The 129,544-nt window shown below is 37.2% G+C and overlaps 13 protein-coding genes across 13 annotated transcripts; 6 read left to right on the forward strand and 7 right to left on the reverse strand.

Annotated features, from left to right (window-relative positions):
* Window positions 1–1,293: 1,293 nt before the first annotated feature.
* Window positions 1,294–4,204, reverse strand: LOC146133671 (U3 small nucleolar ribonucleoprotein IMP3-like). The gene is made up of 4 exons (XM_083397128.1): window positions 4,011–4,204; window positions 2,954–3,216; window positions 2,367–2,418; window positions 1,294–1,654 (listed from the first exon to the last, which is right to left on the reverse strand). The coding sequence occupies exons 1-4, from the start codon at window positions 4,142–4,144 to the stop codon at window positions 1,558–1,560; spliced, it is 546 nt and encodes a 181-aa protein (XP_083253254.1). The 5' UTR covers window positions 4,145–4,204; the 3' UTR covers window positions 1,294–1,557.
* Window positions 4,205–5,773: 1,569 nt separating this feature from the next.
* Window positions 5,774–19,172, reverse strand: LOC146133672 (monocarboxylate transporter 13-like). Its single transcript, XM_083397822.1, has 15 exons — window positions 19,092–19,172; window positions 17,845–18,000; window positions 16,899–17,088; window positions 16,110–16,249; window positions 15,175–15,376; window positions 14,045–14,225; window positions 13,620–13,723; window positions 12,983–13,092; window positions 12,191–12,375; window positions 11,404–11,561; window positions 10,337–10,462; window positions 9,405–9,547; window positions 8,016–8,067; window positions 6,946–7,048; window positions 5,774–5,858 (listed from the first exon to the last, which is right to left on the reverse strand). Exons 1-15 carry the CDS (start codon window positions 19,170–19,172, stop codon window positions 5,774–5,776), a joined length of 2,016 nt encoding a protein of 671 aa, XP_083253948.1.
* A 1,624-nt stretch (window positions 19,173–20,796) lies between these two features.
* LOC146133673 (uncharacterized) lies at window positions 20,797–22,916 on the forward strand. The gene has a single exon (XM_083397297.1). It carries the CDS (start codon window positions 21,017–21,019, stop codon window positions 22,487–22,489), a length of 1,473 nt encoding a protein of 490 aa, XP_083253423.1. The 5' UTR covers window positions 20,797–21,016; the 3' UTR covers window positions 22,490–22,916.
* Window positions 22,917–23,047: 131 nt separating this feature from the next.
* LOC146133674 (uncharacterized) lies at window positions 23,048–28,948 on the forward strand. The gene is made up of 5 exons (XM_083397334.1): window positions 23,048–23,193; window positions 23,643–23,933; window positions 24,934–25,116; window positions 25,594–25,860; window positions 27,172–28,948. Exons 1-5 carry the CDS (start codon window positions 23,076–23,078, stop codon window positions 27,507–27,509), a joined length of 1,197 nt encoding a protein of 398 aa, XP_083253460.1. The 5' UTR covers window positions 23,048–23,075; the 3' UTR covers window positions 27,510–28,948.
* A 5,792-nt stretch (window positions 28,949–34,740) lies between these two features.
* On the forward strand, window positions 34,741–40,808 carry LOC146133675 (uncharacterized). Its single transcript, XM_083397823.1, has 5 exons — window positions 34,741–36,084; window positions 36,362–36,567; window positions 37,714–37,888; window positions 39,402–39,636; window positions 40,225–40,808. The coding sequence occupies exons 1-5, from the start codon at window positions 35,064–35,066 to the stop codon at window positions 40,406–40,408; spliced, it is 1,821 nt and encodes a 606-aa protein (XP_083253949.1). The 5' UTR covers window positions 34,741–35,063; the 3' UTR covers window positions 40,409–40,808.
* A 3,016-nt stretch (window positions 40,809–43,824) lies between these two features.
* On the forward strand, window positions 43,825–53,771 carry LOC146133676 (growth hormone secretagogue receptor type 1-like). Its single transcript, XM_083397824.1, has 9 exons — window positions 43,825–43,868; window positions 44,758–44,886; window positions 45,431–45,560; window positions 46,177–46,305; window positions 48,551–48,690; window positions 49,485–49,631; window positions 51,002–51,129; window positions 52,102–52,240; window positions 53,633–53,771. Exons 1-9 carry the CDS (start codon window positions 43,825–43,827, stop codon window positions 53,769–53,771), a joined length of 1,125 nt encoding a protein of 374 aa, XP_083253950.1.
* A 733-nt stretch (window positions 53,772–54,504) lies between these two features.
* Window positions 54,505–57,433, reverse strand: LOC146133677 (intraflagellar transport protein 43 homolog B-like). The gene is made up of 3 exons (XM_083397090.1): window positions 57,293–57,433; window positions 56,406–56,694; window positions 54,505–55,598 (listed from the first exon to the last, which is right to left on the reverse strand). Exons 1-3 carry the CDS (start codon window positions 57,369–57,371, stop codon window positions 55,373–55,375), a joined length of 594 nt encoding a protein of 197 aa, XP_083253216.1. The 5' UTR covers window positions 57,372–57,433; the 3' UTR covers window positions 54,505–55,372.
* Window positions 57,434–61,524: 4,091 nt separating this feature from the next.
* On the reverse strand, window positions 61,525–102,796 carry LOC146133678 (uncharacterized). The gene is made up of 39 exons (XM_083397825.1): window positions 102,670–102,796; window positions 100,593–100,736; window positions 99,315–99,512; window positions 98,847–98,959; window positions 97,993–98,084; window positions 97,496–97,566; window positions 96,169–96,406; window positions 95,283–95,401; window positions 94,076–94,199; window positions 93,364–93,533; window positions 92,241–92,384; window positions 90,581–90,712; window positions 89,680–89,774; window positions 89,025–89,161; window positions 88,473–88,532; window positions 86,783–86,952; window positions 85,234–85,443; window positions 84,211–84,342; window positions 83,362–83,462; window positions 82,592–82,693; window positions 81,655–81,851; window positions 80,964–81,128; window positions 80,090–80,164; window positions 79,709–79,819; window positions 79,290–79,517; window positions 78,253–78,407; window positions 76,773–76,846; window positions 76,186–76,361; window positions 75,513–75,647; window positions 74,478–74,564; window positions 73,723–73,775; window positions 73,062–73,194; window positions 71,804–72,256; window positions 70,990–71,094; window positions 70,382–70,409; window positions 69,980–70,146; window positions 63,239–63,388; window positions 62,582–62,789; window positions 61,525–61,885 (listed from the first exon to the last, which is right to left on the reverse strand). Exons 1-39 carry the CDS (start codon window positions 102,709–102,711, stop codon window positions 61,525–61,527), a joined length of 5,655 nt encoding a protein of 1,884 aa, XP_083253951.1. The 5' UTR covers window positions 102,712–102,796.
* Window positions 63,804–67,199, forward strand: LOC146133679 (uncharacterized). The gene is made up of 4 exons (XM_083397022.1): window positions 63,804–64,416; window positions 64,726–64,991; window positions 66,282–66,519; window positions 67,100–67,199. Exons 1-4 carry the CDS (start codon window positions 64,127–64,129, stop codon window positions 67,197–67,199), a joined length of 894 nt encoding a protein of 297 aa, XP_083253148.1. The 5' UTR covers window positions 63,804–64,126.
* Window positions 102,797–103,172: 376 nt separating the features above from the next.
* Window positions 103,173–111,541, forward strand: LOC146133680 (FAD-dependent oxidoreductase domain-containing protein 1-like). Its single transcript, XM_083396817.1, has 11 exons — window positions 103,173–103,299; window positions 104,456–104,604; window positions 105,005–105,118; window positions 105,300–105,415; window positions 106,157–106,304; window positions 106,724–106,879; window positions 107,286–107,429; window positions 108,121–108,273; window positions 108,795–108,899; window positions 110,193–110,299; window positions 110,871–111,541. Exons 2-11 carry the CDS (start codon window positions 104,539–104,541, stop codon window positions 111,013–111,015), a joined length of 1,254 nt encoding a protein of 417 aa, XP_083252943.1. The 5' UTR covers window positions 103,173–103,299; window positions 104,456–104,538; the 3' UTR covers window positions 111,016–111,541.
* A 1,735-nt stretch (window positions 111,542–113,276) lies between these two features.
* Window positions 113,277–119,664, reverse strand: LOC146133681 (trehalose transporter 1-like protein). Its single transcript, XM_083397826.1, has 8 exons — window positions 119,650–119,664; window positions 119,182–119,281; window positions 118,088–118,248; window positions 117,219–117,407; window positions 116,091–116,196; window positions 115,389–115,484; window positions 114,289–114,482; window positions 113,277–113,462 (listed from the first exon to the last, which is right to left on the reverse strand). Exons 1-8 carry the CDS (start codon window positions 119,662–119,664, stop codon window positions 113,277–113,279), a joined length of 1,047 nt encoding a protein of 348 aa, XP_083253952.1.
* Window positions 119,665–123,115: 3,451 nt separating this feature from the next.
* Window positions 123,116–126,511, reverse strand: LOC146133682 (calcium load-activated calcium channel-like). The gene is made up of 5 exons (XM_083397966.1): window positions 125,970–126,511; window positions 125,292–125,369; window positions 124,459–124,636; window positions 123,739–123,883; window positions 123,116–123,362 (listed from the first exon to the last, which is right to left on the reverse strand). The coding sequence occupies exons 1-5, from the start codon at window positions 126,028–126,030 to the stop codon at window positions 123,270–123,272; spliced, it is 555 nt and encodes a 184-aa protein (XP_083254092.1). The 5' UTR covers window positions 126,031–126,511; the 3' UTR covers window positions 123,116–123,269.
* LOC146133683 (Golgi to ER traffic protein 4 homolog A-like) lies at window positions 126,093–127,534 on the reverse strand. The gene has a single exon (XM_083397965.1). It carries the CDS (start codon window positions 127,483–127,485, stop codon window positions 126,541–126,543), a length of 945 nt encoding a protein of 314 aa, XP_083254091.1. The 5' UTR covers window positions 127,486–127,534; the 3' UTR covers window positions 126,093–126,540.
* Between the last annotated feature and the right edge of the window lie 2,010 nt (window positions 127,535–129,544).

Consider the following 129,544-nt stretch of genomic DNA (forward strand, 5'->3'; position numbering starts at 1 on the left):
AATATTTGCGCTTGAATCGGCCAGCAACACCAAATTTCCTATCGAAAATTAATTCGTGAATCCTCAAACAACCAAACATCCCGAAAATCGGTATAAAATCATTAAACTCAAACGTAACAATTCTACTTTCGTTTTTCTAGCCGGCAAAAAAATGTCTTTTTTCTGGGTGCTGAAAATATGACAGCCCCAGCCTATATATATATATATATATCAATCTAACTTCCATCAGTCCTGCCAGAGGTGCAAATAAGAAAATGCCGGACTTTTGACTTACGCCACACAACAGGCTTTATATCGTGTCAGAAACCAACAATTTTATATCAGTAAGGCATTCCGAATTGGCAATCCGTTTTGGAGTTTTACGTACGTTGGCGCTGGGAGTATTGCTATTGGTTGTAGCGATTGTTATTATTTGTTTGGGTAGTTTGAGATAATTTTTTGTACTTTTAAATTTGTGGTTTCTTAGAGTTTTTCAATTGTTTTAAGTGTTTTATTAACAGAAATAAATCAAACGTTGCAGTATCTACATTGCTAAAATATTTTTATTACACCAAAGTTAAAAGAAATATCGGGGACATTTCGAGCTTTGATCGAACTAATTCAAGGCTTCACATTTGGGGTAAGTTTTGAACTGTTTGCCGCGGCACATCGGGCCAGCTTGAGAAACTAACAATTTGTCATCTACTCGTACTACAAATAGATATGCAGGCAAGTATCAGGACTTGTTCACCAATCAGGGATGCGGAGTCTGTTAAAAATAACCAGAGTCGCGAGTTCAGCGATTTGGTAGAGTCCCGAGTCCGGCTCTGACTCTACAGCCTGTATTCGCAAATTTACGTAACAAAATAAGGGGATATTCAGCAATCCACTTATATGGGTCATATAATTCATCCACCCACAACACGTGGTTGGAAAATAGTCCACCCTATGCTATTCCTACATTTTGCAGTTGGCGGCATTTTAGTTTCAAATGTGGCACTGCGCATGCGCACGTCGGACTGAGGTAGTTTTACGTGGTCTTACTAAGAGTCCCGAGTCCGACTCCAACTACGGAACCCTGACACTAAACATGAAATAACTGGCAATACTATGGTATTTACCTTCCTATTTACCTTATACTTCAGCATTTTTAAAGGAGATACAAGCGAGAAGGGGTTGAGAATTTTAAAGTTTTCCTTTCTAAAACTATGGTCTGTCTGTAAATTACACCTATAGGTGTTTTCTAAGTGAACCTAATACACACAATTGTAGACTGCACAGTATTTTTTTTAGAGAAACACTTCCGGGTTTATGTGTCGTTCAGACAATTCCATGTTTAATGCAAGTTTTCCTTTTTCAAGGATAAACAGCAAGTTTGCAAGCACTGTGTTAATAGTGGTCCATTGCCGTTTTACAAAATAATTATAAAAAGGTAGTAAGACTGGTAGACACCTCTATACCAATAGAGATACAACCACAAACAGCGGTTCCGATGAGACTTTTTGGTCACCCCACTCATCCCTAATTTGCCATAAAAAGCACAAACAGTTCTGAAAATCTAGGTTTTCCAGATGCGCACTAGGCAAAATCGAAGTCATCTCTTTCGTCGTTGTATTCAAGAATGTGTTGTCTGATCTTTGAAGTTTCTTTCCATGTGACAAAATCTTCCAAAGACCTAAGGCAAGTATGTGGTTTTTAACTATTAGTTTATTCATCTAGTATTTATTATGCATATTGTCATTGGCTCAATGCAAGGGCCACTAAACTTTTTCATGAAGGGTTGTATAGCTGTAAAGATTGACAATTGCAGACCGGATATAAATTTTGTGTAAACTTAATTAATTTAGTAGAAAAAGAGTGGCCGGAATAAAAGATATATTCTGAAGATAGCAGCAAAAGCACTTGCCGAAATGTATGCAAATTAAAAGAATGAATCTTTTATTATTTTTTAGGTCACTCTTTTTCTACTGAAGATCATGAACAGATCCGTGTTTAGTGTTCTCAATTAATTATATTATATGGTAATAAAGAAAATAACAAATATGAAAAAACTGTAAGGGTACCTGTCATTCAGTTTAAAAATTAAATCAAAATTTAGTTTAGAACTAGACCCAACAACATTTAAATGAAATTTATTTTCATTTAGAAAATAATGATGGTAAAATAAACAAAATACTAAATATGCAAAAACTGTTGTGGTTAATGTCATTAAGTATAGAAATTTTGTCAAAATTTGGTTTAGAGTTACATCCAACAACATTTGAACTGAAATTGATTTTCATTAAGAAAATATGTTGATGGATGTAGAATTAATTCTGTATGGGGCGGATCTGACATGGATGCTATAGTTTCAAGACCTGTGGCCTAATAGACAGCAAAAAGTTTACCTGCTGACCAGATAGGCAGGATCCGTTACGACCTTGGTACCAACACGGATATCTGTGGTAAACACGTTCAGCAAAATAACTTTTTAAAGGATATATATTGCTTCCTAAGCAAAAACATAAAAACGTATTTAAAACAGGCCATTTTTTGAAATAAAATAACCATATTTACTTTTTTCACTGAAAAAATCAAGCAAAGTTAGTGGCAACCCACTGTGCAAAGAAAGGCAGGTGCAGCTGAAATTTTTTTTCCAACAGATCAACCCTGTACCCCGATAAATCAATTTTGCGCCAAATATTTCCAATGTGTTATACTAGTAACTAGCAGAAAGCAACTCTGAATTTGGCCAACACAGTAGTTTGTAATATTTTAGGCCTGGCAAGTTTTGTCATTCTTTATCAGATTGGGGATAACTGATAATCTCTCGTTGTTTAATAGGTTAGAGACCTATTCTTGACAACTTTTATCTTTAAAAAGCCATATTAGGATCTACAGTGACAGCATACAAGTAATTTTCCTTTAAAACTACACAACTTTTCAACTAATGTTGTTTAAGAAATGGTTCATAGAATTGAGCAAAAAAGGATACGGCCCTGTTCAACAAAGGCTGTTGCATTTTTCAGCGACTGAGCCATCTTCAACTTAACCATGACAACTGGCAATCTTCGTCGGCAAAACGAAGAGGCGCAAACTTTGTCGGCAAGTTCAAGATTCTCTTTGGTCGGAATAAGGCCCATATTGTAGAGCTTATCGATAAGGTCACTAGTACAGCGAACTCGAAAGGGGTCATTTGGCTCCAAGTCCCTTATTTTTCTGCAAAGTGTGCGCACTTCACGACTCAACTTGTTATACCTGGAATAAAATTTAAATTATTTTATGAACCTAAATAGCTAAAAAATGACAAATATATAGAGTGGCTTTATCTTATCAGAAACAGCGTGATTTGCTATTTGTCTTTAGTTCTTCAGTTATATACCTAATAATTCAGTGTTGTTAAATGGAAGCAGATTTCGCATTTATAAATGATACTAAAAAGGAAATTATGAGCATTTTCATATACTTTTAATTTTTTTAATTTTAGATTCTGAAAGAAAATATTTTTACACAGAGGGTATGACCATAGGCACCGAACATTGTGGTGCAGAGTGTTTTTATAGGGCCTTGATTTCTCGTAGGGCATTAAAACATCTGGGAATTTAACCACGTTATCAATTAATATGTAATTTCTGTAGCTTTTTTAGCCTAAAAGTGCAAAAATAAAGTTTTAAAAGTGGTTGGCTCAGTGATAACAGGCAACAGCTGTTATCTAAGCTAGCTTACACATTTTTGTCTAAATAATATGCAATTTTTCAGTGTCTAGAAAATAATGCACTGGAATTCTGAAAGTTCAGTGCCTATGGGTATGATGATGAACTCACATTAGAACAAATATACATGGTGATTTTGGTTTTTATACGTATAGTCTTATTCAATCAACAGTTTTTTAGTTGTACAATCACTTTATAATAGTGCGATTTAAAAGAGAAACCAACTTTTCCGGTCAAATAAAACATTTGACAGACTGCTAAAAAACAACTATAGTGCTTATATATGTTTAGGACGATATCCTAAGATTGGCTAATTATCTAGTAGTACCTATTACTTACGCTGTGTAGTGTTCGCGCTTTAAGATTTTGTACTTTCTCATAATTTTTACTTCATGAAGATTGTTGTCTGCCTCCCAGGAGAAAAAATCAACCTTTTTTAGCAGCTTTTTTTCATGATATTTTAGCTTTCTCATCTTGTGTGTATTATACAGTTAATGTAAAGCAAGCAACTAAACAATCGACAAAATACTGTGAAATCTAAATGTGGTAAAAACAGGTAAACCATGAAAATTAATTGTGGTATATTTTAAAAAATGTTTGGCACTGGTCTAGAATCATACCACAGCGTTCAAAATGATTAAATCAATGTGCAATATTATAAGGGTGCAGATAGTGTTTGGGTGGGTCAACCCGCACCCTAACCCAAATAATAATGTGGGTTGTGATAAGATATAGACCGCAGCGCCATTGTACTTTTACCGCTTTCCGGATCTAAACAACACAAAATACCAATTAAGTGGTAAATTAACCAAATAATAATGTAAAGCGTTTTAAATATTTTGTCAATACAGATTAGCAGCATAAGTAGCAGTTCAGGTTATGGAAAATAACTCGAATAGGAAAACATGGTTTTGGCACACTGGTAAATAAAATACACAGAATTCAAGTAAAAATTAAGAAATAACCGCTCTAGAGCCATTAGATAAGTTACATAAGGTATATACTTGTTTTGTAAGAACCTGCCTTGAAACAAAACGGTTATTGCCGAGGAAGATATGAGACACCTGGTCACCTCAGCGAATTGGCACGTCGAGATTTTTTTCAGCCGCTAAATAGCTGAAATTTTTATATAGTCCTTGCATTGGCTTTAGCAATCCAGCAAACATACACCTCAAGGAAAAAATAAGCGCTGGTTAATCTAGAGTCCTACCACAGCATTCAAACATTTATTGAATCATCGTCAACATCAAAAAATAGGATAAATACGTTAAATTCATCGTTAAATTTTTGTGCTGACCTTGATTGCTGGCTAGCTTTTGGTATACTTGGGTTAATTCAATTCAATTTTATTATTTGGCACATAACGTTGACAACAACGAAAGCAATTGTGTGTTAGGGTGCGTAGTTTGAATAAAACTTGACCCACCCAAACGCTAACCCGCACCGTAACACAAATAGTAATGTGTGTTGTGGTAGAATTCTAGAGCAGCGCAAAAAAATATTACAGGAATATGAACATTAACACATGTGCCAGTATTTTTCTAAACAAGCAAGAGTGTTATGACTTCTATGATTTCTATGGAACTAATTTTTATTAAATCAAGAAATACGTTTGCACGTTGAAAAACACAATAACGAAAACGCAAAAAAATTTTTTTACAGCGTTTAGGAAGTACAATAATCATTTAACGTTTTTTGATAACGGTTAACCCATATTTTAGATTTTTGGAAGTTACTGTAAAGTTATTTTCTATGGAATCTATTTTTCTTCATGTAAAACTTAAACAGAAATAAAATCCCCTATCTTGAAGTGATTAATAAAATAATTAGACAACATGCAGTAGTGGCTTGAACACGGAACATCATAAAATTATACAAATAAACTGTATACAGACGTATATCAAAATGTACCACCAACAATTATGCAAGATCGCAACAAAAAATAATATTCAAGCAGAATTTAAATACAGCATTAACACAATATGCCTAACATAACAAGTTGTTTACTTTTATTAAATCAAGTTTTTAAATTTTTGCTAAAAAAAATAAAGCCCGCATAAGAACAATCCTTGTTCGCGGAAAATATGCCTGCAATGCATGAATCAGAAAACCGATTTGCGTCGAATCCTGGGCGTAAAATCCTGCACAGTTCTCATCTCCATGGACTCTTGCACATGAGCGTGTGATCTACAAACAAGGAAAAACTACTGTTAGAGGTTTTGGACTTTAGAATTATGACCTGGTCATTTCTATGAAGTCTTGACGCCTGCCTGTGCGTATTTATCAAATTGTCAGTCTATTGCTGAAAGCGCCTAATTGTCAATTGTTTAAAATTTCCTGTTTTTCATTATTCGCGTGGAAGCGTGTTGACACGAAGTTTAATTACCGCCAGCTGGAAAATATTATTTAAGCGATCTGCATTTATGCCAAAAGCAGTAGTCTTTTAAACTGTTCACTTGTGGATACGTTACGGAGGTGAATTATCGTACGTATTATAAGTACCTGTAAGTACCGATTCTCGCTTTCATTTGCGATAAATATTCTTCCATTGTGGCTTGCACCCACACTACAAAGAAGCGTTGCTGATTTCAGCCCCTGCGAGTGGGTTTCTACACACTTTTACCAGGTTTGTTGGACCTGACATTGCCACATTGCCATGCCCTTATAATGACTCTGTAGGTCTGTTTATAACGGTAGCGATCATATATTCCTGCTGTATTGTATTAATTGCCTTCTTCTCGTTTCTGCTTAGGCTTATCATTTGCACTTTCTCTCTTCGTGAGAGATCGCCCGATGTCTCTCGCCCAGGCCAGAACAGCCAACCTCTAGTTCCATCGCTTTCCCTCTATAGCAGGGGCTCCTAAACTTTTTTTACCGCAAACCCCTAATTTTTTTTTTTGCTTCGGGTGGACCACGGCAGGCATGATATTTCCAGAAATGACGTCATGACGTCAAAATACAAACAAACTTTAGAAATCTACTGATTTCTCTCCAAATAATGTGAAAGTGAAATGGAGTTTAAGTATATTCAGTGCAAAACCGTTTAGTTTCTTATTAAACTATTTTCTCGAAACAGTTTACTACTTACTACTTCTTACATACACTAACGTTTCGATTAGGCCTTCATGGAACACCTAAAACTAGGTCACGGACCCAAGTTTAAGAACCCCCTGCTCTATAGCCTACGGGACCTTCTCTTATGGAATAAAACTGAACAAGCTAACTGTACAACTGGTATAGCAAGCAATAGGATAATATGCCCTACACACTTTACCTGGATAAAATGCTTTGCCGCCGCACATGTAAGGGTCCCTGTGATTTTGGCCCCCCTTGCCTTGGGCCGATTATTCTTCTCCGTTCTTCGTTGCTTCTTTCATCTTTACAAAAAAATGTTATACTGCAAGCGTTATTGCGAAGAAAAACTAATTACGGCTTTTGATAACATTTATAAAAAAATTGATGATTTTCAAAGAGTATCACACCCTGTCCACTGTCCAGGCTTGCAACTCCGACATCCAACCTTCGGAGCACAATGGCTTCAAGTTGTCGTTAGACTTGTAAAAAGAATATCAGGTTGCAGTTAGACGTATAGAAAGAATATTAAACCCATAAATAAATTGGAAGCATTTTGTGAACGATTAGAGTGCATCTTAATTTGTTTTTAACGTCATCAACATATGGATGTTAAAAATGAATAAAGAGTTATTTGTTTACAAATTGCCATCTACTTCTGTATGGGCTTTGGTATTCTTATTACGTCTTACTACAACCTCCAGCCATTATGCTCTAAATCTAAAGTAAAATTTCCAGATTTAGAATTTATAAATGCGGCTATCAATGAAGTTAGGTAATTAAATCACTAAAAAAAAAAAAAAAAAAAAAACACCTACAAAGCTTAAATCACTAAATGTTTAATCAATTATAAGTCCCATATACTTTACGCATCCCTAAACACAGTTTTCATTAACCAATCTCATATAGATTAAAATGAGGCTTCCCCAGCCTGGGGCTGCGCATCGAGTTTTGTGGTGGTCAATAGGGTTATTAAATCCATTTCACAAAAAGTGTTTTTACAAATGTTTTGCCTTAATTATATTGCGATTTTCGATGTGCATATGTAAAAACAAAAAAAAAAACGAAAGCAAAAAAATGTTTTTGTACATCGCTGTACAATCTGAAGCATTGCCGAAAGTGGTAATAATTTAAAAGGGGTCGCAGACTTCAAAATTTGGGAAGTCCTTGACTAAAAGTTTGACAACATATAAGTCACAATAAGTGAGTCATGATACTTGTAAATCTGGAGACAGTGCACTATACTCAAAACAGGAAAACTCCGATACTTACCATTAGTTAGGGCTGTACCGACCGTGGAAGCACTTTTTAGAGCGTTGGAAAGCTGCAAAAAACAAGTGTGCTTCATTATTGCGCCTTTTGCACTTTGTAGAGGACTTAAGCCAATCAAACTGATTTCACCTTCTTCTTGTTTTGATGAATGTTAAGATTGTTTTACGCTGTTTACGCTGTTGCAAATTTCTAACGAAGTGTTTATGACATCGAACTCGTTTGCCATATGAACACCTTCGCTTTGGCCCTGTAGGCCCTGTACGTTTAATTTATTTTGGCGAATATTTCGCCACTTTAATTGCGGTGTCCTGGCATCTTCACCCGATAAACAACATGTTTTTCAAATTTTAATATTTTTTTTTATTGTGTGTACGAGATTCTTAGGATGCTAATCATGTCATTCACACAGGGACGTATTTACATAGTGCAGGCTTTGTAATGCAGTATTCCTATTGATAAAAATATCAATAGTTGCCATCTGAACAGACTAAAAATCATGCGACTTCAACCGACAGTTTCATTTCAAAGATATTTTGTTAAGTTTGTCCATTATTATTATTATTAACAAGTCTAGCGCGTGTTACTTTGAAACTTTGCCGTTTATGTGTCCCTGTGCTTGATGATTAAATTTGCATAGGCTACTGCGCGTGCGATGCTTGGATGCAAACCATCAACTTGTAACGCAAATAATTTTGATTTACTTGGTACACCGCAAGCTACACAAGTTGGACAACCAGCGCCTTAAAGCGAGAAAACTATTTTCTACTTTGACCTGATGAAGCACGGTTGAGCAAAAGCTTGCCGAGAATTCAATACAATTTGTCCTTATACCTGATTCCTCTATTTAGAATCAGACAAATAGGGTCATATACAAAGTTTGCTATTATGTATGTTGCAGTGTTGTATAATGACCTAAATCAATGACTTGACTTAAGGGAACTTTAGTCACTATTTTCAAAAGACTGGACTTGATTAAGTCTTTTGGTCAAAATGACTTGACTTGAGTCTTTGGGACAAATGACTTGAGTTGACTTAAGTCTTTCAAACATATGACTCGACTTGAAACGAAGTTTTTCATTTAGCATTTTTTTGGTTAAATTGGGTTATTTATCTTAGTAGGCCTATTTCCACATAAAACAATTTAATTGCTATATATTGCGTTTATGATATATTCTACTTGATTTACTGCTCATAATCGGAAGAGTTTATCAGTTAACGTTTTATTCTTGACTTGGTATTTATTCGAAAAGACTTGACTTGGACTTATGTTATTTTACAAATGACTTAACTGAGACTTAGGTTATTTCAAAATGACTTGTTTACAACGCTGCGACGACTTAAGTAATTCAAATGGCATTTACTTAAATTGAACTTAAATAAAAACTATACCTTCAAAGTGTGCTCCGTCGGTTGTGCGTCCACGATCTCAGTTCCAACTGCGATTACCAGAACACCGAGGGATCCCATGATCAAAGCTCCCCCAGAAAGGTAAAATATTGCGTCATACTGTCCCGTGACGTCAACGAGCCAACCTGGATCGCATAATAACTGTTATTTTTACATTGCATTAGAACAGTTTTCGAACATGTTTCGAACACCCCAGGGTGTACCAAAATTGTTAAAGGGTGTACCACATTGATGGGGCATACTGGGGTGTACAAGATACCGCATTTCAATAAGCTAATTATCAGGTACCATAATATATAAACAAGTTGATTACCAGGCTGACTGGAGTGTACAATACATGACATAACATGTGTTGAAGCATAAGTAGCTTGAAGATACTATATTCTATTTGTGACATTATAACCAAATATTTCTCTTGCTAATCGTTATTGTGAAGTACTATAACTAGAAGAAAGATAGTTAACTGCTTATGGGTACACTATTCACGGATCTGTAATGTAGCTTGATAATGAATTACAGCGCGACTTTTTGTTTGTAAGCAAGTCTTTGTGTCACATTAACTGAAGATGATACAAGCTCGTATCGAAACGTCTTAATCAAGATGATGTCGAACTACTGTGGATTATCGCGTAACATCAAATTAAAGATACGCATGTCACATACATTTTGCCTTGAATGTGTTTGAAACCGCCTTCGTATTTATCAAAACCATGTGTCGTAATGCCAAAATTGGCGCCATATTTCCCAAACTACCATGCAAAAGTTTTTTATGAAAAAAATGCAACAAGAAGGTCATTTTGCATGACCATTTATTGACCTACGGCGAGCCCATTGTTTTCCAGAATATTCGACAAGTTTTCTAGGAGCAAAAACCGAGTTACATAAAGTCTACGTTTATGGTATAAGCCAGCCACCTGCCACAGGAGGGGTCACCAGCACAGCAACACTTGTGATCATCATGAAGAATGCAAAGCCGCTGTAGAGGCAATCTTTGCCGACTATCTCGGCCAAGACAGAGAAGGGCAAAGCCATTACAGCACCTGGTAATTCATAAAGCATAAGAAGGTTTTCCGTTTCATACAGGAAAGGATACAGATAAAATCAATTATGCAGCCCGGACAAGTGATTGCATAGCTAGTCAATCTAATGACATGAGAAACTGTAAGTGGTAAACCAGAGGCAGGGTGAAACTAGTTTATTGCGATCAGTGTTTTGAAAAGCAAACATCCGAAACTGAAAATATACTATGCAACCAGTGCCGGATTAACCATTAGGCTACTAAGGCTATAGAAAAATTGGGCCATTTAAAGTTACATTTTGTACGTCTGGTAGTCATACAGATGAGTACCATACAGTGTTTTTGCTTAAAAACGAATGACTGAGTCGAGTCAACATGTGCCTTGTGAGTGAGTTTTTTAGCTTGGTTTGCAAAATTAGGCCCTTCAGTCTAGGCCTACAATACCTTTAATCCGGCCCTATATGCAACATGTTGCACGTATGTTGCACTGAATATGTGAATAATAGAAATCACCTTGACCCTTGCAAGATAATGTCGACCTTAATTCCTGATCAGTAACAGCAAAATAATCTAGCAAAGCTAGCAATTCAGGTCAGACACATTAACCAGATCTTAAAAAGATATATCGAATGAATTCATTCGAATTAAGATATACTGACGATGCCTTAGTTGGCGAAATATATATATATCTTTTTAAGATCTGGTTAATGTGTCTGACCTGAATTGCTAGCTTTGCTAGATTATTTTGCATGTTGCACGTATACAGAAATTAAACTGGGACTTATTGGTTCTTAACTTGAGCAACTGATGACTTGGGCTTCGACTAGTGATTTTACCAATTGACTGTAAATTAATTAGTTTCAAAATGACTTGTTTACAACACTGCGACGACCGAAGTGAAGGTGATTTAAATGGCATTTACTTCAATCAAAGTTTGGTAACGAAAAAAACTTGCAAACCTACCCAAGAATATACCGAAGAAAACGCAGAAGGTTTCCAGTTCGGCGTAGGTGGTGGCCAGCGGGCAAAGAAGGCAGGACAGGCCGAGAAAAAACAGGGAGGCAACGTCACAGTAAAGGTGGGTGGCAGCCGACAAAGTCGTTATGTATCCGCAAGCAAGGCTGCAATCAGTTTCGCGTTTTGGTTAATGAATCTATCCCAAATATTGTATTACTTTCAATGCATTTAGACGCGATATCAGTTGCACTCTCGCACGACATTGTTTGTGCTTAGAGCATTTCATTTAGGTCCCTGGCGCAATCCACACTCACACACACACATAAACACATATACACACACGTTCACTCTCTCTCTCTCTCTCTTCTCTCTCAGACACACACACGCAACACCCTCCCCCCCCCACACACACAGACACGCACAAACAAACAAACACAAACACACGCACAAACACACACACACAAACACACACACACACACACACACACACACAAACAAACAAACGAACAAACACACGAACAAACACACACACACAAACACACAAAAAATACGCTCACACACACACACTAACACACACACAAACACACACACAAATACACACTCACAATCACGCACGCACGCACGCACGCACGCACGCACGCACGCACGCACGCACGCACGCACGCACGCACGCACACACACACCCACACCCCAGTCACCCACCCACACACGCACGCACCCCCTTACCCACAAACGCGCGCGCGCACACATACACACACAACACACACATACACACACACACACCGAAACGTACCTGCTGAAAACGGACACGCCGCTCATGACGGAAACTAGTAGAGCCGAGTCGTAGCTGACGAAACCGCGCGATATTGCGTGGGGCACGAGAAACACGTTGGGGGTGAACGCCCCCGCTCCAATGCAAAGCCCCACGAAACAGTAAGTGGCGAAGGGGCACTGTTTTAGGAGACCCCACTGCAATCCCTATATCAACAGACAGGAAAGAAGGGTTTTCCATCTGGATTCTTGCAATTTTTTAACGATTTATTAGTACAATGAAAGAGGGTTGTAGAAAGATGTAGAATTAATATTTAAGCCTATATGTAGAACTAATAAACATATACGAAGCCATATACGAATGACTTGACTTAAGTCCTTCGGGCAAAAGGACTTGACTTGACATAAGTTTTTTGCACAAATGTCTTGGGTTAAAATGAAGTGTTTTCATTTAATTTTTTTCATAAAATTCGGTTACTTTTCAATTTTTGCACATAAAACAATTTTTTCGCTATATGTTGCGTTTATGTTGTTTTTAAGTTGAGTTATTGCTCATAATCGAAGAGTTTACCAACTTTAGCGTTTAATGTGTAATTTATGACAAGGACTTGACTGGATTTGACTTGCTGTAATGATGGCTTAACTGGGACTTGACTCGGTATTTATTCAAAAAGACTTGGCTTGGACTTAGGTCATTTTACAAATGACTTTACTGGGACTTAAGTCGTTTCAAAATGACTTGTTTATAACAGTGATAGTTTGCATTACCAAAAAAATTCGTTGGCCTGGACACCTAAACAAACCCGTTAATTACTTCTTTCTGTGAATCTTCATTTTCGATTGAAGCAGCGTAGTTGGAAGAAGCGCCTGAATCCAATTGCACAGATGATCCATGGAGAGCAAAAGTAGTGATTTTCCTGTTTTCTGCAAACCAAGCGATCAACTTTAAAATTTTCATTACACATAAGCAAGCCAAAATATTAAGTGAATCCAACTTATACAGATATTTGTAAGGTTGCATTGAACAGGGCTGCGGGTAGGTTTAAATAACCCGAGTCCGACTCCGGCAAAAAAAGCTGAACAGAGTTCGAGTCCGACTCCGGCCAAAAAAGTTGAACAGAGTTCGAGTCCGACTCCGGCCAAGAAAATTGAACAGAGTTCGAGTCCGGCTCTGACTCTTCATCACTTATTTCACCCATTTACGTAACAAAAAATAACGTGGATATACAGAAATGTGCTAATTGGGGTGTCATATAATTCATCCGTATAAAACGAGTTACAGGGTGACGTCATACGATAGTTTGCTTGACAAAAAAACACTTAAACTTAAGCACATCTAAATAATAGACGGGCAGAGGTTTCTATAAAAAGCATCTACCCGCACTATAAAAAAAATACTGTCCAGGTATAGAGTAAGTTTTTATGTGGAAATCGTGCTTAGCTTTGCTGACCTTCATTGGATTCTGAAGAGCCGATTTTCTTTTTTGTGTCAATCCGGGTGTCTAGCGTCCACTCAACATTCTTTGTCGCATTGTTTTGTGGTTTAAATCTCCGACTGCGAATGCAATTTTTAGTTAGGCGAGCAAACAGGCGGTATCAAATCGCAACTGATTTCGTGCAATTTTTATCCTAAGTAAAAAAACGCCGTTTTACTGCCCATATTTGCAGTAAAACTAGTTCCTATTTTTGATCGAATTTATACATAAGTATACAAATAACCAGTGGCGAAGGTAAGCTGGAACATTGTTTCGTAGAGGGATTAAATAACTTTTGCATGTACGCAATACCGCTGAAAAATGTTTCTCGTTATGACGTAACTTTGTGACGTCATGTCTATAAATTTTTAAGCGTTCCGGTATGAAAATGACTTAAATACCTTTGAACGATCAGTTTCTCACTATCGAAACCACCGAAAGTGTTTGAGCGTGTCTTTTTTGCGAAGGGCACCGTTTTACGCCTTGATTTCGCTAAAACGTCAGTGCGATCTTCGTTTTGCTGCTCTGCTTCGTTTAACTCTATCGAAAAATCGCTAACGGAGCCGGTAATTGTTGACAAACCTGACGAAATAGAAAGAAAGTGGCGATATTTAGAAAAATTACAAAAGTGTATGAAAAAACGTAATAAGAATATCAAAGATAATGCAGAAGTAGGTTTTAATTTGAACATTTCGAATAACTCTTTAATCATTTTCAACACAGTAAGACAGCACCGAATATAAGTGTATATATATACTGCTAAGGCAGACGTCAGAAAGAAGGAAACAAGGAGAAATACAATATTTAAACCGGGGTGTGTATGAAAAAAAAATGAAAATGTCAAGACTTAAATTAAAAATTTAGGAAGTAAATTAATCAAACAAACGATACTGCAACAAAAAACCTTCGCTTGTATACGACAACAGTCAAATTCTAGACCATGTGTTTTTTAAGAAAAACTTTTACAAAAAATCAGCAATTATTTTGACTAGATCTGTCTTTCGGTTTTAAGCGTTCCGCGCTGAGTAATGTCAAACGAACGGTGACGTCCAATGTTGGAATGACTTAAGTCATTGACTTGACTCATTGACTTGACTTAAGTCACTGTTTTGAAATGACTTGACTTGACTTAAGTCTTTTGACCCGAATGGCTTGACTTAAGACTTTTGTACAAATGACTTGACTTGGACTTATCATGTTGTTTTTATTAAAATGTATCGCAAGTTTTGTACATTAAACAATTTTATTGCTGTATATTGCGTTTGTGTTGATTTTTAGTTAAATTGTTGCTCATATTCGGACAAGTTTACCAATTTTAATAGTTTAACAATTTACTTTTATGTCAATGACATGACTTGAAATTGACTTGATCTCATATTAACCTGACTGGGACTTGACTTGGACTGGGACTTGATTTGTTATTTATTCAGAAAGACTTGACTTGGACTAAAGTCATTTTTCAAATGACGTCACTGGGACTTATGTGATTTCAAAATGACTTGTTTACCACACTGGTGACGTCACCACTTACGACACGCCTCGTTGATTCTCCCCAACGACCAGCAACGATCGTGGCCGCCCGGAGAGCTTTCTGCTTCTGACGTCACGGCCTGGTTTGCGGCTTGTGACGTCGCTTTTGGTGACGTCATAACCAGGCCGCACAGCGGAACCACGGTGAGGATGATGGAGACGACAAACAGCGACGATTTGAGAGAATAGTTATCGACAAGAAACTGTTAATAAAAATACTTTTTAAGGTTTATTATAAATTAGGATTTGTCTAGAGAATAAATAAGAGGTTGGTTTGTCAACTACTATAGCAGTGGTTCCCAACCGGGTTGCCTCGGCACCCTGGTGCGCTATTTCTAATGCTCAAGGGCTGGGCTGCAGAGTCGGAGTCGGAATCGGGATCGGGACTCGGGACTCGACGAAGTCGATTTGTTTTGTTGCAGTCGGTCTCGGGACTCGAGTAAGCCCACGTAAAACTACCCGAGTCCGACGTGCGCATGGTAGAATATTTTCCAACCATGTATTAAGTAAATAAAACCTTCTGCGTGGATCATTTAAAATCTACCTTAATTCATTTACTTTTATAGCAGTGGTTCTCAACCAGGGTGCCGCGGCACTCTAGGGTGCCATTTATAGCGCTCAAAGGTGCCGAGGTGTGTTCCAAATTCTTTAAGGTTGAAATTTTTGCTCTATTGGTAAGATTTTTGACACAATATTTTGTGCAAGATAAAAGTAACAAAAATTAAAAAGGTTCAACCTTGTTACACAGATAAAATGTGTGTCGCTCCAATCTTGTTTATTGTATCGTTACAGTTAACCACCCAGCAAAGCAAAAATACGAGCAAGAATGCCGCAGACTATTTAAAATTTCTGTAGAGTGCCACAAGCCAAAAAAGGTCGGGAATCACTGGTTTATAGTAATATGTACAAGTACATCGAAGGCATGTACATTTGTACCTGGAAAAGTGGGGCAAGCATGAAAGAAGCTACTGGGCCTCCCGTGGATGTAATGCAGTAAGCCACCGTTCTTTTCTTGCTGTTGAAGTACTGGCCCACTATCACGTTGGAAGGAATATATGCGAGTCCGAAGCCAAGACCTGAATTAAAAACATGTTTTTTTTAGTGTATTGTTTTTTAACCGGGTTGCCATTTCTAACACTGAACGATGCCCAGATATATTTCAAATTAATATATTATATAAGTTTTGATCTATAGTAGTAGCTTGTTGATAAATTTTTTTGTGGCGATTAGACTGCCACAAATTAAAAAAAAAATTTTTTCAACTTTGTGCACAGTGAATGTGTGCTGTTTCAATCTCAATAAACCGCTTTCTGGTAGGGCACCGCAAGTCAAAAGGTTTGGGAACTACCAAGTATAGTGTATAGCAACCAAAACTGCGACTCTCTTTAAAAAGTGTTTAACAACAACAAAAGTCTAAATCCTATTAGAACTATGCTAATTTAAAAGTACCTATATTTTTGTAAAAAAATGTACATCAACTAAATACGTAACAACCATTTCCGGAAAGAAAAGAGCTATTCCGTGAGAAAAGCTAAACTTTAAGAGTATAGGTCTAAAATCCTGGGTAAAAGCTAAACTAGAACTATTTTAAGAGTAGGCCTATAGGTCTTAATTCTAAGTAAAATCTAAAACTCAGAAAAGAAAAATCCTATAAGAAGTTTAAAAAGGTGATTCCCAAAAAAAGCCTAATATTAGAATTCCTCCAAAACACACTTTCCACTTAACCTGTAATGAGTCCGACACCAAGGTACACGTAAGTGATGCTCTCGGCAAAAGAGGCGATAAGAAATCCTGAAGAAGTGAGGAGACCACCCACCACGACCACCAGCCGGGCTCCGAACTTTTTACACAGGTGTCCGGCAACTACTCCTGACGCGTGGAGGACAGCGAGGCAGATTGAAGGAATCCAGGATACCTGGAGAGGGAAGGATTTGCTATGGGAGAATTTTAGGTTCACAGTTTCAAAGTGTTGCAAACAATGACATATGCACGCACATATGTGTGTTAACAACTGTGTTCTAGCCCTTCTGAAGCTGCTTTAACCAACGATTACGGCTTGCGTATCATTATACGAGCTTAAACCATTGCAGGATCACCGAATCTGTCGATCAATGATGCAAGCAGGGCATGCTAGAAAAACAACTAGCCTGCAGTGTTGCAAACAAGTCATTTTTAAACAACTCTTAATCAAGTCATTCGTGAAATAACTTAATTCCAAGTCAAGTCTTTTCAAAAATAACAAGCCGTGTCCGAGTTCAATTTATCAGTTGCCAAAGTCAAGTAATTATTTGCAAGTCAACTCAAAGTCAAATCACCGTTTAAAATATGAAACGTTAAACTATTAAAATTTTGTAAATGAGCAATACACCAACTAAAAATAAAAAAAATGTAGCAATTTAAACGTTTCGTGCAAAATTTGAGAAAAATAGCTTAAATGTTAAATGAAAGACTTAATTTTAATCTAAGTCATTTGCTCGAACGAATGAAGTCAAGTCAAGTCATTTAAAAACTGCGACTTAATTGCACTCAAGTAAAGCCATTGCTTACGGATGTTTTTAACACAAAATTTCCCAACAATTTTGCAACATGGTAGGCTAGTCTAATTAAAATTAAAATGTTTCAGTTCCTTTCACATACTTTCTTAATTTACTTGAAGTCATAATAAACTTACCGAATTGCTAGTTGCCTGAAATTCCTCTTGAAAATGCACGAGAAAAACCGAAAAGCAACGGATAGACCCGAACACAAATCCCTCGATAAGAAAACAACCCAACACCACAACCCAACCGAATACACCGTCGGATACCAATGAGTCAGCAGCTTCTTCCTAAAAATGACACTTTCGGTCTGATTTGTTCGTCAAAAACAGTGTTCGGCAAAATGTGGACCTTTTGGCAATTTTTAGTGGGGCGCGAGCTGTTTTATTATTATTTAAGTTTTTATTGTGAAGTTGTGGTCTGCGATATAGCCGTACATTCATTGTACTGCTTCCAAATTAGGTGTGGCTAAGATATTTTATTTTAGCTCATCGGTTTACACAGGGCCACCAGGCAATACTTTAAACCGAGTTAAACCATTTAAATACATTTTTTCAAAGTGTTTTTCCGTTTTAATAAAATTTAATTGCCCAAATACGCATACCATGGCATTTCACATCGTGCGTTTCACAAATCAATTATTTTTAATTCGCCATAAGTGGTATTATTTTGAGCAATACACGAATTTTTTTACGTGCCTCATGCGTCACGTATCATTTTAATTGAAAGTTTTACCAAATTCAATCATACGAAGCGCAATAAAACTATGTTTCAGACGCATATCTGCGAACGCTTGGGAGCAACTCGTGGTTTCAAAATTAATTGTTTTATGACGTAGCGTTCACTCGTAAAGTGGGCCTTTTAATAGCACTGTTAAGAGTACTTTGGGCCGCAACAAGAAATTTTGGCGACCACTTGCCTAAAACTATAGGTACCGAGGTAGAAAGTTACATTAAATGGAGCCCATCATAGAACAAGATTTTAGCACTTCTTTATAGACCTTTTGTAGATATTGAAGTCGAATTTATTAGGTTTGCACAAAAGTATAGCTCGCTTTATATGTTTAATTTGATGTCCAAACATTCGTCTGTTTTCAACTTAGTTTGGGTTAGATTCATGACTTGGGGACCAAATATCATTTTTGCGTTTATATATATAAGCTATCATTCCAGATTTACCATTTTTTTACGTTATTGATGAAGCCCTAGGCTTTAAATACCGTGTTATATCTAGTAATGTCTGTTAATCACCCATCACAAAACAATATAAACAGAAAAGGTTCAACAACCTTACCTCTTTTTAAGATTTTTATGCAAAAATAACTTTGCAAACAAATAGGTCTACAAAACCGTGATAGGCTATATATATTATTTGCTTGAACCTCGGAAATATCTTGTGTGTTATTTGCATTTCCACGCTTATTCTCTTCCGATGTTCCACCTCTTTTCCCTCGGTTTTCCATTTATTAACACTAAAAATCTGCTTGTTCGACAAAGATCTTATTTGGTACAGTTTTCTTGACTAAAATTCTTGCGGATAATTTCGTGTTACCGGTCGGCGCCAGCACTTCATTGTATTACCGCTTCCACGGTTGGAATTTTATTTACGGAGACGCAGTAATCAGTTTGTGATTAGAAGCAGAAGGTTTTCGGTCATCTGGAAGCGACAGCTATTGATTGCCTCTGCGCTTGGCGCAGTTGGCAGGTGCGAACGACATTTATCCGCATTTTTTTGTCATAACTTGCGTACATTTCAAGATTTCGATGGCAGCGAAGGGCATATTAAATCAATCATTTTGACCATGGTTTTTTTATTGAAGATGTCCAATAATTTCGGATTGTACGGTAGCCTATCCCCAATGCCAATTAGTTGTATCGGTACTCGTCTGATACTAGGGTGGTATCGGTGGTAATCTGATACAAACTGATTATTTCCTTAAAAAGGAAACTTATCAACAAAATATTAAATTAACAACCGGAGGTTAATTAAAACGACTTCTAAACACTAAAGCAAATAGGTGTTAAATGTTTCAGTTTAATCTATTTTTCTTTTATGAGCATAGTAATGACGTCATTTGGTATCGGTTCGCGATACTTTTTGTCCAAAATATCGGAATACAATTCCAAGTGTCGGACATCCCTAGTTTTGAGGGTGATTTTTCCCAATTTTTGTACATCGGTAATAATGATGATGTTTTTTAATCGGCCAGCTTGAACAACAAAAGCCACCTTAAATGAATTTGGTTTATAGCGAACTGCATTTTATTACACCGACAGTAAACGCACTGCAATATATTACACTGAAGTTCATGCAAAATTAAATTTAGTTGTAAAACACATAAATATCGGAAAAGATATTTGACAATCAGTGACACAAGAAAGGTTCAATACGGGTATTACCCAAAATGCTAACCAAACTATCTTAAACTAAAAAAATCCTTAACTTATTCTTTTTGTTTTATGGCCTTGATGGTTATAAATCAGTCTGCTGACGTGTTTTGAGTATGTGTAGAAAATCGTGTCATGATCCCGACTGGTTATCGGTAACTTCCAGCCAACGGCAAAGCTGCGGAAGCTTGACTATTAATTAAGTTGTGCGAGTGGCCTACCTAGCTTTTTTCCTAAAATGGAAGTTGGGCAAAACATGAAAGCTATGTTTGATGTAACCACGTAAGGTTAATTTTCTTAATAATAGTTTGCCTTTCAGTATACGGTGATTCCATTTTTTTTTTTTTGTAAATACTGTAAATGTGATGAGCTATTTCTTGGTAATTGTATGATGTCTGAAATCCAATTACACTTACATTAGAATATGTATAAGCATCTTACAATTTATTTCTGTAATAGCTTACTTTTACCAACCAATAAAACAAATTTATTTAAAGTTAAATTTAAGGCTACATTGTTCACTGAGCTAATTACACATATACAATAGGCAGTTATAACAAACAAATCAAAAAACATGTTCAGATTTAACCTATTTCTATTGAACTTGTTTGTTCTATGCTTGTTTTATAAAAATGACTTTATGTATGTATTTTTTAATTTTAGATTAGTAGGATTTATTATAATGGAAGTATCTAAAGAACTTCTGAACAAGTCAAACTACCTAAAAGCACTGTCTGATATATTACAGGAGAAATTAAAAGCCCACCAATCTGGAGAAAATATTTGTCAAATTAAATTGCTCGAAGCCAAGTGTAAACATGCAGATGCAACAGAAGCCAAATTTGTATTACCAAAAAGCTTATATACAAAGGCAATTGAAAGTCTTGTCAGTGCCGAAGCTTCATCTGAAATTCAAGAGATGAAACTGAATTTGTTATTGAAGGACTTAAAAGAACTAACAGAAACATGGCAAGTTCCACTGGAAACTGTTACTATAGCAAACAGATGTGCTTCATTTGTGGTTAATTTGCCACTATTAGCAAGGTGCTTGGTTTCCAACCTTATTTTTTTGAATGTTTCATCCTTGAAAACCCACTGTCAAAGTAATTGTTCACAAACTGTAGTCTGCTGTGTACCAAACAACATTTCAAGTACAAGGACATTTGCCATTCTAGCTACCATAAAAAATATGCAAAGCCAGCAGGGAAAAAATGTTTCCTGGAATTACTTAAGCAAACACTCTCATAATGACATTTTTAAGGTGTTAGAAAATATGAAAGTTCACTTTTCGTTTCCCTCTCCTAGTATTTCAGAAGATGGAGGTCACAGAGTTTTAACCATTTTAAAAACACACGATTTGGTTTCTTCAGATGAAAATACTATTTCGTTTAACAGTCGTATTACAAATATATGCAACTCAAAGTACTTCGCTTTGTTGCAAAGTCAAGTAGGTACATCAAAATTAACACTTCATCCCACTGTCATCTCATTTTTACATCGCTTTGAATGTAGTGTTAATGACGACATGTCGTTGGACAACATTTTGAATCAAATCAAGGAAAAATCATTTTTATTTGTTGCATGTCAGAGTGATTCGTTGTATGTTAAGCAGCTGAAGCTTTTGATGATGACGGTTCTCCATTTGAAACACTGTGTGCAACTGAAAGAACACCTGTCGTTACATAAAGCTTGCATGTTGTGCGACACCATGAAGACTGCATTTGAAGATTGTGGGGTATATCACGGACCTGTCACTGTTAGTACCAATGGTGAAAGTTGCCTAAAAGTCGAAGAAATTTTTGAACAGTATGCTAGTACCACAAAGAAAAGCTTTCAAGCGAAATACGGTCAAAACCAATCGTGGTTGCCGTTAGCCGATACTATTGCTTCTTCAGTTCTTAAAATGGATCTGCTGTCCATTTCCATTCCATCACCAATCTTCCTAAAGCCATCTTCAACCAGTGTAAGCTCAACTTTTGTCTTGTACAACTATTCCAGGCTGGCAACGCTTTTGGAGAAGTTTGCTGCTGGTGTAAATAATGGTGTCTACCCACCGCTTCCAGAAATTACTGAAGTGAACTTTTCCCTTCTTAAGGAACCTGATGAAAGACAATTGATAGACTTGCTCTGGAAATTCCGTGGCGTTTTTCAGGACTTTTTATCTGCCGACAAAATCGGGTCAAAACAAGTTAAACCGCACCTTTTGGTTGCTTATTTAAAAACATTGTGCAAGTCGTTGAGCTGCTACTATAGCAGGCATCATATTCTGGGCAATGGCATGTCACATTTGTTTCCCACAATGTTTGCGCGACTTTATCTCATCAAAGCCGTCAAAAATGTGATGTTGAATATTTTTTGGCTGCTTGATATTAAGCCTGTTGAACAAATGTAAAACCTGCTACAAACAGAACGGTTTCGCATTTTATTGGTGCTTATTTAACTAGTTTTATTGCTGCTAATCTTTATAAGTTAGTAATCTTTATAAGTGCCTAACTATGGTACAAAAAATATTAAACTATTTGGTTATTCTTATTTTAATAGCTAAAGATGTATTTTGTGGGCTGTTTAATTTATAAAATGAAAACTGAAAGCACAGGTTTTTGGATTCACACTTGTTTTTAAGTATGCATTTGAACCAAAAATTCTGTGCTGCCTGATTTTATGAATTTTTTTTTAAATTACACGGAATGAACTAGTACAAAAAAACTAAGAGAACAATATCCCAAAACGTAGAAACTTCCTATGTGTTTAATCTGTTTATGGAATATCCGTTTGTGGATTAAGAAATAGTCAAATATACATTTAGCCTGGGGACCTGATCACATGCTTTATACAAATTGATCCATATGCTTTAAAGTTAAAGGGTGGTGTAAATTTGACCGCATTATAAATATCTACCTTTTTAAACATTAAGATAAACTGAGCTTTGTTCTGCAGTTTGATTGATAAATGTAAAGAAATGTGAACAGTTCAGAGATATGGCAGATTTAAAAGGTGGCATTGAAGAGGCTTCCATCGAAATACAACCCAATTCAGCAGTGGTCGGTGAAAATGGAGATGCCAACTGTGAAATGGAAGCACTTAAACCAAGCAGTGGTATGTTTATCTAGTGTTTACACATATTTTAACAAACTTCATTATAACAGGATTTCTTAACAAGGGGTGTGAGAACCAAATTAAAAATTGTTGAATAAAAACACTTTATTTTAACCCAAGTCGTTTGACTCAAGGACTTAAGTCCAAGTCAAGATAAATGTCGAAAATACTTCAATCAAGGCAAGTCGTTTTGCCCCTAAGACTCAAGTCATTTCAACACTATATAATGTATAAAAGTATACAACTATACATATATTTTTGATGAAAACAGGTGAAAGGAGAGAATTATGTTCTAGTGATAACTCTTTTATTTTTTTTAATCTCTAGTTATATAATTGACTTTCTATTTCAGAAAGTTTACATAAGGATAATTTATGCAAAGTATAGATTTACCATGTCGGTTTATTATTATTAGCAATACTGCTTAAATAACTTTACAATTTTTCCAGGACCAAATAAAAACACCAACAAGGACCAAAATAAAAATGCACATCGCGCCGGCTCCAAGTTCGAGAACTGCTACCTCACAATTCTTTCCATTTCCATTTTTTCTTCGTTTGGCTGTATGATCAGGGTCGGACTGGATCATGCAGTGGGCGGAGAGTTAGCCAACATTGAAAACCCGAGTTCTGTCTTATTCAGGTCGTTTTACTCAAACATGTTTGGGTCTTTTATGATCGGTGTACTTCATGCCTTGCCACTGCATCACACAACTGTTCTGTACATCGGAATCGGAACAGGTAGTTTTTTTATTTGTCTACTTCAGCGGTTCTTAATCCCATTTTTTGGCCCCTGGTTTGAAAGATTTCCATAGTCTGGTGTCTAGCATAATTTTAGGGCTGCACAAAAGATGAGTAATGTAGTGAAATACTATGATATTCTGCATTTAAGTGTTGTGTAAATACAAAAATAAAATTTAAATTCTGAATTTACTAACCCCCGAGTTTTTCCGCCCCTCTAAAAGTATACAGCGCCACCAAACAGGCAGTAGCACCCAGGTTAATAACCAGTCTTCTTTGTTATAAACCCCTAAATTAGGAACCAAACAACTTCGAACATATTGCTAATATGGTATTTCATTTTTCAAACTAAATGAATGGATGTTAATCATTTTTTAATGTCAGTTTTAAATGTGTTTTATGCGTGGCATTCAACTGGTCTGTACCAATGGTTAAAAAGAATATTCAACTAGAAATGTGTTTCTTTAAAAATATTAATGTAAAACAGGGAAAAACAAAGATCAAAATCACAAATTTATAACAAAGCTTAAAAAGGTAGGTACACTTGCTCAGTTGCCTCCCTTCATTAAATAAACTTTTTGGGTTTGGTTTTCGGAAACTTCGCTTTCATGAACCCCATTAAGCTGAACCTTGGATTGAATTAAAAAAATGCTGGTTTAATTGTCGCCTATCAATAGATCCTTGGGTAAGCTTTTAATGAGAGTTGCAACAAAAAGTTGTTTATTTTATTTATAGTATCGTGGGGTGCAGCGTTTAAAAGATGGCTAACCTAAAACTTTTGTAGCTGAGAGTATAAATTGAAAACATATAAATTCAAAAAAACATAGGTGAGAGTATAAATTGAAAACATGGCACGTTTCAGTAAAGAATTAAAAAAAACATTAATGTTGATTTTGTGACCTGCAAATGGCGGGATTTTTTTAACCATTTATAAACCCAACCATTCACGGTGCTTTTTTAACCCAACCATTCTGAACTTAGAGAACTTTTTTCTGATTAGGCCTCTGTGGATCAGTGACCACCTACTCCAAGTGGAACCAGCAAGTGAGCATGATGCTCGTTGGAGCAGAGTACGTTCAGAGCCAAGCACAACTCGTCGCTCTTTCAGCCATCATTGTGGGTCTCACCGCTTTCGTGTGCTCCTACCAGTTTGGAAAAGACTTGTTTCGCATGCACACTAAAAGTAGGAACTAGGGATACTGTGAACCACTAAAACTTTTACTAACCACCAGGGTTGTAAACAATTGATTTTACAAATGACTTGCGCCCCAGTCAAGTCGTTTGTAAAATAATTTAAGTCAAGTCCCGGTCCAAGTCATCAGTTGCCCAAGTCAAGTCGTAAATAGAGCAAGTCAAGTCCTTGTCATAAAAATAAGTCTTTTGAAATTGGTAATTTTATTGTGAACCATCTCAACCAAAAAATAACAAAAACGCGACATATGGAAAGCAAATTGTTTCATGTGCAAAAAGAGAGACATATAACAAAAAATTGCTTACTAAAACACTTATTTCAAGTCATATGACTGGTAGAGCAATGCAATTTGTCTTTATATAGTGCCACCTGATTACCCTACTTCTGTATGGGCTTTAATATGCTTTTGTCCACGTCTTTCAACCTTACAAGCTGCAACCTTGCTCACAAAAAACTTATATTCCCCAGAGCCTCAATACAAAATCAACGTCAGAGCGTTAAAGATCAGTCTGTGGGTCGCTTTCGTCGTTCTCTATTCGACACTGGCCAGCATCACTTGGTACTACTGGACCACTATTCCCTTCGTGGCCAGTCTCTGCCTGAGCGCCATAATGGGGCCTCCGGGCGCCCTAGGCCGGTATTTTCTTTCGGTCCACACCCCCCCGTTCCGATGCAAGGGCAAGCTGACCGTACTCAACACTTTCCCGACCGGCACCCTGCTTGCAAACTGCATCGGTGAGATCACGTTTTTTGTTTCTTTTTTTTAGTCTAAAAAGGCGCATTTTGTTTTGCGATACGTTTACAAACGGAAAACGGGCGTAAATGCGGTAAAGACGTTTGGTTGTCGAAAAATTCCTGAAAAGGTTATAAATCCAAATATCGTTAATATATGGTTAGCAATGGGTAAAATGGGGGGAGACCCTACTTAAAACCAAATGGACACATTGCTTTTACATAATTTGTTGTTTCTAGGTTGTAGTAAGACGTAATAAGAATATTAAAGCCCATACAGAAGTAGGTATCATTTTGAACGTTTCGAATAAGTCTTTATTCATTTTCAACATTGGGTTGAGATAGGTTCACAATAAAACGAGCTTACCGATTTCAAAAGACTTATTTTTATTACAAGGGACTTGACTTGCTCTATTTACGACTTGACTGGGACTTGACTTGGGCAACTGATGACTTGGACCGGGACTAGAAATTATTTTACAAACAACTTGACTGGGACTTAGTTAATTTACAAACGACTTGACTAATGTGCGAGTCATCAACATCTGATGATGTTGAAAATGAATAAAGACTTATTCGAAACGTTCAAAATGATACCTACTTCTGTATAGGCTTTGATATTCTTATTACGTGTTGTTTCTAGATTTCATATGTTCACTAATTTGCATCTACACTGTCACCAAGTTATCACTTTGAACTTTCGGTTGAAAAAATCTTTTGGGTGTTTTCATTATACTAAATAGACATTATGTGACATACTGCATTAACAAGTACACTTAGCTTGTACTTTCACACCCGATTATATTTCACTGCCTTTCCGCTAAATATATGTAGCGTAGAATTCTGCCCAAACCAATGCTAGTAACATCATTTGGCGTGAAATGACGCCAGACTAATGAATTTACAAAAATATAAGATCGTTTTTGATGTATGAATCGTCTTAATTTGGTTTAGGATTTCGGATAAATGTTGTTAGGCGCAAATCTTTAACGGCCTTAAGTTATGGACTGCAGTCAGGCTTTCAGATTTACCTTTATAGGTGAAAAGATATTTTTAGTCACCATGCACGGATCTTTAAGGTAGCTTGAAAATGAATGTCGAAGCCATATAGGTCGAGTAAACCCACATCGTCTTGAAAACAATTTTCATTTCGTTCCACTTTTTATAAGTGAGGTTTGAATAGATGTTAGCCACGTTAACTGATAATAATGATATCTTATTTATAATGATGTCGATTTACCCGGCCTGTTCGGCTTTGACATTCATACTTTATTCCTAAACCATATTTTCGCCTGTTAATCGTTCTTCATTCAGGTTCATGCATCGTGGCCCTATCGGTGGTTCTCGAATCATGGGTACGGCTTTCCTGCAGCGGCAGAATCGCTCTCATGGCTTTCACCGGCGGCCTGCTCGCCTCCTTTACAACCGTTTCGAGCCTGGTCGGCGAAATCGTCCGAATCCGCGCGAACGTGCGCCGCTTGGCTGGTTACATGTACAGCTTCGTCACGGTAGCGCTCTGTGTATCGCTAGCCTCGCTCATAAATGGAATCAACCACCGTCTGCTTGTGGAGCACTTTAACGCCTTGCCCGTTTCGCAGAACGAAACTTTTTACCAGTGGAAGGCTAGTTTTCAGCCGGGATGTTCGCTTTGAGGTCAGTATAGATACCAGGGTTGACTTTAATAAAAGGTTAAAACTGCCAAAAGTGCCACTTTTTTTGGATAAGACAACTACGGCTATCAACCGTTTTTAGATGATCAAGTGCACTTAAGTCATGCTATTGTGGATGAAAGGGGAGTTTAATATAAGGAAAAAATCATTTATGCAATACTACTAGGGATGTCCGATAATATCGGATTGGAGCCGATACCCGATGACAAGTGGTAGTATCGGTACGTTTCCGATACTAGGATGGTATCGGTGCCGATCCGATACCAAATTAATGCATGTATTTTAGCCAAATTTCGGCCTAATAACCATATTTAGTATCGGACATACCTAGATTTCAGTATAGATAAATGAAAATTTTTGACACAAGTTAGATTTTATGCTTGTTCTTCTCCGGTAACACGCCAAACCTGGAGTTATAATATTGATTCTGGCTTATTAGATTTATAAACACTGGCATTCTTTGAGACTCATAGAGCAGGGGTCCTTTAACTTTTGGCCTTCATGGACCCCTAAAACTATCAGGCGTAACCCGAAAGGGTCCACGAACCCCAGTTTAAGCCACGAACCCCAGTTTTACTCTACAACATAAGTTGTCCAGGGATTTTTACGTATATAACTTTACCGCTAGAAACATTTTTTTAAGTTTTAACATTGTTGGGTCTGCGTTAACAATTGTTTACGCAATATTTTGCACATTTGTTAACTTAGGAGGTAGTATAACCGTGTAATACTGTGTACGTTTAAAATTGTTTTTATCCTCATTGGTCGCTTATGTTGTGCGATAAAAATGCAACTGCAATACGAACAACTTATCTATTGTTATATCTGTAAAAGTATAAAGCCTATATTATGCATATATGACGTACATATCGCTGCTCATAATTGAAAGTGCCTTGAGCGTTTTATCTTCCTAATATATCGTGTTGCTCGTACTGTGCTGCCTTATTGCTGTGGTCCCATTGCAGTCTTATTTCCGTGGTATACTTAATGCGTGTCGGTTGCAGTTTTTTGTTGTGCATTACATTGAACATTTGGTTTCATTATCGTACTTTATCAAGTCGTCTGTTTTATGTGCCGGTAATATCGTATCCGCCGATCCGATACCGAATTAATTTCGGCAATGGTTAAAATCTAACTGAGCGTTTTTACCTTAAACATACGAAACTTTTTGTCCAAAATACCGTTTTTGGACGAAATGGCTAAGTGTTGGATATCCTAGTGTGTTTTTTGTACCTAAGTATTATAATTGTTTTGGGAGCTTTTTTGACAATAATCAAACTTTCCATCTATTGAATAACCGAGACGTAAAATTAAACTTCGGCTATTTCTGTAACGTTTTTTTATTAAGTTTATTTTTTGATTTGTTTATATTGTCAAGGTTGTAAACTTTATCGTAAATGCATCAAGTTTTGTTTTCAGTGTTTCTGTCGTCGTACAATGTAAATAATTTTTTAAATTGTGCCTTTTTGTAAACAGTTTTGTGTTTCGTTCGTATTTAAATGTGTTTTTGAAATAGTATTCAAATAAATAAAGAATATGACTGCCAGCACTGTTGAATTTAATTTAGGATTTTTTAATAGTAATTTAAAACTGCCATTTATAAGGAAATTTCAATTTTGTCAAGTTAAACACGCAGACACAACGCTATCGGGTTAGGTAATTTACTTTACTGTCGGACTTTGAAATTCGGTTTCACACGGAATCACGAAAGTCACAATGAAAAGTTTAGTAGATACACTCTAGGAAAACGACAAATATTGCCGTTAAACTGTCGTTGTTATGTTTGCGTCCAGAGTATTGGCTTGCTTTAGGCTAAAAGATTTTCCCATACCGCAAACATAATAGACGCGCAAAGCACTGAAAGTATCGCTTTTATGTAGTAAAACCAGCCTAAGAAATAACTCGTGAGGAATAGCTTTGCCTAGTTTATAAGAGGTGACGGGCCAAATGATTTACATTGGCGGGCCTTAGGTCGCCCATCCCTGGTCTTACATCATATGTTATATTACAAACCTGTATCTTTGTAAATCGTCGAAAAATTTGCATGTAAAGGGCATATGAAGGTCATGCGAATATGGATCAGTTAAAATAGATATAGGTTTTAAAAAAACACAATTGTGCTTTGTGGCTCAGTCGCTTTGCGTTTTCAGTTCTAATTTTAATACAACAAGTGAGCTAAATGGCAAGCGAGAGATAAGTTTTAAAAGCTGTCCAGCGCTCGTCCATGTACCAGTCGTTCCTTTCTCTTTTAGCAACAAGCCTCGGAGGCATTTAGACGTCAAAGTCGAATTTCTTGACCCGCAGCGGCAAAAGCAGTGCTTCTAAAAGTTTGCCAGCCATGTGTTTGTGACAAACTGAAATGAGTTTAAAGATCGAAGAGAATTGTAATTACAAAAGTATTGGCTTCCATTCGAAAGACTATTATTTTACTTGCAGATTGTCATTTTCGCAGCTATTTGTTATTTTTCTTTGACGCGTCGAAAACATACATTTCTCCCGGAGGTATTTTTAGTACGATTTGTCAGTGATTAGTCATCAGCTGTTCGTCGTTTTACAGTTCAATGTTAAATACAGGTGGAATATTGTTTTCTTAGTCACAGCGGCAAAGAGCCACTTGGGACAATGCAGGATTAAAGCAAACAAAGCAGTAGAAACGCCAATATTTTACTATTTCCGCAACAGTCGTTTTTCTAGGTAGCTCAGCTATGGTCTTGAAGGTTCGTATAGATTTAACTGTCAAATTTCACCTCAGACAGTCAGATTTGAAACAACTGTTTCATTAGAAAAGGACGCAGTTTTAGATTTCAGTTTAAATAGATGCACAGCAAAACATAGCTGTGAGAAAAACAGCCCTTTTTAAGTCGCAAGAGCAGCCAAGCGATTCGCTAGTTGGGCCATTTCTTGCTCCTAAATTCGGTTTCAACTTTATTGACTTAGCAGGTTTAGTTCGAACGCCACGGACCCAAGGTGCACAATAAACTTAATGTGTTTCTTTCCCGATAAAGTGCCGAACCTTTGGTACAGCTTAATTGAATCTTGATGTTTTGCTACCTTTACTAATCTTGATGGCAGGCTTTTTGTTTGAAATCATACATCAATCTTTCCAAAGATAAAACAACTTATTTATTCGGTGTATTTATTTAAAAGCATAGATAGATTGACCGATACTACTGTAAAAGGTTTAAAAAGTGTGTTCAGTGTAGAGTTAAGCTGTTGTGTTCAGTGTAGATTTAAGCTGTACTGGTACATTTTTGCATAGGGTAGGTGTTGCCAGCCTTGCAGTGATTTTCTGCTGTCAGCGTCAATCATTTTTCCTTAAATTGGCCTTCATCTTTCTATATTCTATCCATTGTACGGGCGACCGTCCTGTTTACACAGTCTAGGCACTTTTTATAACGACAATAAACTCAAAGTAATGGTCGAGCGTTGATGAAAGTAGGGACTTTCGCCCTTCGCACAAAAGGCTTGAAAGTATAGGTGATCAATGCGCGCAAAATTTCACTTGAGAAAGCAAAGCTGCCTCGAATCGAAACTAACTCCCAAACCAAGTAGCGGTACGTAAGTCACGCTGTGGGAAAGTTGTGTGACATAATTTTTTTTATATTATATCCGCTATAGCCTATATGCTTATATTATAAATAGCCCACAAAATGCTGAATCTTTCGCGTGTGTTGTTGATAGTGCTAGAAGTAGCATTAAGTCTGGACAAATATATAGATAGGCTATATATATATATATATATGACCAAGCGCCTAAATAACGTTCACGAATCAGTGATAACAGGTGAAATGTTGGTAGTAGAGCGAATAATTAGATGATGCTTAACAGCGCCTGATTTCGTATGTTGTCTGCAGTCTATGTTATTGCTAGAAAAGAGTATATCAGCTTATGTTGAGAAAATAGCAGTGTTGTGAACCAATCTTTTTGGAATGACTTAACTACCAGTCAAGCCATTTGTAAAATAACCGAAGTCCAAGTCAAGTCTTTTTGAATGAATTACAAGTCAAGTCCAAATCAAGTCATAATACAAGCAAGTCAATTCCAAGTCAAGTCCTTGTCATTAAAATTAAACGTTAAACTCTTGCGATTATGAGCAATAATTCAACTAAATAATAACACAAAACGCAACGTACAGCAAGCTTATCGTTTAACATGCACAAATTAAGATGAAGGGCCCAATTTTACAAAATATAACATCAATTAAAACACTTCATTTAAATCCAAGTCACTTGTCCAAAAGACGTAAGTCAATGTCAAGTGGTTTTGTCCCAAATACTTGAGTCAATGCATTTGAAACAGTTACTTAAATGCACTTAAGTCAAGTCATTACAACACTAAAAAAATGCTAAATTTGGTTTAAACGTCAGCAGCACAATTTGCCTATTTTAAACTTTTGTTGTGCTGCAATCGCAGAAGGCCTAATTTAATGCGTTAACGAATTATCGATGTGCTTAGTAATCGTAATTTAAAACTTGTTAAAAAAAAAATTACCCTTTACCATTATGCAGTCACATACATAGTTATACAAAACCAATTTGTCAATATGCACAGTCAACGTTTTAGCGACTTAATATAACAACGAAGATAAGTTTCTACCGACAAGGTCAACAACGTTTAACTTCCAGTTAATGTTTAATAAGTTTCTGAGCCCTCGCCTATTGTCACTGATAATTTCATGGAAATATCACTTTTGAGCAAAGCGTCAGGTGTCCGGGAAAAAAATAAAGCAATTTGGAGTTTACTGAACGTTAATCTATACTTTGACACACAATTGTTAAGGCAAAAAGCAACGCGTCATTTTATGCCAAGCACGCATTATTTTATTTTTTGTACATAAAACAGTTTGATTGCTATACGTTCCGTTTATAATATCTTGTAGCGGCGCTCTATGTTTACCGACGCACACAGTAATACTGCACCGAACCGGACATATTGCCTTTTTCCTTTCGTTCTTTTCCTCTGCATTGCAATGTGTAATCGTCTGCCCTTTTTTGCTGAACACGAACTCGAAGCAACACAGAAAGCGTCTCGCTTCAATGGTGACCCCGACGTGATTTGAACACGCAACCTTCTGATATGGTTCCAAAGTCTTCAGGTGGATGGAGACCGTGCGGAGACTTTCGTCGACTAAACGAAGCTACAAGACCTGATCGCTATGCCATTCCTCACATTCAGGATTTTTCGGCGAGATTAGCAGGTTGTCGAATATTCTCAAAAATTGACCTTGTTAGAGGGTAGAGTATTTACAGCTTACACAGACCACAAGCCGCTTACATTTGCTTTCTCTAAGGTTTCAGCTCCGTGGTCTGCACGACAGCAGCGCCATTTAACCGCAATCTCCGAGTTTACAACAGATGTTCGTCACATCGAAGGCAAGCGAAACCATGTCGCCGACGCGCTCTCCCGCGGTTCCATCAGTACGTTACTACTCGACATGGACTACACCGCACTCGCGCGTGCACAGCTCGAACAGGAGGTACAAGCTTATCGCACCGCAATTTCTGGTCTCAAACTGGAAGACATCCAACTTGACCAGTCCGGAACAACGATCCTGTGCGACGTATCCACCGAATCTCCGCGCCCTATTGTACCGAAGTCATGGCAACGAAAAGTTTTCGACATAGTTCACGGACTTTCGCATCCTTCGGTTCGGGCTACGCGCAAACTAATCGCATCAAAGTTTGTATGGCACGGCCTGCATCGTCAAGTTGGTTTATGGGCTAAACAATGCATGGACTGTCAAAAGGCCAAGGTTCACCAACACGTCCGCGCGCCTTTGGTTAATTACCCGCTTTGCAAAGCTCGGTTTGCTCATGTCAATATCGACATCGTCGGTCCCTTACCACCTTCACAAGGGAACAAGTATCTGTTAACGATGGTCGATCGTTTTACTCGATGGCCAGAAGCCGTTCCCATGCCGGATGCGACAACCATCACGTGTGCACGAGCTTTCGCCTTCCACTGGGTTGCTCGATTCGGAGTTCCCTCCGACATCTCGTCAGATCGAGGTTCGCAGTTCACGTCGGAGTTGTGGACTATTTTCAACGAACTACTAGGCATCCGGCTACACCGTACGTGTTCATTTCATCCGCAAGCCAATGGATTGGTGGAACGCTTTCATCGCCACATGAAAAGCGCTCTCATGTCACGACTAACAGGTCCTAATTGGATAGACGAGCTTCCATGGGTTTTGCTTGGTATCCGGACTACCCCAAAGGAAGATCTCCAAGCATCTTCAGCAGAGCTGGTGTATGGCTCGCCTATCGCCGTTCCGGGTGATTTGGTAAGAACCAGGCAAACAACGCCATCGCCTGCTGATGTTTTACCATTGGTAAGATCCACAGTTCGTCAACTGACTCCAACACCGATGTCTCGCCACGGTTTTGTTCGAGTGAACATCCCGGAATCGTTGAACTCCAGCCCCTACGTTTTTATTCGCAGAGACGGTCATCGTCCCCCGTTAACCCCTCCATACGATGGTCCATACAAGGTTATCAAAAAAGGTGCGAAAGGGTTTACCCTCGACATGGGTGGCCGGCACAAACTGGTGAGCATCGACCGGTTAAAGCCAGCACATCTGGATCTTTCAGAGCCAGTGCTGGTGGCTCAACCTCCACGCAGAGGGCGGCCAACAAAACCATCACCTCTACCTGATCCGCCACCGCCTTCAGATGCCCAGCAGCCGATGTCCGTTCGTCAGCCACCGGAGTCGTTTCCGCCACCCTCGGACGAACAGTTCTTACGCACGCGCGCTCGCAGTTATTTTCGCTTTCCGTCGTCGTGATTTTGTATTCGCCTATTTTACGCAGTGTTATTGAGTTATTTGTCCGTTTCTGGAGGGGGGTTATGTAGCGGCGCTCTATGTTTACCGACGCACACAGTAATACTGCACCGAACCGGACATATTGCCTTTTTCCTTTCGTTCTTTTCCTCTGCATTGCAATGTGTAATCGTCTGCCCTTTTTTGCTGAACACGAACTCGAAGCAACACAGAAAGCGTCTCGCTTCAATCTTTTACTTGAGGTATTGCTCATAATAATCGGACAAGTTTATCAAATAACGTTTTATTACAACAAGGAGTTGACTTGCTCTATGGCTTGACTGGGACTTCACTTGTTGTTAATTTGAATAGACTTGACTTGGACTTAAGTTAGTTTTACAAAGGACTTGACTGGGACTAAAGTTCAAAATGACTTGTTTACTACACTTCAATCAAGTGTCAAAAACAAAAAATATAGTTTTTCCAGTGTCTTTATTGGAAATTTAAAAAAATCTTTAAGCGTCAACAGCGTAATTGGCAAAAAAAGTTTCCTACCTCAATGGAAAACAGTTTTCGTCCATTTTTCTACAGTTAACGAAGAGACTAACCTTAAATATACAGGGTCGTCGATAGCACTATAGGCTATAAAGACAAATTTATTGTATTCTCGACAAGCTTTCGCACAAGCGTGCTTTATCAGGTCAAAGTAGAAATGAAAAAAATTAGATAAACAAGTTCCGTATTTTTAGGAAAATAGATCCACAAAAAACGGCCTTATGAAGTTTAAAAACAAAAAGGCGAAAAACAACAATAAGGAGCCGGGCCAAAACGCGGAATACCCCGAAGAACGGAATCCCTTTGCTTCCGCATTTCAGGAATCGAACGGAAAAGCGAATCGCGATCGAACCACGTCGGACGCCGCGGGACTCAAGGGCAAGAAAAAGAATATCAAAAAGGAGCCGAGAGAGGCCAAGAAGACCAAGAAGCCCAAAGGCAAACGTGAAAGGGCGCTGTCGCGCGCCGTGACGTCACAAATCGCAAACGAGGGCGACGCAATGCGGTCACGTGTTCCCACCATTGTGGTGCAAGACGAGAGAGGCGTTGATGTAGCGCCGACCTCAGCCAAAAAAAGTGACAAGAAAGAGAAAAAAGAGAGGAAGAAAAAAAAGAAGGAAGAAAAGAAAAAAGAGAAACAAGAGAAAAAGGGTAAAAAACGAGGAGAGAAAATTGAAATTCCAGTTGAAACTCATTCCACACTTACTGAAGTTGATCGAAAACCTGCAGGGGTGGTTGTGACCGCTGGGCCAGGGAAATCCCCCGCAGGTCTTTCAGCGCCCCCTGCGCCAACAAACAGACTTAGGGAGCTTCGGAAAGAGTCTCCAAAATTACCAGGCTCGCCCGGGACCTCTTCCTACTCTTCCCTGCCGAGCGCCGGGAAGAAAAAGGCCGAGATGGCCAAAGCGACACGCGACAACGTTAAGCGACACAGCACCGGCGACTTGCGACAAGAAAACGAAAAAGCGCAAAACGCCGACAAACCTGCTTCCGGAGGGGTTCCTGGTCGTCCTGGCCTATCGCTTCCAGTCGGCCCCTCAGGCCATGGTTCCGGGGGAAGCAGGGACCCCCTGTCCCCGATTGTCGAGAGCCCCGTGGCGCCCCAAGCTGGGCCTTCGAGGCCCGCGCGGAACCGGACTGCTTCCGTGGTGGTGTCCTCCCGCGAGAGACGCAAGAAGAAGAGACTCCGGTTGAAGAAGAAGCTGAAAAGAATGAAGGGAAAGAAAGACAAAGAAAACGAAGGTTGAAAGAACGCATTTTTTAAATTTAAGATAGAAAATTATGGAATTTAAGATAGAAAATGAGTAAATACATCCTAGACGTTTAACAGCTTCCTTTATTTATCCTTAAACTGCGGGAGTTAAACTGTCAACTAATAGCATCTTAGGCTTCATAACGGGTTAATTTTAACCTAAGTCATTACAACACTGCCTATATCTCAGCAAATCATCAATTAAATTCTCATAAACACTAAACACACGAAATAATAATTATTTCCGTTTAAACTTGCTCCTCACAGAAGATCTTCCGGAAGACTTCAACCCGATTCACCGAGGAAGAGCGGAGGACCCGAACCAGGTGGAGGTTCTACGGGATCAGGTGGAGGAGGTGAAGACCATAATGGTGGGAAACGTGGCGGAGGAGATGGAGAAACGAAGCTCGGCGCTCTTCCAACTGGCGCAGAAGACTGATCAGTTAGAAGAATTTTCTCACCAGTTCGCTACGGTGAGTGAGTGTTGGATAAAGATGTCCGAATTAAGCGAGTGTGGTAAACTAGTAATTTTTAAATGAATTAAGTGCCAGTCAAGTCATTTGTGAAACAACTTAAGTCCAAGTCAAGTCTTTTTGAAAAAATAGCAAGTAAAGTCGCAGTCCAAGTCATCAGTTGCCCAAGTCAAGTCCCCGTCAAGTCATTATTACAGAAAGTCATCTCCAAGTCAAACCACTAATAGAATGATAAAACGAAAAACCATTAAAATAGGTAAACTCGTGCGATTATAAGCAACAATTCAACTAAAACATACCAAAAACACCCTGTAGCATTTCTAAATTAGCTTAATTTTATAATAAAATGGTAAATAAAAACACGTAATTTTAACCCAAGTCATTTGACATTATGACTTAAGTCAAGTAATTTTACCAAAAAAACTTATGTCAAGTTAAATGGTTTGAAAACAGTGATTTAAGTGCACTTAAATCAAGTCGTTGAAATTTATTACAACACTGAATTAAACCATTGGTCTACCATTGGGTGGATACAGTATTGCAACGGCTCAAGTTAGTGGTCGGCAAACTGTGGGCCGCGAGTTTCTTTTGAATAGTTTAGTGTTGTCATGTAGATGTGCGCCGCGTGACAGCCGTACATTCATTGCAGTTTATTTTAAAAGCTGGTGCCTGCCTCGACTTAAGTCGTTTCGGTACAAAGACTTGACTTGACTTAAGACTTTTGGACAAATGACTTGACTTGGACTTAAATCATTGCGCAAAATGGCTTCGGTTGAAGTCAAGTACTTTTATTTAATTTTTTTTTCAAAAAATTAGACTATATTTATTTCAATTTTTGCACGTGTTGTTTTTTTAATATTTTGAGTGTTTTTTTGTTGAGAAAATGACTTAACTTGTCTTGGATGATTAAGGGAAAATGAATTTAGTTTTAATTGTTTTAATCAAAAACATTTTTTTGTGAAAATACGTTATATACCTCAGTTTTTAAACATGAAAAGTTGCTTGCAATTTGTTTTGACTTGTGTTTTATTACGATGTTTATGTTTGGTGTTTGCTTGCAATGCGAAAGATTGCTTGTAACGGAGTAAAACTACTAAACTTTATAAGAAGATTGTCCGAATAGTCCGAATATTTATCATACTTTAGGTCGCACAAGAAACCCGACTGAAGAAGCAAGCCCAGGCCAGATGCTGCGGCGCCTTCTCCAAGTACAGGTTCTGCTGGTATCTGTGCGCATGTCAGCGACGCGTCAAGAGGAGAAAGAGAAAGGCGAGGATGGAGCAGGAGGGAGTGGGAGAAAACGGGAAGCTCTTGTCGAGAGGTGAGATGCGGGTTCTAGTCGACCTCGTTTTGTAGTTTCTGATTTTGCAGTTACGCAAATAAACTTAAAAAAAGCTTTTTACCTTGGAGCAAGTTTGGGTGGAGCGTTAGGATATTTTATGTAAATTAAAACATAGTTTAATCAAGACACAAGATGGCGGTCATAAGTTACAACAGCTACAACCTCCAGGTTAAACAACTGGTTTTTCGTTTTTTATTAGCTCTAACCTTGAAGTAAGTTTATAAGAAGTGAGAAGACTTTTTATGTAAAGGTGTTTTTTGGTAAGTTCATAATTAATTTAGGTAAAATTTGAAATTAAAAGTTGTTTTGGCGAGCTGGTAAGTAGAGATACATGAGGATGCTTTTCAAGAGTAAAGAAGTTCAATAAATTGTTCTGAAATCAAGGAAACAAATGTTAAGGCTTATTGTTGTCTAAAAAAGATTCATTAAAAATGCCAGCGGGTCGTAATTTGCCTACCTCTGGTTTATACGGACAACTTTGTTGTCCGATTTAGCTTTAATCGGAGTGTAATTTTGTCCGATTTAAGTTAAATAGGGTAACACTAATTTACGGAAGGATGAATGGTCGGAATGGTCGGAACGCTAACAGCATTATTAATAAATATAACAACACTTAACCCACCTTCACCCAAACGCTAACCCCCACCCTAACCCAAATATTGTGCGTTGGTTTAATAATTGTTTTAACGGGGTAACACTTAAATTAGTGAGCGTTCCGACCATTCCGACCATTCATCATTCCGTAAATTAGTATTACCCGTTAAATAGGACAACTGTTAAGTCCGACAAATTAACTGCCCGAATCAACCTAAATCGGGCAACATTTCGTTCCGATTGAGTTTAAATCAGACAGTATTTATATAGCAAAGTAATGCTGTCTCATTTAGGTTAATTTAAAGTATAATTTTACCTTTAAATTAAGTCGGAAAGGTTATTTGTCCCTCTGGTGCTAAATAATATCGGAATGCAAGTTTTTCCGATTTAATTTGCAAGGGACAAATAAACTTGTCCATTTAATATCTTAAAGGGACAAACTATATTCTGATTTAACCTAAATCAGACAGCATTACTTTGCTATTTAAATACTGTTGGAGTTAAGTTCGGAACAAAATGTTGATTGAGTGATTTAGGATAAATCGGACATTTGATTTGTCCAATTTAAATTTTTGTTCTATTTAACTTAAATCTGTCAGAGTTACACTCTCGCAGCTATGTCGCCACAAACAGGTGGCCACACGTTATTTAAGTAATTTATTGTAAGTTAAACAATTGAGTAATAATTCAATTGCGGTTGTAAACAACTTTCTGTGATAGCGTGTTTTCTTGACAAAGAACAAACAGTTAATTCTGTTTATCATTGTTTTTTAGGGGGGAATTGTAGTTTCTCTGAAGAAAATCGTTTCAGAAAAATTGTCGGTGTAATACATTTTCCTAAAGGGGAGACCACGTCCTTGCAGGACAATGTAAGTGAACTTCTGCTTATGCTTTTCAGCGTTTGCTGATGACGCACGTTATGACGTAACAGATGACGCGTACTCAGTGGCGAATTCAGAGGGGGTCGTGAACCGGAGAGATAAGCGCCGGAGTCAACAGCTGATGACCTCGAGTAACCCCAGTCTGGCGGCCAACAGCACCAAACGTTCCTCCAACACTTCGCTGCTCGTCGGCCTGAAAAACTCGAAGATATACGCCAGCCTGTCAGCTCTTCCTATAATGGGAACCATGAAGTTTGTATACTTAGCCATATAGTGTTGTAAGCAAGCCATTTTAGAATGAATTAAATCTTACTCAAGGCTTTTGTCCAGAAGACCTCATTTAAGCCAATTAGGTTGCTCACAAGACCTAAGTCAAGTTAGCTCGTTGAAACATAGTGACTTAGGCGCACCTAGGTGGAGTCATGTGAGTTTGATATTTAGGGTTAAAATTTTGTTAAAATGTTTTTATAGACTTGATAGCAGTTATGTTTCAAATATTATTAATTTTATTAGGTCCTGTGCGGATAACCTTGTATGATGTTGTAATCCTTATGTGAAATGAGTCAAATAAGATGTACGAATTAGCAGTTAAAGAAACGATTGATCAAATAGATATTAGTTTTTTATTTTTATTTAAATTTATTTTTTTAGCCGGGTAAATAGCCTCAGGAGGTGTCCTTCTAGGCTATTTGACCGGATCGCTCTTTTACACTTGCACCGGTTGGTATACCTATGTCGATTTAAACTACTTTAATGTCCGGCTGAATAGAATCTACTTAAAAAACTACCCAAGTGCTTTAAAAAAATATAACCAACCAAGTGTATTTTCTACGTCTTTAGGACCGTGGGTCGTTCCCGCAAGGCCTCGTCCAGTGGAACCCTGAACCAGGTGGGCCGGGTTAGAGCCGAGACGCGGACTCAGGAACAAAAGGAACGAGACATTCACGATTTCGCCTCCAAATATGAAGGTGAAGACCGCAACAGGGTCACTGAACTGCTCATGCTTGACCACACTGGCACGTGACCATCGCGAAACCACTCAAGCCTGACGGAAGAACCGCTCATGCGTGACAATTGGGACGCACGTGACCTCAGAGCTACAGTCGGTAGATCGCCTTTCGACATTTGCCTTGTATGATTTTGATGGAGACGATATGATTTTGGTTATTTTTTTGAAGTTGTTGCGTTTTATTTTATTGAAAGAAACATTAAATTGTGTTGTTAACAAGTCAGTTTTAAATGACTTAAGTCCAAGTCAATTTTAACTAATGTCAAGCCAAGTTCTAGCTGAAGCCATTAGTTGCCCGATTGAACATAAAATGTTTTACTTTCAAACACCGGACCACATCCCATTCTGAACATTTTTTTACATACAAAACGAAACAAATATATCACGCAAGAAATTTTTACATTTATTACTGAAGTAAATTTAGTTCAAGTAATTTTTAGTTCAAGTAATTTAAAAACAGTAAGCTATGTGTATACTTTAAGTCATCGAGTTAAGAATTTAAGTTATAACCACACTACCATTGAATTAAGTTATAACCACACTAATTTTCAGTTTACTTATTTATAGCTGACTGAATAACTTTTAAACCCAAAACAATTTTGTCGCAACTTAATATTTTGTTTTGCGTTCACCGATTCTCAAACTTTCAAACCATTTTTATAAGTGGATTATTTATCTGTTCGCACATATACTGTTAAGTTAATGCTATTAGAACCACGTGACGCCTATGTTTAAGCTTGTGTTCTCGCAACTTTATGTTTTGCATTTCGCAGGATTTAAGATTTACGAGAGGCCAATGGATTAGCTCAGTAGTTCTAAACCGGGGTGCAGCGGCGCCCTGGTGTGCCATTAAAATGCTTAAGGGTGTCGATAGGCATTTGAAAATTTGAAGAATCTGAGTTTTGTTCAACTGTTAATCTTCTTGATACAACTTTTTGTGTACGATTAGAAACAGTTATATCAAAAGAAATTTTCGTACATGTTTTAAGATTCTGTTGTTCCGCGAAAATCTATTTATTAGTTTTGAGGGGTGCCGTAAACTATAAAAGGTTGAGAATCAATGGATTAGCTTATCAACGCGCCTTTTTCAGAGCATGATTTTTTGCTAATCTTGTTCAACATCTGATTTAAAATTGATGCTACTATTGATTTTTGCCAATTGTTTTCTTCCTAATAAAATGATTAAACTAACGTTTGTAGTACTTACAAAGAGTTCAGCGAAAATTCGTCGCCAACTAATTAAAAGACAAAAGCGTAGTCCCATGACGGCGATATGCATGCCTTGCTGTTTTTTCTGTCAGTCAGGTCAAAAAGTTGTTAGTGTCATTTTATGTGTCAGTAATAAATTAAAGAAGTACACATTCAAACAAGCTTACAGCGAGATGTTTCTTCCCCACAAAAAAATAACATACTAAAAAAAAGTTATTTTTGTTTAATCATACGTTTTGGCTACCTATCCAGGATTCCTTCATTAGGGAATGTAACAACACCACGGATAATAGAACGACACAAAAACGCATAAAAATGCGTTAAACAATGTAGAAAATAAAAAGCGATAAGGGCGACGACGAACAGCTCAGTTGTTATCTTTAAAACGTCGGATAAAACAAATAGGTACGAGAAAAACTTATTTTTAGTATATACTATATTCCTGGTAGCAACAGCATATTAGAAGATTTAAAACTATCTCAAATAAAAGATATAACATTGCAAAGAATCATATAAATGGCTTACTGCAAAAATTAATAATTGGTAATAATACCAGTTCCAAATATACCAGCCTCATGGCGCCTAAAACGTATTTATTGGTTGAATATATATATATATGCGATGGAGAACATCCTTGTCATTATTTTTGTGGTAATAAATCTTTGACAGCTTGTATACAGCATAGTACAGTATGGTTAGTTACTGATTTGTGTTTTAGAGCATCATTTATATTGTATTTTTGTATTTTTTGAACATTTAACAGGGTTTTTCCTAAAAAATTGGTTTAGGTTAATACCAGGTAGTAGGTACAGAAAGTTGGGCTCATTTTTTTCTCGTTCAAACACCACATGTGGCGGTAGAGAAACAGAGAGCTAATGGACAAAAATCGAACTCATTAGCAGACAGTTTAAAATTATTCTAGCCGGGATAGATTCTGTAAATCGAGATTAGATGTTGTGTTGAAAATTGACAAACAAAGAGACAACATTGCCAACTGGTTATGAAAGCTACTAAATTATTACAGGTGACAATAAAAACCGCAGTTTGTTAACTACGTTTCGGCACTTTTGTTGAACAATTTGCAACGAATTTGTTTTTGTTCGTCACAGCACTATTTGATGAATGTTGTGTTTCTATATGACACCCAAAAACATGACCAAAATATATAATACGGTTTTTTTCATATGCCATGACTATTGGAAAATATAGTTTAAACTCCCCATTGTGTTTAATGCCCCTGTGGTATTACAGACAGTGTATCTATAGTTATACGTAGTAAGAAAAAAAGTCATACAGAAGTAGGTATCATTATCATTAGGTATCATTTTAAACTTTTCGAATATCTCTTTATTAAAAGAGTTTTTTAAATGCTGCCTACTTCTGTATATAGGCTTTAATATTCTTACTACGTCTTACTACAACCTCCAACCATTATGCTCCAAAACATGTATAGTTAATTTGGTAAACAAAAAAATCCTACTGAATCATAAGTATTAAATACGAGTTTTCAGGTAAAAACAAAAGGAATAGGTTCAAAAGTAGAAGGAAATACTACAGGTACATTAAGTCAGCCATTGCATGATAGCGCTTATCGTTCCAACCAGTGGTGGATAAACGTTTGGCGGGACGGGCGGCGACAATTAATAGAGCAATTCACGGACTTGAGAAAAAAATTACAACGGCCATAAATGCCGAGTAATTATAACACTTCCTGTATTTTTCGGCTTACGCGGCCGAAATGGCTTCGACTTGGCTTAAGATGGCCCGAGGACCAGAAGGCAATTGTAAAGCGCCGTGTTAAGAGGTCGACTTACCACTGTTGCTTTGTCAGTTCTAACCAGGCGGGATTACTTTTTGGGCTTGTTTTCAATCTAACTTTTTATCAGCATCAATCTGGCGCACTTACAAGCGTATTAAGCGTTCTAAATCCAGTATTTCTCGCGGCTGCACCTTTAAGCCAAAAACCTTTTGCGTTTGAACTAAAGTTGACAGGAGAGTCGTCTTTATACAGCTGCGTGGATTGTAGAGTAACAAAATACGAACCTTTGCTTGAACAAATACGTGGTGTAAAGCAATGTAACCAGCTCGTCGCCCGTTTTCTTGTGAATACGCGTAATCCAGATTTGTCGTTGCATTATTCATGGTTTAATTCTGTTTGAAGCGATTCTTTAAACCTCAGTAGTCTGATAAAGCAAACCTGTTTTGTATAGTGGCTTGACACCATGGAGAATGAAAGCCTTAAATTGCTAAATGGCTCCAATGACAGGTAAGGCTTTTGTTATACTTTTTCCCAGTTTTCTGTCAATTGAATATTCAGGTACACTTTGCACGGATCTGTAATGTAGCTTGACAACTAATTTTAAAGCCAAAAAGGTCGAGTAGATCGGCATCGTCTTGTTTAAGATGTTTAACTTGCATCATTTTCAGTGAATATAGATCAACTGAAGATGATAGAAGTTCGTACGAAACCTCTTATCAACAGATGTCGATCTACTCGACCTTTTGGGCTTTGAAATTTATTATCAAGACGAATAAACTCAGATTACTCAGTGTTACACTTTACGTTATAATACTGCCCAAAGACTTCTTCAAGTTGTCAAAAATTTGTCGTAGGTGGCATCCATGTTGGCGACGAAATGTATAAATAAAAAAAACATCAGTATATTTCAGTTATAAGCCAATTTTGGTTTGAAAAAAAAACGGTACTTTTCCACCAAAATCTCGGGTATCGGTCTCAGAACAAAATTATCGGACATATCCTACACCGCATTGTAGCGGTTAGACCATTCCAGTGTTGTAATGACTTAAGTCATTGACTTAACTTAAGTGTACTTAACTTACTGTTTTTAAATGAGTTGACTTGAAGTGTTTTTCATTAAAATTGATCTATTGATCAAGTTTTGCACATTAAACACTTTTTTATTGCTGTATATTGCAATTGTGTCATTTTTTTAGTTAAATTGTTGCTTATAATCGGACGAGTTTACCAATTTGACTTGGACTGGGATTTGACTTATTATTTTTGCAAAATACTTGACTTTAACTTAAGTTATTTTTCTAATGACTTGACTGGGACTCAAGTCATTTCAAAATGACTTGTTTACCACACTGGACCATTCCTAGGTTACTTAATGCCCTACATTAACCCTCCACAGTTTGTACGAGCGGCCTTTCACCGATGTTGCAACGATCGTGTCCTCTTCTATAATTCTTCCTCTCTGTCTGTTCGGAATAGTGGCTAACCTCATCACGCTAGCCGTGCTGGCAGTTTCTCCCAATCTCAAGTAGGTTATCAATATGAGTGGTTGTGAACAAGGAAGTTAAACGTATACCTCATATAGGGGCGTTGGATTAAAGACGGTTGACTATACGTTATATTGGATGACATGTGCTTTTTAGAAAAAACGTGCCTTTACTTTTTTTGAGTAAAATTGCTTTGTTTTCTGCAAGTTATCGCATTGCCCTCGTGCTAGAAATATTGTTACAATTCGTATGAATTAAGGATGATTTCAAAATGTTAACATTTGCTTTTTATGCAACTGACCCGCTATAAACTTTTGTTCGATGTCAGTTTAGAAAATTGGTAAATTAAAATTTACGAACAAATAATTGTGTAGCAAGAAGGAATATTTCTTTTTTATAATTGATTTTACAGTATTTTTCCTCCCATTGATTCAATAGGCACAAGAACGCTTAGTCGCATGCTGTATTGTTTGGTAATTTTAAAGATATTGTAAAACTCATGCCGAGAATATACATTCATAGAAATCTCAACAACATTAAAATCTTCGCGCCCTCTTGGCTATAAAATTTCACTTTGTTTCCTAGAACGACATTCAACTATCTGCTGATGAGTCTCTGTGTCTCTGACATTCTCTCGGCCGTTATAAGCCCGTTGTTTCTCTACCGCCGCACGTGGGGATTTGACGATTGGAAAGCATCCGACTTTTTGTGCAGAGTAAGGGCAAAAAACATATATTACTGTGACAAGTTTTACGACTCCCTTTTATTCTCTAAGAAATTCCGTTTTGTGATTTTTTAAGAGATGTGGAGGTTTTAATTGTTTAGATGGATAAACTTCATTATGAAGGTCGCATTAACGTCAATGTGAACATTAAGTAGTAAACGGTTTAGGCTTTGATCCAAAACGCTTGTATATATGTGCTTATAGCTGCTACTTAAATACTTGAAATCAAACTGAAGAAAATGTTTTTGAAGGAGTTAATTAACTAAAATTTATTTTGACACTAAAAAACAAAAGATCAAAATAATAATTAAAATCGACGGACATCTGCTTAGTGTGCTTATTTTTTATAAATATTTACAAATTGGTTCAAACAGGGCTGTATTAAATAATATATATACCTATGTCGATTACAATATGCGGTTGTGTATACCATTTAATTACCAGCTATATAACAATTATATTAAAACACTGTACAATTAAAGTATGACACTGCTGGAATTTTAAAATTCAAACACTCAATATGCCTGGAATATAAACCCAATATTCGAATTAAAGCAAATTTCAAATATGTCTAATTTGCTGAAATTTTACGTCGTTTTTTGTTCAGTTGATTTGGGGAGTCGATCTGTGGACTTCTTACGTTACGTCGACGCACATCCTACTTTTTGCTCTCATCCGATTTGTGTCGCTCAAATCGCCCTCCGCTTATTACAAGCTGAAGATTTCCCACATCAAGGTGCGTCATAAGAAATAGATGTTTTTTTTTTCAGTGGTGTGACGAAGAGTAAGGAATGTTACACACCTGGGTATAGGCTACTCGTTTAACGCTTATCGTGCTCCAGTGTTGTAAACAATTTATTTAAAAAATCACTAAACAAACCGGCTGGTCGATTTAATCATTATGCCCCAAAACAGGGATGGCGAACCACTGCCCCCTTTTATAAACGGATAAATGTAAAAAAAGTTCTTCGTTAGATGGCATTATACTGTTTAAATCAGGGCTGCCTATTTGTAGGTCGTGCAAAAGTGTTTTAGGGGAGACCATTAGGCCTACATTAACTGCACTTCAACAAATGCGTGCAGAAAAGCAGACAACTAAAAGCATTTTGTAAAATATTAAAAAAAAAATACTAAATCCCTTGTTAAAGCAATAAACCATGCTGAAAAGTTTTCTGCTGAACTCCTGTGATAAAAACTGTTGTTAACCACTTAGCTTCTTAATATTCGTGGAAATCCAAATTTGAAAATCATACAAAATTACAAATCAAGACCACTTAAAACGACGTAACAGCAGAGTTTCGCATAAAGTTGACAAATAATTTAATAAATGACCCACTTGAGCATTTTGAACGATTGGTCGTGTTTGTGACCCGCGCGATGAAAAAGTTCGCCATCCCTGCCCTAAAACATAAAATTGGCAAAGCAATTTAACACAAGCAACTTAAGGCAATTTAAATATACTTAATTAGCTCATTGACTAAGGTAAGTGTGGCAACACAGATAAGTTCCAATACATCATAAATCGTGACCTCCTTGAAAATAACTGCACGGAAGTGTGGACCATAATGCAACTAAGGGGAAATCTATACAGAGCTATTAGGCTTTCAAACTTTATCTCAAGCTCGTTAAACTACCAAGTCGCACGCAAACTGACAAGCTTCCATACTAATTACATGTCATTGACACACGATAATTTGTCCGCTGAACCCGCAATTACCAAGGACCAGTACAACGTACGTTTGAGTGGGTGTCTTAGCAATATTATCAATCGTAAAGTCTGTGTGTTTTATATTGTTCTGCGATATTTTTCGGGAGATTAAATAGCAAACTACTAAAACATATCAGCTGAATTTATTGAACGCATTATAGAATTAGATGTCAGATAACGATTTTATTAAATTCTTTTAAAGCCCAAGTGTCATTCTTAAACAGGGCTGCTCAGAACAAAAAATAAGCACGCTACTACGAAAAAATAAGCAGGCTACGGATAACTCTGGGGGGATCCATAGTTTTTTTTTTTGGGGGGGGGGCATCCAAATACCAAAAATCCTAAAAACACGTGCTGTTATCTGTTCCAAATGAAGCTTAATCGCGCAATGCGCAAGAAAAAACTTTTAATTTTAAGTGTGACGTGACGCCTTTGGCAAGGGTCCACCAAACTTATTTTCATAATAGCCAAGTTAATGTAAGCCTGACCATCGAGGGCCGGATAACTGTTAGGATTAACGTTTGCGGATCAGCTGTAGTTGTTGTCGAACTGTATTAACGGTTATCGTTGAACAAAGGAAATATAAGGAACTATGCCAGGGGTGGGCAAATGTATTCAATGGAAGAGCCATTTGCAGAAAATACAAGCACCAAAGAGCCTCAAAATTATTTCAATACAAAAACGGTAAATAAAGCAAGCCAAGCCGCAGTAATAACAGAATTGTAATATAACAAAACGGTAATAATCAACACAGTAATAACGGTAATAGCAAAATAATACGCACAATATTCATTAATATCAGTGTTTTGTTAACAAACTCTTCGGACTCTATGTCTCGTGTTACGTCATAAACGAACAAAAAAACAAAAAAAAAAAACATGCCGGAGAGCCGCAGTTTGCCCACCCCTGAACCATATGCAATAAAAACTATAGTAAGGCTTATTAAATGCTAAAATAAGACAAACTAAGCACACAACTAAAAAATATAAGCACGTTTCTTAGAAATAAGCACATTAGTATTTCTAAGACACTGCAACGAAAAATAAGCACCAATCTTGGAAATAAGCACGGTATGGTATCCCTGTTTATAAATGTTAAACGCTTTAGTTAAAGAAGCATTCACTTTAAACTCCAGCTATTCGTTAATTGACTTTGACTCGGGCACAATTTTTTATGGTGGCTTGCTGTATTACAAATTATATAAAGGTTCTTTATGACAAATAATTTAATAGTATAACCTTTTGTTTAGGTTATAGTATAACCTTTTGTTTAGGTTATAATAGCCGTCGTTTGGTTTGTGACATTCTGCATCGGCTTCATACCAATGGTGATCATGATTCACGCGAAAGTTCACGACCGAAGTGGAGACACAGTGGACGCAAAATGGCCTTCTTGTACCTTAAACGTTTATTGGTAAGTTGCTGATAGTCACAGTATGCAAAACAAGTCATTTCGAAATGACTGAAGTCCAAGTCAAGTCATTTGTTAAATAACTTAAGTTTAAGTCAAGTCTTTTGCAAATAACAACAAGTCAAGCCTTGGGGCAAGTCATATGGTGTTTAAGTCAAGCCCCAGTTAAGTCATTATAAGAGCAAGTCACTTTCAAGTAGAGTCATTTATACAAAAATATAACGATAAACCTTTAAAAATAGTAAACTCGGCCGAACATGAGAAATAAACCAAACAAAAAATAACAAAAATACTTTTAGCCATCTATTTCGTGTGACGTGCAAACATTGAGGTACTTTGTTGTAAGATCGAATCTCACTAAACCAGGGTTGTTAAACTTTGTTTTACCGCGGAACCCTAATTTTTTTGCTTCGCGTGGACCACGGTAGGCAAAAAAGTTTCAAAAAACGTCACAATACAAACAAACTTCAAAAAATCTGCAGTTTTCAGACAACAAAATGGAAATTAAAATGGAGTTTATATAAATTCAGTGAAAAACCTTTTTATTTTGAATAAACCTTTAAACGTTTAATTACTTCTTAAATATACACTAATATTTCAATTTGGCTTTCATGAACCCCTTAAAACTAGCTCACGGACCCCAAGGGGTCCATGGACCCCAGTTAAAGAACCCCTGCACTAAACGCTGTTGGAATATGAATCATGTAGGTTGCAATCCCCACGACTCCTCGTTTCAGTCTAGTAAAATAAAATACAACTCTGTGCTGAGTGCTAACCGAAGTGATTCTGCGTACCAGGGTGTCAGTCTACCGGAACTACACGATGATAGCCTACAGCATCATGTACTACGTTCCGATGATCCTCATTTTCATTTTCTCGGCGGCTATCGCGGTTGTGCTTCGACAAAAACGCAGAAAGAGAAAGTCGTCGGTTACAGGTGAGACGTTTTATTTTAATTACTCTTTTCTTTGAAAAATTAATTACTTTCTAAATATACACTAATATTTCAATTTGGCCTTCATAGACCCCCTAAAATTAGTTCACGTACCCCCAAGGGGTCCATGGACCCCAGTTTAGGAACCCCTGGGTTAGACAAACATAAAAACTGTTGCTTGATATTGATATTAATTGCAAAGCCAAAAAGGTCGAGTAAATCGACACCACGATGAAGACGTTTCGAAACTTCAGGTAATCTGACTGAGAAGTAAATCGAAGCATCCCTTATAAAATGTGGGGCGCAATTTGTTGGTGCTTGAATTTACTTCTAAGTCACATTAACTGACTATGACACGAGTTCGTATCAAAACGTCTTAATCAAGATGATGTCGATCTACTAGACATTTTGGGCTTTGAAACTCATTATCAAGCTACCATACAGATCCTCCCCCCACGCCCCCAGGGTCCGCCACTGTATTACACCCATGATATACTTTGTGGCCCAAGCACTATAGTTAATGTCAGCAACTAAGGTTAGGTTTTCGGAATTTGAAACACAGTGTCTAATTGGCACAAAATTACTCTACCACCAGCTGCTACACTTGCGGTTAAGTAGGCTGGGAAATCGTGGTTCAAGAAATTTCGGCCGCTCCTCTCACACACGATTAAAGGTAAATGTTATTCCACATAAGCCACTGCGAAATCCGCCCTTTTATGACATAACAAACTCGGGCGCTGACCTGGCCTTGGGCCAACACGCTCGATATGTTACTTCCGCTCTATTATTTCAACATGGCGTGATTGATTGTGAAGCGTTTTCGGTAAACTGCCACCTTGGATAAAATTCCTCAGGTTCATTCCGGTTTGCTGCGCTCATGATCACTGTGAGTTCGGATGTATATATGTGGGATTGTGGGGTGTGCGAATCACGCATCGCTAATCATGGCCCATGTTTTGTCATCATTCCACGAATTGAACGAAGTCAACCAAGCCTTAAATAATAATTTACCTTGAGTTTTTTTTACCTGTTTTACAGATACTAAAGTAATATAGTTCCTTAAATATAAATAATGTTTGGTAAATTTCTGGCATTTCTTTTGGCATTGTTACAAACAAATTATTTTTTAAATTACCCTATGTTTCAGTCCAGTAAAAAATCCATTTTATTTTTGGCACTTTTTCTCGTACACAAAAAATTGTGTTAGGAAGCTTACCAAAAACTGGGAACCTAAAGAATTCGAAATATCTCTCAGCACCCTTGAGCGTTAAAAATGACACCCTAGAGTTCCGCGGCACCCCGGTTGAGAACCACTCCTCTAGACTATTTAAGTAGAAAACATGTTTAACAATCAAAACTATAAGGACCAAGAGCAGCCAGTTCGGGATTAAACAACAAAAATGCACCGGTAACCCTGGAGTCAAAACGAAGACGCAAGGAGAAACAGATCGTCATACAACTCGGTCTTATTCTCGGCTCATTTTTCTGTGGCTACCTTCCTCAAACAGGTAAACAAAAGCAGTGCGGTACTTTGATGTTTTGAGGTCTTGAACACTGTTTTATCGTTCCAAAACACCAGTGTTGTAATGAATTAAGTCAATGACTTGTGCACTTAAAATTAACCGTTTTCAAATTACTTGACTTGACTTAGGTATTTTGGACAAATGAGTTGAAATGAAGTGTTTACAAGCAATTTGTTTTAAAAATTGTGTTAATTATCTTAACTTCTGCACATAAACAGTTTGCTTGCGTTTATGTTATTTTTTTACTTTGAGTTACTGCTCATAATTGGACGAGTAAACAAGTTTTGTTAGTTTAATGTTTTGCAATTTACGACAAGGACTTCACATGACTTGGATAACCGACGACTTGAAGTGGGACTTAACTTATTTATCGAAAAAGACTTGACTTGGGCTTTGGTTATTTTTCGAATGACTTTACTGAGACTTGAGTATAATTACAAAATTACTTGTTTACTACAACACTGCAAAACACTATAATTATAACTATATCGACTTCAGAGAAAAAAATGTAATGCAAGGTAGTAAACCCTTTTTTTGCAATAATCACTTCTGTGATTTTTGTCATTTTATCCAGACCCTACTCATGTTTGCATTGGACATTTACGTGACTAAAAACCATCAACCAAACCGTAGATACAAATGTAAATGGAAGCCAGCAACGGTGATTATGACTCTAACGTGCCGTACTTAAACGATTGACATACATATAACATAAGCCTGCCTGCCTACGCGCAGTGATTTTCTTACGTTTTTGACCAGTTTAGCCACCTTGATTTGCTTGAAGTGCTGGTATTGCCAGATTTCGCAACGTAATCTCGCTGCAGGCCAGTACGCTCCTGCTCATGCTAGCGGGGAAACCTTTTAAGACCACTTTTTTTCCTCCAGGTAAATTTATACCGTAGGCCTAGCCGCCTACCACAGAAGTGTTTCGCCTAAAACACACTTATTTCATTTTAGCGTATCACTTCTACACAACATCGACTGTATCGAAGAGCCAGGCTGCGAAGGTGTTCGACTGGCGCTTCGGGATGGCCATCTACATCTGCTTGCGCGTCAGCGAATGTTTGAATCCGATCTTCTATAACTTGGCGTCAAGGTACATAACATTATTGAAACTAGGGAGAATTTGCCACTAGGCCTACTAAGCTTGTTGGAGAAATGATATCGTCACGGTATAGTGGCCATTCTGAAGTCAAATCTTATACTTTAATGGCATGCGTTGCTCTTGTCAGACGGGGATTTTGTTTCTTAGAACCACTTGAATATGACCTACTTATCTGGAAGTTTGTCTCCAGCTAAGTCCTGGTATTGACAACTAAAATTACAGGCTACCAGCATTGACAGGCCTTTCATTTTTAACAGGCCTTTATGTTAGTGGTTCTCCAACTCTTTTGGCCCGGGGCACACTTTTTTAAAAAGACTTACAATTCTAACTTAGCAATCAACTACACGACAAGGTAGTACGCAAATACCACATTGTTATCAGTTATTTTTTGATAGTGTGTATTAAAGTGGGCTATCGCATACTTGCCGGTATGCCTGTTGATAACACGAATAGGTTATTTACCAAAATTACAAAAACTCTTGCGCCTAAGAATCTTTCAAGACACTGAGAATCCTTTTTAGATTGAAAAAGACTGCTTAATTGATAACTTAATATTACGGCATTTCAGGGAGCCATGACGTCTAAATATAAAGTGCGTTTTGCACAGTTAGTTAAGAACAGCGCATTATCGCAACGAGGTTCCAGTACTAAAGTTACTCATTAAACCAGGACTGCGGAGTTGATTAAAAACAACTCGAATCTAACTTCAGACAATTTGCAATCTTTCCACTTATATACTTAATTAAAACCGGATGGATATGTAGCCTACTCACAATACGCAAAATGGAAAACATTCAACTATATGCTATTCCACCTTTACAACTTACAGTTTAGTCTTGCTGATCGGTTTCTAATTTCGTAACGCGCATGCGCACGTAGGATTAAGGAGTTATACGCAGTCTTAATCGAGTCACGAGTCCGACTCTAGCAAAACAAACCAAATCAGTTGAGTCCCGCGTCCGACGAGTAAGACCACCTAAAATAACCAGTTACGAGTTTCTAATTTTTAAACTGAAACCGCTTACTAATAATTGTAAAACGTGGAACAGCAAATGGCGGATATTTTCCAACCATGTAGGTCTATTGTGAGTGGATAAATTATAGAACAATCTTAGGGTGGATGACTTGATATCCACCGAATTTAGTTACGTAAATTGGTAAAATACAGGCTGTAGAGTCGGAGTCGGACTCCAGGCTCGACGAAATCTGGCCATATCTAGCCGTAGATAGACTCGGGTGATTTTTAACGGACTCTGCAGTCCTGGTTCAAACCTTCGGCGCACAAAGGCTGTACCTCGACGTTTACAACTCCGGTTGTTTAAAATCCAAAAAAAATCAACCAATATTTGCCAAAATTTAACTGAAGGTCATTTTTCTTCGCAGGAAAATGCGGCACGAAACCTTGTCAGCGATGAAGTGCTGCGGGGGAAGTCCCGTGGGTGCGCAGCTGGCAATGCACAGCACGCCGAGGAGCAGTGATCCGACGTCAAGACCCAGGGAAGAAAACGCCCTGGAAATCTAGCTGTTCGTTCCGTGCGTGCGTGCGTGCGTGCGTGCGTGCGTGCGTGCGTGCGTGCGTGCGTAAACGTGATACGTTGATGAAGCCTGATGTACACATTGACTTCCATTTGGGTGCAAAAGCTAGGAACCACATATGTGTTTAGCAGTCACGAAGATTAGTCCCTTTTAAGCAGATCTCGGCTGCGGATTAGTAGAATATCGTAGTCTTTTTTAAGGGCGAACAGATATTAGTACGCCAAGAGGAATTTAGGTGCATTATATGCATCTACCTTAAGGATTAAGGTTCACGTTTCATACTTGCGACCTTTGGCCATTTTATGGTCATCAACCAATTGGTAAATCAATTGAAAGGTTGAAAAAAGAAAAAAAATGGCGCTTATTATTGTACAAATTTGTTTTATTTGTTTGTTTGCAATCTGTATTTAAATTAGATTTTCATTATGCACGCATCAGTAAACAATCACATCCTTTGACAAAAAGAACCAGTCGTCCAGTAAATGCCCGAATAGAATTTAAAGCCACTTTAGGTTTTCAAACGTTAAAATTAAAAGCAGGGTAGACGGGTGTGTTGTTTTCTAATGTGGCTTATTTTGTGTTATGACAATCAAACTTACTGTTTAATAAGATAATATGACGTTATCAGTGTTATTTTTTCGCATCGTATAACCTATAGTTTGTACAAACACGAGCTGAATTTTGCATGTTGATCTACATGACAAGCAAAACCGAAAATGTACATCAAAATAAAATTTATTGGTTAACTAAAGCGTCTCTTTTAGTAGAACAGCAGGTATTACTCCAGTAAATATCTTGTTTTTTAACCCAGTGCTATTTCCCTTTACCAATTTTAGAATTAACACATGGTAAAATTTTTGTCAATTACACCCCTAAAAAATGTGACAAACTTGTAGGTCACCGCTATTTACCGTAACCAACAAGTTGTACATCTCTCCCGATTTCGAAAGTACTGATAGAATTTTTCACTCAAAACATAAAGTGAACAGGTGCAAAAAGACCGAAGAGAAATAGACAGACAATACACATCAGTGCCAATACAAAAATAATACAAAGAGAAACAAAATGGTGATTTTTTTATATGAAGAACAAATCACTCTTTACCTGTGAAACTATCCCTTCACAGTGGAACCAGTCAGTACATCTGCAGCATTGGGCAAATGGAAACATTGTACTATTTAAAAATAGGATTTTTGATACTTCTTATTTGAAGCCAATGCCCAATATTTTGGTAAAAAGTATGGCTATCCAACCATACAAATTGATCCATGGAAAAGGTAAAACAATAAAATATTTTAACTCTCTACAAATTAAAAAATAAATAAATATGTCAACCTTGTTATTGGGCCAAAATAGTGCCTTTTTTTTCAGTTGTTACCAATTCATTTACTGCAAATCTACATAACAATGGAAGAACCTTTCTTCCAAAACGATGCTAAAATGTAAATATAAACTTGGAATAAAATATGTGCCAATAACCACTGTGGTATTAAGATATTACCACGCAGTACAAAGGATTTGCTTTGATTTGATAATTTTAAACATTCCTAAATAAAGTGAGCATTCAAAGATATGAAACAATTAGAATCAGACAACCCTCTCTTGGGAGGGATTCGGGGTGACTTTTTCGTCGGGCTGATTGGATTTTATGACAGATGAGACCTGGGCAAAGAGCTTTTCCCATTCCCACTCAACATCTTGTTCTTCTCGGACCTCTTTTTCCGACGGAAGGTTTTTAATTAGCACCTTCATGTCAATGATGCCATCAAGTGTGCGAAAGGCAGACTGGTTCATCAGGTCGACATCCAGTTCCCTAAAATTTTATTGTTCAGTCAAATGAACTCTTATAACACAAACCTACAATTTTTTTTTGTTTTGATTCCTTAGTTAATAGATCACATACCTCTAAAGACAAAAATCCTGTTCAGAAAAGATTTAAGTATTTCCAATCAAACCAAACAAATTGTGTATGTAGTGTGTACCTGTGTATATTTTTTTACATTAATGGGATAATGTGAATATGCTTGATTTAAAATGTTGGATATATTCAAAAGAGAATCATAACGTGGTCAACAAAACAAATAGTTTTCCCATTAAATATAAAAAAATTTTTTTTTTCTTGGATTGAAATACCTAGTTTATGGTTTTACACACTTGTCAACACGGTGTCGGTATCGGAATAACATGTCAAGTATATGACATCTCTATTTTTTAACAATGTTTTCCAACTAAAGGTGTTGTTAATCATTGGTTTTATTTTAAATAACTGGCTCCTACGTCATGTTTAGCGCCACCTTTTTTCAAAGTCTAGAGAATTTCGGACCAGCCTTCATCCCACAAAACACCCAGTATGGGAACTGAATTGAAATCTCAAGCATCAGACACGCAAAACTTTATAAAAGATAAACATGAAAGTATTGTTGGCAAGTAAAATAATTTTTTTTTTTTTAAATGGTCAAATTGTTAAAGCTTCTCTTCTTAATCAAACTCACAAAAAATAAACATATTTTAATGAAACGCAATGCCATTATCGACATTTTTGCAAATAAATAAAAAGATGTTGGAAACGTTCAAAATGTTACCTACTCAAATATCAGAAACTTGACAAAAACACACAAACCTGAAGGTCGCCATGTTATTTATCGTCAGGGTGGGAGGTGCTGCTATCTCCTGGTGGAGGTCATCCTCCTGCAAATCGTCCAGGTCCGGGATTACCTGGATCTCGCTTTCCGACTCGCTCAAGCTGTCCTGTTGAACCAGGCGCGAGTCGAAAATGTCGTCCGGGGCAGCACTGGACATGTCCCAGCCGGTCTGGCGCCGGGACGGCCGGTTGGTTTGGGCCGGCTGCTTCAGCTCTTCCGGCAAATCATTTTCAGCGTCGGGCGAGCGAGACTTCAGTTTTTGCTTTTCTGGATTTTAAAGCAACAAACTGTTTATAATGGTTTACACTTTAAAAACAGAGAAATCAGGTGGCACTGTATAAAGACAAATTGTATTTGATTCTCGACAAGCTTTCGCACAACCGTGGGCGCTGGTCTAGAATCCTACCACAATTATTCAATCAACGCACAATATTTAGGTTAGGGTGCGAGTTAGCGTTTGGGTGTGGGTGGGTCAAGTATTATTATATTCATTATTCAATAATAATACTTGACCAACCCTAACCCAAAACGCTAACCCGCACCCTAACCCAAATAATGTGCGTTGTGGTAGGATTCTAGACCAGCGCCCAACCGTGCTTCATCAGGTCAAAGTACTTTAAAAACAGTTTAGAACAGAGTGATATTTTAGACTAAAGTTATATTTTCAAGCTAGTGTGTATTTTGTGGCAGGTGTACACCTGATATTTTCTCTTAAATTATTTGTAAAAAAAAAAAATTATGATAAATGTATCTAGTTTTGCATATACACTTAACACCTTGCAAGCCTAGAACTAGAAGTAGGTTAAAAAAGGTTGTTAAGGACGCTACAATTTGTTACTTGTTTTTTAAGGCATCGTTTTCTCACCTTTTTCAGAGCGTGCTCGCCTGCCTTTTTTCACCTTGCTTTTTGGTGCTAAATCAAAATCGAAATCTTCCTCGTCCATGGTTTTTATTAAATAGTTATGAAATAAGCGAGCATCATAAATTCATAACAACGTAAAAAAGCTTAAATTGAATTTCAGGTATTTTACAAAATTAAATGAGAGTAAGTTAGATCTAAAAAGTCGGATGAGAGAAAAATGGAAGTTACGTATGTCAAAGCTTGAAAGAGATTGTAACTTTCATAACGTAAACTGTTTTTTTACTGTACTGAAGATATATTCAAATTTATCTGTGAAAGTGCTAACTATAAATACGGAATTAAGACACAATCAAATATTACATGGACCCTCTTATTTTTTATTGGTGTTTGAAAACGTTGTCCTCAGAACTGGCTACAATAGTAGGGTAGGGCCATGGGCGCCCGCAGGGGGCGAAAGGGGGGCACTTGCCCCCCCCCCCCTGGAATTTCAAAATGTGATTATTAGTATTATTTGTATGTGTAATATATTACTTACGAAGGTTAAAAATAATATACACTATCCATTGCCCCCAGTGGCGTATTCAGTGGGGGCGGAAGTTCTTACCCCCCCCCCCTTTTTCTAAGTGATATTATCGTTTTTGGTTTATTTTTGTCATGGTTTAGCAAAGTGTTCGAAGTGGCGTGCTTTTTAAGTAATTGGGTCACGCGTCTTAATCTAATGCGAAACCAAAATCGAGCGCAAAACGCCGTTTTTCGTCTTTAGTTTGGTCGACCGTAAACACTGGATAGTTTTTCTCTTTCGTTATTTGTTTAGGTCAGTTGTTCTCAACCTTTTTTCTTTCGTGGCCCATTACAGTTGCGAAAAAATTCTGTGGCCCAATAGAATTTTTATGAAAGAAAAAACTTTAAAATAGGTTTAGAACAAAACACATGTGGTGGCAGTGACCATTTTTAGATGTTTAATTAATCGTTTTAAGTAATTAACGAATAACAAAAACATGCGCCCCTTTATTATTTCTTGTCTAATTATCAAAATTGTCATAACGCATCCTTACCAAAAACATCCTGTTGTATATTTATCAAATATTTTATGATTTGTCACTTTTTTACGCCTTTTACCAAACACTCGCTGTCATTCTGAGAACAAAGCATTCGGCTGTTTCACACATGATAAATGTTATATCGTGACGAATATCCTTCCTTATATTGTACTAAAATGTGTGACCTTAAAAATCGCCGCTTTGAGAATTGGCACATTAGCCGCATCTCAAAACAATGATTGAAATTGTGTTTACAGTTAGAAGCCGCTTTTCGTGTACTAATATGGACAGATTCTAACTTCCTTGTAGGAGATAAGTTGAGAAAGAAAGGCGATAAGCCAACACCCGTGTGACGAAATTAATATTAGATAATGTAACAATTTGCCGTGTCATTGCTGCGTCATAATCTTTTTCTCGCACAGAAAATTTCTCTTCTAAGTTTTGTGTATAAAAAGGATTGCTTACAAAAATAAAATGTCCAGTAATCAGGATCAATTTACAAGTTGTTCTGCTGTTGAACCAGTCCAGTTCTCAGGATCAGCTTGCCGGCATCAGTCGGTTTGCCCATAATAGCCAACACAAACTGTGTGGAATTGTAATCAGACAACAGCAATACTTATTGAAGCAATAGCGAGGTTGATTGCCGAGGCAAATTAGTTTAATGAGACTTGCAATTAAACACGCATGCTTCACACAGCAGAACATATTTCAAAACAGATTATTTAATCAACCGAGCATTAGTGAGATACTTGCGGCTGAACAATAAGTTTACATTCCTTTTTAATTCCTCCCAAACCATTATTCCTTTAAAATTAAATACAATGACACAAATGAAACTAAATCTAGCTTTTTAAATTGGTTTGTGGCCCACCTCAAATGTTTTTATGGCCCCCACTGGTTGAGAAGCGCTGGTTTAGGTTGACTGATTAGCAAGTGTGTATTCGACATTTGACAACGCCTTATTTCTTTTTTTCTCGCTAAAAAACGTCAAGTTATACGCAGTATTTTTCTCGCTGTTCGGTGTCTGCGCTAATATCCGATGTTGGTGTAACATCGACATTTGTTTAACTTTAAAGGAAGCAGATTCTTAAAAGGAGGTATAATGGTGACTGTCATGCGCGTTTTTAAGTATAAATTTTTAAGTAATGATAGTTAACGCAAAATTATGCTCTTAAGCATACTCTAAGACAGGATCCGGCCCGCCGCCTCTTTGACAAATTAGACACAAGTCCATTTCACATACTTTTTGATTATTTTAACTACGTAAGTGCAAAAAATTTTCGCGAATCATCATTCTACCTACGGTTTGTTTACGATTTTATGCCGTGTTTTCACCTAGATCAGCACTTTTTTACCGTTGCGCCGTGAAAGGCAGCCAAGTGCGTCACGGAAAACGTATTCAAAATATTGGACATATATTTTTTAACATTTTTTTTATTTTCGGCATTGTAATAAAAACTGGCAAGAAATTTAAAAGAAATACCGGTTTACCCAAATAAATCGCGCTCGCTTCGCTCACCAGGTCTGCCCTAACTTAAAAGGTTGAAAAACACTCAGCTATTAACTTTAGATGTTATCGCGTTCCCTCAAAGTAGTTTTATTACACTTTTCATTAGTAGTATGGATGACGACGTGTGAACTCGAATTTTAAATCAAATAAACGATTTTTTTCGCGCTTTGCGCCAACACTTTACTGTCTCCTTAAACGTAATTAAACGCGTTTTTAAGTGCAAAAACGATCCGAGGTCCGGCTGATTCACAGTTGTTCCAACATGAAAACAACACAATTCTTAGTTATCATTTTGTGCGGCCCACAGCCACAGAGACCTTTTTGAGTTTGGTTTTGGCCCGCGACTAGAAAAAGGTTGCCGACCCCTGCTCTAAGACCACGTGCTAAGTGTGCAATGGACACGACTTATTTCCCCTCAACCACAGCTTGTAATTTAGCTGACTTGGTACACTGCTCGGCGCAGATGTTTCGCCAATCGTGGCAAAATAACACCCGGTAAAAACGATCATCGTTTAGTATTGCGCGTGGTGAAAGGCTTGCTTGTAATTTAGAGCTAGTTCCGTTCATGGAACTTGAAAACTGCGCTGCTGATAGTCGAATTATGAATGATTCTACTACAATTAAACACACATATTTTAAGGGCCGGTTGTTTTTTTGCCTAAAGTTAACGATTGCACACTGTGGTTTCGCCGCTGGCGCCTGACAGGATTGTCGACGACACACGTGCTCGTTTTTGCTGGACGTATTTGTCTGTTTCTGGGTTTTTTCTATCTCTTCTTGCAATCACCATTCTATGACGTCATACTGTCACTGTTTTAATGACGTTATTATTCATTAACATCAGGCGAAAAATAGGGGAGTTCCTAAGTTGAAAATTCAGGATCAAAAGCTAGTGTAAACAAAAAATGTCGAAGTGACAACTTGATATCAGCAAAGCAGCACCACGACAGAATAAAAAAAAATTGAAGACAAGTCTGACTCTAATTTAAACACCGTCGTAAATAGCATGTCTAGAATGAAGAAATGTTTTGATATCTCGGAACAATTTTATTGGCAGCATATGTCGAATCAATTTTCCCACAGATATGAATGATTTCTAACGCCATCCGGAGAATGAAGGTTTCCCACTGCAAAGTATATAATGTTATTTGGCAAGGCAAACGATAAAAACATCACAATTTTATTGCAGCAATAACCTTTTTTAAGTTCGTTAATTTGTGGGTACAAAAGTTAACTATAGCCTACAACAGTGGTCTCCAACCTTTTTATTAACCGAACTCCAATGTACATCAAATAAAAACAGCATTAACATGCGACTCCAATAAGTAATGCTTGAACTAAAGAACGCGAGCGATTGATTATATTTTCATACAATTCCAGAGAAGGGTCATGTGTACCAAAATAAGAAGTTTAAATTAACACGTTGATTTAAACTTTAAAGTTAACACATGAAACACGAGTTTTTTTATTTGTTTTAACATTTTTAGTATACTCGTGGTTTGAACGAGCGCAATGTAACCACTGCAGGAATCGATGATGTTCACACATGTAACTAAACAACATTTCGAGTTCCTGTAAACGTATGTACTTAACCAGGCCGCGTCGGTAAGGCCAATTAAGCAGCCATAATACATCTAAAACGAAAAACATTTTTTGGCAATCATTACATCATTACAAACAAAAACTTACCCTTGTGGGGGTGAGGCCATGTCGCCGCCGGATCCAAAAGCCCCGAACCCCCCGCCCCCAGTGGCCGCAGCGCTCCCGAACCCCCCAGCGGTAGCGGGGGCGGCCCCAAAACCACCCCCTGGAGCCGCACCCCCAAATCCGGACGAAGCCGAGCCTCCAAATCCAGCAGCTGCTGGACTTCCGAAGGCTGGAGCTGGCTGCTGCTGCTGCGACAGGCTGCCGAAGCCTCCTGGATTTTGATTGGCTAAAGAACCGAAGCCGCCTCCTGTGTTCTGATTGGCTAATGAACCGAAACCGCCGCCGCCAGCGCCTCCCTGATTGGCTAAGGCGCCGAAACCGGAGGATCCGCCCGAAAATCTACAGACGAGAAAGCTAGAAGCTGTATTAAGGGAAAAAAGTAAAAGGTTCTTAAAGATGACAACAAAACACTTTAAAAGTGAACAAGGGCGCAACGGTTTAGCCCGAACTATAAAGTCGGGATGCAAATGAAAGAGCTTCAGCGGAAAAAGTTTGAGGCTCAGAAGCAGAGCTGGGGCGTTGCACTACTCAATTTGCAAGTCCGACTCCGCTTGCGCAGCAGCATTCTCGAAACCGCATAAGGTCACAGACTGTAAATCGTAAAGAGTGGATGGTGCAATATTTTCCACCAACGAATCGGGAGGGTGAGTTATATGTCACCCCTATGAGTGGATTGATGTTTATCAAATCCATCCTTTCTTAGTTCATGAAATAATGGACTGTGGAGTTGTACTGGGTTCAGGATTCGACGGACTCGGTTAATTGGACTGGAGTCAGATTCCGGAATGGAAACTTAAATTAGTTTTCTTGGCTGTAGTCGGACTTTGACTTTATCGCTGTATCATTTGTTTATTGTAGGGTTAGCGTAGCGAAAACACGCTTCATTACCCAACATCAATTATCGAAAAGCAAACAATTGCCCTTAATCTTTAAAAAGCAGATTTAAAAAAAGTAACGGCGATTTATAAAATCTTTTTGGCTGTTGGTTACCTTTTTTAAAGAGTAAGGGTAATTATTTGTTTTCGAGTCACTTACGCTCCGAAGCCGCCCGATGACCCGAATGCTCCTGATGACGTAGTAGTCGCCCCCAGGCCAGGGGGGCTGCTGAAGGCCGCCGAGGTTCCGAAGCCGCCCGGGGACTGGCCAAAGGCGCTGGCGGAACCGAAGGCCGGCGCGGCGCCGAAGGCGGGCTTGGCCCCGAAGGCCGGGGAAGCCCCGAAACTGGGAGGGGAACCGAAGGCACCTGTGTGAAAAAAAATACAAAGTTACAAGGCGTGGGAAGAAATCCATTGTAAATTAAAAAAATCATTTTTTAATACTTTTAAGATGTTCGATAATATCGGATCGGAGCCGATGCCGATGCCAAGTGAAAGTATTGCTAGTCATCCTATACTAGGTTGGTATCGCTACAGCAATTTTTTTCCCAATAACCCGGATAAACTTACTCTGAACGTTTCAATATTATCTTAAGCTTACATTGTGTAAACTAGTGATTGACGATTTAGTCCGATACCGATACCCGATAATTTGGGGAAAAGTATCGCTATCCGATCATATCCGATATTGAATGACGTCATTTATATGCTCATTAAAGCAAAACATGTGATCACAGTTGTTAAACACTCGTGTGTGTATCTTTCATAACACTGGCCAAATTTGTTGAAAGCTAAATTTTCAGCCTGTAATCGATACCTGTTGCCGGTTTAGCGAAGGCGTTAAAGCCCTGTGCCGGTGTGGACTGATTGGATCCGAATCCACCAGTTGTCGGTTGCTGCTGTGGTCTCTGGCCGAACGAGGATGTAAACGAACCAGCTGAAGAGTTGCCGAATAGAGAGCTTGATTCTAAACGGGGAAGGAATTTACTAGTTACACAGCTCGTTACACTAAACCAGGGATGTCCAACCCGCGGCCCGCTGGCTGCATTGCGGCTCGCCTGATGTTTACGTGCCAATTCTATACAGTCTTTTTTACTATATTGTCTATATCACTGGTTCTCAACCGCCGGTCCGCGTCAACTTTCCTGCCGGTCCGCCAAATATAATACAATTTTATATCTCAATTGCAAAATTCAAGATGTTGAGGGCTTATCCATCAAATTTAGAACTTTGCCAGCTCCGTAATTTGCAGCATTGTCACGTAATATAGAGCTAATGGTTTCATTGTACGTCACTGTTAACTGTAATTTCCCTTAATTGTATTTTATGTGTCATTTACTTTTATTTCATGCTTGACTGATTCTTATGCATGACCAATTTTATATGCATGACTAATTTTATATGCATGAGTGATTTTGTACATGTGGCATTGTGCCAGCATGCTTGCCATTTATGTTAGTGCTGTCCTAATGTTATTTAGTTGGTGCTGTAGTTGTGTTATCAGGTGTTAGCCTTTGTTTGTGTTCCTACTTATATTTCTTTTAGCTCATCATTAACTATATGTATTCATTCGAATTAAGGATGCTTCATGTTAATAATAATAAGTTACTTGTTGTTAAATTATATAACTCTGTGCACTTGTGTGCAACAAGATTCTTCTCCCCATTGGTGGTTGCTTGAAGATAAGTTTACATGGTAGCAGAGGATGGTTAAAAAGTTGCCACCAAAATTTAACAATGACATTCCTTACTCCAATTGGAGAAACAAAATTGGCATGTGGCAGTTGGTCACACCTGTTCCTAAAAAGGAACAGGCAATTGTTGTTGTCTTGGAATCGTTGGAGGGAAATGCTAAGGCAGAAAGGGCTGCCTCAGAACTACAAACAGAGTTCTTGCACAATGATGATGGAATGGAGCGGTTGCTTGCTCATATGGATATTGCCTTCAAAACAGAAAAGGTAGATGAAGCATATGCTGCCTATACAAATTTTACAAAGTTTTCCAAGAAACAAGGTATGTCAATGACTGATTATATTTTGGAATTCGAACATTTTCACCACAAACTTACATTGCACGACATGAAACTGCCCGATACTATATTAGCATTTAAATTACTTGATGGTGCTAATTTAGAACCAAGTGAAAGACAGTTGGCTCTCACAGTGGGTAGTGACTTGCAATTTGTAACAATGAAGTCTGCTTTAAAAAGAGTTTTTCACAATGCAGAATCTTTTCCATCTATTAAAGAAGAGTCCTATATTGGTGGCTCAAAGTTTTTTGTAAAGAAAAATACTTCAAGAAATAGCTGTAACAAAAATAAGCAAAATCCTCTTGATAAATCTGGACGTCCAACCAGATGTAGAATTTGTGATTCTATTATGCATTGGGCACCGACATGTCCACATAAAGATAATGTTCAATGTACTGAGGAAATTGTTAAAAATTATACAGATGACGATAAATGTGAAGAGGTTGAGATAACATTGGCCACCAACTTGTCATCTAATGCTATATTTGTTGTTGAATCATCGCGGTCTGCCATATTGGACACCGCTTGTACTAAAACTGTGTGTGGAGAAATGTGGTTTAATTGTTACCGTAACTATTTGTCTGACGAACTCCGAAATAAAATTAAAATATATAAACAGAGATCGATCTTCAAATTTGGAGATGGAAAAAAAGTCATTTCGTTAAAACAAGCTGTGATTCCTGCAGTTATTGCTGGAAAGAATATATTTATTAGGGTTTGCATTGTACCCTCAGAAATACCTCTTTTATTAAGTAAGGCATCATTAAAAAGGGCTTCGACTCAGCTTGATTTATCTAAAGATAAGGTTACTATGTTTGGTAAATCTGTTCAAGTTCACTTAACAAGTAGTGGTCACTATTGCATTGATATTTTACCTGATTTTAATACTACTTGTCAAAGCGATGATGTTTTATTGTTGGATAACTTACCTCCCGATAAAGTTCTAAAGTGTATGCGGAAATTACATGTGCAATTCGGACATGCTTCGGAAGAAAACCTATCAAAGCTTCTTAGGAATGCAAAGGTTTGGAAAAGTGGTTTCACTAATGTAATTTCTGGCATGATTGATGATTGCGAAGTATGTGCTATTCACAAACGGCCGCTTGCGAGACCTGTTGTTGCACTTCCTTGGGCTAATGATGTAAATGAAACCGTGGCAATGGATTTACATGAAATTGAACCTAGTTTGTGGTATTATCACATGATAGATTTGTTCTCTCGGTTTAGTTGCGCTGTGATAATTAGAAGTAAGTCCGCTTCAGTAATTGTCAAGAATTTCCTAAAATACTGGGTAAGCATTTTTGGTGCACCAAAGAATGTTCTTAGTGATAATGGAAAAGAATTTGACAACCAGGAATTTAGAGATATGTGTTCCAAATTTGTAATAGAGGTGAAAACTACTCCGGCTTACTCCCCATGGAGTAATGGTGTCTGTGAGAGACACAATATGATACTTACAGACATCCTTAAAAAGTTAAAAAGTGACACATCGTGTGATTGGGACACATGTCTTGCTTGGGCGTTATCAGCTAAAAACTCACTTGTAAACAATAGTGGATTTAGTCCATGTCAAATAGTTTTTGGGAAAAACCCCAATTTACCGTCTATTTTAACCGATGGACTGTCGGCCTTAGAAGAAGGATATGGTACTGTTGGATCTCATTTGTCTGCATTGCATTCAGCAAGAAAATTATTTATAGTAGCACAGACTTCTGAAAAGATAAGACGGGCTTTGCGCAAACAGACACGTCAAACTGGACAGACTTATGATATTGGAGATCATGTATATTATAAACGAGATGAGCAGGCGGAATGGAGAGGTCCTGCTAAAGTTTTAGGACAAGATGGGGCAGTGGTTTTTCTTCGACATGGTGGGCAGTTTATTAAAGCTCATGTTTGCCGTGTACAGCCTTACCATAACACCCAAGACAAATCAATTGATCAAGGGTCCGTTGAAGCACATTCACCTTCACCTACAGTTCCCAGTCCAACCACTACACATGATGACACTGAAGACTCAAGTGAGGATGAAGCTCCCTCAGATGACACTCCCACAACTCAAACACATCAGTCTGAATTATCTTTGAGCAAATCAGTATCAAAAAATAGAAACATTTTGCATAAGACTGTTCGTTTTTTTAACTCTGATGGTGTGAGTTGTACTGCAAAGGTATTGAGTAGAGCTGGTAAGGCTACCGGAAGATATAAAAATTCATTTAATGTTGAATTTATGACTCCAAATGATCTAATTGGAAAATTGACATGGGTTAATTTTGATAAGGTTAATGATTTAACTGTACTTCCAGAGCATGTGGACGTTGTTGATGAAATTTATAACTGTGATGTTTCGTTCCAAGAGGCAAAAGAAGAAGAGCTTAGAAGCTGGCAAAGAAATAAAGTTTATAGCATTGTGCCCAACAGAAATCAAAAATGCATCTCTGTTAGGTGGGTTTGTACTATGAAAGAAAGTGAAAATGGTCCTAAACCTAAAGCTAGATTAGTTGCAAGAGGGTTTGAGGAAAAAGACCGCAACTTACTTGATAGGGAATCACCAACCTGTTCAAAAGATGGACTCCGAGTTCTTCTTAGTATAGCAAGACAGCAGGATTGGGCAATTTGTTCTATTGATATAAAAACAGCTTTTTTACAGGGAGAAGCTTTGGATAGGGATATTTTTGTTCAGCCTCCAAAAGAAGCAAAGAGTTCTAAAGATGTTCTTTGGAAACTGGAAAAATGTGTATATGGCTTAGTGGATGCATCCAAATCGTGGTACAGAAAGGTAAAGCAATTTATGCTTGATCATGGAGCTAAAATGAGTTTGCTCGATCAGTCAATATTTTTCTGGCACAATGGCAAGGTTCTTCTTGGATTTGTGTGTGTTTATGTCGATGATTTTTTGTGGAGTGGAACATTGGATTTTGAGCACACTATAATTAAACAAATCAGGACAACATTTCGCATCGGAAAAGAAGAACAACAGCAGTTTAAGTATATCGGTCTTGAACTAAATCAAAGCCCACACAGCATTTCATTATGTCAATTTGACTATGTCAACAATTTGCAGGAAATTATTATTTCTCCTTATCGCAAGAAACAACTTGACAATGAACTAACGTTTGAAGAAAAAGAAGTTTTGAGATCGAAGATTGGACAGCTTCTTTGGATTGCAACACAAACTCGGCCGGATCTTAGTTTTGATGTCTGTGTTGCGGCTACTAATTTCAAAAATGCTTTAGTTAGGGATCTGGTTGCATGCAACAAAATTGTTAGAAAGGCTAAATCAAATAGAGTTACATTAAACTATTCAAATCTTGGTCTTAACTCAGATCTAAAGCTGGTTGTGTTTACTGATGCTGCATTTGCAAATCTATCGGATGGTGGAAGTCAGGGAGCTCATTTAGTGTTTCTGGGTGGAAAAAATGGTAAATGCAATCTATTAAGTTGGAAGTCCAAACGTATACGGAGAGTTGTAAGAAGCACTTTGGCTGCCGAGACATTAGCTATGTCAGATGGGCTGGACACTGCATTTTTCATCACAACTTTATGGAATGAGGTTCTGTTTGGTAATCCTGAATTGCCCTGTTTACCCATTGAAGTATATACTGACAATTGCTCTTTATGTGCGGCTGTTCATTCTTGTAAAAACGTAACTGATAAACGGCTTCGAATTGATATTGGTTCTTTAAGGGAAATGAAGCAACAACATCGGGTATCAGTATCATGGGTTCCAACTGACGAACAGCTTGCGGATTGTTTGACCAAAAACAGTGCTTCTTCTGTATCTTTGTCATTGGTTTTAGACAATGGACAAATAAAAAAGAAAGATAATGAGTATGTTAACTGTAATTTCCCTTAATTGTATTTTATGTGTCATTTACTTTTATTTCATGCTTGACTGATTCTTATGCATGACCAATTTTATATGCATGACTAATTTTATATGCATGAGTGATTTTGTACATGTGGCATTGTGCCAGCATGCTTGCCATTTATGTTAGTGCTGTCCTAATGTTATTTAGTTGGTGCTGTAGTTGTGTTATCAGGTGTTAGCCTTTGTTTGTGTTCCTACTTATATTTCTTTTAGCTCATCATTAACTATATGTATTCATTCGAATTAAGGATGCTTCATGTTAATAATAATAAGTTACTTGTTGTTAAATTATATAACTCTGTGCACTTGTGTGCAACAAGATTCTTCTCCCCATTGGTGGTTGCTTGAAGATAAGTTTACAGTCACAATACTACTAGTGTTATGGCCAACTGTTTAAAAGTATAGATACAACTCGTTTAAGTCCTAAACTTTAAAACCAGTATGTCAAAAGCTAAGAATGGATTTAGTTGCATACTGTTGCGTTATTAAAATTTGGGTTGATTTTGATTTTTGAAGGTCCACCGGTCCGCAAAACTTGTTTTGAAATTTTACCGGTCCGTATGCTAAAAAGGTTGAGAACCACTGATCTATATACTATTTTTGTAACAATTGTTTCACTATCACCAAAACGTGTACTGTAGAACGTACAGTATTTGATGTCCTCTCATAGTTTTTCTCAGACTCTAATCGAGTCTACTGCCGCACCATCGTTAAGCGAGAGTTCTAAATGAGTTATTTTACGGACCGATTGAAGAAAATACATCAGCCCAAAGGTGTCGTACCATGGCATTATTTTTCATCAGGTCAAAGCATAAATCTCTAGATTTTTTTATTTCCACTTTGACCTGATGAAGCATGGTTGTGCGAAAGCTTGTCGAAAATGCAATACACTTTGTCTTTATATAGTGACACCTGATAACCCTATTAAGAATTAGAGAAATACGGCCATTTACAAAGATTTTTAAATATTGTAACACGCTATTAAACCTTTTTAACAAAATGGCAATTTGGGTTAATTGAAACCAATCCACACCTGATTACAATATTTGAAAATATACTCCTGTCGAGCCGGAGTACTCGAGTACGACTCATTGTCACCATCTACCAGTGTTGTAATGTCTTAAGTCATTGACTTGAATTAAGTGCACTTAAGTCACTGTTTTCAAATGACTTGACTTGACTTCAGACGTTTGGATAAATGACTTGACTTGGACTTTGTCAAATAAGTCATTTTGACAAATAACTTGCGATTAATTTAAGTGTTTTTCATTAAAAGTTATCTCAAGTTTTGCGCAACAATTTTATTGCTATGCTGTATATTGCGTTTGTGTTATTTTTTTAGTTAAATTGTTGCTTATAATCCGTCGAGTTTACCAATTTTAATAGTTTAACAGTTTACTTTTGTGTAAATGACAGGACTTGAAATTGACTTGTTCTAATAATGACTTGACTGGGACTTGACTTGTTATTTTTGCAAATGACTTGGCTTGACTTAAGTCCTTTGAGCAAAATGACTTGACTCTACTTTTGACATGTTCTCATAATGACTTGACTGGTACTTAAGTAATTTCAAAATGACTTGATTACAACACTAACCTTTACGTCACAAAATGCAAAGAGTGAGATTCTGACATGTTTCCAACACTTCTATCGACTCACCGGTACTTTGGGCTGGGGCCGAAACGGCGCCAAAGGGGTTCGAAGGGGGTTTGTCGGCAGCCGGCGCCGCTGACCCGAGACCACTCAGGAACCCCCCGGTGCTCCCGAAGCCAAATCCGCCGCTTGAGGGAGCATTGCTGGCCAGAGAGCCGAAACTCGGGGCGGAACTATAAAAATTAAATTTATGCAAGTTATTTCTCATAATCGAACGAGTTTACAAGTTTTATTAGCTACATTTTTATTTTTACGAAAAGGACTTGACTTGAAGTTGACTTGCTCTAATTATGACTTGACTTGGTATTTATTCAAAAAGACTTGACTGGGACTTAAGTCATTTCAAAATGACTTGATTACAACACTAACCTTTACGTCACAAAATGCAAAGAGTGAGATTCTACTTACCCGAAAGCGCTGGGAGTCGTTTTGGCAGCTGCAAAAAACACGAAATATTAGAAAACCGTTAAAACAACTCAAGGCAACGTTAAGAGCATCAACGAATAATATCTCCTGCCAACAGCGAATGAAATTCACTCTGACCAGGTTAAAATCAGGGATGCGGAATCGGGACTCGACAGAGTCGGCTTGTTTTGCTGGAGTCGGACACAGGCCTTGAGTAAGATCACGTAAAACTACCCGAGTCCCGAGTCCCGAGTCCGATGTGGGCATTCGCAGTGCCAAATTTCGAAACTAATAAAGCAGCTAACTGAAAATTGTAAAGACGGAATAGCATGTGCAGGAATAATTGCCAACTATTTATTAATTATGGGTGGATAATTTTATGACACCCCTGAGAGTGGAATTCAGCATATCCACCTTTTAGTTACGTTAATGGGTTGAATACAGGATGTAGTAGAGTCTAAGCCGGGCTAGGGACTAAAACAAAATCGCATTTTGGCCGGAGTCGGACTCGGGACTCGGATTTATTTTTTTGACCGGAGTCGGACTCTTTTTTTCTTTTTTTAACCTACTTCACAGCCCTTGGATCAAAACATTTCAATGCCTTTACTGACCTGGAGGGGCACCAAACACAGAAGCAGTCGTGGTTTGCGAAGGTCCCTTGTTAAGGTTGGAAAGCATTCCAAAGCTGGAAGCTTGGCCGAACACAGAACCGCCACCTTGAAAAAACAATCGCTTGCTTTGAATCTAACGCAGGGGTTCCTAAACTGGGGTCCATGGACCCCCTTATGGTAACGGTTTTGCACTGAATCCTATTTAGTCTCCATTACACTTACACATTTTTGGACTGAAATCAGCAGATTTGTAAGTCTATTTGAACAGTGACGTCAATTTATGACGTCATTTTGGAAGGTTTTGCCGACCGTGGTCCCCGCAAGGCCAAAACAATTTAAGGGGTCAGGGGGAAAAAAGTTTAAGAACCCCTGATCTAACGTATAAACTATAAACGAAAGTACTTGGCCGGTTCGCTACAGCGAGAAACTAATGTTGTCCAACTTACATAAAACAACGTTTTAGCATTGGATACACTATGCAGGAATCTGTAATGTGGCTTGATAATGAATTACAAAGCTAAAAAGGTCGAGTAGATTGACATCACCTTGAATTAAGACGTTTCGATACGAACCTGAGACAAGTTATTTTTTAATTTGTGTAAAATCTCAAAAGTAATGTAAACAAAATGATAGACGCTAAACGGTATCAATTTTCTCGGTCCCGCTTCAATAACAAAAAAAACTGAGATGAAACAAACTAGGAATTTTTACGTAAAAGTTTCGTCAAATACAAGTATTTCAACTATCTGACTTTTAAACCCAGCTTGGCTTAAACCCAGCATGCAAATCGGCAACTAAATATTTATTTTCCTACCAGCAGGGGGCGCGCCTGCAGCTTGCCCGAAAACACCGCCTCCAGTGGCCGCCGTTCCAAAACCAAAGCCGACAGAAGTGGGCGCTGCGGAGCTGACCAACAGACCACCGGGGTTGCTCGCTTCGTCCGACGTAGTGGCCGACTTTACGGCTTCAACCGATGATGACGTCACAGTCGCGGACGATGACGTCACAGAATCTGACGTCACGGCAGCAGGCGATGACGTCACAACGGGTGGAGGAGCTGCAGTAGCGGTGGTCGAAACCGGAGTTTGCGGCTGTTTATTCACGGCAGCCGACTCTTCGTAGGGCGGTGGGGCGGCAGGGGACTTTCCCCTGGGGTCGACAGGATCGCGGGGCTTTTCGGGGGCCGGGGGCCCGTCGGTCTTGGACAGGCGAGGCTTGGGGGTGATTGTGAAAACGGGTGGGGCTGTTGTTACGGCTGGGGGCGAATCTAGATGAAAAGTTAGGGTTGTTGGGTAGAATTGAAAACTCATAAATAAAGCGTTTATCTTTGATACTTGTGTTGTGTGAATTATTATAGGTTTCCTTGCATAATATGCTTTGCTTTGCTTCGCTGCACTTCACGTTTTGTCATATTTCGTTTCTTGCCGTTACACCTTTACGTTTTCACTTGTAATCCCTCATTGTCTTACACTTTTTGCTTTGGCCCTGAAGGACATTCCTTCGTTTGAGATACAAACCTTGTGGAGCACAAGGGCAGTCTTGTTTAGTTGTGGTGTGGGTTGGTCTCTTTTTAGGAGCAAGTAAGCTAGCGTTCGCGCTAGCTGCATTAGCTCCAGAAAAGAGCCCAGCATTGGTATTCGCGCCACATGGCCTTTCTCCAATAACACGTTTTCTAAGTAAGTGCTACACGAGGTTAGCGACAGGCCGTTAAGCAACAAAATAAGGCGTAACACTTGCAAGTCTGTTTCACACATGATTAGTTAATCCGATCAGGCCCGAATTTGGAACCGGCCCTGCGCGCGTCGAACTTGAATCCCGACCCAGACTCCGCAAACTTGCACCTAAATAATCGAAAGGGACTTGAATGTATTCGGGTCACCATTGGTAATAGACCTGCTTAATGTTTAACTTTGCAAACGCGGAAAAGAAATATCACAAAGCTGAAACTACATAAAGAGATATCTGAAAGTTCAAACTGATACCTACTTCTGAATGGGCTTAGATATTCTTACTTCGTCTTACTACAACCTCCAACCATTATGCTCCAAAACTAAAATGAAAGTTCATCTCACCGTTTGTAGTTGAAACCGCTTCTTCCTTGGAATTTGCTTCGTCCGACTTTTTGCTTGCGCTCAGCAGGTCGACCAAGGCTGGGGCCGAAGCACTGCCCCTGTTGGGGAGGGTGGAAAGCCGGGAAAGCCCCGTCTGCAAAAACCGGGACTTATTAGTTTTGTGACGTCATTTACGATGCTCCGAAAAAAAGTCAAAAAGTTTGTTTACTTTGTGTGTGTGATTGAAAATCAATTGAGATATTTGGGAAAATCACTTTTTTCTAAGATTAGTAACTCTTTAACCATTTTTTTTTCGCATAGAACTCTTGAATTTATTTCTCTTTCTTGCTTACGTGGGTGTCTGTGCAAATACAATCTATAGAGAATGGAGCATTATATTTCTATTCGTCACTTCAAAGCTATCATTCGCAAGTTTTTGGCTTCGAATAGACAGAATATGCATTAAGTCATTTTGGTGAAGGATCATTGATTCTTGTTAAAAATTTATGTGTTTTGGTTTTGGTTTGATTCAAGTGTGAGATACAATACAAGCTTTATGTGAAATACTTTGTACTTCCTTCAAAACTATTATTACAAAGTAACTATTAAAAGGTAAACATTAACAAGTGCATCGTTACGGCGCAAAATGAAACAAAAATACTAATGAAAGGATAAAACTTACGTTGGCGGACAGCTTTTCTCCAATTGAAGGTTTCTTAACCAATCCACTTGAACCTAATAAGACACGCAAATATTTAGTGTTGGTTGAGTAATTAAACCAACTTTTTATACTGTACTGCAAAGATGAGATAACCATGCGTACTTAACTACAAAGTGGGAATATGTACTCACTACAAGTCATTTTATTCCGATAACCGATATTTATACAAAAGTATCGCGATCTGATCAGATACCTAATGACGTCATTACTAAGCTCAAACAAGCCTAATAAATGAAATTAAAACGTTTAGCGGCAATTTTGCTTTGGGTAATTAGGCAAAAGTTCGCTCTAGCGTTAAGAATTTCAGTTATCTCCAGCTGTTAACCTACTATTGTTTGTATTGAATATTACATTTTATTAAAGATAAAAAAGCTTTCGATCGAAAATCATGGCTAAATTTCTAATTTGGTTGCGAATCGGCACCGATATTACCCTAGTATCGGACAGCTGCCGATACTACCAGTTCGACTCTTACGATATTATCAAGATTCAAGTTATTTTTGTGCCTCTAAGAAAAACACAAGGACAGAGAAAGGGATAAAAGTGTGACGGTCATCAATTCGAGCTGCCCATTCCTACACTATTGGACATTCTTAATTCTTTACATCCTTCTATAAACGTATATCAACGCAATTTTAAAACAGTTTTATTTTCGATAGTGCAGACTTACAATGCAGGATCTGAACTGGATTTTTTTTATTTAAAGAAGCGCTTACCACCAAACGAAGAGCCGAAGCTGATTGGTGAATCGGTCACGGTTGGGCGATCAGCGCTTGGAGGAGCTGACGTAGTGACAGCTTCGCCTGGAAAAATTGTTACGGATAATTAAGCAAGGTACACCCAATCGACCCAGTATTATACCTTCAGGTCTTTAGGAGGTCGCAAAATGTTCGGTTATTTTTTGTAATTAAAATACTTGACCAAACAGAGACATAAAAGATTCTTTTCAAGCACTACAACAGCTTTGTGCAAACACAAGTTCATGGGTTTGGTTAGCAATAGCTTTTAAAATTGTTTTTCGTGATTTTAAAGTGCATTATCCGACAAAAAAAGTTTTTCCACCAAAATGCTGTTGCGTTTTCTAAATTCTCGCTCTAATTATGCCAAGGGGGAAATAATGACAAAAATACAACGTTAAAAATTCCCGATTATGTTTAACCTTATGAAAAGCCCTTTAATTACCAAAATATAAGCTTTTTAATGAAAATTAAGAATTTTTGTCTATAGTACATTTTTTTTCCTTTGAATATATTCGTCAGAAAGGATTTATCTTCAAAGGTATACATTTTGTTAAAACAATAACGGCCACCAAAAAAACATTTAATCTATTACTCGTTCACACAGTACTAAGCAAAACTTTGGTGAAAATATTACTCGAACAATGTTTGGAAAATTCTTGACCAACTGCGATAATTTATGAGATTTTTTTACCTTTTTTCGACATTAAAAAGTAAATTCATATATTAGTTACCTGAAAATTTACTTATTTTATTTTATTATTCTTATAACTTGATTTTTTTTAACGTTGTAAACTAAATTTTGTTTTGCTGCTGTCGGAAATGTGGGAACGTTGTTATGATTTGTTAGGTGGCTTTAATTGTGACGTAATAACAAGCACAGCAGTTACGTCACAGTCAGATTGTTTATTGTTTGTCACCAATAGTATTAAGCTAAACATAGTACTAAGCAATAAAAAAGAAAAACACGAACAGTATAAAAATAAACCCCAATAAATCTCCAACTTTACTTACCTGAGAGGGTGAAGCTTAGGGGTGACGGTGCCGCCTGCTGACGCAAGCTGGGTAAAACCCCGAGGGGCGACTGGGTTCTGGGGAAAGTCCCGGCGCCGAAAAGCCCTGATGCGGTCGCAGGTGGAGTTCCGAAATCTTTGTGGGACAAATAACTACATAATTCGTGTTCGAGCATAAACTGTCAGAATTTCGGAGAAATAAATAACGCTAATAGCTTTGGCAGGAAAATGAAGAGTCAATAATTTTATTAAGAGGCACAGAATATTTATGCCTCTTGAGAATTTGTTGCTGGCGTCAGTTTGCAATGACGTCATTGACTTGCTCATGTCGCGATTTTAAATGAACGCAATATACAGAAAGCTAATTGTTTTACGTGCAAAAATTTGGATGAATACCCAGTTTAAAAAAAAATCTTAATAAAAACACTTTATTTTAACCCAAGTCATTTGCCCGAAAGGCTTAAGTCAAGTCTGGTCATTTGAAAACAGTGACTTTAGTGCACATAACAACACCTATATTCCATGATGTCGTTTTTACTTTAGTAATGAAATATTTGATATTAGCATCAAAATGTAAGTACGAAGTAAGTGAGTTTTCTTATTTCCTTCCTGAAGCTAACATAGGAAACTTTGAGCGTCAGCTTTAATAAAAGTTTGACAAAATTTTACCACACCTTGTGATTTAGCGGTTCCAAGGCCCGGGGGCTTTTCCTCAGTGGCGGGGGCCGACGGGGTCCGCTGGGGCAGCATGGACATGGCCTGGGACTGTCCCTTGTCCACGTTCTGTTGTTCAGCAACCAGGTCGAGCATCTTCTGCACCTCGACAGCGGCACCTGGCGGCACTTCGGGTCTGCAAGAAATTTCGTATCGGGGATAAAACGTTGAAAAATAAGTAAGAGGTATATAGGCAGACTTGGACAACTGGATAAATCTAGTTTTCTAATTTAATGAATTAGAGCAAAGTGCGGCTAATTCTAATTCTAATATGGTTAGCCAATTGCTTGTGTGCGGTAATTCTACACTTTATCTAAATCTGATTTCACCACAAATGCTAATTTCTAGCAAACTGCTTATTTCCTCTGTATTGGCACTGGCCCGCGGGCAGTAGATTGCCCACCACTGCTTTAAAGTAAAACTTACGTTAAAAAAAATTATCTATATATATAGTAATCTTGCTGAATTGTATGTTAGCAAATTAGGTTCGTAGATTGGAAAGAGACAATGACAATCCACTTCAAAAAAAAGCACACAAAAGAAATACCTGGCTTGAAACGTGGCAGAAAAGGGCAGTGTGTTGACAACTTGTGGGTCCTTCAAGTCCTTGATATTGACAACCTAAAGAAGGTGTGTGGTTAAATCGGGCAACGTTAGAGCATTTAGAGCAGGGGTCAGGAACCTACGGCTCGCGAGCCACATATGGCTCTTTTGATGAAGAATCTTGCAGATAGGGTTAAGGTAATATTTCTTAGCTTTGAACAAAACTCCCCGCGGTCATGGCCCCTTTCCTAACTTCAAACGACTTTACTTGGCTTAAGTCGGTTTGGTAAACCGACTTGATTTTAATTAGGTCTCTTTGGGGGGTAGACTGTGCGTATTTTCTTGAAATAAATCAATTTTTAAAAAAATTAATTTTTGTTAATGAATGTTTTTATTTTTATATGTATTTGTAGCAATACTTCAATACTTTATTTTAATCTTAAGGATTTTTCTTCTTTTTAACAATATAAAAATATTTATAAATATAAGTTAAGTGACGTAGTTTAAAGCAAGACTCCAGAAAGCAAATAATAAAACGTATAAAACTTGTGTAAAGTTTTAGGAAATGTTCTGAAAATGCTATTTACCTTCATTTGATTTTCGATATTCATCTTAAATCTTATAAACCAAAGTTTGCTACTATACTATACACGGTAATAAACAAATAAATAACGTGAAACCAGTTGTCTAACTTATAGTGTACAATGTACATATAAATACCTCACATCTACATGCGAGTCTATTTGGTAACACGATAAAGTTAGTTTACTAAACTACATGAAAAGCTTCGCGGCACACTTGACAAATTACCGAGGCACAAAACCACTGCTTTACAGCGATGATCAACCGACAGTGCAAAACGTAACAACAATCAAAATCAAAACAGAAGTTGCACCGAACACAAAAAGGTATTGCCTAATAAAAGGGTATTTTGCGAACAATAATTTTGTAACAAAAGCTTCCCGTTCAATTGACCTAACAATAGAGGAAAGGGTTTCTTAACCAGGGGTGCGAGAACTGTACCAAGGGGGTGGGGGATCAGACACAGAAAATGTATTACTTTAATTTATTTATTTGCTCATTCAAATGTAAAACTAACTCACCTTTTGGTATTGCGTTACTATGTTATCAGTTACTTACATAAAAATAAAATTACAATGGTTTTGAATCATTATGGTTGGTTGTAGTAAGACGCAATAAGAATACGAAAGCCCATACAGAAGTAGGTAGCATTTTGAACGTTTCGAATTACGCTTTATTCCATTTCAACATCTCTCTTATTCATTTTCAAGATGTTAAAAACGAATAAAGAGATGTCCGAAACGTTCAAAATGACACGGGGTTTGGTATTCTTACCACGTCGTACAATGGTTTTGTTATTTAGGCATTTCAAGAAGGGGGTGCGACAATTGGTTGGTGATTTAAAAGTGACGGAGCAAGGGAAAATGTTAAGAACCACTGATATAGGATTGTATGCAGCGTACCTGCGGCGGGTTGTTGAGATTGGAAGCGGCCTCGGTGTTTTGTCGAACTTGAGAGTCAAACTTGGGCGGTTTTGTTTTGGCGACCTGAACCTCTGGACCGCCGTAGCTAAGGGTTGATGATCCGCGCAATATTGGTTGTTGGGCTGTACCCTCGCCTGATATTGAAAATAAAAATTGTCAAATTGGAATGGATATCGGTCGATCTCTAACTGCAGAAGAACCCCATCCAATTTAAATGGCGACCCTAGTTTGGGTCGTGATCCAAAAGTTCCAGTATGCAGTCTGTGATAGGTGCAGACCCAAGATTTGTTTTAAAGAAGTTTGTGTTGTAGCGTATTGGGGTCTTTGGAAGTTGGGGGTAAGGGGCGCTGGCTCTGTAGACGAGAGCCGACGGCTGCCTAAATCCCTTGTTGTAATGGCTTTTAAAAGCACATAAGTCACTGTTTTCAAAGTCTTTTGGTCGTAATGACTTGACTTGACTTAAGACTTAACTCTTTTGGGCAAAACTACTTGACTTGACTTAAGTCTTTTGAACAAATGACTTGACTTGGGTAAAATAAAGTGTTTTCAATAAGCATTTTTTTGTAAAATTGAATTAATTATACTAATTTTTGCAGATAAAACAATTTGCTTGCTGTACATTGCGTTTTTTAGTATTTTTTCACAAAAGATATAAAACGATTTTAACTACTCTTACCAGATTTCTGGCAGATTTAAAGAAAACGTTTAAATCGTGAGATAGCTGCATTACGATTGTAAATGTAGGTCAATAAATACTCCGGACCTAATCCTTACAACAAAACGACAACCCAAATGCCCAAATGCCCAAATGAATAGGTAGCTATAAAGGTCCTAAAGATTAAAAATGATTAAATTGAAAAATAACTGCCCTGCAAACGATGGCAAATAAATAAATTTTATTTTTGATTAATTTTGCAATAGACAGTCCTAAAGGTCCTCAAATGTGATTAATTTTAAGTTTTAGGGGTCTTTCAAATTTTTCCACCTTGTTTCAAACATAACATGACAAAATATACCTGATGTAGAAGTGAACTGGGATGTTTGGGTTTCCTGTGCAGACAAGCCTTTGTTAGCGAACAATCCTTGACCTCCAGCTGACCCCTGGCCACTAAATAGACCTTGACCTCCGAATGCACCTTGACCTCCGAATGAGCTTTGACCTCCGAATGACCCTAGCCCACCGCCCCCGGGGGCAACAGTCAGAGTTTTGGCGAGGGGCTTTTTTCCCAAAGCAGCCTGAAGAGCTGAAAATAAAATACACATTGAAAGTTGTAAGAACATCAAAGACCATACAACGTTTCGAACAACTTTTTATTCATTTTCAACAATGTTGATTAAAATGCTACCTACTTCTGTGTGGGCTTTGATAGTCTTGCTACGTCTTACTACAAATTCAAACCATCATGCTCCAAAAACATTGGAAGCATAATCCTACCTGGGGCGGCTTGGGGCTGTGGGGGTTGCTGGGTGCGAGAAAAGAACCCGGAATTTCCCGAATCACCAAATCCTTTCATCACGAAAGGCTTGTTCACCTCTGGTTTGGCAACTAAGTGAAAAAATATTTTTAAAATAAAAATTAATTTTTAAAAAAAATCAAATTTTTAAATAAATATTTTTTTTTGTTTTAAATTCTGATCGCCTATTTCTCAAAACGAGAACATATAAGGGCTTGAAAAATTATCTTGAAATCTGGTCACACCTTTCTAAAAACGGTCAAACTATCTGAATTTTTTGTCAAGTAAAATTGTAAATTCAAGTGCGGATTTATCTTGTTGCAACTGAGTCGAAAAAATGTATTCGAACAAACGATAATTACCAGCAGATTCCAAAATTGCGTTGCTGGGAAAAGTAGAATTTCCAAATTGCCCCAATTCCGAGCTTGGAAAAGAACCTTGGAAATATATAAAAACGAAAATATTTATCTCGCAAAACTGAATGTGTAAAATAGGAAGATATCTTCTCGCCCTTAAATCAAGATATTGACTTGAAATGGAAAAGTAAATCAAGATATTGACTTGAAATGGAAAAAGTAAATCAAGATATTGACTTGAAATGGAAGCAAATATTCTTTAGACTTTTGTGCCTTGGTCAAAGTCAGTCACTTATGTATAAGTTCTAGTCATTTAAAAAGGAAATATATTTCGCCACAAAATAAGACAACATCAGTCTCTTCGACATCAGACTTTTTTTTGTGGTGTATTATTTGACACCTCTATTCAATTTTAAATAAAAATTTAAAAAACAAAATCAGACTTTTTTTTTGTGAGATAATATTTGACGTTCTAGTCAATTTAAAAAACAAAATCAGACTTTTTTTTGTGAGATAATATTTGACGTTATAGTCAATTTGAAAAACAAAATCAGACTTTTTTTGTGAGATAATATTTGACGTTCTAGTCAATTTAAAAAACAAAATCAGACTTTTTTTTGTGAGATAATATTTGACGTTATAGTCAATTTAAAAAACAAAATCAGACTTTTTTTGTGAGATAATATTTGACGTTCTAGTCAATTTAAAAAACAAAATCAGACTTTTTTTGTGAGATAATATTTGACATTCTAGTCAATTTGAAAAACAAAATCAGACATTTTTTTGTGAAATATTATTTGACGCTTATGAGTAAGCGTTTACTCAGTGCCTTAAAAAAAATCTGATTAAAATATTTAGACCGCGGACTTTAGGAACTTACTACTGAGTGAATTGGTTTCACCGCTGCCCGGACCAGTTGTGGAATCGGTCCGGTCAGTCTCGCTCGAAAAAGTACGCTCGTATGACCTCGGTCCAGCGGACAACGAGGTCGTGTCTTGCTTCTTTGGTTTTCGGAAATTCGGCATAATGATGTTCGACTTGCCACCTTCAAAACATACTTTTTTGTCTTCCTTGAAAGCGTTTAATATGGACAGAATTTTTTTTAAGATCAGAAACTGATGGTGCGGTTTCGAGATTATGTTTAGTTAGCCCAGGCCTGCAAAACTTAAAATGGTACAAGGGCCGCAACAAGCAAAAACATCCATACTGAATTTGAATGACATTGGGGGGGGGGGTTAATGGCGTTATCTATCTATTTTTGGTTATATAATAATCGGAGGAGTCTACCAATCTTAATAGTTTAACGTTTCACTTTTATGGCAGGGACTTGACTTCAAATTGACTTGTTTATTTATAACTTCACTTGGGCAATTGATGACTTGATTTGTTATTTATTTTAAGAGACTTGACTTGGACTTTAGTAATTTCAAAATGACTTGACTAGGACTTAAAATATTCCACAAAAGACTTAACTGGGACTGGTGTCACTCTTAAAATGACTGGTTTACAATACTAAAGGGTTGAATTTTAATATGCAAACCAAGGTCAACCATCGACAGCTTAATACGGACCTGTAGCGGCGCGGATCGGCGTAGTTTTCCTCGACCCTAGAATCTGCGATAGCTGGCTTGTCTTCTTGGGCGAAACCCGGTTGGGGGAAGTCCCCTTGCCATCGCCGGCGGTCAAGCTGCGATGATTGACAGGTGTGCGATGATTGGCAGGTGCGCGAGTGCTCAGGAAAGAATCGGCCAGCGCTCCTAGGTCGGTACTGCGAACAGAAAATTTGGAAACGGGAGTTAGCAGAGTCCATTAAAAATTACCATCCGACTCCGGTCTAATTATGTCGAGTCTCAATTAAGGCTCCAACTCTACACAATGCATTTCATCCATTTACATAACTTAAATAAGGTGGATATTCAGCAATCCACTCATAGGGTGGTCAGATTTCATCCACCCAAAATACATGGTTGGAAAATAACCCACAATGTGCGAATCCGCCTTAACAATTTACAGTTGGGGCCTTATCACTTTCAAAATTTGGCAGTGTTAATGCGCACGTCGGACTCGGGTAGTTCACGAGCTTACACGACTTCGGCAAAATAAAACGACTCCGTCGAGTCCCTAATCCGACTCCGCAATCCTGGTTAGCAGAAGCAGGGTGACATAATGGAGGTTAGACATGTTTTTGCAACCTACGGCCCGCCGACACAAATTATGCGGCCCGCGGCCTACTTTACAAACTGGACACGAGGCCATTTTCCTCATATTTTGGACTAAATTTGCGACAAATACGCCACAGATTGAAGGCCAATTATTACTTAAACGTCACCTAAACCAAAAAAAAAACAGGTTAAATTATTGAAAAATTGGTAGGACAAAACTTGCAAACGGCGTGGCGTGCCAACATTTTTGGCGAGTTCTAACTGGTTGACACTCGCCCGACTAGTGATTGTAAATGTTGAATTCAAGACCAACTCGAAATTGAACATTTCAAGGATTGCACCCCACCTGCTTTGCTCGTTCCCTGCCTCAATCGAACTTGGCATCTGTTGTTTCTTGTAGAAGTTGGGCGCCGGAGACGAAATTGTGCTGCTGCTCAGTAGACGTAACCTTGGGAAAGAAAATCGTGTATGCCACGCTATTTTCATAAGCAAAGAAAACAACATAAAGTTAGCTTTTTCGTTTTGAGAACCCTTAGCGTTCAAAGTCTTACTGAATTTGGACAACGGTTTAAAAACATACAATATTGCTTTCGATTTGAAAAGCATTTCAACATTTACCAGGTTTCGGGCTTTCGGCCTATACAACAGTGGTTCTCAACCGGGGTACCGCGGCACCCTGGGGTGCCATTTCTAATGCTCAAGGGTGCCCAGAGATATTCGACAATCTTTAAGAATCTGAATTTTGCTCAACTGTTACAACTTTTTGTGTAAGATTAGAGTGGAAGTTGTCCAGTTCCGTTTATTGTGACATTCTAGTGATACGAAAAAATCCTGTAGGGTGCCGCAATCCTTATTATTATTTTTGAGGGGTGCCGCAAGCCATAAAAGGTTGAGAACCACTGCTATACAAGTACTGAACTATTTAGGTTGAAATCAACCAAAAAAAGCGCCGAAGTTCACCATAAGAGAATAATTCGCGATTAAAATAAAGTATAAAAAAAAAACTCGAACAAAATATTTCGTGGCAGACTAATAGTTAAAGAAACAGTAGCGGGGCATTACGTCAAATTTTAGACACTGCAAGACATAAAGGTGAAACAAAATTTTGTATGTTACTTGTCCAGTTGTTGTCCGAGCAGCATCAAGGTCCTCTCTTTATCGTGAAGGATCTGCATCTGGTTTAACACAACCTTGTGTATCATGTTAGTCTCCTCCATCTGAAAAATTAACATCACAACTTTAGACTGAGGCTGCGAATTTGGGACTCGGGACTTAACGAGTCGGTTTGTTTTGCTGGAACGTATTGGGGATTTCGAGTAAGACCTCGTAAAACTACCGGAGTCCCTAATTCGACGTGCGCATGCGCAGTGCTAAATTTCGAAAAATTTGGTCGAACTAGGGACTCGGGTTTTTTAACGAACTCCACAGCCCTGATTTTAACTAAAAATATAACCGTGCTAGTGGGGTACAAAACCAATTCTAGTCTTTTACATTAGTTTATGATATTCGCAAGCTTTGCATTCTGTAGTGTACAATAGCTTTATATCATTTAAAAAAGTACGGAAAGTTTACGAGTTTAAACTTCCTGTAAGCCAATAACGACACAGAACAACCTACCATCACTTTTTACGGTAGCCCTGGCGGATTTGCGACATTTTCAAGATAAAAATCACAGCAAAACATTTTGACCGTCTCGTATTTTTCTTTCAAGTAAATAAACAAAATTCAAAGTTACATAAAATCTGCGGTATTAAATTTCTAAGTTTCTTTTTCACAGTAAAAAACATAAAATCTGCAGTAATTAAATTTCAAATTATTATTATTTTTTTTTTGAGAAAAAAAAATTCAAACCTTCATAAAATCTGCGGTGTTTAATGTAGAATTTATTTCCAAGTAAAGAAAAAAAAATCAAACCAACATAAAATCCACGACAATTAAATTTCGAAGTATTTGTTTCGAAAAGACCTGCATGCGCCGCTTGGATTTCTTGAGCGTTGATGACTTCTGGCTGAGCGAGAATTTATTCCACTGTTCGTCCAAGGCCGTGTTGGTTTGCTTCACAGCGTCACGCATTTGCTGGAATGTGGCTCGGATCTCCTGCGCATGTTTATGGGTTTGGAGTTGGATTTACTTGACGAAGTAGGAATATGAAAGCCCATACAGAAGTATAGGTAGCATTTTGAACGTTTCGAATAACTCTTATTGATTTCCAAGATAGTCTCTTTCTGATAATGTCAGTCAAAGCGCCCATCAGAATAGGTACATAGTAAGAATATTAAAGCTCATAAAGAAGTTAATAGCATTTTGAACTTTTAAAATAACTCTTTATTCGTTTTCAACATCGTGGAACTAAACCACTTATATTACCACAACATCTATTAGGGCAGTATAGTTCTTATACTAGGATATTTCCACCAGACTTTGACAACTAGATAATTCTCGCTTTTAATTTAAATTGGAGAAAAACGCGACTAATTTATTTTTTTAGTCTCTCAGTCGAAACAAAGAATTCAATTAATTATATTTTGTCAGAATGACTTCTATGTGATTTTTACAACCGTGAAAAGCATAGTCTATACTAAAACACAAAAAATTAGCACACAAATATTTACCATTAGCATTGTATCAGAATAAAATGCGATTTAAATTAAATTGAATATGAATAATTAAATGTAAAATTAGTTCAAATTCTATTTTGAACTTTGTTTTTCAAGAATTCGGTTATGGTAATTCCAATATATTTTAAGAAAACTAAAATGATCTAATTTTAAAAAGCTTAAATAAATCTAGTTGTCCGCCCGTCTACATTGAAACCCTTAGGTCATAGGTGTACGTCGACTAGTCTTAGAGTTCCTTGAGTACCTCAAATAAATTTAAGAGTCTAATTTAAAAAATAAAATAAAAATATAAAAAACTATTTTATTGAAAAAAAGCTTTTGCAGAGAAATTGGCAGCATATTGGCTTTTCACATAACAGCAGTTTTTCACCTTCATTTTCTTTTTGTCGGCGAGGTCCAGGGGCCTGGAGACAAGGGCGCTCCTGTAGTTGGGATTTTTGATTCTCTTCTGTCGCATTTCGACGTTCTGCACGGCACCGAACAGCTCGATACAGTGGGTCTTGGACGTCTTGACCTCGTCGCGTTGTTCCGACGTCGTTCGCGCGATTTCTTGCTTGAAGCTCGCGAGCTCTTCCACCATCTGATGAGAAATAGGCGCTCTTAAAAACGTCGAACTATAGTCGTAAGATACGAACAGCATCGACGCCGGATAAACCACAGTTTGGTAAAGGACCAAATAGGACTAATACCTAATAGTCGGTATATCGTTAAATCGTAATAAGACTTACACCCGTCGGATTTAGACCAAAAAGGCCAGAATCAGGCCTATACAACACTATACCTAACCCAAACCCCAATCCCTAAGTACATCACCAACTTCCCTAATAGTTTCAGCCTTAACCCATTTTCTAACCCCACCCATTCCCACCATAACCCAAAAACAGGGCGAAAAATCTAATGCCAAAACAGCGACACCCTAACGGCGCCGTTCAAACCAAACGTCGACACCAAAACGGCCGATGTCAGACCGATGGCCCCAGATTGTCCAACACCCTCTCCCTATCGAGTTTTCAGGCGTTATTTTGGCCAATTAGGCCTTATTTCGATTAATTTAGGACTTATTCAGGCGGGTTTATGTCTTATTCGGGCAATTAGGTTCTAATTCTGTCGCAGATATTACTGCGTATTTTGCTTATTATGTCGTTGATATTACTGCGTATTTTGCTTATTATGTCGTTGATCTTAATACTATGGCATTATAGATTGTCTTATTGTACAAAAAAGGTCCACGGTAACGAAACCCATGTAAACTACGAGATTCCTACGGAGAGGCTTATCGAAATCAGTCGGTCAGATCACTATTGTAGTGCAAGCAGGGCCAGGCTAGAAAAACAACTAACCTTCGGTGAGGTTCGAACTCACGACCTCCGGTCATACAATGCTTGATTATAATACGAATAAATACTCCAGCTCCGGAGTCGTAAAACTCAATCCTTTGGCTCCGGCTCCAGCTCCGGAGTAGAAAAACTCATATCCTTTGGCTCCGGCTCCAGCTCCGGAGCCATCAAACACACACCAATGACTCCGGCTCCAGCTCCGGTGCCACCAGTCAATTATTCAATGGCAAGTTTTAAAAATTGCTTTTGGCTAACTAACGTTGGAGATGGAACAAAATATAATTTCTTAGCTTTAGCACCACAAACTGAAAAATGGCCCCAGCTCCACAAAAATAATAAAAAGGGCTCCGGCTCCGGCTCCACAAAAGTAATAAAAATGGCTCCGGCTCCGGCTCCAGCTCCACAAAAATAATAAAAATGGCTCCGGCTCCGGCTCCAGCTCCACAAAAATAATAACAATGGCTCCGGCTCCGGCTCTGGCTCCAGAGAAAATGCTTAGCTCCGGGCTCCGGGCTCCAGCTCCGGCTCCGGCTCCCCAGCCCTGGTTACACAGCCCCAGGGGGGAATCCCCTCAAGTCTCACCCCTTTTAGTTGCCTCTTTTCTGCGTCTCTACCGATGCCGGCCACCTCGCTTTTGACGACCGACGAATCGGCGAAGAAGGCGCCAAGTTCACGATCGAAGTCGACGATCTCACTCCTCAAGCTGTCGGCAAGCGAGTCGCCGTCGACGGATTGAACGGAATTGACCCGTTCTGAAATCGACAAAGTTTTTTTGTTAAAAATACGCAGCGTAAAGTAAGATACTTTTGGCTTAAACTTGGCTTTTATCAATTGTACAATTGCTCTTCCGGCGAAATTTCATTAAAGTGCCAACGTTTCGATCACCATTTCGGGCAATCTTCTTAAGGGCAAAATAATTGCAACTACAGGCAAAAAAATATAAAAAATACATATCTACTAGACAAACAATAAAAGAAAAACAACATTGGACCTTAAACCACGAGGCGCGAAAAGCAAGATAAGCAGCTGATGACCGGACAGTGCGAAAACCACGGATGCATTTGGCTTTAATATTGTCACAATATAGTAAAGACCAAACCATTTAAAAACAGGACTAATGCCGAAAGTCTTAAATGCTAGAAGGAGCTAAAAGCAATTCATAGAAATCTTGAAGCTTAAGGCTTAACATAGATTTCCACAAGATTCGCGGATTTGTCAAGATTAATTCCCCCCAAAAAATATTTGGAAACTTATTTTGAAATGTTCTAAAGTTACGAGTTATTTAAATCAAAAAAACGAGTTATGTTTTAAGGTTTTTTTTTTGGACAAGTTTTATTATTATATAGCGACACAATAAAGCGAGTGCGAAAGAAAAAAAGAGGCGAGATAAAAACAAGAGGTTGTCGTAAGACATGTAATGATCTGTATTGTCGATAAGATGCGCGTAATCCAATATGCCAGCATTAATCATAGTCTTTATAAAAAAGGTTTGTTTACGGTATTGAACCTGGTCGTTAATCCACAACGGTCTACCGTTCCTTAGATTTGTAAACATTATGCTAATCAACTGTTTGCAGTCCGCAATTGTTTTTCTGATAGTTTGCAAAGGAATCAGTTTTCGGGCTTTTTGAGAGAGGGCAGACTGGCTTCCGCGAAGCCAACATTCTATTTCATTGTTGCTTATACTACTTCTTTCCAGTTTTTTCCAAGGCGCCTTATAACTGTCATCGAATAGTTATGTTTTAAGGTTAACTAAAAGACTCGACCGAAGTATTTGTGCTGCCACCAAGTGAAAACTATTTTTTTATATAGGGGATGTTAAGATTTCCGCTAAACATTGCATCATGTATATGGGGGTTTAATGACATGACTTGTTCTTTTTTTGAAAAGACTTGACTTGGACTAAAGTTATTTCAAAACGACTTGTTAGCTTACAACACTGAAGAGGTGTAGTTAAAATTTGGAATCGAAGGATAAACGAGGAACATAGAATATCATTATACAAAACGGTGGAACAATGCCACTTTCTTTTTTGTCTAGTTCTTGCTTGTATTGTACGCTTGCAAAAAGGCAAACAAATATTACCGTAAATATGCTGAAAGGGAATCACGTTAAAAACTAAACACGCCTAAAACTAATGGGAATATGTTTTATACACCAATTTTTAACAAACCTCTAACAAAACGATAAACGAGGTGTAATGACGAACATTTCAGATCTTTTATTTAATCCAACCTAGAACAATATATTACAACAAAGCAGATGTCCTTACCTCTCGTTTTGCTGAGGGCGGATTTTCGTCGTAACTTATCCCCAGACTCTTGTTTTTGGCCTACAACAAAAAAAACAATAAAAATTTTAATGATGCAGCCGTTAAAATAGCATGATTAAGATACCCATATGTTAATAGTATTTACCTAAAATGTACAATTTTTAAATGAATTCGAACGAAAGATAAACACACATTTGCGTTTAACAAGTGTTATCTAACCCTTGCTTTTCGACCAACGATTACGGCTAACGTATTAATATAACATCGAAAGACATTGGCGTATGATTGTTTCTTGACTCGCTCCTGTGTGAGTCTTTGTAGCTCAGTTGGCAGTGCGACGGTCCTGGTATGACCGAAGGTCGTGAGTTCGAACCTCACCGAAGGCTAGTTGTTTTTCTAGCCTGGCATTGCTTGCACTACAATCCTGATCAGGCTGAAATATTTCGGTAAGCCTCTCCAAAGGCATCTTGAGCAACATTAAATTTTATCAAGTTAATCCTGGCCTGCATTGTTTTTGCAAATACGCAAAGCTGCCGACATCATTATACTTACCAGCTTGTTCCGGTTGAACCTGGGTTGTAGGGGCTTTCCCTTGGGGCTGCTTGAAAGAAGGGGGTTCACCAGTTGGGGCGAGTTTGTTGGGCAGTTGAAATGGAATCGATTTGGTTGAGTCCGATTTTAGTGCCGGACTATCAAACAAATTAAAGGTAATAACTTGGTAATACAATTCACTTTGGACCATTTAGATATATATTAATTATATTATAATAATCAAAACCAGCTCCTCTGGCAATTGTAATTGTTAATCAACGTTCCGGCAACCTATTCAAATCGCCTTTATCAGGGTTGAATGACACCGAACACTCATAGTAGAATATACTATGTCCTGGTAGCAACAGTTTATATATTAATTATAGCAGATGGTTATGTTATAATTAGGGCGAGACTTTACCTAAAAAGTCAAAACATTGTCAAAATTTACACGTCAGGCTAGGTCAAAAAATTATTTTAAGTCAAAATCGTTTACAAAATGCACAAAAACCGTTCATAAATTTAACAAGAACAAAAATATTTTTAAGTCAAAATAGGTAAAAAACAATCGCCCTAGTTTTACCTTAAAATGGCAAAAAACGTTCGTGACCAGACAAATTGTGCATAAACTTAATAAAAATGAAAAATCTCAGCATTTAAGCATTTTCACACAAACCTTGGATCTGCGGATTGCGAAACTTGAACAAACGATCGCGAAGGTTGGTTTTTGCCGGTGTCTGGGGCATCCCCTAGAGTGGGAGAGGCAAATTTCTGCAAAATAAAATTCCATTGATCATAATTTGCTTGAAAGATACACACACATATGTGTTCAACAACTTTAGTATAGCCCTTCTGAAGTTGATTTTTGAATAACGATTACGGCTTACTTATCATAGTACATCGAAAGCCATCGCAGACTAACTGAATTAGTCGATTATTGGGGGAACACGCAAAAGACCTAAAAAGCAATACCACTTAAAGCAGAAAAAATCAATAAAACAGAGTTTCAAAAACAACGACGAAAAAAAAGCCAAATACGTAATAATACATACGACACTAAATAAGACATAAACCTGTCGGAATAACCCTAAATTTTTGGACCTGTTTTGGGTTATTGTTGGGTAATGGGTGGGGTTAAAAAATGGGTTAGGGTTGAAATTATTAGGGGAGTTTATAATGTACTTAGGAGTGGGGTTCGGGGTTAGTTAAAGTGTTGTTTAGGCCTGATTCTGACCCTTTAGGTCTTATTCCAACGGTTTTAGGACGTATTCCAATTTAGACGCCATTACGACTATTAGGTATCAGTCCCATTTAGTTCTTATTCCGAACTGTGTTTTATTTCGACGCTAATGTTGTTTTTATATAGGTCTTTTAGCTGGAGTCCGATCAATGATGCAAGCAAGGCAGGCAGAAGAAAAACAATTCGCCCGCAGTTTATGGCCGAAGGTCGTGAGTTCGAACCTCACTGCAGGCTATAGTTGCTTTTTAGCCTGCCTTGCTTGCATCATTGATCGACCTGCGAGGTCACCAGCAAAACGGCGCATCTACAACGCCTAAGCAAACAACAAGACTTTTACCACGGGGGTAGGGTTGGCCAGCATCGAGAAGGAGTTGGTGAGCGACTTGGCGGCCGGGGAATTCCCCCTGGGTTCCTCGGTCACCTGCTGCAATTGGCCGGTGCCGAAACCCTGAACCGGTGTGAGGGTAAGCTGTCGGAAACAAACAATAAGCTTAAAGTAGGTTTCTGGTTTGGGTAAGTTGAAAAGATTTAGTTAACGACAGCGTTCTTTGTAAACAAGTAATTGAAAAATGATTTGAGTCCCAGTAAAGTCATTTGTAAAATAATTAAAGTCTGAGTCAAGTCATTCGAATAATAACTTAAGTCCAACTGAAGTCATTCGTATAATAACTTAAGTCCAACTAAAGTCATTCGTGAATTAACTTAAGTCCAACTGAAGTCATTCGTATAATAACTTAAGTCCAACTGAAGTCATTCGTACAATAACTTAAGTCCAACTAAAGTCATTCGTGAATTAACTTAAGTCCAACTGAAGTCATTCGTATAATAACTTAAGTCCAACTGAAGTCATTCGTACAATAACTTAAGTCCAACTAAAGTCATTCGTGAATTAACTTAAGTCCAACTGAAGTCATTCGTATAATAACTTAAGTCCAACTGAAGTCATTCGTACAATAACTTAAGTCCAACTGAAGTCATTCGTATAATAACTTAAGTCCAACTAAAGTCATTCGTGAATTAACTTAAGTCCAACTGAAGTCATTCGTACAATAACTTAAGTCCAACTGAAGTCATTCGTACAATAACTTAAGTCCAACTGAAGTCATTCGTACAATAACTTAAGTCCAACTGAAGTCATTCGTACAATAACTTAAGTCCAACTGAAGTCATTCGTACAATAACTTAAGTCCAACTGAAGTCATTCGTACAATAACTTAAGTCCAACTGAAGTCATTCGTATAATAACTTAAGTCCAACTGAAGTCATTCGTACAATAACTTAAGTCCAACTAAAGTCATTCGTGAATTAACTTAAGTCCAACTGAAGTCATTCGTACAATAACTTAAGTCCAACTAAAGTCATTCGTGAATTAACTTAAGTCCAACTGAAGTCATTCGTACAATAACTTAAGTCCAACTGAAAGTCAAGTCTGGTTGAATAAAAATCAAGTCGAGTTCCAGCCCAAGTCATCGGTTGCCCGAGCCAAGTCCAAGTCATAAATAACCAAATTTAAGAAAAATTCCTAAAAGAAAACATTTCAATTAAACCCAAGTTGATTGTCCAAAAGCGTTTAAGTCAGGTCAGGCCAATACTACGTTCCAGCGTACTATTAAAACCTTAAACTAAGACGGAAATAAAATGTGTATCAAAAGTTAGAAACCAGGTAAAGCGCCTAAGCACTTACTTGTGAAGGACTTCGAAAAATAACTTAAGACCAAGTTTGTTTGAATAAATAACAAGTTAAGCCAAGTGATACTTCAAATAAAATGTGCGAATTGTTTTTTTGTTGGCCGTGCTTGGGTGTCATTTTTGGTTTTGCCCTTATGAGTTTGAATCACTGCTTTACAGTTTTACAAATACAAGTATTGTTTACAGATTTAAAACAACATCCACACTTCGTCTATGTTCCACCGTAACTCTAAAATATAACCACTAAGAAGGGAATAGAAATTTGTATAAAAATGGAGGGGAATCAGGTAAAGCGCCTAAGCACTTACTTGTGAAGAGTTACCGTCGTTAGCTTTCAACAGGCCAGTCTTGGGTGTGCTGGTTTTGACCAGGAGCGACGGTTTTCCCGATAACTTCTGCTTCCCGTTTGGCGTGAATGTTGGTTTGGCGGCTCCGAGATCGAACCTTCCAGGCTTCGTCGCAAATAAATAGTTTTTTTTTTACCGTTTCGAATAACTTTTTATTCATTTTCAACATAGCGAGAAGGCACTGATTCTAAATGTATATACTGCTGCTGAATATGCTCCAATATACAATTATACATTTTAGTTAACGATTCAACAGCGATATTAATAGACTTTAAAGTCATTAAAGCGAAATAGGAAACATATGTTGACGTGGTTTAATAAAGATGCCGAATTTAGCTGAATTGTTGGAGGTAGTAGTAAGACGCAGTAATAATATAAAAGCCTATAAAGAGGTAGGTAACATTTTGAACGTTTTAAATGAATTTTTATTTATTTTCAACACGATATACTTTTGTATGGGCTTTGATATCCTCACTACGTTATACTACAGCCTCCAACCACTATGCTTCACATAATAAATCACGTTTAGCGGGAAATGCTGAAGTAGCTATAATGAGTGCTGCGGTGTTAAAAATAAAGAAAGGGATATTGAAAAACGTTCAAAATGATACCTACTTCTGTATGGGCTTTGATATTCTTACTACGTACCTACATCGTACGCTTGGAGATTGTTAGGTGCAAACGTTGCTTTTGAGGCACCAATTACGAAAGGGCTATTTTTGGTCAGTTTGGCTTTTTGTTATTTTTTTCAATAAATACATATACCTCTACAATTAGACTTAAGAGTATAGGATTACGTATTTTCGGCTTTTTTTAATTTTTTCTGGCGTGTTTACTTTTTGAAAAAAATAAAAATAAAAAAGATGCCATAGAAACAAGTACAAATGTTTGCGTGTGATGTCCAGGAATTTCACACAGAATCTGTTTCAATGAGATAGTTTGATATAGGGTTGTTCATCAACCTTTAAAATACAAATAAAACTAAGACTAAAAGGTTTCGCGCGAATTTGACGAAATATTTGAGTAACAAGCTTATAATTGAAATTAATATAAGAAAATGCAACCCAGGAATGTCACCCACCACACTGCTGACTGCTGCGGCCCTCTCCCCCTCCGTACCCAACTGCTGGGGGGTGACCACCAAATCGGGGTAATCCCCTGGGGCTTGGAGGTTGAGCATGTGGAACAAGCAGAGTCGTCCTTCGTTGGAGAGCATCGCGTAGATTGGAGCAGGGCCAACTTCTCTCGTGTCGTCTGCGCGGGAATCGATATTAAATCCCCGCTTTTCGATATTAAATCTCCACTTTTCGATATTAAATCTCCGCTTTTCGATATTAAATCGCCGCTTTTGTTATTGTTTTAACATTCGGTGTAGGGATGTCCGATAGTATTGGATCGGCGTCGATACCCGATGCCAAGTGCCAGTATCGCTACTCCGATACTTGGGTGGTATCGGTGCCGATCCGATACTATTTAGTACAAGAATTTCAGCAATGATTTGCGATTCAACTCGGCAATTATAATGTGAAAGTTAACGTTGAAAGAAAAAGGAGTTTAGCAACTGGAGATAACTTAACTTCTTAATGATAATGCAAGTTTGAGCCTAATATATTGAAAAAAATGACTTTACAACGTTTCATGGCGTAACGTTTTGACGTAACTTTGTAAGGTAATCTTGAAAATATATTTTCATGCGCCAAATATCTGACAAGGCATAAAATTAAGAATTTACTTAATCAATATAGGTAATTATGAGCAGGACTTAATTGGATTTGCTTCAGGCACCCGATACTTGCCTATCACAATACGTTCAGTAGCTGTGAGAATAACCGATGTGCCAACTGGCAACGTGTCGACGTCATCCAGCATAGGGAGCTGGGCTCGGCAAGCGTCGTCCAGGTTCCAAATCTCCCAAACTCCCTGGTATAAGTTAAGGTGGTGAGTTAAGAAGTGTCCTTAATAAAAAGTTTTACTTTTGTATTTATTGTGAAAAGTTACCAATTTGAGTGTACAATGCGTGGACAAAATCCCTGGTATAAGTTAAGGTGGCGAGTTAAGAAAAACTTTTTCGACAAAAAAATTTACTTTTGTGTGAATTGTGAATTGTACGAACGATTTGAGTGTACATTTTACGAACTAACTCCCTGGTATAAGGTAAGGTGATGAATTAAGGAAAAGTGTCCTTAATAAACAGTTTACGTTCAGAGTGAATTGTGAGAAATTAAAAATTTGAGTGTACACTCTCATAAGTTAAAGTGGTAAGTTAAGAAAAAGCGTCATTGATAAATAGTTTCACTTTTGTGCTAATTGTGAGATGTTAACAATTTGAATGCATATTGCGTGGAAAACTCCCTGGTAAGTTAACAAAAAGTGTTCTTATTATTTAGTTTTACTTTTGTGTGAATTGTGAGAAGTTAACGATTTGAGTGTACACTCTCATAAGTTAAAGTGGCAAGTCAAAAAAAAGCGTCATTGATAAATAGTTTCACTTTTGTGTTAATTGTGAGATGTTAACGATTTGAGTGTAACTTGGGTGGACAAATATGAATAAAAAGAACATAGTTGTATAATATGATTATATATATTTTATCATGATAGGGCGAAATATATAATAAATTTAAAAGACGGATTTGAATCAGAATATATTTGACGACCATTTGAGTGTTAAATTTGTTAATTACTCATGCCAATAACAAAAATAATTTTCTAATTTTTTACTTTGGTCTTTGGGTGTATATCACTTGTGTAAGAGTAAATTAAATCCCGGAAATTCGGACTATATTTTATCCGCATACCCAATATAAAAAAAGAAAAAATACATCTAACCTTATTCGTAGATGTAAATGTCGTTTTAAAAAACAGCAAAAAAATCGATTGCAAAACAAGATTTAAAAAAAATTGATTAAAGTTGCACTAAAATAACAGAATTAACAGAAATGTTGGTGTTTGGGTGTATATCACTTGTGTCAAAATAAACCATTTTTTAATTTTTTGGTTTACTACCTCGGCTTTATTTTTTCCGATAATGGCGGTTTCAGAAGCTCGCGATGACGCAAGCACGAAGGTGTTCCACTGGTCCAGGTATGACGTCATGAAACGCGGCGCTTGTGGGCCGGCCATGCCTTAACGTTATGAACATAAGAAATTTAAAAGTAAAATCACATCGCAACGGCTTACAAAGCGGTAAATGATGAATTAAAGATTTTCTCGCGAACACAAAAACTAGTCACGATGGTATTAACAAAACTACTTCCTTGAACTTTTTTGCATGTTGCGTCTCACCTCATTTCTGCATTAAACAATTTTATATTACAGCAATTGCGGCAGAGGCAACAAGCAGTTTAACGTAATAATTAACAACAAATTTAACGGGGTTAGTGATTTTTCATATCTTAGCAGTGTTTTTTTTTTTTTTTTCGAAAACAGTAAATTTTGCTTAAACTTGACAAATCACGGTTGTCTGAAAGCTTTCCTGTTTTCAAATTACAAATTTCCAGTTACAGCGTCATCTATAGTTAATTTAACAAAATAGCTGAAACCAGTTGTGCTTTACGTTTTTCAAAACTAAAGTGGCGCTATTCAAAGACAAATTGTACTAAAATATTGAAAAGCTTTTGGTCGTACAACCGTCTATATCAGGTCAAAGTAGAAATTTCTAAAACGGTTGTGCTAACACCTGTCAAGATTTCTATACAACCGGATTACCACATTAAGAATTGGACATTGGAGCATTATAGTTGGGAGGTTGTAGTAAGACGTAGTAAATCAAAGCCGATGCAGAAGTAGGTTGCATTTTGAACGTTTCGAATAAATCTTTATTTATTTTCAACTTCAGAATTAGATAAATACGGCCATTTATAAAGATAGCTACAACTAATTTGCAACCCACCAAAGCAAGGGTCCTCGTAATTTCGCCAGGCAACCGATTTATTCTGTTCCTTTGCGGGTGGCAGGTTGGCGAAGAAAAGGCTCGGCTGGCTGTCCAAGTCCTCGGCGCCGTCAGGGCGTTCCGGGCGGGCCACATACGTCACGGCCACCTGGAGAGTGGACAGCCACAAGAGGTCGCACACCATCACGTTACGATCGATGTATTCGCAAACCGGCACCGTTCGGCGAATTTCCATTGCCTAAAAATAAAAAAGTAGGTATGTGCAACGTTTTTTAAAAAAAACAAAAACTAAAATACCATTTTTTCATCTGGACGCATATTTATTAAAGCTGAAAAACTAAATTAAAAACAAAACTTTATATAGTCGCAAACCGGCACCGATCGGTGGATTTCAATTGCCTATAGGAAGAAAAAACTTCCGTGCAACGTTTTTTTTTTATTTTTTTTTTTTTTATTTTTTTTTTTTTCTGTCCGTGCAACGTTTTTTTTTAAATAAAAGAAAAAAAGCAAAGCATATTTTTTGTCATTTATTTTGTCAGAGCTTCTCGATTTTTCTTTCTCGTCGCATATTTATCAAAGCTGAAAAACGAAATTTATAAACTCCCTTTACATAATCGCGAACCGTTCGGCGAGTTTATATTTCCTATAGGAAGATAAAAACAGGTACGACTGCAACGGTTGTTTCATAAAAAAAATGAAGTATATTTTTTGCCATTTATTTTGGCCGGGCTTTTCGACCTTTTTTTTCAGGACGCATATTCATTAAAGCTGAAAAACTAAATTTAAAAATGTCCTTTATATACTCGCACCGGCACCGTTCGGCGATTTTCATTGCTTGTGGGAAGATAAAAAAAAACATTACAATGAATGAAAACAAAATGGTCGTTATTTGGGTAAAGTTGTATTTTATTGCCAATTGGTCATACTAAAGGTATTTTCCCTCAGAATTGAGAAAGTCGGAGTTATCGAGTATTCTAGCATCGATGAGGCTTCAAGTAAAATGTTTGCAATGGTTTCAAACTTACATGACCTGCTGCACCCTTGTATAGGCTTACTTGGCCTTCTTGCTTATCAATAAAATACCAACTTTTTTGCGGCGTCCAGGAAACTAAGGCTAAATAAAAGAGCGAAGCTTTGGCGACCCGGAACAAAGCACAGATTTTTTAAAGAGAACAAAACATGAAACAAATAGCATAGGGAAATTCGAAACTAATATGAGTTATGTCGTCGTATATGATCGCACAATTTTCTCAAATTTGGAATAAATCTTGCTAAGAAAAATTAGTGAAAATGTAGGGTTAGAGTATAAATTATGTTACAAACCAACCGGTGTGTATTGCTGAAGTGATCCATCTTTTCTTCCAATCATCATTTGCTTTCCCCTTGGACTCCAACAAACTGAAGATCAAACATCAATATGCCATTGTTTTTTTTTGTAGTATAAATAAATACAGTGCTACTTATGGACTTTTAGAATTAAATCAGGTTGGGCATAGCCACTCTTAACAGAAAATGATTTAAAATGTGCAAATATATGTCTTACAACATAAAACACTAAAACTCTTATGTTCTTTTTTAGCAAATAAATCATTTTATGTTCTTATTAGTAAATAAACCACCAAATGGTACACATTATCGGAAAGTTATTTAGAGGCAATATACCACCTACTTTAATTATTATGCAAAGTATAACAAAAAAATTAGACAGGAACATTTACTGCCATCTCAAGGATTAGGTAAGAGCTGGAATACACTACTATCAAAAAACCTAAATTTCTTATGCAATAAGTGTAAACGATTATTCTGCACTCAGTAAGAACATACCAGAGCAAGCTCCAAATTCTGCTTGTTTCTTCGCTAACTCCTGAACAGTGTCCTTTACACAAAGAATTTGAAACTCTCCACTTGACAAGCATCTGTAATTGAACAACATAGTCACAAAAAGCCTTACAGCGACAATAAATAGGATTGTATTATTTTTAGTGAATGTTTGATTGTTCGCCAGGCCACACCTAATAAAGGTTGTAAGCCTAATTAACAGTTTTCATGTTTATTAATTTTATGCTAAATAGGGAAACTGTTTTGATGTTTAAAGCAAGTATTACAAGAACAATCATTAGCCAAAATGTGGTGTTAGTATTAAAAAAGCATAAATGCTATAACATTAACATTTAAAAATATTTGCAATATTAGGCTATATTTTGACTGTTTAAGCCAGTGATTCCCAAACTGTGTGCCGCGGCAGACTAGTGTGCCTCGAGAGATTGCCAAGTGTGCCGCGAAACTTTTTGTAATTTTGGAAAACAAGTAATTTGTATTACTTACCGAAGCGTTACATGCAAGCATTTTAGGCTTAACATGCACTATCCATTACAAATTTATATAATTGAGACATTAACATACAGTTGTTGTGTGTTAAGAGCGATTGTAAAGTTACTACATTGTAGTTCTGGTAAAAGTGTGCTGCGAAATATTTAAGTTTTTTTAGTGTGCCACAAGCTAAAAATGTTTGGGAACCACTGGTTTAACATCTTGGTATAAAGATACAAATTCAATTTTTTAATTCTTTGGACAGGGTTTAATAGGTGGTACAGAAATGGCCACAGAGTTGTCATACAGACAAACTGGTACTTTATTGACATGTTTAACCAAATGTAAGGGGATAGTTAGCTTCTTACATTGCAAGATAAAAAGTATTTTCCAGTGATGGATTCCAGTGTAGGTCAATCACCAAATCTGATGTCACTTTGCTCAGACATTGAACGGCGAATGGTGTCTTTGTTGACTTTGTCTGCAAATATAAATAGTTTTAAAGAAAACGATAAAAATAAATTGCAAAATTGTAAAAGAGCTTTATACAATTTTTCAACAAAACAAAAAGTAATATTTTTTGCTTAGTTGAAATTCAATTTATTACAAATTGAGTTCAACTTGTTTTTTTTATTAAATAAGCACCTTCAGATGGGTTAGATCACTTTTGTTGAACAGTGTGTGTATCTTTCATTAGTTTTTATATTACTAGAAAAACTGTCTATACACTGAGCATATGCTGTTATGCTTCCTTTGTTCTCAAGCATGTTAGCCCATGCATAGATATTGCGTACAAAACTTGCAATATATAAGCATATGTATGAAAAAAACTTTACCGTGTTGATCAAATTTCTGACGTCAAAGAAAGAAGCCAGGAGTCCCTTTTCCCCAGAACCACAAACAACTAAAGTTAAGTTGTCCGAGCTGAATGCCATCCAATGAGGGGGTGACCGGAGGGTCACGGAACAAATTGGGTTTGGTGCCACATTTTCTTCTGCACCAAACACTTTCAGCAGATCGGCAGTTAAATATACCTGAAAAAATTGCAATAATCTCTAGTTTTATTTTTGAAGCATATTGGTTGGAGCATAGGGATGCCGAATATGGATGTGTAGAGCGTTTTTAGACGCCCTAGATACCTGCAGCACAGTTTTAGTTAACCAAAAGTGTTCAAAACTTTCCTGAATTACACATACACGATTACACGGGAGCCAAAAGTATATTTTTAATTTTGCATAAAGGCATTTTTTTTTTATTTCGTTCCGTTTTGCCCATGTCAATAGAAACTTTTTTAGTCTAAAGGCGCCATAAGAAAGTTATAAAAGGTAAAAAGGTTTGTTTCAGCAATAACATGCAACAGCACGAAGGCTGTTGTAAAATCAGAAATTTTGCACCGGTTAGAAAATACTGCACTGGAATTTTGAAAGTTCGGCGCCTATGGATTGGAAGTTGTAGTAAGACGTATAAGCTGCAAAGACTAATTAAGATTGAAAACTTTTGGGGGATGCAGGGGGATGTTTGAGCAGTTTGAAAGCTTGACGCTGTAATTACTAAATTTATGCAGCTGTAAAAAAGTTACTTCTAAAATTTGCAAAGTGATAATAAAGTTACTCCCAAAATTTGTGCGTTTGAAATAAAGTATCACAAAAATGTTAGGTTGATTTAATTTTGCACATTTGATCATTTTCTTATGTCTGAACACACTTCACAGAACTATTTTATGTCACACCGGGCTCACACAGACCAAAACTTGAAATATGGAAGGTAATAAACTAAAATAACTCCGGCGATAAAATTGGTCTACATAAGACACAAAAATTTCTCTTAAATGTTTCTGAATTTCAAATCAATTTAACTTTAAACATACTCTCCAAGTATATAAAATGGTAACGAATCAATTACACCAAGAAATAGCATTTTTAGTTGGATTGTTCACGTGTTTCGGTTTTATTCTGTGAGTGTGTTTTCTAAAAATAGTTTACTTGACAAACTAAACACAAAATATTGGCTCAAAAAATAATGCCAGATAATTAAAATTGACAGAGTATGACACAAACAAACAAAAAGAATTCAACCTAAATATATAAACACCAATGATGTATGAACGGAAATACCTTGAAGCCTTCACTGCCACCAACAGCAATGAGACCATATTTGTTTGCGACTGTCAACAAATTGCAACGGGAAGTATTCTTAGAGTTGTTCAGGCTTTGTGAAATTGGCAAGGATAGGAATTCACGAAATCCAAACTCTGTCGCCTGAAAAGAAAGAAAAAATAGAATCCTTCAAACATATTTTTACGACAAATACCATGAATATGATGGTTGTACCAGTATGCATTTCATGACATTTTATGCAGAAAATTTCGAAACTGTAGCACCAAAATTCAAGCTGAGCAGGAGTGCTGTTGTGTGTTTTTGCACACTACTGAAAACAATTCCACAATACAACCTTTTTAGGATTTTAGGTGGGCAATAATACCCTTTAAGTTAAGCACCCAAATTGCTTTAAATGATATTGGGTGTACCCAGTCTGATTTCATGGCACTTGACGCCATGATCTTGGCCAGTCTGGAAAGTATGGCAGATCTCAACGTGATCTCCTGTGTAAGGCCGAAAAAATCCAGGTCCGGGTGCAACAAAGGTAAAAAAGTGCACCTAGTTGCACTTTCAAATTTCCGGGTGTACTTAATGATTTTGGAAAGCACTCTTTATTGCATACATTGCACCCAGATTGGAAACTTTGGATTTTGCACGGGGGAGGCGATATTGCAGCTTGAAAAATTTGCGCAGCTGTATATAATACTGTTAGTTGTAAAGTTTGCATGGCTGAAACTTGAGTACTTACTAAAAACCGTTGAAAAAGCGCGACAAAAGTTTTGCGCGTTTGAGCAATTTTGCGTGGCTGGCCGTATTTTACATTAAATGCGCGGTGATGGCCGTGGCTGAGCGGGACACTGCGTGGAGGAGTTATCCAGGCCTTTCTTTCCAACCGGGCATGGCACTGTAAACTTATGCCCCACAAGCGTTTTACATATTGGGGTGTAGTTTTTTTCGGAGTGCACTTTTAAAATGTAAAAAAAACTCATGGGTGCACTTGCCATACTTTCCACAGTGGGTCTTGGGCAGGCCTGCAGAGTCGGTTAAAAATAACCAGAGTCCCTCTCTGGTCAAATGTGTGATTTTGTCGAGTCCTGAGTGCGACCCTGACTCTAGGCCTGTATTCCGCATGTTTATGTAAATAAAATAACGTGAATATTCAGCAATCGACTTATAGGGGTGTCATATAATTCATGTACTCACAATACATGGTTGGATAATATTCTACCATTTGCTATTCTACCTTTACAATTGTCAAATTGGCGGACATATTAGTTTTAAAATTCAGTACTGTGCATGTGCATTATCGGACTTGGCACTCAGGTAGATTTCCGTGGTCTTACTCAAGTTCCGAGTCCAACAAAACAAACCGACTCCTGAGTCCGTAGCCCTGGTCCTGGGTGTGCAAAACCAAATTTTGAAGTGTGCAGGGGTGCAATTATGTTTTTAGCACAACTTAGGTTGTAAATCCTATAACAATTTACCTTTTTTTCTATGTTTAAAAGCACCATATGCCAATTCAGGTGAGCACACAAATTGAGTTTTAGAAAAAATATCGGGTGTGAACCTGCCACATAATGCAGACTGGCTGCATAGTTCCAGTGGTGCTTCTTTTGGCGCTCTTTCACTTATGTACGTGAAAAGTTATGCAAAAAACAAAACAAAATAATACTGCATACCACAACGCATATTGTTTGGGTTAGGGTGCCGGTTAGCGTTTGGGTGAGGGTGGGTCAAGTAATATTATGTTTATTATTAATAATAACTTGACCCACCCTCAACCAAACGCTAACCCGCACCCTAACCCAAACAATATGCGTTGTGGTATGCGGCATTTGAAGAAAGTTTTTTTTTTTATTAATTTTTACGTACAATAGTGAAAGAGCGCCCTTCTTTTTGAGACCTTGGTGAGGTGCAGAAATCCTGCCACAATTTAATCTTTTAACAAAATTTACTTCCACAACTTCATTGGTGCACATAAATTTCTTTAAAAAATCGTGATGTACACTTCTCACATTACGCAGAATTAATAACTTTTGAGTTATGTCTCCCCTTTGAAAATATTCAAGGTCGATTTTCACGTTATACTTACAGATTTCGGTACTTCCGGCGGAAAATCGTCTTCTTCAGCCATATTAGTATTTTAAAAACTATAAAACACGCTGACACAAATTATTTAATATTTCGGCACAAGACTAGTCCGCACTGATTTCAGACTTATTTTTTTAATTTAGTTTATAGTAGTAGAAGTAGACCATGACCATGGTATACCATAGTGATACAAAATGGTGGTATATAAAACAATGTAAAGCAATAATTTCATATTCAAGCCTTTATAGGCGAATCAAAAGTTGATTTTTAGGAATAAAATATTCATAAAAGAGTATTGTGTGTTTTAAAAAACTTTAACATTTGAAGGTTTATATTGTACTTATCTATTTAAAGTTTAAACATATTTCATCTTACATATGCATTTTTAATTAAGGGTATTACCCTTTTGTTCATACCGTCTGCAAACAAATTCGAAAATAACAACAATTGCTTAAAATGAAGTTGTTAAGTCGGTGTTCAAGGTTTTTTCTGTACACAAAAAAATACCAAAGTTTATCACAAACTTCAACAAGAGTTACTTCAAGGTGTTTTACAGAACGCCGATTTAACGAAGACGAGGTGTACGACCAATGGCGTCCCAATAGAGATGGACCAATTCTTTTGCCTGATGGTGAGCGACTTTGTTTATTGTATACATATAACTACTTAAAAGCGATTTTACGCCTTAAGGCCCGTTTACACTATACAGCTGCACTGAGCTGAGCTGGGCGTGAAATTGTTTTCACTCCAGCTATGCACTGAGCTGCGCTGGGCCCTGGGCGTAAAAATCGCTCCAAAATATTATGTTTTTCGGCGCTGGTCTAGAATCCTACCACAGTTCTAAAATCAACGCACAAAATTTGAGTTAGGGTGCGGGTTAGCGTTCGGGTGTGGGTGGGTCAAGTATTATTATATTCTTTGTTTAATAATAATACTTGACCCACCTTAACCCAAACGCTAACCCGCACCCTAACCCAAATGGTGTTTCGTTGTGGTAGGATTCTAGACCAGCGCCTGTTTTTCTATAGCTGCACTGGGCTTGAGTTTAACAAAGCGCGAAAATCTCTCCAAAGCATTTTTTTTCCAGCTGCACTGGGCTTGAGTTTAACAAAGCGCAAAAATCTCTCCCAAAGCATTTTTTTTCCAGCTGCCCGGGGCTTGAGTTTAGCAAAGCGCGAAATGCTCGCCTCAATAGAAATTAAATGCAAATTATGTTTTTTTTTATTTGCAACGAAATACAAACTAATAGAGTTTTTTGTCATATTAATAAAGCTCGGACACTGACAAAATAACATTAATATAGCAAGGTTGAGTTTAAGTTAAAGTTTGCCCTAGGATCAGCGCTGCAGATTCGGTTAAAAATAACCTGAGTCCTACTCCGGCCAAATGTAAGAGAACAAAAATAAGGTGGATATTCCATTCACTTATAGGGTTGTCATATAATTCATCCACCCAGAATACATGGTGGAAAAAAATATTCCAACATAATAAATATGCTTCCCAACCTTTACAATTTACAGTTTCCAAGATATCAAATTTGAAATTTGTTGCTGTACACATCAGGCTCTGGACTCGTATTTTTGCGCAGCCTTAAGCTAACCTTAAGACTACTAACGTCAGAATAAATGGAACAATAAGAAATAAACATGTTCTGGAACAAATTTTCTCGATTCTTTTTAAAAAACAAAAGTAACTAGTATCTGAAAAATCTGAAAAAATAACTAAAATGAAATTTGTTAACCCAATTGGACTGCACAATTGTTAATATATACAACACCTCTTTTTAGGAAATGTTGTCGACTTTCTTATAATTGGAGGAGGAATTGTGGGTCAGGCATTAGCATATAACCTTTGGAGGATATTGGAGAAAATGTCCCTGATAAAGGCTAAAAAGGAATGGGCTCCAGTCATTTGTGTCTGCGAAAAAGACCCATCGGTTTGTTGCTTAATGTTTATATTAGGGATGTCTAATAGTTGACATTTTGTTGTTGTACTGATAACCAATATTTTGGATCATAGTATCGCAATCCAAAACTAAATGACATCATTAAACTAGCTTTAGTGTTAAAGAATTTATTTACTTTGAGTTATTAACCTACTATGTTTTAATAAATTTTCGTCTTAAGATAAAATTGTTGCGTTGGATCGCGAGTAGTATCGGGCGAGTACCGATGCTATCACTTGGCATCGAGTATCAGCTCTTATTCTATATTATCTGACTTCCCTCATTTATATACATACCTACGTTTATAAACTATCTACTCACCAATATTAAATTTTAAAGGTATAATATTCAGTATTGTTTTGGATTCTACTGTTTATATTTGTGTATTTAGATGTTGTCTTGTTCGACTAATTTGTCTGCCGGTGGAATTCGCACACAATTTTCAAATCCTTCCAATATTGCTTTATCCATGGCCACCGCTGAGTTTTTAAACTCACTTCAAATGGTTTGTTTTTCCCACTTTTATTGATAATTAGACAATGTTCTTTACAAGCCTTTGTAAAATAAATTTTAAAGCTTTTGTTACAAAACCAACCTTAAATTTTAGATCTGTATAAAAAATATTTTGTTGCTACATATGTGTGTCATAATTTAAACTGATTAAGCCATTTACTTTTTATTTGAAGCACCTCAGTACAGTTGAAAATCCAGACCCGGATATACAATTTCAACGTCAGGGCTACCTGATGTTGGCAACCGCCGAAGGGGCGCCACAACTTATGAAAAATCACCAAGTACAAACGTAAGTTTTCTATGAGAGAGTGTTAGTGTAACTGCTTCGTATTATGTCTAAAATCTTTATTAAATGTTAAAGATTGATCGGTAAAGGAAAACTTAAGTAAAAATAAAACTTATTGTGATGACAAGCATTTTTGGTCCAAATTCTTCAGTTTTCCTCCCTAAAGTTAAGTGCTTTGTTCGTCTAAGGCAGTGGTTCCCAAACTGTGGGCCATGACCCAGTAGTGGGCCATGGGTCTATTTTAAGTGGGCCATAGAGCTACTTGAAAATATTGCAAGTTCTGTAGCTATACATTTGGTGGTACTAACATAGTTCTTGGCATATGTAAAAATACTAATAAGGGGGGTGAGAAAGTGGTGCACATGTCCAGTGGTGAGCTAAATGTAAATAAATTGATTCCACTGTACCTTTGTAACAAAAGATTCCATTTGGTTTGTGCTGATAGATGTTGTAAAATAGTTTGCATTCAGTTTTGTAGAGTTTAGGAGCTTAATGGTTGGAGGTTGTAGTAAGATAGAAGAATATCAATAGCCCATACAAAAGTAGGTAGCATTTTGTAAACGTTTCGTGTACCTCTTTATTCATTTTCAACATAAAAAATGAATAAAGATGTATTCGAAATGTCAAAATGACACCTACTTCTGTATTGGCTTTCATATTTTTTAAGTTCGCATGCAAATTACTGAAATAATTTCTTGGTTTTACCTATTAGTGTTTTGGCATCTTTCCCATTGCTTAAACTAGTGAGGCTGGTGCCAAAGTGATGTTGCTGACAAAGGAACATTTGAAGGAAACCTTTCCTTGGGTTAACACGGATGGAATCGAGCTTGCAACTTATGGATTGGAAAATGAGGGCTGGTTTGACCCATCCATGTACCTGTCCTGTTTCAAGGTGAAAATCTAGTAAAAAAATAACATTTATTTATACAAAAAAGCATCGTAAAATTGGAAAGAAAGTATTGAATTCGGTATACAATTTACATCCAAAAATTGTTTTTAATTTTTGTTAAGTTGAATGTTTTTGATTATTAATATGCTGTCACAAACAACTTTTTAATATCAAAGTATATTTGTTAAGGATTTATTGTTGTGTTGTGTTGTAGTCAAATTAAACTTAAAATCGGCAAATGATGTTTAGAAATCATAACAGGAGTGTTTTTTTTTTCTGTATGCGTAAGACTTCTATAGCTGTTTTAGGGGTTCATGGTAATAAATAAATTGCTTACAAGTTTTTTACTGCTGAGCGTATACTAAGGAAACATACCAAATAACCCAATACCATACTGAAATGTGTTTTTTTAATGTAAATAGAAAAAGAATCCAACGCTGGGAATTAAAACGCTCAATGCAGAAGTGGTAGGTTTTAAGAAGGAACTTTGCAAAGACATGCACCCGGACCAGAGAATTATCGTGGAAGGTCCAAATAAAGAAACACTTTATCCTGATGGCAAAATTGAAGGGGTCTATGTAAGTAATGTGAAGCAAAAAAAAAAAAAAAAAAAAACATGCTTTGATGCAATTTAGCTGGAGGTTCCAATATAGATGTACAAAATGTAAAAGCATAAAAAAAAAAAAAAAAAAAATTCTTCAAAAAAAAAGATTTAAATTTAATGAAGTATTTACATTTTTTGGCTCTCCTGCATTGTTACTGCAACTGAAATGTGTTTTTTTTTCTGAACACAAATAACTCTGTATCAGTGTGTTTGCTCTTGCAAAAAATACTAATATGTTATACAAATAAGACGAACCACTTTGTGGATAATGCTACTCTACCTGACATCTACAATAGATTTAGAAAAACAGTAACGGTTAAAAATTAACATTTATGTTTTTCTAGTACAGTAGATTTAGCAACCATTTTTTTTTAAATCAGGTAAAGCACAAGGACCACGACAAACCAGTTCACATAAAGGCTAGCAAAATCATCAACTGTGCCGGTCCGATGTCGGGATATGTGGCTGGTTTATGTGGCATCGGTAATGATGACCCAAATGCTCACCCCATCGCTCAAGTTAAAGTGAGTGCCACTCTTCATTACATATACCAGCGTTGTAATGACTCAAGTCAATGACTTGACTGTCACTGCTTTCAAAAGACTTGACTTGACTTCAGTCTTTTGCGCAAAATGACTTGACTTGACTTAAGTCTTTTGAGGAAATGACTTAACTTGACTTAAGTCTTTTAGACCAATGACTTGTGTTAAAAAACATTCTCATTAGGTTTTTTTTTTTTAATTTGTATTATTCATCCTAATTTTTGCACATAAAACAATTTGATTGCTATAAGTTATGTTTGTGTTGCATTTTACGTGAGTTATTGCTCATAGTCGGGCGAGTTAACGTTTTAACCTGAAATGAACCACTGAAATACTATATTACTGTATATTGAACGCATAAGTGGGCGCACCAGCTTATTTGATCTGTATTACACATAATAATATATAATATTATGCATCATTTTCATCCGTACATTCATCCGCACATTCATCCGCACATTCATCCGCAGGACCTTTGTCATCCGCATTACGATGTTTTTCATCCGCACAAGTGCGTACCATTCCACGGGTTCAAAAGCACCGATATAGATCGTATTGCAAAGTGCGGTTTTATGTAAGCCGTAATCATAGATCAAAAAGCAGCTTCAGAACACTTGTTGAACACACATTATGTGTATGTATCTTTCATTACAAAAAAACATTTTGTTTTTAGCTCCCAGTGGAACGTCGCAAGCGTTACGTGTACGTGGTCCACTGTCCAGATGCCCCAATGTTCGACTTCCCCTTCCTGGTCGACCCATCTGGGGTTTACGTCAGGAGAGAGGGGTTCGGGGGCAAGTACATCTGCGGGTCATCCCCCACCGAGGTATTACCCCCTTTTTGTCATGTTTTTATCGTTGTTTTGACCTAATTCAGATGAGGTCTAACGTGTGTTTTGGGTCTTGTTTTGTATGTGCGTAACCTTAATTTTATTTCTAGGATTTTTTTGAATTCCCCCAATTGAAAGCTTTAATAATTGGTTTAAACCTTGACAAGTCTTAATACTTATAAATAAACGAAATGCTATTATAGATGTTTTTAACAAGCATAAAAAAATACAGTTTTAGTATTTTTTTTTTAATTTTACAATTTACTCATTTTTACCGCTGAAGTGAACATAGTTTTTTTTTCAATAAAAATCAAACTATCGCGCGTCTGTGAAATTCATTAACCGGAAATAGGGCAGTAAACAAAGGTAATAAAATTACATGTAGTTAGTAAACTATGTTAGTTAGATTCATGAATTTCATAACACATTTCTTTAATAAATGTTGCCCATGAATTCCACGATGATGATAAATTGTAACGTGTGCCAATCTGTTTTCAACTAATAGAGTGTTTTTTTAGGATCAAGAGCCAGACAATAGCAATCTTGACGTCGATTACGATTTCTTCGACGAACATATTTGGCCGAAGTTGGCGCACAGGATTCCCGCCTTTGAAAACCTAAAGGTTTGTTATAACAGGAATATGCGCCGCAACTGAATAACGCAGTAAACGAAGTGACAACAAAGGAAACAGACTAGAAACAGGGCGTCCCAACTTTTTGTCGTTAAAATTTTTCGCGACATCTAGAGGTTTACCAGTTAAAAACATACATTTATCGTTGTCTGCTTTGGCCTTAACCAGAAAACGGACATCGAGGCTGTTAAAGTCGTTCTTGAAGAGACTCAAAGCAAAACTATTGTCATGTATATATTGCAATGCCGGAATCGTCCTTTCATCGACTGAAAGGTAGCCTCATTGCGAAACCAAGTAGGCGTTTATCAGAACCGCATTGTCTGCTGCATCCTGTTCACACATACATTCAAGGAGCTCTTCAGTTTGTGGTCTATTCTAACCGTATAAGCACTTGTACCTGTGTTTATCTAGCTCAGCTGCACAATGCTAACTACTCTGCTTCGTTATATGTTTTTTCGTGTAGTTAGGCTAACCGAAATTAGCGAGCTAATTCGCTAGAAGAGACTATATTATTTAGTGAGATGTCTTTAACCTTGATAATTCGGTAATTTGCTCCAGGATAACAGGATATTGGTTTGAGTAAAAACATTTACCTATACCCATGGTTCTTAAACTTATGGTGCCGTTAGCCGCAAAATTAAATTAATGGATTTCAATTGACATTATTTTAAAACCTAAAAAGGTATGACCTTCGATAAATTAATGAACAACCAACCTTGCTTTTGAAATTAACACTGAACATTTAAACAATTAGAAAACCGAATTATATCTGCTTACCATTAGAGGAATATTACGTCTTATCTCATTCTCAAAATTAACACATGGTGTCAGTAGCAGCTCTATAGTTCAACTACCAGAGGACATACAAAAGGTTGTAAGTTCGAACCTCACTGCAGCGTTTAGTTGTTTTCTAGCCTGCCTTACTTACATAATTTATCGACAGATTCGGTGAGTCTGCGATGGCTTCCTGTTTATATGATACGTAAGCCGCGATCGTTGGTCAAAATCAGCTTCAGAAGGGCTATATCACAGTGGTTTAACACATATGTCATATGTGTTTGATTCTTTTTTTTAACTTTTTTTTCTCTCAATATTTTAGTCCAATACCCGGTAATTTTACTTAAAGGACAGCCTTTAAACTTACACCTTTCTAATTACTCCGGCCAGCCTGAAGTAGGTAAAATTAAGTCGTCTAAGGTCTAGTTTTCCCTTGGTTTTGGAAAACTTATTTGCCTTTAGCTCTGAAATTGCCACTTTCACAGCTCATTTTGTTTTTGTTCCAAGGTGACGTCAGCATGGGCCGGTTACTATGACTACAACACGTTCGACCAAAACGCGATCATTGGACAGCACCCTCTCTACCCCACCATGTGGTTCATTACTGGGTTCAGGTGGGTTGTTACTTGCTGTTCCACTTGTGGCAAAAGGGCGTCGTTTTATGTAAAACTTAAAATGCTATGAATATACTGTTACTTTCGGGTAATATTTCCATTGTAAAATTGTTCTTCTTTACAAATTCAAAAAATTAAAATTCTTTAAATTGAAAATTTAAATTTCTAATTTAAACCAAAATCATCAAAAGTGTTTCTCTTTATAGTGGGACACAATATATATTTTCGCAAGACATTTAAATGTGATTTCGCGATCTAAGTTTTAAAGGTGTAATTTTCGTCATAAATTTCCGGAAAATTGGTAACAAGAATAACAACTTTAAAAATATGCTTACACCAAAAAATTATTATATAACAACAAGTCTCAACATAAAATTAAAGACCAATGTTTCTAAACCTTTTGTTAACGTTTTGGTAATATTAGTGTTCAGCCAGGCTTGGTAATCAAGCGTTAATCTAAGGGTCAAAATAACTAGTTCGTTTTATCCACATATTGTTCACAGTCACCTGCAGTAACTAATTTCGTCCGGGTAAAAAAATATTTTTACACAAAAATATACTCTCGTTTCAGCGGCCACGGAATTCAGCAGGCGTACGGAGCGTCTTATATGCTTGCGGAAAAGATCCTTAAGGACTTGCCGAACCCAATTCTTGACACGTTTGCTTTCACCAGAGTCATTAACAACACGCCCCTCAAGGAAATCAACATCATCTGAACGCTATCTTTTCTAGCGGTGGTTTGCGGTGAAGTGATTTTGAAAATACTCAAGTCACAGTCAAGTCGTTTGTGAAATATTTTAAGTTCAAGTCAAGTCTTTTAAAAAAATACCAAGTCAAGTCCAAGTAATCAGTTGCTCAAGCCAAGTCCCAGTCAAGCCATTTGTGAAACGTCTCAAGTCCCAGTCAAGTAATTTGTGAAATATCAAGTCTAAGTCAAGTCTTCAAAAAAATAACAAATCAAGCCCCAGTCCAAGTCATTATTAGAAAGTCAACTCCAAGTCAAATCAATGATAAAAACTAAAAACGATGAACTAATAAAACTGGTAAACTCGTCCGATTTTGTACAATAATTTACCCAAAAACCTGCATTGAGATAAATAGCTCAATTTTATAATAAAGGCTTTTTAAAAACTTTTAATTTCAACCAAATCCGTGACGAAAAGCCTTACGTCAAGTCATGTATTTTTGCCAAAATACTGAAGTCAAGTTGAGGCATTTTAATTACCGAAAATACTTCAGTCAAGTCATTTGCACACATTGACTTAAGTGCACTTAAGTCAAGTCATTCATTGTTTGGTTGCGGGAGGGATTTGTACGACTACTGAAGGCGGATGATCAAAATATGTAGATTTTCGGGCTTCTAAATAAGAAACTGCGAATATTGAGCAAAAAACAAGACCGTTTGGCTTTTGAGGTTTTGCAAAAGGCTCGAACGCTCTCTGCTTAAATGTTTTCACACCACATCATCATTTTTTGTTATGTTCTACATTGGTGATTTCCGTTTTACTGTTTTACGGCACACCTTTCATACTTCAAGCTGCTCTGTAATATTTTTACGTTCAATGTGAAAACGTTGTTCTTTTTCGTTTGTTCTTTAATTCCAGGTCGAACCGTGACAAAAAACCTGGGTGCTTATTTTCACTGCATTTTCACCTAACATTAAGCTAACTTACGAATGTAACGTTCATCCAACAAATACTGACCATTTACGGTTTGCTTGGTTTCTAAAATCAAAACCGCCTGTACCAGTTTAAAGCAGGGCTGCAGAGTCGGTTAAAAATATCCCGAGTCCGACTCCAGCCGAAAAATAAACCCTAGTCTGACTCCGGTGAAATGAACAATTTTGTCGAGTCCCGAGTCCGGCCCTGACCTTACAGCCTGTATTCCGCCAATTTACGTAACTAAAATAACGTGGATATTCAGCAATCCACTTATATGGGTGTCGTATAATTCTTTCACTCACACTATATGGTTGTAAAATATTCTGTAAAATGCTATTCCGCCTTTAAACCAGGGCTGCGGAGTCTGCTTTAAACCAGGGCTGCGGAGTCGGACTCGGGACTCGACGGAGTCGGTTTGTTTTGCCGGACTCGGGACTCGAATAAGACCACGTAAAACTACCGAGTACCGAGTCCGACGTGCGCATGCGCAGTATCAAATTTTAAAACTGTTAAGGCGGCAAAATGTAAGTTGTAAAAGTGTATTAGCAAATGTGAAATATTTTTAAACCATGTAATGCGGGTGGATCAATTATGACACCAATATGAGTGGATTGCACAAAATGACTTGTAATTTTCCGTTTTATGAGAAATGTTTTTCAAATATTCTTTGTTGTTTCAAACAGCATAAGATTAATCAAGATCTTTTACGAGCGTTAAAGCTTTGCTAGAGTATTCTGCTGTTTTCCCTGTCTAATACTTTTTTTCGCGTGTATAACCTAACCTGGAGGAGTGGTGGTAACAACTGAACTGGAGTTTCATGTCGCCAAACCAGCCTTACATTCTGTAGTAGCCAATGCTTCTATGCACAAATGTGTCGTTTCTTTTGTCGAATGTATATTTCCGCGGCTGTAAATAAAATAAACGAACAGCAATTGTAAAGTAAATAAAGAACGGTAGGCTATGCAGGTTTGCCAGCTTTTTTTGAACCTCTTTAGATTTTATTCTTTAAAAAAAAAATCCAAATAAAATTTGGCTTTTTAGTCTTTTTTTGTTTTATTCAAAAGTTATGTTAAGAAGAGATCAAACTAACACAAGAAGAGAAAAAATGTCTAAAAAATTTACAAAAAGAGAAAAAATTGCCAAGAAAAACTTACTAAAAGCGACAAAAAATTGAGAATAATTGCCAGAAAATTCAATGTACAACTGACCATTTTTTGCATTTGTAATTAATTTAAGGAAAAACATGGGCTTTCTTAGAGTTTGTACTAGATTTGGCTTTTTTTATTTTTCCATCTGGAAACCCTGAAGCTTTTTCCTCAACTATAATCGTGCTCGGTCGAACCGATTGGTTTGCAAACACTTTCTTGTTTCGTGTAGTGCCTCTCTATCTCCTCCAGCGACTGCCCTTTCGTCTCTGGGATGGCCACTAGGGTAAAGATCACGCCGGACAAACAAATGCCGCCGTAGAACCAGAAAGCGCCTTGTGTCGTAATCGCTTGCTGCTTTACAAAATTTAATTAGGTTTTTGCCTTTATTTTTTATGGCTGTATTAGTAAAGGAGCGAAAAAGTAGCATTATAAATTTATATACCAATTGTAGTTGAGAGGTAGTATCATCTGTTTTAGGAATATTAACAAATTTTATTCCACTTTAAATCACTTGAAGAAAAGAAAAACGTTTGGCCTTTAAATATATATATTACATATAAGTTTATAAGCCTGACTTCCTCGCAAGCAAAACGTTAAAGTCTAGTAGAAGAACAGCTTTTAGCAAATAGAAAGTCTGCTGACAAGTATTTGCTGTTTAGCCAATCTTTTGTTTACTGTTCAACGCTTTACCAACGTTATTCTTAATTCGATAGCTGCTCAAAAATTTCGAAACAGCCAAACCAATCGAGTACCAGTGTTGTAAACAAATCTTTTTAAAATGACTTAAGTCCCAGTCAAGTCATTTGTAAAATAAAGTAAGTCCAAGTCAAGTCATTTTGAATAAATAACAAGTCAGTTCCCCGTCAATTATAATTAGAGCAAGTTTATTTCAAGTCAAGACCTTGTCATAAAAATTAAACTTATACTTTTTAATTGGCCCGAGTATAAGAAATATCTCAACTAAAAAATGACGTAAAACGCAACATATAGCAAGAAAATTGTTTTATCTGCAAAACTTAAGACGAAAAATGTCTATTGAAAACACTCCATTTCAAGTCAAGTCATTTTTGTCAAAAGACTTCAAGTCAAGTAATTTGAACACAGTGACTTAAGTCAAGTCAAGTCATTTGAAAATAGTGACTTAAGTCAAGACATTGACATTACCAACTACGTCACGAACCTGCAAGTCGTAAAACTCTGACGTCACTATAAAGGCGCAGAAGAGGTTGAAGGCGGTGAGTAGCCCCCCACATCTCCCCCTTGCCCGTAGGGGGATCAACTCGGACAGAAGGGTGAAGGGAATTGGGCCAAAGCCCATCGAGAAGGCAATAATGTACACGATCACGCTTGTCAAAGCCAGCCACGTGAGACCGCCTTGAAAAGTCAAGGTTTTATGTTAAGTTCTGAATGTTTGTTGTGTAAAGGGATCTGAATGCGTGAGTTTACAATTAATAACGAATCATTGTTGCGCATCTGAATTTATGAAATTTGCGGTGGTTTTAAACAATGTCTTGTAAAACAGCAAAATATGCTTCTAAAATTGCACAAATTGTTTTTTGTGAGTTTTAGCCCGACACTGTATAAGGAAAAAAAATCGTTCGAAGCGATTAGGATTGTTTTCAAGTTCATGCTCGTATCGGCTCCAAGCAAATGTTATTGCTTGCCGTAAAGCAACTTCGAAGTTATTTTTATTTAGATTTGATTCGCCGCTAAGCTTCGCTTTCTTTTTAACAAGGCTTTGATCAGTTTGGCTGTTTTTTTAGATTTTATGTTAAAGTTAAACTTTGTTGTGGAAAAGTCCCTGAATGCGTGCGTGTTCGCAAATGAGAATGAACCATTTTGTGTTAGTTGCGTATTTTAATATGTGGGATTTGCAGTGGTCTTGAAACAAACAATGCCAGACAAATGTTTTTAGCTTGATAACGGATCTCGAAAAAAAGGTCGAGTAAACTGACATCACCTTGATGAAAACGTTTCGATACGAACTTGTATCATCCAGTTAACCTGACCGAGAACGTGAGAAGTAAATCAAAGCATCACTTATAAAAGTTCTTATCATTCTGAGTTTCTATAGTCGGATCATCAATTATCAAGCTACACTACAGATCCGTGCATAGTCTACCCAAATACTTTTTAAATTGCGGAGATAATCTTTGTAGAGTTTTAACCCGACACTGTATGAAAAAAAATCGTTCAAACCGATTACGAATATTTTCAAGTTTATGCTCGAGTTGGCTCAACACGGCTTTGATCAGTTTTTGAGCCCAAGCGTTCTTACACCTTTGTAGTCGTTGTCCATTACAAGAAAGTAAGCTCCAAATGTTCCCATGCTGACTGCCATCAGTAATCCGCTGAAGATCATGAGTACTTTGCGGCCTGATAACCACAGTTTTGTAAACAAGTCAGTTGGTTTTGATTTAATTTACTTATTAAATTGAGGTATTTATTTCAATTCTTCCGAGTAAACTAGTTTGCTTGCTATACATTCCGTTTTTGTTTCTTTTTAGTTTATCAATTTTAGTTATCATTTTTAATAGTTCAACGGTAGATTTTTATGCCAATGATTAAGTTAACGTGCTCTAATAATGTCTTGATTTGCTATTCGTCGCAAAATACTTGACTTGGACTTGAGTCATTTCAAAGTGACTGGTTTACAGCGTTTCACTCAGGTAAAATTACTTTGCTACACCTATTTTGAAAATACTTGACCAAATGTTACGCAGGATAAGGTTTATCCCAGGCAGTATAAGGTATGAGGTCATGCTCACTGCATCTATTTATTTGAGTTAGGGTACGGGTTAGCATTTTGGTTGGGGTGGGTCAAGTATTATTATATTCATTCTCCTAGCTCAATACAAGAAAAGTACATAAACTATTTTTTATCCTTGCAAATGGCTGCATTAGGCACATTACGTTATACCTTATCCTGCCTTGGACTTAGCATTTGGTCAAAGTATTTTCCTATATTGACTGTCAGCTCACCCAGTTTATCCATCAAAACGCATGAGAGCAAGGTGAAGACACTTCGCATTCCAGCCACAAGAAGAAGAGCCATTTGTAATTCGGAAGACGACTTAAATCCAACGTCCTAAACAAGGAAAGCTATACACTGGACTAAATTAATCTAGACTTGTTTAATGCGAAAGGGTTTAATCATAAAGGGAAGCTATATGCGGAATCGGCGTTATGTATTAGGTGGGTAATCCTGTTCAACAACTCACCTTGTTTCGAAAAAAACTAATCGAGGTTAATTGAACACATGAAACTGAAACATAAATGCCCAGTAGAGCAACATGCATTTTATATAGAAATGTTCTATTATTATTTTATTCCAATATCGATACCAAGTATTTTTTACACAACTCCCGCGATCTGATCCGATTCCAAATGACGTATTATGGTCAAATCACCGTTTTTAAATTGATAAGTGCAGTCGTAATGACATTCAGGGTATGTTTTCTTTGGTATTTTAAAAAGAAAAAAATAGCTTAGGCTCAAAATCAATGCTGAGATGCACAAATGAATTTGCTATCAGTTGCCACCCTAGGATCGGACGAGGACTGATCATATAACTTGGAATCGCTGCTTCTAATCGCAATAGTGAGTTAGAATATATGAACTGTTGTCATATAGGTACACTATGCACGGATCTGTAAAGTAGCTAGATAATTAATGTATGTCAAAGTCAATAAGTCGAGCAAATCGACATCATCTTGATCAAGACGTTTCGATATGAACTTGTTTCACATTATGCTTTTATTTACTGTTTTTTTTTTTTAAGTCACATTAACTGAAGATTATAAAACTTCGTAACATAACGTTCTAATCAATATAATGTCGGTCTACTCGATCTTTTGGGCTTTGTAATTCATTATCAAGCCATGTAGTCACTTGATATTAAAAAAAACTCCTCCGGTAATTGTAAATGTTAACCAACGTTTCGGCAACATATTCAAGACGCCTTCTTCAGGGTGAATTACAATGTGTTAGAATAGTGCGAATTTACCAAATCCAACCACCGGACAAAACAGGATCTATATCCAAACAACGGCGTCAACAACGAACCCTATATATAGTTTGAATCCACGACTCAATTAAACGCCTCTCCACCTGAAAAGTGCTCTTCAGGTAAAACATGACGCTGTTGATTCCGCTAAACTGCTGGAGGAACATGGTTACCATGACGACAAGAAGTGGGATGCGCAAGGATCTCGTGACGAAGATCTCCTTCCAGGAGGAGGACTCACTCGTGGATTCGATCGAGTCCCGAAACTCGCCCAACTCGTCCGATACGTCGCACTGAAAGAGTAAGTTTAAGGTCGAGACGGGTACATGAGTTCGGCGCGAGTATTGCAGCATTTCTGTTAAACTTTTAAATTAATTCGCCACCGTTTTTTCAAGCTGAGTGGAAGTGGCAACGACATCACACAAAAAATACCTGCGTCTGCTGAACTTAACCACCTAAACTTGTCTTCATGTTGAAGTGACAAAGAATTAAAGTCACAGTAGGAAGCCCATACAGAAATATATAGGTATCATTTTAAACGTTTCGATTATCTCTTTATTTATTTTCATGTTGAAAAAAAAAATGTAAAGCCTAGTTTATTAAAACTGAATACTCATTTTTGTTTCTCGACTCGCTCCTCTCTGAGCCTGTGTAGCTCAGTTGCTAGAGCGAAGGTCCCGGTATGACCGGAGATCGTGAGTTCGAACCTCACTGCAGGTTAGTTGTTTTTCTAGCCTGCCTTAATTGAATCATTGATCGACAGATTCAATTAGTCTGCGATGACTTCCGGTTTATGGTACGTAAGCCGTAGTCGTTGATCAAATAGCCGCTTCAGAATCTTACTCATTCAAAAAGCTTTAAATTCCTTATGGGCGTGCCAACTCAGCCTCAAAATGTCTATGCCCGCTAAAACAATCGTTGTCTCGGCGTAGCAGTTGCCTAGAGCTACCTGTCACCAACCCAACAACCTTACATGTTTGCCCCTCAGTTTCTGCAGCGACGCTTTTGCCTCTCCAATCTTTCCCTTAAGCAGCAAATAGCGGGGAGTTTCAGGGACGAACACGGCAGCAGCTGAGAAGGTCAAAGGGACGAATGCGATTGCGAGTGCCAACCATCTCCACGACAATGCTCCACCTGCAAAAAGCCATCATTGCAAGTCAATATGCTATACTTGAAGAATTTCAAGATTTAATTTTTTTTTTGCATCTTTGAAAATATTGGAAAAAAAGAGCATAAAGAATAACACAGCGAAAGGACCTTACGGTCATCGAGTCGAGCTGACCATCAAACTTAGTAGCAATGTTGAAAGTCACACTAATTAGAATTAAAAGCGAAAAGTATATATGAAAAAGCTCGTATTAATTTCAAATTTAAATAAAAAGGAGGAATTTGTGTTCTGATGAGAAACTTGGTCGCCAGACATTTCCACATTGGTTTAAAAACTGCCCGTGAACATTTCATTCAAATCAAAAGGGTGAAGCCCAAAGTTTAACTTATAGTTTTTCGTGTAGTTGTGCCTGTAAATAAATTGTATCATCAAGCCTGTCACAGTCATACGCTCCAACCGCCTTATGAAGTGCTATTAAACTATTCTATACCATACTACATAATATGTTGCAAGTAATTGGTATTTGGTTTGTAAACAAAAAAGAAATAACTAAACTAAAGGAAGACAAGCATTTTTGCTTAAGGGAGGACATGAAATTTTTTTAAGACGTGACGTCGTGATGTCACAAAATTCGTCTTATCGTGTTACGTACAAAACGTGAAATCACAAAGTTTCTAGAAGCGAAAGAAGTAACCTTAAGGACACCACACAGATCCTTAGTTTTGTTAAAGTGTTATTGTCAATAAAGCAACATTATATAGATGTTATCGGTTCGCGCAAAGCGAAAAACGCCTTTATATTGTTTAAGTTGCCAAACTTTAATTTTCGAGGGTGCGATAAAGCGCACCACGATTGGGCTAACACAATTTCAACAATAGGCTTAGATATACCTGAAACACAATAGAGGCATACAAAATATTTTTTTAACAAAAAAAAAATAAGCAAAAAAATCAACCCACCCAACGCATAGGCTACAAAGATTCCTAGCGTAATTCCAAGTTGGCTTCCTGAACACAACAAGCCACGCAGATTCGCCGGAGCCACTTCGCTGAGGTAAGTCTGTGACGTAACAAACAATTATATTTTTAAAAGGAAACAAGATATGTTCTCATATTATTATAGCTTGCTTAAATGATTGTATACCAGCGAAAGAATACGTTTTATATCAAATTTAAATTTTTTTGTAATTTTAAGAACTAGCGATGTCCGATAATATCGGTTCTGAGCCGATACCCGCTGACACGTGCATGTCAAATGGATTTTGCAGTCTTTTATTAGAAGGTTTATGCCCATGCAAGTGATTTAGTTAGGAATGATAGCAATCGTAACAAAATCAATCATAAACTATTCTTTTTCTTTTAAGTGGCAGCCCAGATTGTATATTGCTGAGGACTTATAAGTCAATATCTCTTTCGTGAGCGACTTACAGGCGTCAGCAACATATTGGTAGACATTCCAATCCCAGTAACAATTCGTCCTAAGTAAATCATCCAAACATCGGTCGCAAAAGATATCAGCTGCAAAACGAAAGGCAAGGTATCAAATAAAAGCTATTCTTAACCTTAATCTAATGGCATAATATATTAACCAGTGCTGTAATGGCTTAAGTCATTGACTGGACTTAGATGTACTTAAGTCACTGTTTTCAAGCGACTTGGCTTGACTTAAGTCTTTTGGATCAGTGACTTGACATGGACTATTGTGATTTTGTCAAATATCTTAGAATTACTGGGTGTTTTTAATTAAAATTTATCTCAAGTTTTGCAAGTTAAACCATTTGGTTGCTGTAGGCTATATTGTGTTCGTGTTAGTTTTTATTTGAATTGTTGCTCCTAATCGGGCGAGTATGTTAATTATATTAGTTTGACGTTTTACTTTAATGTCATTGACATGACTTGAAGTTGAATTGCTCTCATATTGACTTGACTGGGACTTGGCTTGTTATATTTGCAAACGACTTGACTTGGACTTAAGCCATTTCAAAAGACTACTTAACAACACTGATATCGTTAGTTAGGCTTAATTTTTTGTTTTTACTCTGGTTTGACGGACCCCGCATTTCGTATCATGACGTATTTTTAAAGCGTGATCGGAAAACACATTTTTAGAAAGCCTATCCAAGGGGGCAGTGCTAATAACTAATAACTGGAATTGTCCTCTTTCTATAAATATAAATTACCAGTAATCCGGCAACGTAGGGGAGGCCGCTTAAAATAGCCGTTGGTTTTCTTCCAATCGATTGAATGAAAAATCCGGCAATAATCCCGCCAGCTATTCCACCAAGAGTAAGTAATGACTGCAATGGGCAAAATTATGTATCACCTGTCACACTGTGGGTTAAATCTGGGGTAGGCCTACGAAAATACCAACGCACGCCAATTAAGGAAGCCTCTCGTTTCGATATGGTGATGGAATTCGCCGACGTATCGTTTTCAATTCCAGGTATTAAAGGTGAGGATATTCCTAACATCAAGCCAGAGCAAAACGTTCCCATCAGCATAACCAATGATGACAGATACAGGTAACGGTTGCTCCTAAAATAGCATTTTGTAATATGTTGGATGTTGGGTAAAGTGTACTTATAGATCACTGTTTTAAATCAATGAGACTTGCATTAGGATTTTTAGGGCCAAATGACTTGAATCAACTGAAGACTTTTAAACGTATGACTTTGACTTTATACTTTTCCAGTGAAATATTTTTGATAGAATGTTTTTTGAATGTCTTTAAAAACCGGACTAGTTTACCAATTTTAATAATCGAACATTTATTTTGGATACCGGTACCGGTACTAATAATTTGACTAAGGAAGTACTTTGCTATAACCATGACTTGGACTGGGAATTGACATTAGGCTACTACTTTTTGCAAATGACATGAGTTTGGCTTAATTTATTTTACGAATGACTTGATTGGAAATTGGGTTATTTAAAAATGGCTTATTTACAACACAGTAAAAAAAGTTTTAAATCACTTAGTCTTACGGTAAACAAACACACTGCTAGGCCTATACTTTGCAATAAATTTTAAGCCGAAATGCAAAAAAGAACGAAGCGATATTCGTTTGGTGCGTCGCAAAACAAGCATAGGCCTACCTTGTTTTATTGGTTGTTGGAAGCAAGCTCGTTGTTTCATTTTCATCCTTGCTAGATTTTTTCATGTTTCTAACTTGCGCTTTCCGGGTCAGTCATCAGTTAATAATTTAAATAACTATAGTACCGGTACCGGTAAATATTTTTTCTGTTGTAATAAAATGATCTCCATTTACATTTTTGAGAGTCTTACTAAATAAGAAATAGCCCGCGTGGTTATCAGAGGCTAATTAACGAATTCACTGCACAGATTTTTTAACGTTTCTTCATTGATAATATCGTTCATAAATTTTGTCAATTTAACTTTAACAAGCGTATTGCCATCAGATAGGACGACTGCTTTGTTAAATTTACAAATAGGTAATCAGGATAAAAACTAGCTACTGGAATTTCCCAAATACTGTTACCAGAAACTTATATATTTTTCGGTGTAACATTAAATAAATTAAGACACTCGTTCGTAAATATAGCAAGTCTTAACTCTGAAATCTTGCGCTTTTCTAAAGGTGCCAACAGCATTTTTCATCACCTTAATATACCGAACCTGCCAGTACGAATTGTTGAGTTGTGTTTTAGCGATTGTAGCCTATAAGTTATCCTAGAAACTGTTCTCAAAGTAACCATTCAGCGAAAACCTAACTACTTTTTTATCAAAGTTTGGGCCCTTATCTGCCACAACGAACTGCAGCATATTCGAGTTCGCAATTTCTTTCGCGTTTCTTTTAATGCCGAAATAAGGAATAGATTCGATCGAAGCAAAACTGAAGAGGAGCCAGTTTCGGAACGTTTAAATAGCAGGACAGGCAAATATCCTTCTCACCTTTGTACTTTGCGGTATGTTGGCATACGCCTGATTGACCATTTTTAAGTACTCAGTGCGTCCGTTGTCCCTTTAAGGTGACCAACTGCTCAACACAAACAAACCATTTCCGTTGTGATACTGCTACCTGTCCACTCATATCATTCCGTAGGTAAAGTAAAGTTTTTTTTTTACAATTTTTGAACGAAAACCAGCAGTAAACTGGGACACCGTGTAAAAATATTGGACATGGGTAAAAATTAAAGGAAACATTTTTCTGTGAACCACATTTCGAGTGTCCATCGGCAGATATCAATTTCAAATAATTTTTAGTTAGCAAGAGAGTAGGCTAACTGTATTGATTTTTTTTGCATTTTAAACAGTTAATCGACCATAATGGATTTTGGAAAAGTTTTATTACATCAAGTCCTTCGGTTAAAAGTAGAGATTTCCGCTACTTGACATTTTAATCTGATACCGATACCCGATATTTTTAACAAACTGTATCGCGATCCGATACCAATGACGTCATAGCTATGCTTAAACAAACAAAACAGTTCAAATTAAAACGGATTATTTTTCTCGATAATTTTTTTTTCTTTTCTCCGGTTACTAGGTCAAAATGTTCTGCACTTTCAAGAAATTTAGTTACCATTAGTTAATAACGTACTACTTTTGGATGAGTAGGTATACCTTTTAAGGTAGCAATTGCTGCATCGGGTGACAATTATCAATAAAATACCAGAAATGATTTAATATCGGATCGGCACCGATACCACTGTAGAGTATACTTCCACTTGGCATCGGGTATCGGCTCCGATCCGATATTATCGGATGTCCCTAGTTAAAAGTGCCCAACACAAAAGCTCCGATTGGACTTTTAAACTCAGATGACCTTTTACGCTCGTCAATGAATGATTTCTGCTTACCAGGCTTCGACTCAACATGCCACAGCTTCTAATGTTAAATATTCATCTGCTCCCAAAAGTAAAATCATAACGCTTCAAATATTAAATATTTATTTGTTTCTGGGGACTAGAAGCGAAAACTTTGCAGCACGACAACGTAGACATGACGACACATCTCTGTAAAAGCCGGCAGTGGAAAAGATTGCACAAATTCCCACCTAGGTTGCGCCTTTTTCGATCGACTGCGCTCATTTTGCTGGCTGTGGCGGCTGGAATAGACCGCCACCGGCTTGCTTGGCGGCCGCCCTCGACGGAGAAAAGCCGAGAAGCTTTTGAACGTTCTGGGTAACGTGAAAAACAGGGTAAGTAACTTGTTGCATACCGTTGTATGGGTATGTGACAGTGTTGTAATGACTTAAAACAATAACCTGTTGTCACTGTGTTCAAATGGCTTGACTTAAGTCTTTCGAGTAAAATGACTTGACTTTACTCAAGTCTTTTGAGCAAATTGACTTTATTCTACTGAAGTCTTTTGAGCTAAGTGAGTTAACGTGAGTCTTTTGGACAAAATGACATGACTTTACTTATGTATTTTGAGCAAAATTACTTGACTGTAGTCTTTTGAACAAATGGCTTCACATGACTTGTTAATTTGGTCACTAGCACCCTAGTACGAGTAGCGATACTGCAACTTGGCATCCCTATTGAAAACTTTACCTGTCTGATTGACATAGTGCTGAGAATGTATAAAAATATAAACGAGCATTCAGTGAAGTCATCTCCCATCAAACCTCTGTGCGAGAGACCTTGAAACAAGCCGATTGGAACAAACGGCAGCTTCGCAACCACTTTGCCTTCAAAACTAAAAACCAAAACAAACAAAATTATGTTAAGGTTTACCTTCAATGATTTAAATTGTTCAATCAGAAGTATAACTGATTAGAAGAAATCAAGCTAACTTTATTACCGTTTACCAAAGTAGTTAGATGTTACATTGATGACCTACATCACTTTTGTGAACCAAACCGATAAAAATCTGATTTTTCATATTTGCCAACTGATATCCGACACCAAGTAGGATATGGCAATAGTTTAATTCAATTGCAAGTAAAATTCAAATTAATTCAGTTCATGGTTACCTAATTAATACATATGGTCAAATCTAAACCAAACTCCATGTTAAATCAGTCAGTTTAAAATATAGCAATTTTCTTTTTTTTCAGAAAAAGCAAATTCTAATTTTTTAATAAAATATCTGCAAAATATTAGCCCAAATTTACTGATATAGGCATAGGGGTAGGAGATAAATATTGGCCTATATCAGTTTACCTCTACTATGAACTTAAAAATAAATCATTTAGGTACCTTAACATTTTGTAGACCTAACAAGATTGAACTTTGCTTCTGTTATGCTGCAAAAAAAAGGTAAAGACTTACACAGAACTTAATGTTCCAAGTAGCGCAGTAAAGCAGAATCCAATGGCGAACATGGACTTCATTCTTACAGCCGACAAGTCACGACTGTTACTTTTCAGTTTTTCCTCCTCAATGTTGAGACGTCGCTTTTGGTTCTTGCTTACACTCGCTTCACCAATTTGCTCTTTGCGTTTTTCCACTGCAATCAACAAAACTCACAGTAAAATACTGTATAGATAAAAAAAACGAGGTTTTTAAAACCATGGCTGTGGGTTAAAAACAGCAGAATCAGACTCCAACCAAAACAAATATAAAATATTTGCTCAAAGAGAAAAATTTAACAGGTGGAAAAATAATTGACAATATGCTACTCCACCTTTACGATCTACAGTGTGCTTCCTATCTGTTACAGTTTTGATTCTGTGCATGCGCAATTGCGAGTCTATACTGGACTCTGGTCATTCTACGTAGTCTACCTTGAGTCTCAAGTTTGACTTCAGCAAACCAACTCATTTTTAAAACTCTCGAGTCAGCCCTGAGTAAAACCCATGTCAAGCTATATGTTTAATGTTTATTTCATGCTAAGTTTTATCAATTAAACAAAACAGCGTCCTCACTTAAAATGCCTAAATTTCAGATAGCAGGGACTTGCATTTAACTGCATTCATTTTGTTTAGCTAAGGCAAATGTATTTTTACAAACCATTATCTACAGCAGAATAAGAACATTAGAGTCCTATCAAAATAAACAGATATTAATGGGTTTTCTCTCAGCTTTAAAGTTTTTAGATGTTATCATACACTGGTTAACAAAATAACAGCCATTGCTGCTTAAATAATGAGTTGTTCGCTTACATTTCTTGCTCTGTTTATCCACCTCCTGTTTCAGCTTCTGAAACTTCTCCGTCCTGTACACCATGAGCCATGTCAAGCCTGCAAGTCAACAATCAATTTGGTCACATAATGATACTCAAACACTACAGTAATCCACAATGGAGAATACTATTTCTAGGCATGTGAAATACAAACACAAAAAATGATTGAAAGTATATAATTGTTTGTAATGTTCATTCAAATAAGAGAAGTACTATATTTTTTGTTTTTAAACTGGTAACCTAAAGGTAGTACAGGGCATTTCAACCTTCTACGGAACACTGAACTATTTCGCAGAACGCCAAACGAAAATTTATAAATAGTAATGCATTCTGAATAAAACGAAACATTATTTGCGTTTAGTTTTACTTAGTGTGATACCTCTATTGAGTTAAAGGCCAATTTTTGACCGGTGCCCTTGGGAAAATTTGTAAAATAAAAAAAGTTTCCCATGGAACCCTTGATGCTCATTCATGGAACACTGTTGTTGAGTGAAAGCCTGATTAAAATTAACTCCGTAAGTAAGTTTTTAACAATATAACAAAGTAATGTAAAAGTGGAGAATAGACACTGTCATATTCTCATGGAACTCATTGTGTGTTGTGATGACTGCAGCGATAAAACATAATCCAAGGTATATGGATACGTCACTTCACTCACCCTCTGCTAACAATGCTGTAACGATTGAGATAAAAACGATGAGTAGACTGTCGGCAAGCATTGTTTATCACAAGATAAAAAAACAATTATTTACAATTTAAAGGTAGACCAGAGTTAAACACCTGTAAATAACAATAGAAAGGCTCTTCGATAAAATTTCGACAAAAGTAATTCGCATGGAAAAATTAGGCGTATACACGTTACTAATGAACTTCAAAACCACAATTAACCTAAAGAACAGAGATGGCAATTAAATACCTTTAATATTTACCGCAACAAATCCAACACAAAGCTAAACAAACAATTTTTTTACGGAACTCTTATTGGTCTTTTAAACCAAAAATTCCTAATGATTTAATTTTTTGGTTTGGAGAACCCTTGGAATAGAGAAATTAAAACAAAGGGTCTCTGGTTGTCAACAATATGCCAGAAAAATATTTATAGTTTTTTAAACTATTCTTCTTGGACATTAGAGGATCAAATAAAACTAACTATAGTTGTCAGTGTTGGGTTGAAAAGGGCATTCTGGATGATAATTGAGATACATATAAATTAAGTTCAAATAAAAATGCTAATCTAAATCTTCAACAGTCATTGACGAAGATGTTGTGGGTTTTTCTTCATTTGAACTTTGTTTTGGACCATCATCAAAAAGCGATTGCATTAAATTTTCCAGAATCCCTCCTTTCTCTTGCTTTGGTATTTTGAGACCAAAGTAGTTGGCGCCAATTTTGTTCAAGTAGTCCACATACAGGTCGTCCTTTTGCAGGACGTGAATGTACTTGTCAACCAGGATTTGAAAAATAAGTAGCTTTCCATCTTTTATGGCAATCAGGAGAAAAGAGAGAAAATTGATAAGTGGATGCTGATAGGGTGGTCCGGAAACGTCAGGGTGGAGTTTTACGTAGGACGCAAAACATTCATTGGCAGCCTCGACGCTTCGAATGCACAAAAGCTGCAAAACTGCTTGGGCAAGAAACATGTCAATCTCCATCGGCGAACCGTAACGAAAAGACAACTCCTTCAACATCTGACCGAACTGTGTGCCGGCATTCGCATACAAGTAGTGCTGGTGTGCTTCCTCGTACATTTGTTTCTCCCAGTAACTCTTGGCTATAACCTTCCGGAGCGTCTTATTGCCAGACGTTGGCTCGCCGTCGCACTTTGAAGACCAGACGATCGCCCTGGATGCAAAAATGTCGAGTTCGCTCATGTCCCTTTTCATCTGTTGGTGTAATGTGCCGATAGTTCGGACGTCCGAATCCGTTATTTCTTTGAAATGCTTCTCCAACGATTCGATATAGAGCAAGCTGAGATGGGCGGCACTGCCAAAATGTTCATATTCAAAAAGGTACAAAGCCCCAGTGGTAACAAGGTCCCTTGCTTCTTGGTAGCGCTGTTTGGAATTATATCTGTAGTAAAGAGTTGTGTAGAGCTGATGAGTTTCGTAGAAATTGCGCTGGTCTTTACTGGCTTGAAGTTTCTCTTCTATTCTTCTCACAGCAGCGGAAGACATTGTCTTCACTTGCAACCAGGAATTCTCAATTCTAATGCTAACAACAGGAAAACACTGAAATAAAATTATTATAATCTAAGAAAATGCTGATGCATCCATTGTTCAGAGATATTAGTTGGCAAAATTATAAATAAATTAGTAATTAGTTATCAGTATGCAAAAAGCGATACCTGTTTATTTCTAGTGCATTTGTGTTTGCTAAAATTTTTGGATGAAATCTTACACCCAAATTCCGCAATATAAAAGGCAGAAATGCTATAATTCATTGTTACACGTAGATATTTTAAACCAAATGATGTCACTACTGTCACTACCAAGTATTCCATGCAAAAGATAAAGATCTTTGTGAAAAACCAATTGAATGCAATTCAATGTTGAAATACCAGGTGGGCCCCAAACCCATATGTTAACTCGCCTCCTAACCCAAATGCTTATATAATATAAACATCCAGACGAAAATGTGGTAGGATTCCAGAGCAGCCCCATGAAAAGCTTTGTTTACTGCCCAAGTTTTAAAAATACTTTGCAAAATACATTTTGTTGTATAACTTTCTTACTCTATTGGTTTATTGCCACTGACATCTTTACAACCTCAATAAGTTTCTTGAATAAGTATTTCTTCGTGGTACAGGATAATAAAATAATTTAAGACCAATTGTTAACTGAGCCTATTTCCAGAATTCAGACTCGTAAATCACTTTTTAATTTTTTTTTTTTTAAATGACTTTGAACAAAATTGATGAACGCAACCATTTTGGATGTGGCAAATGGAAAAGCGATAAAAATTCCAGATTTTGATTTTAAAACAAACACAAGGTAATATACAAACATTGAAGATGAAACATATATCAGAGTAACTTTCTTCATTTAGCTAAGTTGTTAACTTATGTAATGTAAAAGTTAGCTACTGCAGGGATAAATATACTACACTACATAATCGTGAGAAATACCTTTTAATTAATTTAACAGCTTCTCCAAATCATGTTGCACAACTAATAAATGTATTAAAATGTTATTTTGAAACCACACCAAATTGAACTTTTGCAGCCGACAAACTAGAAAAGCAGCTAACATTAAAATGTAGGCGCTCTTTCACTATTGTACATGAAAAGTTAGGCACAAAAAAAAAATAATACCGTATACCACAACGCATATTGTTTGGGTTAGGGTTAGCGTTTGGGTGAGGGTGGGTCAAGTAATATTATGTTTATTATTAATAATAACTTGACTCACCCTCAAACAAACGCTAACCCGCACCCTAACCCATACAATATGTGTTGTGGTATGCGGCATTTGAAGAAATTTTTTTTTTCATTAATTTTTACGTACAATAGTGAAAGAGCGCCAAAATGTATTGTGTTTTGAATAAACAACCCAATATATAAATATATACGGATACCTTTGGTTTATATGGATGTTTTTGCCATTTTCCTACAAATATTAAATTTCTCGAAAAAGGGTAATACTAATTTACGGAATGATGAACTGTCGGAAAGCTCACTAATTTAAGTGTTACCCCGTTAAAACAATTATTAAACCAACGCACAATGTTTGGGTTAGGGTGGGTGTTAGCGTTTGGGTGAAGGTGGGTCAAGTGTTATTATATTTAATAATAATACTGTGAGCGTTCCGACCATTCATCATTCCGTAAATTAGTGTTACCCTCGAAAAACGTTAAAATGGTTGAAGTAGTTCCTGATTTTAGCAAAAGCCATTTTGTGTTTTGTTTGAAAATTATTTATATTATTGCGAAAATTTAACAACAAAGGGGAACTTAAAAAAATAATTTATCCCTAACAAACTCCAAATACTTATATTTTAATCTGTTCTCGAAATTTCTGTTCGGCATTATTTTCCAACGATAGGTTTTAAAATACATTAACGTTGCAACACATGGGTTTGAATATATCGCCACCATTTTGTATCTAATCATAGCGCTGTAAAGGACCTAAGTTTTAGATTTTATTAATATAAAACGTAGCATAAATTAATGCATAAAATATTCACTATAAACTGTAGCATAATAATTGTAATAATTTTGTTAGTCGAAAACAGAATA

Source organism: Ascidiella aspersa, chromosome 9 (assembly GCF_963924565.1).
Source record: "Ascidiella aspersa chromosome 9, kaAscAspe10.2, whole genome shotgun sequence".
Taxonomy (NCBI): Eukaryota; Metazoa; Chordata; class Ascidiacea; order Phlebobranchia; family Ascidiidae; genus Ascidiella; species Ascidiella aspersa.

Excerpts from the sequence above, each read along its gene's own strand:
- LOC146133674 (XM_083397334.1), top strand. The coding sequence starts at position 23,076 with ATGGCAGATTTAAAAGGTGGCATTGAAGAGGCTTCCATCGAAATACAA. Across the intron at positions 23,934-24,933 it reads GTACATCGGAATCGGAACAG|GCCTCTGTGGATCAGTGACC; the intron begins GTAGTTTTTTTA and ends TTTTCTGATTAG. Across the intron at positions 25,861-27,171 it reads CCTGCTTGCAAACTGCATCG|GTTCATGCATCGTGGCCCTA; the intron begins GTGAGATCACGT and ends TTCTTCATTCAG.
- LOC146133682 (XM_083397966.1), bottom strand. The coding sequence starts at position 126,030 with ATGCTTGCCGACAGTCTACTCATCGTTTTTATCTCAATCGTTACAGCA. Across the intron at positions 124,637-125,291 it reads GGATAAACAGAGCAAGAAAT|TGGAAAAACGCAAAGAGCAA; the intron begins GTAAGCGAACAA and ends TGTTGATTGCAG. Across the intron at positions 123,363-123,738 it reads GCACTATGTCAATCAGACAG|AACGTTCAAAAGCTTCTCGG; the intron begins GTAAAGTTTTCA and ends CACGTTACCCAG.
- LOC146133673 (XM_083397297.1), top strand. The coding sequence starts at position 21,017 with ATGAAACTGAATTTGTTATTGAAGGACTTAAAAGAACTAACAGAAACA.
- LOC146133683 (XM_083397965.1), bottom strand. The coding sequence starts at position 127,485 with ATGTCTTCCGCTGCTGTGAGAAGAATAGAAGAGAAACTTCAAGCCAGT.
- LOC146133676 (XM_083397824.1), top strand. The coding sequence starts at position 43,825 with ATGGAGAATGAAAGCCTTAAATTGCTAAATGGCTCCAATGACAG. Across the intron at positions 43,869-44,757 it reads CTAAATGGCTCCAATGACAG|TTTGTACGAGCGGCCTTTCA; the intron begins GTAAGGCTTTTG and ends AACCCTCCACAG. Across the intron at positions 51,130-52,101 it reads TGGCTACCTTCCTCAAACAG|CGTATCACTTCTACACAACA; the intron begins GTAAACAAAAGC and ends ATTTCATTTTAG.
- LOC146133681 (XM_083397826.1), bottom strand. Across the intron at positions 115,485-116,090 it reads CGTTTTGATGGATAAACTGG|GCCGCAAAGTACTCATGATC; the intron begins GTGAGCTGACAG and ends TGTGGTTATCAG. Across the intron at positions 113,463-114,288 it reads CAGAGTTTTACGACTTGCAG|CAGCAAGCGATTACGACACA; the intron begins GTTCGTGACGTA and ends AATTTTGTAAAG.
- LOC146133677 (XM_083397090.1), bottom strand. The coding sequence starts at position 57,371 with ATGGACGAGGAAGATTTCGATTTTGATTTAGCACCAAAAAGCAAGGTG. Across the intron at positions 56,695-57,292 it reads GCGAGCACGCTCTGAAAAAG|AAAAGCAAAAACTGAAGTCT; the intron begins GTGAGAAAACGA and ends TTTAAAATCCAG. Across the intron at positions 55,599-56,405 it reads AATAACATGGCGACCTTCAG|GGAACTGGATGTCGACCTGA; the intron begins GTTTGTGTGTTT and ends ATAAAATTTTAG.
- LOC146133675 (XM_083397823.1), top strand. The coding sequence starts at position 35,064 with ATGAAGTTTAAAAACAAAAAGGCGAAAAACAACAATAAGGAGCCGGGC. Across the intron at positions 36,568-37,713 it reads TTTCTCACCAGTTCGCTACG|GTCGCACAAGAAACCCGACT; the intron begins GTGAGTGAGTGT and ends ATCATACTTTAG. Across the intron at positions 37,889-39,401 it reads CGGGAAGCTCTTGTCGAGAG|CGTTTGCTGATGACGCACGT; the intron begins GTGAGATGCGGG and ends TATGCTTTTCAG.
- LOC146133672 (XM_083397822.1), bottom strand. The coding sequence starts at position 19,172 with ATGGAAAACCGAGGGAAAAGAGGTGGAACATCGGAAGAGAATAAGCGT. Across the intron at positions 12,376-12,982 it reads ATGAAGATTCACAGAAAGAA|GGATTGCAGTGGGGTCTCCT; the intron begins GTAATTAACGGG and ends CTGTTGATATAG. Across the intron at positions 9,548-10,336 it reads GGTGACCCCTCCTGTGGCAG|GTTGGCTCGTTGACGTCACG; the intron begins GTGGCTGGCTTA and ends TATGCGATCCAG.
- LOC146133678 (XM_083397825.1), bottom strand. The coding sequence starts at position 102,711 with ATGGCTGAAGAAGACGATTTTCCGCCGGAAGTACCGAAATCT. Across the intron at positions 89,162-89,679 it reads TCGCAATCCGCAGATCCAAG|TCCGGCACTAAAATCGGACT; the intron begins GTTTGTGTGAAA and ends TTTGTTTGATAG. Across the intron at positions 72,257-73,061 it reads AGCGGTTTCAACTACAAACG|ATTCGCCCCCAGCCGTAACA; the intron begins GTGAGATGAACT and ends CTTTTCATCTAG.
- LOC146133671 (XM_083397128.1), bottom strand. The coding sequence starts at position 4,144 with ATGAGAAAGCTAAAATATCATGAAAAAAAGCTGCTAAAAAAGGTTGAT. Across the intron at positions 2,419-2,953 it reads AGCCTTTGTTGAACAGGGCC|ATATCCGTGTTGGTACCAAG; the intron begins GTATCCTTTTTT and ends TGTTTACCACAG. Across the intron at positions 1,655-2,366 it reads CCTGCCTATCTGGTCAGCAG|GTCTTTGGAAGATTTTGTCA; the intron begins GTAAACTTTTTG and ends TACTTGCCTTAG.
- LOC146133679 (XM_083397022.1), top strand. The coding sequence starts at position 64,127 with ATGGTTAAAAAGTTGCCACCAAAATTTAACAATGACATTCCTTACTCC. Across the intron at positions 64,417-64,725 it reads GCCTATACAAATTTTACAAA|CTGTAACAAAAATAAGCAAA; the intron begins GTTTTCCAAGAA and ends TTCAAGAAATAG. Across the intron at positions 66,520-67,099 it reads CCCACAACTCAAACACATCA|GGAGAAGCTTTGGATAGGGA; the intron begins GTCTGAATTATC and ends GCTTTTTTACAG.
- LOC146133680 (XM_083396817.1), top strand. The coding sequence starts at position 104,539 with ATGTCCCTGATAAAGGCTAAAAAGGAATGGGCTCCAGTCATTTGTGTC. Across the intron at positions 106,880-107,285 it reads GCAAAATTGAAGGGGTCTAT|GTAAAGCACAAGGACCACGA; the intron begins GTAAGTAATGTG and ends TTTTTAAATCAG. Across the intron at positions 108,900-110,192 it reads CCGCCTTTGAAAACCTAAAG|GTGACGTCAGCATGGGCCGG; the intron begins GTTTGTTATAAC and ends TTTTGTTCCAAG.